Raw genomic sequence first — 144,179 nt, forward strand, 5'->3', positions numbered from 1 at the left:
TGTGCTTGTTTGTGTTTGCAGACTCGCTACAAGGGAGCTCATTTGGATCAAAGGAGCGAGGCTTCCACAAACTTGCATTGGACCCAAGGTAAGCCTAAAATACTTGTTTTCCTTTGTTTATAAATTGCATATTTAGAGAAAGATAGAATTTGATTGGATTGCTTGTCACTAGATATCATTAGATACTATGGAGGTCGGTCTTGTCCGCAAGAACGACTCATTCTGTGTGACAAAATGGTGACCATACTAGGGACTTGATTTTTTGATTTGCTTTACTTTGACTTGATAAACTGTGTTTTTGTTTTTGTTTTTGGCTTTTGTATGTGGAATTGGGTAGATTTAGTGGATCTCGGATTATTTTTTGTTTTTCATACTTTTAGGAGAGGACCGCACCCTCTGCTTGTAACACAGTGCGGACCTGTCCGCACTTTTGCTTTACACACAGAGCGGTACCGCACCTGTGTGGACTGCGAGCCTGCAGACCCTGTCAAAATTTTGGAAAACTTAAGATTTTCTCTTTCAGTCAGCTTAGTTTTTGTTTAGGTGTTTTTTGCTCCTGCCCAGACCTGCATGTGACTTGTCAGGAACTTTTCCTAGGTTAATTCCATTGGTATTAGGGCTTTAGGTGAAATTCCTAGAAGTTTTGGTTGTCGGGCTTGGTTTTCATTTTGGTCTTGTAGTAGCTCAGAGCTTAGAAGCCTTAGAAGCCTTAGATCACCTTGGTTTTTACTGTCCTTCTTATGAGTCTGACCATTTGCAAAATCTACCTTTGTTGAGGAATCCATCTTGTGTTTCTCTTTGCGAAACTTCGAAAAGACTTGTGTTAAAAGTTTTGGATTTCATTTTTAGAAAAGAAAACAAAAATTGGTTGTTTTTTGACTGATTTGTGATTCTGAGCAAATTAGTCCTTAGTTTGCTTGTAGCTAAGTAAAACATCCTTGAAAAGAAATCTTGTAAGCTTTTACTTCAAATAGTTCTTAGAATTTATAGATCTCAAGATTAGATTTTTCCATAGTTTTGAGTGTTTTATAAAAATAAAAAATCTCTTTTGGAAAAAGTTTGTTTTTGTAAGTATTTGAGTGTTTTGAAAGAAAAGGGAGATTTTGTGAGCATAACTATTTGTCTCATTTTTTAGTGCATTGGAAAAGACAAAAAAGCTCTTCTTTTGATTTGTTTGTTATGTAAAAGATTTGTTTTTACAAGCATTTGCATTCTCAACTCTTTCCTAGCTAGAAATTCGTTGAAGGGAAAAGATTACTTATCATCTTAAGTGCATTTTTTAGTGATTTCGAGTTGAGCCTTCACACCATAAGTTTCATCTCCGCACCTCTTGACTTAAAAAAAACCAATAAAAATAACGCTTCAAGTAAAATCTATCTAGTAATCTTTTTATTTCTAGGGCTCTATTACACCAACATAGCTTAGGCTAGTATCTTGCAGTAGGAAGTAGTTAACTCTCCAAGATAGTAAAACAAACAAGTAGCTGTATCTTGCAGTAGGAGAAAAATCCAATTGTTACATCTATGCTCTGCGAAAGCTCCTCTTAAAGGAGAAGCACGATATCATATCTGAACCAGTGTGGGAATCAATCTTTCCTCATTGGGAACGATAGAAGATATTCACGTATTAAAAATGGTAAACCTCAGATTAACCATTGTCGAGGAGCCTGGGGTCACTTGTTGGTAAACCTTGGATTATGTCAAGGAGCCTTCAAGGGGATTGAGCTTGTTACTCTGCCCTTGCGTGCGTATCAGATCGTAGATTGTTCCCCCAGGTATATTTGTTTCCGTTGGTAACCATAGTGACCATATTCTATAGGCTTCTTTCCTAAGGTGATGGTGGAGGGAAGATCCCACTGTACCTGGAGCAGATGTCGGCTAGAATCACTTGGATTTTCTAGGGGGTTCTTTTCACTCGAGACGATTTAGTGGAGAAACTTGTGCCAGTCTATTCATTAAGCAGGTTGCCGGGGTAACTGTTCCAACCGCCATTTCTGTATTGAACTCTGCGGCATTGGATTTCATCACCAACTATGTTTTCAGTACGGAAAGTTACTATTTGTGTGTGGTTTGATCTCCTAGATTCTTTAGGCGTGTGATTCAATTTGTTTGGTTCTTTAGAGGCTTTATGTGGTTTTCATTGAGATTTTTCTTTGTTTGCGTGTGAGGTAGTTAAAATATTTAATTGTGGTTGAATTAACAAGGAAGTCCCGTAGACTTCGGGGCAAACCTCTTGATTTTTCACCGAGCTAGCCTGAAGGGTTACGAGACCTTGTAACTCCTAGAGACAGTAGAGTTGAGTCACCTGAAGAAGGAGAGTCTTCTTTAGTGGTACATCCTTATTATCAAGCTGTAGTAGCAGATTATAATCCACAATCTGTTTTTGTTTCCAAAATTACTGGTAGTTTTTCATCTACTAGTGATTTAGGTGAGGAACCTCATATATCTGAACCTGAAATTGAATTTGCTGCTACGCCAACATTGGGATTTGCCTCTCCAACTTCTAGTGGTCCTGGTTCACCCAGGGTAGAAAGAATAATTACCCAAAATCTTCCTTCTGGACTTATAGCTATTAAAGAACTTGCTACTCCAGAAGAAGAAGGTATCCCTATCCCTAAAAATCAACCAGTTATAGAACTTAGGGAGCATGAATCAATCTTTTACAGTCCACCTAGGAGCAACGCTTGGTATCTTTCATTGACCAATTTTTTGGAAAACCCGGGACTAAGTTTTTCACCACCTCGCATTCCTTTTCACCCAACACCTAGGGGTTACTATCCTCCGTTAAATATGTCAAGACAGTCGTCCATGTTTTCTCAATATCCAAAAACATTTTTATATGGCGGTCCTTCTGTTCCCTCTGGGTATCAGTCACTTACTGGTACTTTTTCGGGAGCATCTCCTCAACCTATTGAACAAGGATTATTAACTGGAAATAATGGAACTAAGCCGTTGAGTGTAGAAGATATTCTTATGATGTCAGGTACTATTCCTAATCCTAAACCTCAAGGTGGCCAGTTACTGCCTGGGGGGCAGCCTCAAAGTCCTCAATTATCACCTGGGGGGCAACCTCAAGGTACCCAATTTCTGCCTGAGGGGAAACCTCAAGGACAGTACATACCTACGGGATAGTACGTTCCTCAAGGTCAACCCCAGACTCAGTATGTACCTCAAGGTCAACCCCCGTATCAATATGTACCTCAAGGTCAACCACAGTATCAGTACATGCCTCAAGGTTATCAACCTCAAGGTCAGTACCCAACCCAAGGTTTGCAACCACCTTCTGGTCAATCATATGTCCAAGGAGCTGGAAATTTACCTTTGAATTGTCAACCCTACCCTCAACCCAGTTATGGTCCTCAATATTCTCAACCTATTATGCATCCGTACCCTGGAATGAACTTAGTGTGGGATCCATCTCAATATCAACAGGTCTTGCAACCGAATGTACAGTTGTCATCTCAAACTGGACAACCCTTGGTTTCTGGTTCACCCTAGCAACCTGTCTAGTCTACTATTCAAACTTCTGCACCTTCTGTAGTTTCTCGGTCTGGACCTAGTACGCCTCGTACTCTGCCTCAAACGACTGCTGCAACATCTGTTCAATCTACCCCACCTACTTCTGGAGTATCGACAGCTCCGGTTTCTATTGTTCCTGTATCAACTCCTCAGACATCTTTACCTCAGTCTGGATCCACAATTCAGACTTCGGTTCAAATGCCTATAGGACAACCTGGTCCAAGTATGGTTGTCACAAGTCAACCTCAATTTACTTATCAACTGTACTAGGGACAGTACCAATTCGGTCCTGTTGTGTAGCAGCTAGTCTATTAGTATCAACCATACCCTCGGTATACATATCAACAACCTCAACAACCCCAGTACGGTCAAGTTAATCCTAGTTTTCCGGGAGGATATAATATCCCAAATGCAATTCCAATTCCTATTTATCCTAGATATCCTCCTCCTGGGGCTAGTCTCATGACCCAGGGTTTCAAGAACCCTAATCGTCAGTTACCATTTATTGCAACTTTGGATTTGCCTGACTTGTCGTGCCTTACGAATGATCCCATTAACTATCTTCCGTTTTGGCCGCCAATGCCGAATAAGTTGCCTAGTGATATTCCTATGTTTGAAGGCAAATCAGGAGAGGACCCGTCGAACCATGTGATGACTTATCACCTCTGGTGTGTGTATAATTCCATTTCAGATGATTCAATCCATTTAAGGCTTTTCCAACGCACTCTAATTGGTCTTGCGGCCAAGTGGTGCATTGAGTTACTGCGAGCCACTTTTTATAACTTTAGTCAGTTAGCTACTTCTTTTTTAACTCATTTTCAGTTGCCAGTCAGATATGAAAATGGCACGGAATTATTAACTTCATTAAAGTAGTCAACGTCCACCTACATTTCAGATCACATTCATGAATGGAGATGTCGACGATGTTTAGTTAAAGTTTTTATTCCGGATCAGATCTTAGCTGAATGGTTTGTTTGAATTGGGAGCTTGTCACCTATAACCTTCTTTAAACATGAAACATGGAAAACTGGGTGCAATTGAGAAGCTGCAGGAAGCTCCAATTTGTATGCCATAGTACCAATCTTTTCAAACACCTTGTACGGACCATAATACTTTGGTGATAATTTATTATCCTTCTTAGCTTGCTTTAGGAACATTTGCTTATATGGTTGTAGCCGTAGGAATACCCAATCACCTACATCAAAACTTCTTTCACTGCGATGTTGATCTGCCTGTTGTTTCATTCTATTTTGTGCCAACGCGAGGTTATCCTTTAAGAGTTGGAGGACTTGTTGTTGATGTTCGATGTGATGTTCCACTGCCTGAACCTTAGAATTTTCTCTTAAATATGATGTGATGGATGGTGGTTGATACCCATAAAGTGCCATAAATGGGGTCATTTTTGTTGCTGTATGGAAGGAAGTGTTATACCACCACTCAGCTAGAGGCAACCATTTGACCCATTGTGTCTGTTTATCAGATACAAAGCAACGAAGATATCCTTCCAAACATTTGTTTACTATCTCAGTTTGCCCATCAGATTGAGGATGATAAGATGAGCTATGAGCTAACTGAGTACCAAGACAAGAAAATAATTATGTCCAAAAATTTCCAGTGAAAATGGGATCTCTGTCACTTACAATAATCTTTGGGTTTCCATGTAGCTTTTGAACTGTTTCCATAAATGCAGTAGAAACTGTACTGGCTTTAAATGGATGTGATAATGCACAAAAGTGTGCATACTTGTTAAGTCTGTCAACTACCACCATGATGACACTCTTTCCCTCAGACTTGGGTAAACCTGTGATAAAATCCATTGAAACCTCCTCCCAACGTTGGCTTGGAATGGATAAAGGTTGTAATAGACCTGGTGTCTTAATTGTTTCAACTTTATTTTGCTGGAAAACCAAACATTCCGCCACAAACTTTTGAATATCTGATTTAAGGCCATCCCAAAAAAATTCCTTCTTAACCCTATGGTAAGTTTTTAAAAATCCTGAGTGCCCTCCTAAGGGAGAAGTGTGCAATTCCATAAGAATCTTTTGTTTTAGCTGGGAATTCTTACAGAGGTATAAGCGATCTTTGTACCATAACGAATCATTTTTCCAGCTAAATGTATCAGAAGTATTGGAATCTTGTTGTAGCTTTTGAATAAGTGCCCACACTTCTTCATCGTTCTTCCATTCCTCCCTTGCTTCATTTATCCAATCTGGCTGGATAATAGAAATGGAACACAACAATGCTTCCACATCCTCATCCTTTCTTGAGAGTGCATCTGCCACCACATTTTGCTTCCCTTTTTTGTAGATGATTTCAAAGTCATAACCCAACATCTTTGTGACCCACTTTTGTTGCTCTTCAGAGGATAATCTTTGTTCTAAAAAGTATTTAAGGCTATCATGATCCGTTTTTACCTTGAAGTGTCTTCCCATTAGGTAGGGTCGCCATTTCTTAAGTGCATGGAGTATTGCCAACATTTCCTTCTCATAAATAGCTTTGTTTAAAAACTTTCCCTTGATTGGACGACTTTCAAAAGCAATGGGTCTTTCATCTTGCATTAGAACAGCACCAATTCCATTTCCTGAAGCATCACATTCCACAATAAAGGTTTTTGTGAAGTCTGGCGTAGCTAAGACCGGTGCTTGGCACATTGCCTCTTTAAGATGTTCAAAGGCCTTTGTTGCTTCCGAAGTCCATGAAAATGAATCTTTCTTCAATAATGTTGTTAGAGGTGCTGCTATTCTCCCATAATTCTTAACAAACTTGCGATAATACCCTGTCAACCCAAGAAATCCTCACAGATGCTTTATGGATGTGGGGATTTTCCATTCCTTAATGGCTTTAATTTTGCTAGGGTCTACCTTAACTCCTTCATGAGATACAATATGACCCAAATATTCCACCTCCTGGACTCCAAAGAAACATTTGGATCTTTTTGCATATAATTGTTTCTCCTCCAATAGTTGTAACACCCTGTCAACATGTTCAACATGATCCTTCCAAGACTTGCTGTAGATCAGTATATCATCAAAAAATACTAACACAAATTTTCTAAGGAATGGTTTGAAAATTGAATTCATCAAGCCTTGAAATGTTGAAGGTGCATTGGTAAGGCCAAAAGGCATGACCAAAAATTCATAATGACCCTCATGAGTTCTAAATGTTGTTTTCGGAATGTCTTCAATCTTCATTCTAATTTGATGATATCCGGAACGAAGATCCAACTTGGTGAAGTAAATTGATCCATGCAATTCATCCAGTAATTCATCAATAACAGGAATTGGGAATCGATTTTATTACATGTAACCCTCACTCGGCCTGGGGGCATGCGTATATCATCCTTGCGGTAGATTATTTTACCAAGTGGGCCGAGGCGATGCCTACATTTGAGGCAGATGGCAAAACTGCTGCGATTTTCGTGTTCAATCATATAATTGCTAGGTTTGGTGATACACAAGCGATTATCACTGATCATGGGCATCATTTTCGAAACATTATGATAATTGAACTTATAGGCCAACTTGGCTTGCGTCACGATAGTTCAACTCCATATTATCCACAAGCTAATGGTCTGGTTGAAGCCATCAACAAATTTTTAGTCATCATGATCCAATGAATCATTGGGATTCATAGGTTGAATTGGCATAACATGCTATTTTCAGCACTTTGGGCGTATCGAACCTCAGTAAAAACGTCAACCGGGTTCACTCCTTTCCAACTAGTTTATGGTCTGGAAGCTATGTTACCCATTGAATGCGAAATCCCGTCATTGCAAATGGCCATAGAATTAATTCCAGCCACTTCCGAAGAGGAAAAATGTTTGTTATACTTGGCTCAGCTAGATGAGAATCGATGTGATGCTGCATTAGCGATCGAAACTCATGCCAAACGTATTAAAGCTCAATATGATCAAAATGTTACCCCTCAAATTTTTTCGGAAGGAGACCTGGTCTTATTGTACGATCAAGCAAATGATAAATTAGGTGCTGGGAAATTCGTCCCTATGTGGCATGGTCCTTATGTTGTTAAGTGAAAGCTAGCAAAAGGGACCTATGAATTGGTAATAAAATCGATACCCCATTTCTGTTATTACATGTAACCCTCACTCGGCCTAGGGGCATGCGTATATCATCCTTGCGGTAGATTATTTTACCAAGTGGGCCGAGGCGATGCCTACATTTGAGGCAGATGGCAAAACTGCTGCGATTTTCGTGTTCAATCATATAATTGCTAGGTTTGGTGTTCCACAAGCGATTATCACTGATCATGGGCGTCATTTTCGAAACATTATGATAATTGAACTTATAGGCCAACTTGGCTTGCGCCACGATAGTTCAACTCCATATTATCCACAAGCTAATGGTCTGGTTGAAGCCATCAACAAATTTTTAGTCATCATGATCCAATGAATCATTGGGATTCATAGGTTGAATTGGCATAACATGCTATTTTCAGCACTTTGGGCGTATCGAACCTCAGTAAAAACGTCAACCGGGTTCACTCCTTTCCAACTAGTTTATGGTCTGGAAGCTGTGTTACCCATTGAATGCGAAATCCCGTCATTGCAAATGGCCATAGAATTAATTCCAACCACTTCCGAAGAGGAAAAATGTTTGTTATACTTGGCTCAGCTAGATGAGAATCGATGTGATGCTGCATTAGCGATCGAAACTCATGCCAAACGTATTAAAGCTCAATATGATCAAAATGTTACCCCTCAAATTTTTTCGGAAGGAGACCTAGTCTTATTGTACGATCAAGAAAATGATAAATTAGGTGCTGGGAAATTCGTCCCTATGTGGCATGGTCCTTATGTTGTTAAGTGAAAGCTAGCAAAAGGGACCTATGAATTGGTAGACTTTGACGGGGTCTCTTTAGGTAAACCCAGAAATGGTCTTTACCTGAAGAGGTATTATGCTTAAAATCTGGGTGTGGAGATTTTTTAGTTAGGTTAGTTTTCTTTCTAGCTGGTGTGTTTTGGTTTAAAAGTGTGCTTAGCTTAGAGAGTGTTTTTCATCATTATTCCTGCTTATCTTGGTTTTACTCTTGATATTACAGATGTCGACGCCTCTCCAAACATACATTGGTTTTGCTGATGGTGCTTGTCGTAATACAAGGAACATTTCTTCCACAGCTTGGGTTATCTATTTGCCCTTTGACGAGTTGGTATCTATGCATGGGGTAAGCCTCGGTCAAACACCGAACAAGATTGCCAAGTATAGTGCAGTGATTGAGTTATTATCTGAATCTATTTCATTTGGGATTCAGAGTTTGATAGTGAGGTTAGATTCTGAACTCGTTGTATTATAACTTAATAGAGTATATGCCATTAGAAATCCAGTGTTATTAAGATTATTGTTGAGAGTGCATCCCTTGGAACGTGAATTTGACTATATTGAATATCAACATATTCCAAGATATTTAAATACATTAGTAGATGTAATTGCTTCTCGAATGTTAAGTAGACATTTGCAATAATCATACAAGTAAATTTAAAAACATTCCATAACATGTTTTACAAGATAAGCCGGTAATAGTGATATAATATAACATAGGAGTGTGTCAAATATACATCGTCTTCAATCATAGGTTGAAAAACACCTTATGATTGGCAAAAATGATAGTACAAAAAGAAAAAACTATCATATGTGTATACAACAGGCGATCATCCTATCACTGGTGATGATCACGATAAGAAACCACTGTACGGGCCACCTTACAAAGGAACCTCCTGAAAGGTCCTGGGACCCCAATCACATAGCGCTGTAGCCTAAGAGGAATGTCATCTATGTTGGTCTCCAGAATGTCTCCTGTCAAACGCTCTAGATGGCTCTCCAATTCGGCCAAGGTCTTTGCTAATTCGTCCTGTGGGGCTAGTGTCGTTGCAGCTGGTTGTTTCCTCTCATAGTGCTGGAGAGTGGCTGGTCACCGTGGACCTACAAAAATTATTTTACCTGAGTCATCCCATGGCTCTCCTGGTGGAAGAGCCATGTTTGGGTCACCATGAAAATCTACCCTAGCGTAACGAAAGTTCTGAATAGCAAAAACTTGGTTTTCCAACCAATGGAAATACTCAGGAGTGAATCGAACGATCTCTTTCCCCTCCTCAGGATGACGGGCCGTAACTGCAACCCATCGCATCAGTTTGGGCTCTTGGGGAAGTCCAACTCCAACAGTGAGGTGTTGTGGGACCAACATTAGAACCCCCTCCAGACCAAAGCTCATGACTAGAGCACCATATCCAAAGGTCTTCAGTTGTCCGTTCTTTTCTCTAGTCAGTTGGCCTTTTATATTAGCCAACACAGCATCACACCAGTTGAAGATGGTGCCTCGAAAGCAGTCTACTGCCATTCACATCTAGGATCCAGTGGCTACATGTAGTGCTGCGCTCCCGCAGAGTCTGGTAACAGTAAAAGCAATTACCTTGAGTTCAGGAAGGGATATGGTTTTGATATCTATCCCTTTGTCTCTAGTCTGGTTGTTACAGAACTCTAGCCGGAGGCTATCAACAGACTGGCCACCTGGCTTAGTCCCGAATAGAGTCAAGTGTTCACCTCTCTTAGGCAAACCAGTCAAGAAGTAAATGTTTGCCGGCTCCATTTCGAGCTAGTGACCACCAATGAAGAAGCACTGGTCCTGTATGCTCCACCTGTCTACCAGCCACTGCAAAAAGTCCACCTGGGCCCTCATGCCAGGTATGGCCCAGAATTTGTATAAGCCGCATGCCTTCAATGCATCAATCGAAGGTTGATGATTTATCGTGGCGAGATCTACATCCACATGCTCCCGTTCTCGCTAATCAAGCGTGATGCATACTCTACATTCAACAAAAAGGTGAATTAGAATGTCTAAAAGTAAAGTTTTTGGGTGAATTTTGAGAAATTTAGGTTTAAAAACCCTTGTTGCGGGGACCACACCCTCTCTGTTAGAGACAGTGCGTGGGTCTGCACCTTGCCTTCACGGCAGGTGTAGATCCCTGACTTTTTTCCCATTACGAAAAATTCGGGGTCCGCAGGTTACCTGTGTTGTGCCTGCGGGTCCCGCGCACGGGTTTCTAACCTAAGAATACCTTAAAAAATGAAATTAAAGCCTAAAAAAAAATTTGAAACAGATGAAATTAAAGAGTAGGATGATGTAGATTACCTGGAGGAGACGGAGTTCGATTCCAATGGACGGATCTTCCGCAATATTCACGGGAGGTTTCTGACCAAAAGCTCTATTTTCTCACCCAGAACTCAAACGGTAAAAATGAACTTACAAAAGCCCTTTTTATAAGTTTTTTGAATAAATGAGTTTTTAATTTGTTTATGTTTCACTTTAAAGAGGTAACTTTTGAGCCATTTTTATCCATTTTAAATAGGTATGAGTAATGATTGAGTTTTTGTTCAGGATAACGGATTTTTCAGGTGAAATCGGTCATTTTCGACGAAAAAACATTAGTCACCTTTAAGCTCTTTTCTGACTCCTAAAACATGAAAAGATCGCCTAGTTTTTTCTTTTTAAACTCGTTAAAATGAAACTAAAAATATGGTCCACTTACAACCCTTTTCTGACCGTAAAACTTGAAAAGATTGCCGGATTTTTGTCATTTCAAATTCGATATTGGTTATAAAACGACGTGTCATTGATTGCTTTTTTACTTTTTCGGATTAGAGGCACTAATTACGAAAATTAATCCTTGGTTGTAATGATCAAGCGGTTCTCTCAAGTATTATTTTATACTTTTTCAGGCTTGGGAGACACAAATTTACGAAAAAGGACAACCATGGAGTCTCCTTAAGTTTTTCAGACTCTCTAAAATTGAAAAACGCCAAGTTTCTCCTATACTGGACTCGTTAAAATTTAACAGTAAAGGACCTGTTCAATTACAAATAGGAACAGAGAACTCCTTCTTAGGGTTCGAATTTAAAATAAGTTGGACTCATCCGAAGGATGAGCTTATAATCAAGCAAATGTTATCCTCCTCAAGCTTGTCAAAAATAAAGAGGCACTTGCTAGAAATGGTGGGGGAAAGAGAGAAAAATGAGCCTATTTGTTATACTTTGTAACCACTCTTGAACACGACACTTTTATTCACCTGGGTTGGGAAATCCTTTTCCTAACAGTTAATCAAACCATATTGAAAGTCTTCAGTCGGTTTCTGGGTATTAACTTTGGGTCAATTTTCACCAAACCATCTGCTGTGTCGTTATGTGTTCAAGAGGTTAGTGAAAATAATCCATTCATCTGCAAAATATCTGTCATCCATTTTGACCATCCCTGAGTCATTCCTTGCAACTAAATTTCTTCAAACTTGATATATGATTTTGTATTGTGGGCTTGCCTACGACGGATCGCTTTCTATCGACTTCAGCTCATTATCTAGAAAGATGATCTAGAAATCATCAGTACCTTGGAATCTGCATGCCTCAATGGCAGGTTTCTCGCCTTCGACGATAGGTTGCATCATTGACCTTCAATCAAAGGATTCCGTGACATGTTTGACATCAACACATCTATTCACATCTCATGGATTGTATTGAGTACTTTGAGAGCCATTGACATTACTGGTGGTTTCTCTCACACTTGTTAACAGTTTACATCATTGACTGGTAATCAAGTGGTTTCTACCATGTTCGACTTCGACACATTCATTCACATGGTTAGAATCATACTATTTCAGGAAGTAGAAATCAAGACCCTGGATCTAGTTTCCACCATCCAGGCTGCGAGGAATTTTGTATTCATTATACAGTGGACTATTCATAAATAGATGGTTGCATCCATACTGTGTCTACATGTGTCTATACTTGTGATGTATTACAAGATCATTCCTATATCAGAGCAGTAGTTAGCTTTCTAGTTAGTTTTGATCTGAGTATGGGAATGCCTACCTCAGTGATGATATGATCTCATATATATATTTTGCATTGAATGTTTTTACAGGTTCCAACCGGGCTCTCCACAAGATGATCCTCGAAATGATAAAGTACTTCACTCTTCCTAGATGATAAATGAAATCCTCATCTACTACAGACTTTGCACTTTAGGGGGCAATCTGTTGCACAAAATATTGTCACCATGACTATTTGCAGTCAGTATGGGTCTATCATCATTCATACTGTCCTCCTAAGCAAGTCTCAAACCTCAACTCTTCATGTCAAGCTTTGAAAATGAGAGAAATAAATAAAAAATCAATAAAGCTCTGGTTCCACACTTTCTCTCACTGTTGCCTGCGGTCCGGCACCCTTTGTTTGTGTTACCTGTGGACCTGCCCACTCTGTCTCTAAAGGTGTGGGTGCAGATCCCTGTGAAAGTCAGAAAGGCGCAAGTTTATTCTTAAAAACTCACTTTGGGTTAATTCTAGATGATTCTAGAAGGAATCTTGACGTGGACGGTTCGCTCCTAGGTGGTTCATGCATCCCAAAAGTGAAGGAGCTAATCCCTTGATGAGAGGAGCTATCCCTTTGAAGGAGGGCTTTATCCCTTTGAAGGTGGACCTAGTAACTTCCCTCCATTGCACTATAAATTAAAGCATTGGGCTGGTTGCTAGAGAGGTTAGAATCTGAACATTTTTGAGGGTAAATTATGGTGGAATTGAGACTTCCTAGTTAAGCTTGAGAGGAGAGATCACATACCTTTTGGCTTCATTGGGAAGAGAGTGAAACTTGTCAAAGTAGAGGAGACTTCTTGATGGACCCTGGGAGGAGCTTGTACAACATCAAGGCACAGATTGTAAAGTTCTTTTTTGATCTAAATTAATACAATCAGATTCATTTTTCTCAACAAATTGTCTTATGTGATTTGTTTCATGAATTCCATGATCATCATGATAAGTATGCTTTATTATATTGGCTTTTCAGGTGCTATTTAATTTGTGTGCTTGTTTGCGTTTGCAGATTTTCTACAAGGGAGCTCATTTGGATCAAAGGAGCGAGGCTCCCACAAACTTGCATTGGACCCAAGGTAGGCCTAAAACACTTGTTTTCCTTTGTTTATAAATTGCATATTTAGAGAAAGATAGAATTTGATTGGCTTGCGTGTCACTAGATATCATTAGATACTAGGGAGGTCGGTCTTGTCCGCAAGAACGAATCATTCCGTGTGACAGGTATTAAAGCTTATTATCAAGCTAATAAAAAGAAAAATAAATTTTGGGTACCCCATAACCTCTGTAAGTCATTGAGGGAATTGACTATGTGAAAAATTCGTATCATATCATGGTTCAATACCAGACCTAGATGGGCTCAAGAACAGGTGAAATGGGAGCTCTGATTCTATGTGACAATATGGTATCAGAGCTAAGGTTCAACATTTATCATCTATGGGCTCGACTATAGGAAATAATTTAAATTTTAAACTAATATCTATGCATAGATGTGTACTTATGTGAAATTAATTTGTTGTACTATATATGAAGACACTAATGCTTCTTGAAGGCTGACTTGAGTTTGATGCAACAAGATAAACATGCAAGATATACATGCAGGATGCTAACTATATTCCTTGGAGTAGCCGAATAGAATTACAAAATTTTATGGCCAAGTGATGCAACCATAAATATGAGGGGGAATCTCTTAAGTTATCTCTTGTTAGTTTTAATAAATTTCTTTATTTTTTTGAGAAGTTGTCACATGTTGATGAATAATAACATAAGCATGATAAAAATGCAAGAGATGAAATAGTTTAATTATGCATATCCACTGAATAGATATGAAATAATGATATGCTATACGAATATAAATATTCTAGGTGCATACAATAATGGATGTGCATGCATAATGACTTGGAGTATTCTTCTATCATAACATGATTCAAATGACTAATAGTAGTTAATGGTGAGCATGTAAACAAGAATAGGTTAACAACATGATTAGGAAGCCAATGAAGGTGTTGCATGTAGTCTTGTGGAATCAAGGCTATGGAAGATAAGGTGTTAATGAGAGAATGGTACAAATGGAACCTATGCATGTTGATATGCATGTTGTGACCATTTTGTGAGTGCACTTCTCATTGGGTTTCCTTGTGGAAATATGGAGCCTTGGAGTGAGGATTGTAGGGACAAGTGTGTATGTGTGGGTTCTAGAGAGTACTCGAAGCCCCAAAGGTAGATCAGACTCCTATAAGCCACAAAGCTCTAAGAAATATTTAGTCAACCTAAGTTGGATACCTTGGAAGGTTAGTGGCACAACCCAAGGGATTGTTGTGATAAAAGAAGGGGTTGCATTAGCTTGGGTCGAGTGGGCTAATGGGGGATGAGAGACTATTAGTTAGAGGCTATTAGGTTTGGTACCTTGGTTGAGGGCCTGGAGGGTACCTAGAGACTTGTGAAACAACATGAACTTCTGGAGCCATAAGATTTTGGACATCCCTTATCAACCCGTGTGGGTATTGATAGGGGATGTGAGCCTGTTGGTTGGAGGCTATATGGTTTGGTACCTTGACCTTTTTTGTGTTCAATATTAGTTATGAATCATACTTGGTTCTTGTTAAGCCAATTTATTTGTGGAGATATGACCCATCATAAGAATAACCCACTAGTAAAAAACGTAGGAGTAACAAAACCTATAGCTAAGATAAAATAATAGGTTTCTTCCAACTAATGGTTTTCTCCATAAAAGTATTCTAAAAATGATTGATTATGACTCTTGAATATTATGCACACTTAAAGCATTATTTGAATGCCTTATTAAGTGTATTATATGAGTATATACTTGTGATATTACATGAAGGAATAATTATTTTCTAAGACAATTGAATTGATATAATATGTTTTGAGATAACTGATATGAAAAAAATGCAAAGGGGAGAGACCCCATAGCTATTAAAAGGAAGAAATTTGTATTGTGAGCTTGCTAAAAATTTGAGAAAATTTATTTCTTTGTTTAATAATTTTTTTTATGTTTATTCATGTGATGAAATTTATAATGATCTTGGAGGACTACCTTGTAGAGTTGCATTAGAGAGAAGATTTGGATAAAGGATCGATCAAGTAGGGCTTGTCTGGGTCAATTTGAAGCAGATGGACAATAAAGTCACAACTATTAAAATGGATTAAGAAGGAAGTTTCCCTTAAATAAAAATTGTGCTTGTATGATATATTTTATTTATGAAAATAATATGATGTGTGAATTGTAAGAAAATATAAACTACTACTTTCTATGTTTTGGGTAATATAGTAAGGTTGCCTAATGAATTCCATGTCACATGGAAGGTTCACATAAAAAGTGTGCAATAGTGATCTCTTGTTGTTAACTATCACATCAAAGAAAGTAATGTGCTTATGCTTATTCTTGTGAGGCTAGTCATGTGAATGATTCAAAACACGAAAGGCTAACAAATAAATTTAAAAATAAATGTATATGAATAGCTTGGAATTTGTGCAAGTATGGCACATGCATGATTGAAGGCATTGTTTGAATGTGTAAATTGGATACATAGTGAAAATTCCATTTATTAATATTCATTGAAACTTGTAATTAGATGAAATGATAGAGCTTTGACTAATATGTGAGGTTGATATCATTTTAGGGGCTTCTGAATGTTGTAACATCAAGTATGCTAAGAAGCCAATTGAACTCCTTGAACAAGTATTAGCCAAGAATGCATGTGATGGTATCCATGTAAGTAGGTAAATAGCAAGAAAAGATAAAAAGGTAAAGGAATTGGGTAATAATTCCTTTCAACTGAATTCATTTTCTTTTTTCAAATTAATGCATGTATTGCATGGATTCCCAAGAAGGGGTCTGGTTAAGGAAAAAAATTGTTAGCATAAAAATATTTAGTAAAATCTTAATAATGTTTACATGCATTGAGCTTGCATTTTGAAAAAATATAAAATTAATGAATAATATACTCATGAGATAAAATATGTTTGGTGATGCATTGAGAGAATGCATGACAATGTGGGATGTAAGAAGAAAATGTAGGAACTGCAATTGTGTTCATGAGTCCACAAGTATTGCCCCAGTAGTTTCTAAGCTTGAGACAAGTGATCCCATCATATAATGTTGAGTTTGTTTGTAAACAATGCATGATTGAAGGATTGGTTTTTCCTAGTTAATGTGAAATTTATATGGAATTATTGATTTATGCAAGTTTGCCATTAATACTTAGTGGGTTATGGCAAAGGAAAGAATCCCTCAATGTGTAAACATTTATATAATGTTTTTGAATGCATTATGGAGTGATTGGAATGATTGTGATGCAAATAATTAATGCAATGATAGCTTCATTTAAATTTATTTTGAAATCAATTGAAAATGATTGAATTATTATGTGTATAAGAATTCTGGGATCACTTCAAGGAGTGCTATAAATATTGCAATGAAAAGATTTTATGTATGAAAACTTACCACTATTTGGATGATTGAAAGTATTGATTTCAATTGAAATGTCCTTAGTTATGATAATTAATGATGAATAATACCATATGCAAGAGTCAAACATCATTAGAAAAATCTCATATTTAGGAAATCTTATGCCTATTGAAGCAAGTTTGGAAAAGAAAAGAAAAAGGAAGAATATTTGATTTAAATTATTATGATTAATCTCATGGAACCGATATGATTGAGATACATGTGAGATGATAATCTATATAGAAAGGATAGATGATGATTTTAAAGCTGAAAATCCTAAGCACAAGGCCATTGTGGTGACACTGGAACCCTATGACATAAATTTATCACCATGAGTTATGCTATGAAAAATGTGTTGTTCTATTTAGAGTAAGCTAGAGGTATGCCTTGGTTGTAATACTCCATATGTATTGATACCATTCCTATGTGAGGAGGCCTTTCCAAGGACTGAATTTCTCAAGGGAATGGAGAGGAAGAGAAGTGGATTCTTGAATTTGGAAGGCGTGTGAAAGTTGATATGCATGAAAGATTAGAAACTACTGGGCAAATACAATTTTCACATTAACTAGGAAAAACCAATCCTTCAATTGCATATTTCTTACAAACAAAATCAACATTATATATGATAAAATGAATTTTCTATAGCTTACAAACTATTTGGTCAACACTCATGGACTCATGAACACAATTGCAGTCCCTACATTTGCTTCATACATCCATATTTTCATTCATTATTTCAATTCATTACCAAACATATTTTATTTCATGAGTGAATTATTCATTCATTAAGTCTTTATTCAACATAGCAACTCAATGGATGCACACATTATTACTATTTTACTAAATCTTTTCGTGTTAACAATTTTCCGTCGTAACCATACCCCTTCTTAGACATCCATGCATACATCCATTAATATGAAAGAAGAAAGATATGAAACTCAACTGAAAGGAATTCTTACCCTATTCCTTTACCTTTTTACCTTTGATTACTATTTGCCCTACTTACTTAGCTACCATCAGATGCATTCTCACTAATATATTTTCAAGGATTTCGATTGGATTCTCAACATACTTGATGTTGCAACATTCATAAGCCCATGAAATTATCTCAACCTCTGATCCGAAATTGGATCCTTAAACTCTCTTAAAGCTACCTGAACTCTATAAAAACTCATACCGGAGTTTAAAGTCTTGTGGATGTCAAAGCCTATCAGAAATAACCTCTCAAAAATAACAATTTGCAGCAGGCATGGAGCAACGAAGACCTTCGGTCAAAGTACGCTGACTGAGGCCCATGGAGACGCAGTGGCAGAAACTAGTAGTTAGGAAGTCCGGATCAGAAAATGGAGGCCATTTCTGATGCGCGATTACCGCAAAGCACTAATTGCGCATCGATGGGAAAAACCCCTCGAAATGGAAAGGCCCCGAGCGCACAGTCACAAGGGGAACCATGAAACCATGGGAAAAGTGCTAAATCGAAGGTGGGTCCCCTGCAAAACCGACGGTATATTGGAGGCGTTTCAGGCAGTAAGCGGGTTTGTCAGAGGACCCAGCGATGCCATACAGTGAGTGACGTGTGTCCGACGGATGAGAGAGAAAACTACTCTCGTTGCAGGCTAACGTCCGAGCAAGTCATCCACATGATAAGAGCAATAACCGTAGGATCTATAGGCCCTAGATCTAATGGCGGAGATTGCACCCGATGGATGACTGGACTTGAGGGAGAAATAAGCACGGTGCATAGAGGTTTGAAGTCCGATTTGACTGCTAAGCTAGTGGATGAATCATTTCGTGGAGTGACGAAAGTAACGACCGTTCAAGGAAGAGCTGGCACTCAGTTCGTGAAGGGATAAGTGGCCACCTCTCTGTGAAATGTTACACAGTGGCGATGACGCAGAGGCAAGGAATTCCAGGTGGACAGCAGCGGGCGATCCAAAGAGACGGAAGAGGAAGAGAACAGTCGTGAGATAGATTGGCCTTAAGCCAAGAACAGAGGGGAGAGAAGAAGAGAGGAGAGCGAACAATGAGAAAAAGCTGAATGCGCAGAGAGTCTAGGGAGTCACTTGGAGGTCGAGTGATAAGTGAGAGAGCTCAATTGACAACATGATATTATTGTTGGAGTTGCTTGGAGGTCGAGCGATTCACAGAGGCATGCAAAGACCAGGAGAAAGAGCTTAGAGAAGCTAGAGCCAAGAGCCTGAGCGAGAGCTAGAAGCGAGAGCTAAGAGCCAGAACCAGAGCCCAAGGCACAGAGCCAGAGTTAGAGTTAGAGCCACAGCCAGAGCCAGAGCCAGAGCCAAGAACCAGAGCTAGAGAGCCGAAGAGCTCCAAGAGCCAAGGGATAAGATGGTGCTCTAAGCCTAATGTGCCTGTATAAAACATTGGAGTTAAGTGTAGCACTTGTAAAAAAATTGAAGCCATAATCCCAGAGAGCCTAATTGAGTTGATTAGAGCTCAAGGAGACATAGCCCAAGATATCAGGGTGAACTCCATATTATCTTGTTGTCTTATGTGTTTGTTTTTACTACTGCTTAAACTACTGTTGTATGCATCTATATATATTATCTTAAGTACCTTCCCATATTAGCATAAATGATAGATTTTAAAGTAAATAATCAACTGAAAACAAATACAAGCATACACCCATATTTTCAAGCATTTCTGATTTCCACATTGGTTGATCAAATATACTTGGGAAAATTTAAAGCTTTGGAAGTGGGAGAGGTTCTTATAAGCTAGACAAGATGCCTAATTGCCCCATTTTCAGATAAGGTGGTATCATAGCTTAAGATTGATTAAACCCATCTTCAAGGAAGGTTGCATCAAAATGCTTGATTGACAGGGCAAAGATTGCTCGTCTGAAAGGTGTTTGGACAGTCAAGGATTGATTGCCTCATTGATTGTATGTTTGGTTGCAGACTGACTGTTGTTTGAGTTTGCAGAGGTGAAGGGAAAGTTATTGATAGCTCAATCCATGAAGGACAAGAAGGAATAAGGGCTAAAGGCATTCTTCTATCCCAAACGACCTCAAAGCAACCCTTGAAGCACATGAGGTTTGTTACAAAAGGTTGCTGAATAAGCTCTTTATTAATCTTGTTTGAAGTTATTTTATGCATTTTGAAAATGATAACTTCTACAAGTGAGTACTCAAATTATTCTTGCTCCCGAAGTTCCTTTAATGGAGACATGAAGCAAGGCTTTTCCACCATACTGGATATGGTGAGAGAAATGTATGAGGATGGAAGGAAGAGCAACATAATAAGGGAGCAGTTGAATTCCATGGAGGAAGAGAAGTAGATGATTTCTGGAAAATTGTGGGAAATGGAGAGGAAACTTCATAGTGCAAGTATGAACCTGAAAAGGATGCATGAGTTGGAGTCACAACTCTTTGTTACAAAAGAACCCTTGGCCAAGTATCAGCTTGAAGAAGAGGTAAACCATTCTTGTTTATCTTCAAATTCTTCTAAGAATGCTTATATTGGTTCTTTTTAAAAACATGCCAGAGGCATAGGTTCCAAGCTAATGTCCAAGATGGGCTATGAAGGAAAAGGTTTGGGCAAACATGCACAAGGTATTGTTGAGCCAATAATGGTTAAGGAAAGGCCTAAGTATTTGGGTCTTGGTTATGGATAGTCTTATGGAGAGAGTTCCAAAGCTGCCATGAAGTCCATTGAAACAGTTCTAAAGAGGAGTTTCACTGCAGGTCCTCTACCTCAGAAGTGTGAGGATTGTATTAAGGAGGAATGAAATAGCTTGAAACATCAATCGCATGATGCAGGTGTTCAGAAGCCCATACTTGAACCAGAGGGTTGTGGAAACTCTGATAGCCTTGAAGAAAGTGATAGTGTTCCAATGGGAGCTACTTCTTCATTTGTCTCACCTCCTCACGAAGGCAATAAAGGTGAAAGAGGCAGGTATAAATCTGGTTCTAAACACATTCCTTTTGATTTTGTAAAGCATGGAAAAAAAATTGCATGTTCCTTTTGTGGTTTGGATAACCATTATGTTTCTAGATGTTGGAAGAGGATGGCCACATACACGAAACTTTTGAAGGAAAAGAAGCAAGGAGCCAAAGGTCCACAGGACAAGGAAAATCATGTTGTCAAAAGGATGCACACGTGTTGCACTTACTACCATAAGCAAGGGAATCGTACTGAAAGGTGTTGGACTTTGAATCCAACATTGCTTCCACCAAAGCTGAAGGAGAAGGTGGAAAAAGAAAATGGCAGGGATGGAAATAAAGATTCCATGATTGATGTGGTTCAGGATGATTCACATATTGATGCTGATGTGCAAACAAAGGAGGGACCTTTGAACTGGATTGGTAAGAAATGGTTAGAATTCTTATCCAATTAAGGCTGCATGTCTAGTGATGCATCTGTTTGCATTTCTTGTGGAATAAATGCAAGTTGCAGGTTCTTACCAAAATGGTAAATGGAAAGAAGTTGAGTATGAAACTCACTTTAATTGTTGCAACAGTATGATCATTTCAGCTTCAGAAGTACAATGTACTTAAGCAAAAGTTGAAAGATGGAATGCATGCATGAGCATGAGATGCATGTGATGCTGGCTTGGAAGAATTTAACTTGATTTCCAAAATGGAGATAAGGATGAAGTGTTTCATCTTTTTGAAAAGAGTCCTAAAGGTCTTTTTCCTACATGCTTGACTTGAAGGGTCATTTATTGTAGAGGCATGTTTTATTTGATTTTTATCTAGTTAATCATTTGTATGTAGATATAAGACATGGAAGGGTTCACAAGATGTGAAATCTGTTTCTTTGTTGAAGTAGGAGTTAGCCCATGCAGTTGTTGTCTGTATGCTTGCTATTGTTAACAATTGTTGTTGGCAGCTTTTCAAATAGGTACAAGTGGAAGTTTTGTGGAGCAGATGTACTTCACATTGTTTGAACCACCTTAGATCAAGGATCAAGGCAAAGAAGTTCAAACTTATTTTTGTAAACTTCACAGCAGAAGTTCTACATGAAGTCAAGGAGGAAAATAGTTCTTCCCGAGACGACCAACCCATCCAAGAAGGGAAGTGGTTAGAGATTTTGGCTCAGAGGCACTATGTGAAGGCAAGTGTAGGGAGGCTGAAAGAAGAGGGTGTTGTTACTCTCATTTACTGCTTAGATCAGTATATCAGTCTTTTGGTTGACCAAAATTTCTTTTAGTGGGAAGGTGTGATCCGAAATTGGATCCTTAAATTGTCTTAAAGCTACCCAAACTCTGTAAAAACTCATATAGGAGTTTAAAGTCTTGTGGATGTCGAAGCCTATAAGAAATAACCTTTGAACAACAACAATTTGCAGCCAGCACAGAGCAACGAGGACCTTCGGTCAATGTACACTAACCGAGGCCCATGGAGACTGCGCAATGGTGCAAACTGGCAGTTAGGAAGTTCGGATCAGAAAACAGAGGCCATTTTTGATGCACAATTAGTGCGCATCATTGGGAAAAATCCCTTGAAATGGAAAGGTCCTAAGTGCACGGTCACAAGGGGAACCACGAAACCATGGGAAAAGCGCTAAACTGAAGGTGGGTCCTGCGCTCCAAAATCGGCAGTATATCGGAGGCATTTTGGGCGGTAAGCGGGTTTGTCAGAGGACCCAGCGATGCCATACAGTGAGTGACGCATGTCTAGCGGATGAGAGAGAAAGCCACTCTCATCGTGGGCTAATGTCCGAGCAAGTCATCCATGCGATAAGAGCGATAACCGTAGGATCTGGAGGCCCCAGATCTAATGGTGGAGATTGCACCCAATGGATTACGAAACCCGAGGGATAAAGAAGCCACGACGCATAAAGGTTTGAAGTCTGATTTGACCGCTGAGCTGGCAGATGAATCATTTTGCGAAGCGATCGAAGTAACGACTGTTCAAGGAAGAGTTGGCACTTAGTTCATGAAGGGACAAGTGGCCACCTCTCTATGAAATGTTACACAGTGGTGATGATGTAGAGGTAGGGAATTCCAAGCGGATAGCAGCGGGCGATCTGAAGAGATGGAAGAGGAAGAAAATAGTCGTGAGACAGATTGGCCTTAAGCCAAGAACAGAGGGGACATAAGAAGAGAGGAGAGCGAACAATGAGAAAAAGCTGAATGCGTAGAGAGTCTGGGGAGTCACTCGGAGGTCGAGTGAGAAGCCAGAGAGCTCAATTGACAGCAGGATATTGTTGTTGGAGTTGCTTGGAGGTCGAGCGAATCACAGAGGCATGCAAAGGCCAGGAGAAAGAGCTTAGAGAAGCCAGATCCAGAGATAGAAATGAGAGCTGAGAGCCAGAACCAGAGCCCGAGCCACAGAGCTAGATCTAGAGTTAGAGCCAGAGTTAGAGCCAGAGCCAGAGGCGAATAGCTCCAAGATCCAAGGGATAAGATGGTGTTCTAAGCCCAATGTGCCTGTATAAAACATTGGAGTTAAGTGTAGCACTTGTAAAATAATTGAAGCCATAATCCAAGAGAGCCTAATCGAGTTGATTAGAGCTCAAGGAGACGTAGCCCAAGATATCAGGGTGAACTCCATATTATCTTGTTGTTTTATGTGTTTGTTTTTACTGCTACTTAAACTACTGTTGTATGCATCTATATATCAGCTTAAGTACCTTCCCATATCAGCACAAACGATATATTTTAAAGTAAATAATCAGCTGAAAACAAATACAAGCATACACCCACATTTTCATGCATTTTTTATTTCCGCATTGGTTGATCAAATAGACTTGGGAAAATTTAAAGCTTTGGAAGTGGGAGAGGTTCTTGTAAGTTAGACAAGAAGCCTAAGAGCCCCATTTTCAAATCAACCTCACATATTAGTCACACTTCTATCATTTTATTTGCGTACACAAGTCTCATTGAATATTCATAAAGGGAATTTACACTATGTATCCAATTTACATAGTCAAACAATTCCTTCAACCATGCACCCAAACATGTGCATATACATATTGTCATGCATGTGTCATATTTGCACATATTTCATGTTATTCATACACATTCATTTTAAATTTAATTTTCAACCTCTATTGTTTTCAATCATTCACATAACAAGTCTCATAAGCATAAGCATAATAACACTACTTTCTTCCACGTGGTAGTTAACAACAAGTGATCACTCTTGCACACTTACCATATGAACATTCCATGTGACATGGAATTCATTAGGTAACCTTACTGTATTACCCAAATTGTATCAACTACTAGTTTATATTTTCTTACCATTCATGCATTCATAATATTTTAATAAATAAAATATATTATCCAAGCACGATTTTTAGTTAAGAGAAACAACCTTCTTAAGCCATTTTCGTAGCTATGAATTCATTGTCTATCTAGTTCATATTTACCCAGTCAAGTGCTCCTTGACTAATCCTTTAACCACATATACCTTCTATGCAACTCTACAAGGAAGGATTCCAAGCTCATTAGGTATTTCATCACATGAATAAACATGGCAATTTTATTAGACAAATAAATATTTTTTCTCAAATTCTTAGCAGGTTCACAACCCAAATTTATTCCTTGTAACAACTATAAGGTCCCTAGATCTTGCACTCATGTTCATGTCAATTGTATCGACATGCATTATGTCAATACAATTGTCTTAATACATGAACATTCTTTCATGCAATCTCACAAGAATATACTCATATCATGCACTTAATCATGCATTAAAACAATGTTTTAAGTGAGCATAATTTTCAAGAGTCATAATCAATAATTCTTACAAGACTTATCTAGATAAAAACACTAATTGGTAGAAAACCTCTTATTTTCTCTTAGCCATAGGCTTTGCTACTCATGTTTTGTTCAATAATGGGTCATTCCTAGGCTGGGCTATGACTCCTAAAAGACATTATCTTATTAAGAGCCAAGTATGACACATAACCAATATTGAACACAAAGCAAGGTCAACATACAACCCTCACAACCTCCAACCAATAGTCTTACATCCACCCATCAACCCACTTGACCTGAGGTAGCGCATCTCATTCTTTGATCATAGTAGACCCTTATGTTGTGCCACTGTCCTTCTAGGTTCTCTAAAGCAAGGGGAAGTGGATTCACAACACTGTCACATCACACATATCAACATGCATAGGTTCCACCTATACCATTCTCTCATCAACACGTTATATTCCATAGCCTTTATTACGCAAAACTACACGCATCATCTTCATTGTCTTCCCAATCATGTTGTCAACTTGCTCTTGGTTACATGTTCACCATTGACCAATATTAGTCATTTGAATCATGTTATGAAAACAGACTACTCTGAGTCTTTTTTCATGAACATTCATTAGTGTATGCACCTAGCATATCTTCATGAATTTATCATATCGTTATTTAATATCTATTCAATGGATATGCATATTTTAACTATTTCATCTCTTGCATTTTTATCATGCCCATGTTATTATTCATCAACATATGACAAATTCTCAAAACATTAAATAAAAGTATTAAAAATAGCAAGAGATAAGTTAGGATATTTCCCATCATAATTATCGTTGCATCACCTATCCATAAATGTTTTCAGATATGTTGGGCTACTTTAGGGAATCTAGTCAACTTCAGGCATATTTATCTTGTTGCATCAAACTCAAGTTAGTTTGTAAACAACATCAATATATTCATAGATAAAACAAAATAAAATATATATAAATACATCATTTCATCTTTTTTTTCAGCTCATTTATGGTTCAATGTTGAACCTTAGCTCTGATACCACTTTGTCACCTACACCTACTAAATTTATCCTAACCACACTTACAAAAACTTGATTTTCATCTCTCATATATTTTGTCAAATACTTTACATGTAAACATTTCTTCAAATACTTTGTATACAACTAGTTAAGTAGTATTTTTCTTGTAGATATTTTGTGAAACATTTTGTATGAAAAATAAGAAACATTACTTTGATTCCACTTGTAACATATTAACTGAAATATATTAGTCAATAATGAAACTTTTGATTTCTGTCTTTGAGGTATTTTATCGAATACTTTGTACACAAATTGTAATAAAACACCTTTAACACATTTCTTCAAATGATTTACATGCAAATAGACATATATAACCTACAACAGTACTATCATACAATAATACTTCCCCCATCCAGGAAAAAAAAAAACATTTTCATTGGGCATTTCATCAAACAATTTGTATGCAATGAATCATTAAACCATTTAGCCATTTCTTCAAACACTTTGCATGCAAACTATTATAAAAACTTCCTCAGGGAATATCTCCTAAATTAAGTTAGTCCAAGTTTTAAAAACTAAATTAGATGATTAGTGGGAGTTCCCCTCACTATTGTCTAAGTTTCATCTTTTGGAATCTCCCAAAGGAAAGTTATAGTGAAAATTCCAACATGACCTATTTGATGCTTGACTTTAGGATCATATAGGAAGCTCAAATTCCTCTGATCATATCTCCTAAAATATTGTGACCCAAGATCTAAAAGCTGGAACATATGAGTAGTGGGATTTCCCCTCACTATGGTCCAAGTTTCAACTTCTACAACCTCCTAGATGAAACGTTATAGTAGAAATGCCAACATGGCCTATTTTATCCATGATTTTAGGACCATCCATGAAGCTCAAATTCCTCTAATCATATATCCTAATATATCACGACTCAAGATATGAAAGTTGGACCATATTATCATCGAGATTTTCCCTCACCATGATCTAAGTTTCAACTTCATGAACCTACTAGAAGAAAAGCTATAGTAGAAATGAAAACTTAACTTGTTTAAAGATTCATGTAGGAAACCCAACTTCCTATCATCATATTTCTTAAAATTGCACAATCCAAGATCTAAAAATTGGACCAGAGGGTCAACGGCATTTTCCCTCATTATGATCTACGTTTTAGCTTTTAGAACCTCCCAAAATAAAAAATTATAGTGTAAATGGCAACATGGCCTACTTAAAGATGCATTTAGGAAGCCTAACTTCCTCAATTAGTGTTATTACAAGATTTAATACATATAAAAAGCTACAACAAAATAGTATACTAGCTACAACCATGATAAATTTGTTGAAGGGTGAATTCTTTTACACATAAACTTGTTGAAAAGAGCAATTAAATAATCATGCATAAGAGATACTTATCTTGAGTAAAATATATTGCAATCTGAAATTCAATAAGGGTGAGCCACTCTCCACCCAACCATAGGATCACCTATGCTATAGTCTTTCTCATAGTTAGCTAACCCAGATCCATATCTTGATGCCTTGAGGGAAAAAGTAAACTTATGAATTCAACACACAATTTTCGGACTAGATTTAACTTAAAAATTGAAGGCCACTATCCTCCACACATAGGAAATAATCTCAGTATTTAGCCTTTCCATTTTTGGACCAAGAACATATACATTCAAAGATGAAAATGTAGGTCTATACAACATAAAGGAGTCCTTCTATGATATATGTAATGTTGAAGAATCTAGGGTAGATTGAATTAATGATATTCTACTTATCGTGATAACTATTTGTGAGGCATTTAGTCTTTAGATTATTAGCACAATCCTCTGATTATTATTATTAATGTGTGTATTTATTACTTCAACAAATAGCTATCAAAGAAAAGGGACAAGAGCACAAGATATGGCATTCTGCTAGGGCCAAAACCTCTCCCTCTTGGAGAGGAAAACCCGCACAAAATTCTTCTTATAGAGATTCCAATTGCTAAACACCAAGACATTGAGAAATGGAAACAAGAAAATCTAGTTTAATTTGTCCTTGAATTAAACTGTGAATCAAATTTGAATTATAATCTCATAGCAACTTAAAATTGTTAAATTAAGTTTACTAAACTTACCTAACTTAGGAAATTTGAGTTGGAAATATTTTGGAAGTCATGTATATGTTCTACCTACTTTGTAGGAGTCCAGTGTGAGTTAATTGTGAGTTGTAAAATAGAAGACTCAGTTTCATGAGTCAGTTCAGTTAAATTAGTTCTCAAACTAATTGAGAGAAATAATAGTGAGTTAACAGTCAGTGGTGACAATAATGAACTCCACCCAGTGCTACTCTAGTTAACTAAATATTTACTCATCATAAAATCATGCATGTCGATTATGAGAAAGACCCAGTTGAGACTAGAGTGCAGGGATAGTGTACTATTTGTTTTAGATTTTTCTGAGTTGCACTAATAGTGCATGCAATGAGGAATTGATCCTTGATGGATTGTGCTATTTTTAGAGGCTTTATTTCCATTTAACTACAAGTTATCCTTCATAGGAATTACACATTGGAATAGAGACTTGGAGAGCTTGTGATGAGTTGGAGATTGAATTTGTTGAGTGTTGGGATTGTTCTAGAGAGAACAAGCATTGTAATTTCATCTTTTATTTTCTAGATTAATACAAAACAGATAGTGGGGATTTGAGCTATGGCTTTCCCTGGATATTTATTGTGTTATGTGCCTTTGATTCTCTTCATCTATTTATTATTGTTTTCTTGATGTTTATGGGCTTCCATTGTAAAGAGTAGAAGTAGATTCTTGTCTCTTGCTTTAGCAAATTGAATTAGCTTGTGAATATATAGGATTTTCCACATGGTATCAGAGAAAGATTATTTTTTGGCCTGAGATTTTGCAGAGTAGATCTAAAAATTTATCTGTAAAATTTGTAAATCTGGATTCCTTGGGAAAAGATACCCAAATTAAAAAAAAATCGGCTGAATCGAAGTTCAGATGAGGTAGATATCGTTGATTTAAAATCAGCTCTCTAGAGGAGATTTCGAAGTTTTGAGTTTTTGGGTTACAGGTGAAAGTCAAATTTGCAATACATACTTCAAGATCGACAGATGACATTCCATGGGTTGAGTCTTGAGTATGACTTGGAAGGCAGCTCAAATTTCATAGCCTGGAGGGACAGGATGGAGGTTGTGCTAGAGGAAAATGACTTGAAGGAATTTGTTGAACAAGCAATTCCTAAGCCAATAGCTCTGATGCAGAGAACTTGGCCGAGTGGAAGAAGTGTGTGGCAAAGGCAAGGTGGATAATCCTTGAGGGAGTTCAAGATCATATTTTCTTGAGTCTCCATGGAAAAGAAATCCTGCATGCTATGTGGATAAAATTGACAGACTTGTATCAGAATAGAAGTGATCAAAGGAAGTTGGCATTGAAGGATAAACTTCTTAAAATCAAGATGGAGAAAGGCGAGATGATTCCAAAGTACTTGACAAAGTTAGCTCAATGTCAGGATGAACTTGGAAGTGTTGGAATCATGGTAGCCAAGGAGGATATGGTCAGTATTGCTCTTCTTGGACTCCCAAAGAGTTGGCATAGTTATCAGGACTCTGTCAATGGTCGGGAGAAGCTGCTGTATTGGCAATGACTATGGTCAGATTTGATGCAGGATGAGATCAGGAGGAACACCAGGGATGGCTCTTCATCAAAGACTGATGATGAAGAGAACTGTGCCTTAGCGATTAAGGTGAGGAAGGGGAAACGTAAAGTTTCCCATTCCAAATTAGATTCTTATCATGGAGGTAAGAAGAAGGAAATGAAGAAAGTTAAATTATTTCATTGTCACAAGATGGGTCACTTTCTACAAATTGTCCATTGAAGAAGTCCAAAGAGAAGTCCTCAGGGGGAGCAGCAGGTGAGGCTTTGGCCTCCCAATTTGAATTGGACTTTTCCCTCTTTGCATGCATGGTGTCTTCAATGATGGGAAGTGTCTGGTACTTAGAAAGTGGAGCTTCTTTCCACATGACTGGTGACAAAGAGTTATTTAGTGAACTAGAGGAGAAAGATCTCAAGATGCATATCGAGATGGGTGATGATGATAAGTATGGTGTTACTGGTGTGGGAACTATTACTTTTCAGAGGGATCATGTGACTCCACTCACCTTAAATAATGTTATGCATGTACTCGGAATGACGAAGAACTTGGTATTCATTTCCATGCTTGAGGATAGAGGCTATGATGTGATATTTTTGACAGGAGAGGCATTCCTTCGACACATAGCCATGATTAAATTAAAGAAGATAGGGATTCAAGTTCAAAATCTCTATAAGATAGAGGTAGAGGATTTGCTACTTTGAGTTCAAAAGGAGAAAAGATGTTGAGCTGAGATGTCAGTGAGCTATGGCACATGCGATTGGGACACTTGCATCATGGGGCTTTGAAGATATTGCAGGAAATCTCTATTGATCTTCCCAAAGGTATGCTTTAGCAAGTTGATACATGCAAGGGTTGTACTTTGGGAAAATACAACAACTCTTCCTTTGGAGACAAAGACAGTCGATCAAATTCTATTCTAGAGAGAGTCCATTCAGATGTGTGTGGACCATTCTCGACAACATCCATGGCAAAACACATGTATTATGTTATATTTGTTGATGACTATTATAATTAATGTTGGGTATTTTTTATGCAGAAAAAGGATCAAACTTTCACAAAGTTTTGTGAGTTCAAAGCATTAGTAGAGAAAGAGACTGGAAAGAAGGTTAAAGCTATGCTGAGTGATAACGGTGGTGATCTCCAATGAGTTTAAGAATTTCTATGAAATGGAATGGATTAAACAAGAGTTGACAACACCCCATAACCCTCAATAGAATGGGATTACCGAGAGGAAGAACAAGAGCATAGTAGGGGTAGCAAGGGCAATGTTGCATGGTCAGGGCTTACCACTAGACTTGTGGGTTGAGGCATCAACACAACATTTTATGTTCAGAATCATAGCGCACATCGGATACTTGAGATGAAGACACTAGAGGAGGCTTATTACAGTAATAGGCAAGATGTTGGTCACTTCAAGATTTTTGGGTCATCGGTTTATTACCATGTGACCAAAGATGCACATAAGAAGCTTGAGCCAACAACAAGGTTGGGGATCTTTGCGGGGTACAATGATACACCCCACAACTATCATGTGTACATGTCAACGAGTCATATGATAGTGATTCGTAGGGATATCAGGTTTGACGAGGAGAATGCCATGCGAGTATCCCTTGAGAGGGAGATTGGGCTACATGTGGATGAAGAGCTTTTAGCTCCTCAGGTTGAGGGGCCTCGGATTGATGTGGAGAAGCCACATGCAAAGGTTCAGAGAGTGGATACATCCACTCAGGAAGAGTCTTCTAGAGAGGGAAGAAAGTGCACTAGAGAGGCTAACAGATTGTTGGATGATGCATGGGAGAATGTGGGAGCACCCTCTTCTTAGCACAGACAGAGGAGGTCACCAGAAAGGTACACTGGATACATGACAGTTATGGGTGCATGTGTTGTGACAGAGCCATCTTCCTTTCAGGAAGTAGTGCAACATCTGGTTTAGGTTGATTCCATGGTGGAGGAGTATGACTCCATAGTTCAAAACAATGTTTGGGATGTGGTCCCAAGATCGGAGGACAAGTCAGTTGTGAGCTCTTGTTGGCTTTAAAAGGGAAAGAAAGCTGCGGATGGTAGTGTCGAGAAGCATAAGGCCAGATTTGTGTCCTGTGGCTTTTCACAGGTAGAGGGGATTGACTATGATGAGGCCTTTTCTCCTATTGCAAGGTACTCATCAATCAGATCTATTTTGACACTATCAGCATAGGTGGGTTGGAAGATCCATCAGATGGATGTGAAGAATTCCTTCCTCAATGCAATAATTGAGGAAGAGGTGTACATGGAGCAGCCTGAAGGTTTTGAAACCTTGGACTATAAGTCGCTTGTGTGCCGACTCAGGAGAGTGTTGTATGGGTTGAAGCAAGCACCCCGTGCTTGGTACACCAGGACATATAGCTACTTAACTGGGTTTGGCTTCACAAAGAGTGAAGTGGATGTGAACCTGTATCACATAGTGGTGTAAGGTAAGCTATTGTTCATTGTACTTTGTGTAGATGATCTCATACTGACAGGTGATGAGAATCTCATTAAATATTGCAAGGAGAACCTTGCAAGAGACTTTGAGATGAAGGACATGGGGTTCATGCATTACTTTCTTGGCATGGAGGTATGGTAGGAGATGGGGAGTTGTTTGTATCTCAAGGCAAGTATACCATCGAGATACTTAGGAGATTCTGCATGGAGAGAAGTAAACCTATGGAGACTCCTCTAGCTTGTAACTGGAGGAAGGAGGATGCTACTTCAGGGGAAGTAGTGGAAGCTACTATTTACAGGAAACTTGTGGGTTCACTCATGTACTTGGTGAACACAAGATCAAATATGTGCTATGTAGTTAACCAGTTTAGTCAAGCAATGGTTAGGCCGACCAAGTTGTATTGGAAGGCGGAAATGTGTGTATTGAGATACCTCAGAGGCACTACTCAGTTTGGGTTATGGTACAAACAGACAAAGGGAGTGAAGCTTCAAGGCTTCACCTATGCAGATTAGGCAGGGAGTCCATCTGACGGGAAGAGCACAACAGGAGGGATATTTAGTATTGGGTCAGTGACAATTTATTGGTATAGTATGAAACAAAGATCAGTTGCACTCAGTTCAGTAGAGGCAAAGTACATGGTTGCAATTCAGGCAGCATGTGATGCTATCTAGATGAGGAAGATCCTGGTTGGTTTGTTTGGTCAGCAGATGGATCCGACGGTGATTTATTGTGATAATCAAAGTTGTATCAAACTTTGAAAATCCAGTCTTTCATGATCGGTCCAAACATATTGATATTCGGTATCATCATATTAGAGATTGTGTATTGAGGCAGAACATGTTGTTAGATTACATTCCCGTAGAGGAGCGAGATGCTGACATCTTGATAAAGGCATTGTTAAGATGTAAATTCAAGTTTCACAGAGATAGGATCGGGGTAGTTGATAATCCCTTTCTTGTTGAGAGGAAGTGTTGAGAAATGGCAACAAGAAATTCTAGTTTGATTTTTCCTTGAATTAAACTATGCATTAAAGTTGAAATATATTCTCATAGCAACTTAAAATAGTTTAATTAAGCTTATTAAACTTACTTAACTTAGGAAATTAGAGTTTGAAGTCTTTTGGAAGTCATGTATATGTTCTCCCTATTTTATAGGAGTCTAATGTGAGTTAATTGTGAGTTGTAAAATAGAAGACTCAGTTTCATGAGTTATTTCAGTTAAATTAGTTCTCAAACTGATTGAGAGAACTAATAGTGAGTTAACAGTGAGGGTTGGTGGGCTCCAGTATTGTAGCAATAATGCTACAACTCCCGGAGCTTCCTTCTCTAATTTTATCAACCCGGTAGTTCGTAACAAACTTGGAAGCGACGGTGCTGTATGCACAAGTACTAGCTCTTGTCGCAGCTGTCACTTGATCAGCTAGCACAAGTCTGCTAGGGCTCAAGCCAACTTCTATATGTTCTCAGAAGAAGATTTTTAAGTGATGAATGAAAGCTATCTCAAAGGAAATTAACCTACTATGCAAGAATGAACTGAAAGCCAACAAAACATGGAAACCCTAATAAACCCTAATTCTACCAGCTTAATCCTTATGATGCAATGGTGGGAATGTAACTTCTAAAAGTGATTCCATTACTTCTATTGAGATGAGATGCATGTGTCTAAACTACTTTCATTTGAAGAGAACATGTTTTTGTATTTTTGCTCAAGTTGTTGGAGTTATTATGACTGTGCTTCTTACTGGGTCTTGACTGTGCAGGGGTAGATCAAGGGGAGGAAATGCTTGGAGAAGGTCAGGAAGGCTCAGAGAGGGTCTAAGGGATCCCTAGCATCCTTCCAGAGAAGTTCATAAAGTTCAGATGCTTGGCAACCGTGTTTACAAGCTTCTACATGAAGTCTGCAGGGGTTTCTACAGGATGTTCAGGATTTCTACAGGATGTTCTGCAATCGGAGTTTTGGGTGATGGATGAGTGAATGAGTTGTATGGGTGGATAGGGAGGTTGGATGGGAGCTTGTGATGGCTTATGGACAGAGAGATGAGATGGAGAGAGGGTGTGTAAAGCTGGTTGGTCTAGAGGAGGGTAGAGGCAATGGAAGGACGAAAAGATAAAACAACGTGGATGATAGAAGAGTTGGGAGGCAAATGATCTAACTGGGAGATAAGTAGATGGCCTAGGCACGACTTAGAAGGATAAGGAAATGATGGAGTGGTGCTGCGCAGTGTAAATGAAACAAATCACCCTTGTCTTGCGTATAACCGAAATGTCATCAACCTACTCTAACTGTTTTATTAGAAACCAAAGAACAACAATGTCGTTTTTAAGGGAAAGTCGTGCATGGTGCTGAAACAAAGAGTTATTTCTCAAGATATAAATGCATGGACACTTATACAAATGGAAATATTACGTTAAAGCTTGCATGAACATGTAAAACTGTGTTTTTGGTAGTTGGCACAGTCTGCACTCCCAGTCCCCAAACAGAGGTGAAAGTGAGTGTTCATTCAACCCTTTTTGGAACTCAGATTAACTTCAATCTCCCTACTCTAATCTGAACTACTGAAGAAACTTTGTTCATAACAGTAACCTATGTAACCACACCAAGAAATTCGAATCAGCAAACTGTGTTTCCAAGTGCATGTAAAGGAAAAGAAATATAATGCTGAAAGAAAGAAAGGTAACAATACAAAGGAAGGAGGTCTATTGCTCTCAGGTTGGGCCCAAACCTGAGAGCTATAGCTCCTCTAAGAACTCAGAACTGAACTCAAATCTGCCTGCCTTTTATTAAAAGATAATAGTCATAAGTCTAACAACATGCCAAAAATGGCTTACAAAGAGCAAAACAGAGCTATCAGCTCGTAGTCCAAAATAACCAACAAAGTTTCAAAAGTCTTTTTTCGAAGGCTACAGCCTCAACATTTATACATTATGAGGGCCAAGCTGGCCTCCTAAATTAGTGGGGCTTGGCTGACCAACTAAAAGTAAACTGTTGTTCCCTTAGAATCCGTTGGCTGCCCTCTAGCTCGGTGGTGATAGCTGTTGGAGCTCGGAGTTGTGGGTGGAGATCACGAGGAAGGCCATTCAATGCTGTGGACAACCTTCCTACAAAACCTCAATGCCACCTTGGCTGTCTCCTAGCCTTCATCTGCATGGTTTTGCTCCATTTAATGTCAAAAAACCTAAAATAAACATGTATTAGCCACCTAGGAATAGTGACTGCCCTTCATTCGTACAAATAACATAAATATACTAAAAAATGATGCATAAGTCATGAAAAATGAAGGGTTGAGCAAGGGTAGTGAGGCCAAATGAGCCCAAAATGTTACCTAATTTGGGGCTCATCATCACCCCCCAGCTAAAATATTTGCTCATCCTTGAGCAACTAATCTAGCTCCTCATCCTTCATTGCCTTTACTGCCACCCTTACATCCCAAGCCTCTGTAGTAGTGTCCTCCTTGCTGATATGGAACCCAGCCTTTCTGTTCACCTCTTCCCATTGTTCATTATCATCTTTCTCTGTGCTGCCTTCCATCAATCCTAGCAGCAGTGGTGGGCTTAGCTTGAGGCCAATCCAGCTGGCCTGGAGGTTTTGCATGGATTTCTTATAGAGGGCCACCCGTACTAGAGCTTCCCTCATCCGAGTTGGGGTATGATACTCTCTGATTTTCAGACTGTGGGCCAATGTATTCCATCGGCGGGTGCAAGCTTGGACAGAGTTGTCTCCTAACAGTCTCTCCATGTCCTCAAAATGCGCTATGGCCTGGGCCTGCTGATCCATATATCTCAATGAAACTTGAGGGTTGGTGGACAAGTGTTGGTGTGCCGAGATTAGTGCAACTGGATCCCTTGGTTATTGGGCTGCTGGATGGAGGTTGTGGCTTCCCGTTTTTATTCTCACACTTCTCCTAGCTTTGAAATATAGAGGGGTCTCCCTCTTTCTCTTCTCCTTTGGCTTAGGAGGTGTACTGAGGGTGTCCAGCACGGCTGCTGCCTCCCTTGCAAGAATGTCAGCTTTCTTCTCCTTGGGTTTCGCTTTCTCAGGGCTTCCTGTAGAAGACCCTTTTTCAGTTGATTTCTGGCTTCCTGTAGAAGCCGATTTTGGTGTTCCTGTAGAAATAGGTGGCACCGCTTTAGTTTGTTTTGCTGAATGTGTTTTACTTTTTGACTTGGTTGCGGCTGCTGTCGAGGTGCCTTTGCTGACGTGGACCTGCTCAGCCTTGTCCACTCTGCTTTGTAATCTTTTCTCTCTGGCCGTCAACATGGGTGTGTCATCCTTCTCTTTGGCACCCTTTTTCTCTTGTTTATTCTTTTGCTCTTTCTTCTGCTCCGTGGTCATGGTCTTCTGGCCTTTTTCTTTCTTCCCTGCGGGCACTGACTCCGTCTCCTCACTGCTGGATGAACCGAGCTCTTCGGTCAACATCTTTATATCACCATCCTTGGTCAAATTTCTGAAGGCTTCCCATGAGAGAGAAACCTTGTATGTGTGGAGCGCATCCTCCACGAGGAGTTTAATGAGTCCATGGTGGGCTACCTGGTCTGGTGTGCCTTCTTTCAACTTGGTGGCACATTCAATCATAGACTGTAGTAGAAAGTAGGGGATACTTAGTTTGTTTTCTACAGGTAGGTCCATCTGATGCCTTAATTCCGTGAGTAACCGAAAATGGTACCCATATACAATGCTAAACCGACCTTCGCAGGTGATGTACTTCATAATCTGGAGGCTAACTTCACTCCAAAGTGGCAGTAAGCTGGTTCTACGAACCCCGTTTTTATCTTCTGAGAATTCCTCCTCTGGGGGGAAGAATTCCTTCTTAGCCTTCTGGCCCAATTTCCTCTCTTCTTTATCCCATGGTAATCCCATTGGGAGCTCAGTAACTCGGTTGATGAATTGTGGGGTGAGTCTGAGACTCAAACCCCTGAAGTTGACGGTGGCCAATGTTTTGGATTTCGGCTTCAGAGCTTGCAAGAACTCCTCTGCCACCTCATCGTCATAGCCCTGCAATTTGTTGCAGAATGACATCCATTGCGCTTGCGTGAACAGCTCCACCACCTCAGGATTCTCTCTTAGCTTTGTTGAGTCGGTTGGTTCCCTTCTGATGAACCCACCCGGCATGGTGAAAAACTGCTGCGTTAGCTAGAGGTGGCGAGTGCGGAAGAAAATTGGCCTACTGGGACAGAACGTAGAATTACGCCTCTGCCACGCATACAATTCACGAAAACTTATCTCCCGATGAGCCTTAACACGGCTTAATTATAACTCACATCCTGTAGGATGACAATTCATGCAAACAGCAGACAATACTTGCAATTTTTTTACGACCAGACTGTAGAACGTCGACTCTGCCACCCTCGAAACCAATTGCATGGAAGGTTCAGGATTACCTTTTTAATCCGCCACCTTTTGACGTGAGGAACCCAATTTCCTGTAGAAGCAGCTCCCCTGTAGAAGCAGCGCACGAATTCTGGAGGATACTGCAGTGGGTCTGCGCCTTCTGTGCTGCTATCAGACGTTCGAACGGCCGAAGGCTTGGAGTGTCGAGCTTCAGAGGAATGCAAATGCTCACTTGACTTCCAAACGGCTGATGATAAATGCGTGGGGTGGCGATCTAGCCGATAGATTTGAATTCGGCGGAATTCGTGGCGCGGGGGTGAGCTGTCCCTGCCGGACCGTTGGATGACGTCGTCTACTCATTCCCCTGCAAATTCCCTGACTGCTGCATCATTCTCCGCAGATCCGCCGCCGTCATTTCTGTTACAACTCGTTTCTCCCCGACTGGACGGTTCTCACGTGTCCACTACCCGTTCTTTTTCCACGGCCACCATTCTACACATCTGACTAGACCAGCTGACTGGTCGATGTGGCTAGTTGAATGGCCATGCAACTGCTCAACCCGTTCATTTCATGCTTGCAAACATTTCAAAGTAATATTCATGTAATTCGACGAAAGAAAGGGCGATGCACTTACCTGTGTGGCCGCGACATGCTTTTCCAGGCTTCAGGACGACGATGATTAGATTTGCTTGCTGTTGTTATTTGCACAGGTTCGGATTTGCTTGCTGCTGCTGCTATTTGCACAGGTCCAGATTTGCTTACTGCTGCTGCTATTTGCACAAGTCCGGATTTGTTTGCTGCTGCTGATGATGAAGCGTATGACTCCACTGCATGCACCCGCTTTGTTATTGTATGTTGTAGGCGATCGAATGGTGTACACTCTAGTTGGCTAAACTGCTACGGAATTCCTGTAGGATCTCCTGTAGCAGTTTGTCCTCCTTGGGTGCATGCTGAACGATGAAGACAGTGGCATCACGATCACGCTCGCAGGGACCTTGGATAGCTGGGTTGAGTATTGCATGGCATCTCAATGTCTTCTTTCATTTCAGAATTGCTTCCTCTTGATAATTCACTGATCTGCTTTGATTGTGTAGGTATCTTCATTGCATGTCGACAGGGGTGGTAGAAGGAGGTGACAGCAGTGTGTGAGGGAGAAAATAGTAGCTTGCATGCGTCCATACTGGACCTTGGTCGTTAGATCTCCTCATACAATTAGTTCTGGGCCGTCCAAAACCTCTACAGGAAGTTTCCTGTAGAAATACAGAACTTCCTGTAGAAAGTCTGTAACTTCCTGTAGAAGAATAAGCTGTGATGAAATCGTGCCCATACCTTGGAGAAGATGAGTGTTCTCGGAGGAGGTGCTGGTAGGGTTTCCTGGGAGCATGATAAGGATCCTTGACTTTGAGTTGAGAGACCTCCTCTCCTTCATAGAATACCTGCAACCTACATGCATTGCCACATTATAAACTTGCTGTCCCTGTCTTTTTTCTTATTGTTTTTTTCTTTTTTCTTCTTTTTTGTTTTTTTTTTGTTTGAAAGATAGCAGGGGCGCCTCAATGAGGTTTTCACCCTTTCCATCTGCCTTAAGCGCCTCAGAGAGGTTTTCACTCAAGGATCTTTTTCAAATCTTTCTCTTTTTTTTTGAAAGACAATAGGGGCGCCTCAATGAGGTTTTCACCCCTACCACCTGCCTTGGGAGCCTCAGAAAGGTTTTCACCCAAGGATCCTTATTTTTTCTTCTTTTTATTTATTTTTTTATTTTTTTTGAACTTTCAGGGTATGCCCAAAACAGAGGTAGAACCCTTCTCTATGACCAGCACTGATTTCTCCACAGTTTTAATGAATTCTTGTCTTGAGAGAGGTTTCCTGTAGATTTTCAGTCGATGCCCATTGACAAGCATGGGGATGGCCTCCTCGTCAATGGTCCGAATGAGGACAGATCCATTGTCATGACATTTCTCTACTGCATATGGTCCCAGCCATCTGGTTCTCAGCTTCCCCTTGAAATCTTTATGCCTGGAATCATACAACAGTGCCCAATCTCCTGGCTGAAATTGCTTGTCATTGAGGTGTTGGTCATGCCACACCTTCCTCTGAAGTTGAACCACTTCTGTGTGAAGAAGGGCCTGCATTCAGTGCTCATCCAATCTATTCAGCTGTAATAACCTTTCTTGTTGGGCATGGCTGAGGTCTAGGTCCATCTGAGCTGCCATTCTCAAAGTGTTGTATTCAAATTCGATAGACAGCAAGGCTCTCTTCCCATAGACCAGCTCATAAGGTGTGAAGCCGGTTGTGGTCTTCCAAGTGGTGTTGTAAGCCCATGTGGCCTCAACCAGGCGATCTGCCCAATCCTTCCTGCTGCTGCTCACCACCTTAGTCAAGATCCCTTCTAATGCTCTATTGGTGACTTCCGCCTGCCCATTTGCTTGAGGGTGATAGGGGGTGGAAGTCCTATGCTTGATTTTGTGATGAGCTAGTAGGTCTTCAATTAAGTTGGATGTGAACTGGCTTCCTTGATCGGTGACTAGCTCTCTTGGGTAGCCAAACTTGTAGAAGATGTTTTCCCTTAAGAACTCAGCCACCTTTTCTTCTGTTGCTGCTTTGATTGCCTTGGTTTCTGCCCACTTTGTCAGGTAGTCGGTGCACACAATGATGTAAGATCTCTGCCTCGAAGGAGGGTTGATGGGACCCACAAAATCCATACCCCACTTCTCAAATGGCTCAAGAGTCACTTGAGGTTGGAGAGGAATTTCATCCCTTTGAGTTGGTTTCCCCATCCTTTGGCATTGGTCAAATTGGTTGATATACCTTCTGACATCTTGATGAAGTGTGGGCCAATAATAGCCTGCCTGCAGGATTTTGAAGGCAGTCCTCTTTGCTGCAAAATGTCCTCCACAAGGTCCATCATGATAAGTGAGGAGGATATCAAAGACTTCCTCCTCCCTTACACAACGCCTTAAAATCTGATCAGGGCCAAGCTTGAACAGGTTGCCCCCGATCCAAGTAAATGAGGCACTTTTTCTGATGATTCTGCTCTTCTCTCTTGAGGACAGGTGCGGAGGGAACTGTGCGGAAACAAGGTAGTTCGCTATATCAGCAAACCATGGAGAGAGTACTGAAATAGCAAACAGATGTTCATCGGGCATCTGGTCATCCACTGTTCCATCCTCATCTGCAGACAAGTCCAATCTAGATAAAAAGTCAGCAACAACATTTTCTTTACCTGGTTTGTCAACAATGGTCAAATCAATCTGCTGCAACAAAAGTAACCATCTAATAATACGAGCATTCACATCTGGTTTATTCATTAAATATCTAATTGTAGCATGATCAATATGTACAAATGTTTGATAGCCAGTGATATAATGTCGGAACTTGTTCAGTGCATGGACCATGGCCAGGAATTCTTTCTCAGTTACAGTGTAATTCAGTTCAGCTTTGGATAAGTTTTTGCTGACAAAGTAAATGGCATACGGAAGTTTTTGTTTGACTTGTCCTAAGGCTGCCCCTATGGCTTTGTTCGAGGCATAAGTGTGGATGTGGAAACGTAGGGCCCAGTTTGGACCTCTCAAGATTGGGGCAGACACCAACTTGTCCTTTAATTCATTCAAAGCCCTTTGACAATCGTCAGTCCAGGTAAACTCCACATCTTTTGCCAACAGGCCAAACAATGGTGAGGCTAGCTTGCTGAAGTCTTTAATGAATCTTCTGTAATACCCTGCTAATCCTAAGAAACTCCGAACATCTCTTACCTTTTGGGGAGGTGGAACCTTCTTGATGGGAGCAATTTTGTTAGGATCCACCTGTAACCCTTGGCAAGAAATGGTATGGCCTAGCATGGTCCCTTCAGTCATCAAGAATTCACATTTTTCAGGACTAAGGGACAGGTTCATCTCAATGCATTTGGTTAGGACTTTTCCCAGATTGGACAATGCTTCCTGGAAGTTAAACCCATAAGGAGTGAAGTCATCCATATAGATTTCCACCGCATCATGGACCAGCTCAGAAAAGATGCTCAAGACGGCTCTCTGGAAGGTAGCAGGAGCATTGCACAGACCAAAGGGAAGAAATCGGTAGGCAAAGGTACCCCAAGGACAAGTGAAGGTGGTCTTATCTTGGTATTCCGGGCTGATTTGGATTTGGTTGTACCCGCTAAACCCATCTAGGAAAGAGAAGAACTTCTTTCCTACCAATCCATCCAACACTTGATCTATGAAAGGTAGAGGGAAATGGTCTTTCTTGGTAGCTTTTTTTAGTTCTCGGTAGTCCACACAGATTCTCCACTTCCCATTTTTCTTGGGAACCAACACCAGAGGGGACACCCATTCGCTATCCGAGATGGGGTAGATGAATCCGGCATCCAACAGTTTTTGCAATTCTTCCTTGACAATGTCCTTAAGGGCTGGATTCATTCTCCTCTGGGGTTGCCTAACCAGTTTACAGTCCTCTTTGATGTATATGTGATGGGTACAGACCGAAGGATGGACTCCTTTCATCTCCTTATAGCTCCAAGAAAAAGCATCTAGATGACTGGCCAACAGGCTACACAGCTCCTTTTCCTGGGAAGGAGATAGGGAGGAGCTGATCTTTAACGTTCTCTCAGGGCCGAACTCCACATTTTTTATTCTGGGAGTGACACGGTTGGTCGCACAAAGATCCACTAGGGCGCTGGCTTAGGCATCCTCCACCAATTTCTCTAAGGATAGTGCACTGGGAGGTGGATTCTGGATCAAGGTCTCAATCAGGTCATCCTCGGTTGGGGGGTCTCTTTTAGTGGTGTCTAGGGTGCACAAAGGTGCTGAGTACACCTCATCCTCTTCTCCTTCCTCCAACCAAAGTGGTAAGTCATGCTCTAAGGAGGGTTGGGTAGGAGGGTATAGGACTAGCTGCTTGGACATATGACCATTTTTTATGGTCATGTTTCCTGCACGACAGCTTATGTAAGCATCTGCAGTGGCTAACCAAGGCCTTCCCAAAATGAGAGGGTATCCAGTAGGCTTTTCCTTTGGTTGCAGAACCAAGAAATCTGCAGGGTATTCCCAAGAGTCAACAGAGACCAAGACATCCTCCACAATCCCTTCAGGAGTCACGGTGGAGCGATCTGCTAGTTGTAGGACTGTCGAGGTCTTCCTCAAGGAACCCTGAAGGTTGAGTTTGAGCATGGTATCCCTGGTCATCACATTAATGGCAGCCCCCAGATCAATCAAGGTGTGAGGTATGATGGTGCCATTGATGTGGACATCTACTACAGGACTCCCAGGATCTAGATACTTTGGGTAGATGACTTGTCCCAACATGAGGTCAGACAGTTGTCCTAAGACATTGATGGTTGAAGCATCTCTCTTTCGCCTGCCTGGGTGTCTGAAACACTTTTCCTTAACTAGTTTGTTGTATATCGGTACATCTTTGATGGCTTGGAGAAGTGGAATTTTCACACACAACTGTTTGAGTTCTCCCAGAAGCTCATCCTCCTCTGGGTCGGGTTGTGTGGTGGCTGTTAGTCTCTCAGGAAAGGGTGGAATAGCCTTTGGTTCACTTTCTTGTTCGTCTTCCTCATCCTCTGGGGGAGGAGGTTGGCGATCCGGAAGAGTCTTTCCAGATCGCAGATTGATCTCCTGGATCTCCACAGCATAGGTAGGGCATGATGTTTCCCCAGTGTATACCTGCTGAGCCTGTCCGTTGTTGGGGTTCGGGTTCGGTTGAGCAGGCATTTGAGGTTGCCTTGGAGGAGCAGGAGGTAATGGTTGAGGTTGAACTGGTGGTGGAGGCAAAATGGCGAGAGGAGTGTTGTACTGGGGCCTCCACCCCGACTGAGGTGCATTCCACTGAGGTTGTGGTTGGGCATGTGAGTGATACGAATGAGTAGTGGGTTGAGTATGATACTGAGGTGGATAAGACCATGGAGGAGGCACAGACCAGGAAGGATGAGCAGGGGGACCCCAGGAAGGCATAGGAGTAGATTGGTTGGGGCTGTAATAAGCTTGGGGTGCCCCTTGCATCCCCTGCTGGTAAGGTCTAGGTCCTTATGGCCTCCTTTGGTTGAGGAAATAGAGAGGTTCAGTGGGGCTTTCTGCCCCTTGATACATGGCTTTAATCCCAGGTAAGGTTGGACATTGATTTGTGGGATGGTCCTCCTCACAAACGAAACATACCTCAACCGAATGTAATGGGCATTCGTTCTTAGGGTGTCTCCTTGTACACCTAGGGCAGAAGATAGCCAAGGCCCTCTCAGCTTCTTCCTTCTTCTGCTGGATCCTGAATGTATCAAGTTGCATGGCAATGGTCTGTCTCACCTCACTTTTGAGATCCTCTAATTGATTTGCAAACTCATGTTTGGAGAAAGGAATACTAGCTGAGAGGAGGTTTCCTCTACCTCGTTTCCGGGCTACCCTAGAGTGGTTTCTAAACATAGTCTTTATGTCCTCATAAGGCAGTTGGTAAATATCTCCTCCAGCTAACATGTGAAGGGTATCTAAGAGGTCTTCAGGGACTCCTCGGAGCAGGACCAACTTGAGGGATTCAGGGTCAAGTGTGCACCTGGCCCGTTTATAGCTAAGTTGGAACCTTTCCTCATAATCCTCTAAGGACTCATCATTTCCCATGGTCATCCGGAAGATTTCTCCCTTGGTTTCCTTGGACCTACAGTAGTCCCGGTACTTGGTATTGAAAGCTTGTTGCATATGAGCCCAAGTGGTGATACTGTTCCCAGGTAAGCCCATGAACCAGCGTAATGCTGGATCCTTAAGGGTTGAAGGGAAGAGTTTCAGCTTCTGCTCATCTTCAGTATAGTCATAGGTTCGACACAGGACAACAAACTCAAATAGGAAGGTATCAGGATCTTCAGTAGTCAGTCCATGGAAGTGAGGTAAAGTGGAGGGGCTAATGTTCTTCATTTTCATGTCCCCATTGGTCTCTCGGATGGGGAAGGCACCTTCTATTCTCTCATCTTCTCCTCTATTGTCAGCCATGGCTTCAGATGGAATGGTCTCTAATTCTTCTTCTGCTATAGGATCTTCGTATATCTCAGGAGGTTCACCTATAGGTTCTTCTGGATCACTGTCACCTAAGAAGAGAGAAGGGTGACTCAGTGATGTAGTGGGGGTGTTGGGTAAGAATTTGCCTGTTTTATCTCGATTCCTACGAGGCATGAAATGGAAAGACTTTTTTGATTGCTTTTGTTTTTCTTCTCTGGTACCTGCAAAAACTGAAACAGATTGATCTACAACTAACTATCTTGCTGAAATGAAAATGCAGAATTGAAATGAAAGCAGGGAAGAACTAATCTACTTTGCTCAAATGAACTTGCAGGAATGGAAATGCTAGTCTACGCTTGCAGAATTGAAATGCTAATCTATGCTTGCAAAAACGAAATTGCGGAATTGAAATGTTAATCTATGAAAGCAGGAAATGTCTATGCTACTTTTGCAGAATGAAAATGAAACAAACTACTTAGCAGAATGAGAGAGTAGGAAAATAGAAGAAAAGCAACAATTACTAATACTCTGACGCTTCCCCAGCAACGACGCCAAAAAGATGGTGGGCTCCAGTATTGTAGCAATAATGCTACAACTCCCGGAGCTTCCTTCTCTAATTTTATCAACCCGGTAGTTCGTAACAAACTTGGAAGCGACGGTGCTGTATGCACAAGTACTAGCTCTTGTCGCAGCTGTCACTTGGTCAGCTGGCACAAGTCCGCTAGGGCTCAAGCCAACTTCTATATGTTCCCAGAAGAATCTTTTTAAGTGATGAAGGAAAGCTATCTCAAAGGAAATTAACCTACTTTGCAAGAATGAACTGAAAGCCAACAAAACATGGAAACCCTAGTAAACCCTAATTCTACCAGCTTAATCATTATGATGCAATGGTGGGAATGCAACTTCTAAAAGTGATGCCATTACTTCTATTGAGATGAGATGCATGTGTCTAAACTACTTTCATCTGAAGAGAACATGTTTTTGTATTTTTGCTCAAGTTGTTGGAGTTATTATGACTGTGCTTCTTACTGGGTCTTGAATGTGCAGGGGTAGATCAAGGGGAGGAAATGCTTGGAGAAGGTCAGGAAGGCTCAGAGAGGGTCTAAGGGATCCCTAGCATCCTTCCAGAGAAGTTCATAAAGTTCAGATGCTTGGCAACCGTGTTTACAAGCTTCTACAGGAAGTCTGCAGGGGTTTCTACAGGATGTTCAGGATTTCTACAGGAAGTCTGCTAATTTCTACAGGATGTTCTGCAATCGGAGTTTTGGATGATGGATGAGTGAATGAGCTATATGGGTGGATAGGGGGGTAGGCGGGGAGCTTGTGATGGCTTATGGACAGAGATATGAGATGGAGAGAGGGTGTGTAAAGATGGTTGGTCTGGAGGAGGGTAGAGGCAATGGAAGGCCGAAAAGATAAAACAACGTGGATGATAGAAGAGTTGGGAGGCAAATGATCTAACTGGGAGATAAGTAGATGGCCTAGGCATGGCTTAGAAGGATAAGGAAATGATGGAGTGGTGCTGCGCAGTGTAAATGAAACAAATCACCCCTGTCTTGCGTATAACCGAAATGTCATCAACCTACTCTAACTGTTTTATTAGAAACCAAAGAACAACAATGTCGTTTTTAAGGGAAAGTCGTGCATGGTGCTAAAACAAAGAGTTATTTCTCAAGATCTAAATGCATGGACACTCCTACAAACGGAAATATTACGTTAAAGCTTGCATGAACATGTAAAACTGTGTTTTTGGTAGTCGGCACGGTCGGCTCTCCCAGTCCCCAAACAGAGGTGAAAGTGAGTGTGCATTCAACCCTTTTTGGAACTCAGATTAACTTCAATCTCCCTACTCTAATCTGAACTACTGAAGAAACTTTGTTCATAACACTAACCTATGTAACCACACCAAGAAATTCGAATCAGCAAACTGTGTTTCCAAGTGCATGTAAAGGAAAAGAAATATAATGCTGAAAGAAAGAAAGGTAACAATACAAAGGAAGGAGGTCTATTGCTCTCAGGTTGGGCCCAAACCTGAGAGCTATAGATCCTCTAAGAACTCAGAACTGAACTCAAATCTGCCTGCCTTTTATTAAAAGGTAATATTCATAAGTCTAACAACATGCCAAAAATGGCTTACAAAGAGCAAAACAGAGCTACCAGCTCGTAGTCCAGAATAACCAACAAACTTTTAAAAGTCTTTTTTCGAAGGCTACAGCCTCAACATTTATACATTATGAGGGCCAAGCTGGCCTCCTAAATTAGTGGGGCTTGGCTGACCAACTAAAAGTAAACTGTTGTTCCCTTAGAATCCGTTGGCTGCCCTCTAGCTCAGTGGTGATAGCTGTTGGAGCTCGGAGTTGTGGGTGGAGATCACGAGGAAGGCCATTCAATGCCGTGGACAACCTTCCTACAAAACCTCAATGCCACCTTGGCTGTCTCCTAGCCTTCATCTGCGTGGTTTTGCTCCATTTAATGTCAAAAAACATGAAATAAACATGTATTAGCCACCTAGGAATAGTGACTGCCCTTCATTCGTACAAATAACATAAATATACTAAAAAATGATGCATAAGTCATGAAAAATGAAGGGTTGAGCAAGGGTAGTGAGGCCAAATGAGCCCAAAATGTTACCAAATTTGGGGCTCATCAAGGGTGACACTAATGAACTCCAATAGTGCTACTCTAATTAACTGAATATTTACTCATCAGAAACTCATGCATGTTGATTCTGGGAAAGACCCAGTTGAGACTAGAGTGCAGGGACAATGTACTATTTGTTTTAGATTTTTCTGATTTGCACTGATAGTGCATGCAATCATGAACTGATCCTTGGTGGATTATGCTATTTTTAGAGGCTTTATTTCCCTTTAAATACAAGCTACCCTTCATAGGAATTACACATTGGAATAGAGACTTGGAGAGCCTATGAAGAGGCTAATATTTTTCCTTGAGCTTGCTTATGAGTTGGAGATTGAATTTGCTGAGTGCTAGGATTGTTCTAGAGAGAAAAAGCATTGTAATTTCATCTTGATTTTCCGTATTAATACAAAACAGGTAGTGGGATTTTGAGCTGTGGATTTCTCCAAATATTTATTGTGTTATGTGCCTTTGATTCTCTTCCTCTATTGATTATTGTTTTCTTGATGTTTATGGGCTTCCTCTGTAAAGAGTAGAAGTAGATTCTTGTCTCTTGCTTAAGAAAATTGCATTATCTTGTGAATCTACAAGATTTTCTACACAATACCATGACCCTTGACTAACTTAGCCACTCCAAGACCAAGATACCAATCCTCTTCTTGCATTGGTGTGATCATCATCATCACTGCACCTTTTTTCGAGATAATCACTATTCCTGCACCATCAAGATATTGATTATTGTTACATCTCGAGACAGAGTATCACTGTAGGATTACTTAGATCCTTTTCTTAACAATGATTACTACGATCTTCCTTCTTACTTTTATTATGACTGTGATCTTCTTGCATTGAGATCATACTTACCAATGCATCAGAACTATCATCAGTGTATAACTGCTTCAGAACGGTATGGTTCTCTCTATCATATATACATCAAGACTGCGTATATACATATAACCCAGAAAAATGATGTTAGTGTATCTTTTCATCCATGATCATGCCGAGAACCTATTACGTGGTGACTATGTTTTGAATAACTTCGTTGAAGACTGCAATCACGATGAAACCGAGACAGAGTATGACTAAGTTTGAATGTCAAGAATATACCTTGACTACATTTGAATATCGAACATATATCTCATAGTGATTGCGATGGCATTGAATGTTGTAATCATTAAAGACCGAGACAATGATTGGGTTACCGAGATAAAGTTTGGATGGAGATAGTGTAGGGATGCCGAGACAGAGTGTTTTTCCTCCATTGAGACAGAGTACCAATATTACAGTGTAATCATAATCATATATATTTTAAGAGAATGTTCCACTATAATATCAATTGAAGATTATAGAAACCTTCTTTAATCGAAGCCTGCAACCTTGACTTCATGCGAGATCCCACTATGCCATATGAAGTTTCAGTGTGTGTCTGAAAGATTTCTTTACTTTGACTCTGAGCTTATATTCTTATTCATAGTGGTTTGACCCACTCATTTAAGCTGACGTGTCATGGTGACCCTCTTATTGAGCCAACATATAATCTATGTATGCTTTGAAGTCGTCTTCACTATTTTTCACGTCGTTTAGTTGGCAGGTCTCTTCTTTGGAGGATGGTGCTTGTCTTGGAGGGCTACTTGACACTAGGTCGACCCATATGAATTACATAAATGCTCAAGAAGATCTCTTTAACACAATTTTGACTCTTTGACTTTCCTAGACCTATGGAATGAGCAAGAAACTCATTCATATAATTTTATAAAAATAGTATTTCTTTTTCTTGACAAGTACAAATATCAAAATTACATTGGCAAATACCGAGCCTAGTTACACTTTTCTTCAACATGTAGTCCCTCCACCCTCCCTTCTTCAGTGATCTCTATGCCACACACGGACAGGACAACTCCCAGTCCTCAGATCCATCTAGTCCAAGGAAAAATAACTAAACACATTCAATTCCTGTTACACAAGATTTCACCAAATATCATTCTAATTTAAATTTTTAAGTGAGAGAGAGAGAGAGAGAAAATAAGTGTATTAGAGAGAAAAAAGATAAGTGTATTAGAGAGCAATATAAGAGAGAAAAGTAGAAGCTTAAAAACCAAGAATAAGAACCCCTTGATTTCTCATCCCTCTTATTTTTATAACCACAACTTGACCCTTCACCTTAACAACATTTTAGCTTCTTGGAAAAAATAATCATTACATCAAAGGGAAATATTCACCCAAGGCATATTTTCCCTCTTAAGTCAAGTTTTACCCTTCCCCAAGGCATCATAATTTTTTGGTTTCCCCCCTTCTTTATATCTAGCATTTTTACTAATAAAAATAAACATTACATCATATAATAGAGTTTGAAATCATAACACCAATGTTGGCACCCCGACATTATATGTTCTTAATTATATTACAAAATTTGGCATAATGAAATGGGTGTCACAATTAGTCACTTGTTTGGGGGAGTACAGTGGCTTAGGTCACTAAGTCCTCTAATAATTCCATAGGAGTTGATGAATTAAAACAATTTTCTCATCAAAGCCCTATGAAAAGGTCTTGGTGATGCCATTGTCATATCCACAAAACTTTTGAATGAATGGGAGCCACCTTGCATTCCTCAATATATACTTACTTGCATTATACTAGGGTAATTCTCTAGGAACTTCAATGACAATGTCTCTTGTTTCATAGCTCACAACTCTCCCATGTCACTTCAGTGGAGTGAATTCAAGGGTACTTTGTCTTTTAATATTTTACTTCCATTCAAGAAGTTAGATTCTCAGTTTGAGTTTTGAATGGGAAATTGGGTTTGAATGAAGGAACTCGTTCCAATGTATGGTATTTGGATGAGTTTGGAAGAGGCACACCATTAGATGATTTCATATGCAAGGAATGATGATTAATATTAATCGTCCATGTGACAAGGTGATAGAAAGGAATAATGATGGTAGGCATGAAATTCGATATGACAAGGGATAATGTAAAGAAGAAATGACATTTGAGTTAAATGAAAGTCACATGTAAAATCTAACCAAGATTTTGTTGAGTATTAATTCTATGTTCTAACATACTAAAAGAACTTAGCCAAGTCAACTCACCTTAGGTTTTATCTTATGCAATACAACATATTGTGAAGAGACTTTGAGATCAAATTAAAACATGCATGCCATGAAAGTGTTGAGTTTGAAAGCTATTGAAATATTCAGGATATTAAGCACTAATATTTCGAGATTATTGATTACTTAGAATTTTGAGACAAGTGTTGATATTGTTCTTATAAAAAGGATGATCATTTTATTGAATTTTGAGACCAAATTAAATCATTGTTTATTAAGTCCTAAAGGACAAAGGAAGAATAAAAAGGCCTTCAATACATATAGTGGGTTCAAAATATCATCTCAAGAACATCTACCACTGAAGAAATCCAAATTTTCAAAACAATTTGAAACTGGCATGCTACAGGTCATCTTGTAACCATTATATGCTCCTGTAACTAGGGTTATAAGAAGCATGTAGGTGTATGAAAATATTTTTGATGCTTCCCTTGACGTTTCCTAAGACCAATCACCTAAAAATTGGTACTCTAAAGGCACCAAAAAATTGTCAATGATCAGATAGGATGAAAAACTAGACGTTGAGAATAATCATATTAAAATCAATGTTGGAGAGAAATGAAATGTATGTGTGATACTTTCCTAATTAGAACAATTGAAAGTGCTAATTGTTGGTGCTTAAGTTTTTATTTGAAATTTTACAAATTGAATAAATGGAAAAATTGATGAAAAAAGAACAGATCCATGAAAATAATTGCCGCAGAGGTGGGTGCTAGTTTGGGTGACAAGATTAACAAATAATGGATATATTAAGCTCTATAATGAGGAGGCTTTTCATGAACTTGATTCATCATTAAATCAAGATATTTCATGGATAAATAAAAGACAAAAAAAATCCCTCCTTTTAAACCAACGCACTTCTTCTTTTCTTACAACTAGCAACCTCCATTTTATTAGAATATTTTTGGGGAATATTTTCCCATTACTTATCCAAGTTTCCAGCAAAATTCCTGGCCAATTACACCAGAGATTGGTTTTCACAATTGGAATATTATTTTTATCTTTACATTTTTTTGTTATTTTTATATATATTCTTTTCATTTTTTTATTTTTGACTTATATTAAGGAAAAGAGAAAGAATCAAGAACAAATTACAGTATGTTTAGAATCTCTTCTACCCACTATCTCAATCTTGGAATGCTTTGAGACATGCTAAGTAAACTCTTCTTGGATGAGAGGCTTTTTATATAGTTTCAATCGATGTCTATTAACTTGAAAATATATTATCCCCCCATCAATTGTATTCATTATAACCAAACCATTATCAAATACTTGATCAGTTTCATATGGGCCTAACTATTGTGTAGTGAATTTTCCTTTAAAATATTTGAATTTTGAGTCAAAAAGGAGAGCCTAGTCACCTATTTTGAAGTGTTTTTTACATGAAATTATCATGCCATCTACTCCTTTGATGTTGGATGACAGTTGTGTGTTGAATGGATTCATCTAGCACATTCAGTTGAACTATTCTTTGTTGTTGAGATTCATCCCCAATTGAACTATGGTCCTAAATGAATTCATCTGGAACCTCATTGGAAGAAATATATACTTGCCATACACCAAATCATAGGATTTGAATATGATGGTATCCATCCATGTGGTCTTGTAGGCCCATAGTTTTATGGGAAGTTGATATTCATAATATTTTTTATGCATCTATATGGTCTTGGTCAAGATCACTTCAAGGATCTTATTGGTTGACTCCACCTACTCATTGGCTTGTGGATGATATGGAGAAGAATTCTATTTCTTGAACTTATATTTTTTAGTAATGGCTTCCACCAATTTCGATGTGAAAATTTACCTATTCTATCCCAATTTCTCTTGGCACACCAAAATGGGTAAATAAGTCCTCAAATGGAAATTCAACAATATTTTGTTCAATAACATGGGAAAGAGCTTTATCCTATACCCATTTAGTTACATAATTAGTTAAAACTAAAATTTACCTCTTTACTTCCAATGTTGGAGCAATGGGTTCCATGAAGTCTAGAGCCCACTTTTCGAAAGGCTCAATAAGTACCTGTGGTTGGAGAGGCATCTCATCGGATTTCATCGAATGGCTCATTCATAAAAAAAAGTCACATATTCAAACATATCCTTTCACATCCTTGAAGATAATAGGTCAATAGCATTCCGATTAGAGAGCTTAAGTTGTTCTTCTGTCAGCGAAATGTCCTAAACATGGTTTGTCACAACATGCTTTTAATATGTTGAACATCTTGTCCTCATCTTTTTTTTTTTTTCTAAATTATATTAGGTCCTATGCAGAAGAGATCTTCTTCATGTTGATTCATGAAAATGGCCATCCTTTCACATCCTTTTTACCATCCTTTCATAACCTTTCCCTTTGAGTTTTATCCCTTTCCACTCTTCCATAATATTAGTTTAATCATTTTTTATGCTTGCATGTAGGATTAGGCTCCATATTTTCCAATGCATTTATTTTAGTATTTTTAGTGAGTTTATGATTACATATTATAAAAATAACATGTTTTCAGTTATATTTGAAAATTGAATGAGTTTGGTGATGTTTGTAGGCATATTTGAAGATTCCAACAATGGAAACTTTTTATTAAAGCCCAAATTCGAATTTCCTCTTCAACCTTCCATTATTTGGAAGGATCACTCAAGTATATTGAAGGAAAGAAATCATGAAAGATTTGTTATCAAATGAGACATTCATGAGAAGATATTTATAAATATTTAGAGACATTTAATTTTTAATTATTAGAAAATGGTTGCAACCACATGAGAGTGATTCGAGCTTATGCATGAACACAAAAAATATAGATATAAACATAAATACAGAAATAAAACAGAAATAAATATTCATTCCATTAATATCAAAGCACTGAAAGATGCTTACATATAAAATGGAAATAAACTAGCTCGGGTGATGGTACCTTATCTCTAAGAAGAGATGTGGTGGCTACATGCCTCTGAACTATTTTAAAATGAGGCTCAAGGTCATTTTTATTACTAAAACACAAAGGGAAACCCTAAACAACCAAAACCATAACCCTAGTAGATGGAATGCCAAGAGTTTTTAGGAACAGTTGGGGTTAGTTGGGCAACCAAATTCTCGAGGTTGTCACTTGGTCATATGATCTTTGTTTGGCATGTATGATACCTCATTAGAAAGGTCTCTCTGGGTACTACAGGATTTGTAGCAGGTCCATGCTTGTATGCTGCAAACCTCAAAAAAATGTCATTTAGGGGGCCAAAACAATTGCAGAGGTTCAAGACCCAAAAAACTTCTAAAAATATTAAATGCTACTATAATCAAGGAAACTGATGAAACTGACTAGAGGTTTAGGTGGGATAGGAGGGTGTCCATCAATATCCAACTATATCAGTCCTCCCCCCTTAGGAAGTAATGATCCCCATTACATGCAGAGCCTCCATGAGGTGAGGAAATTTCTGTTGAACCTCGTCCCTGGTGAGCCACTTGCCCTAGTGAAGGAGTTGGCCTGCTTTGAAAACTCAATATAGTTTGATCCTCTACTGGCAAGTGTTCTTGATCTATTTTTCCATGATCCTATTAGTAATGTCATATTCAGGACAACTTGTGTTGATCTTTGTTGTTGCTAGCTGCTCAGCAATGTCAGATGTGTCCAACAATGGGAGAAAGTATGGTCATAGCCGATCCACATTGAATATTAGGTGGAGGCCAAGGAAAAATGAAATTTTGAGATCATAATTATTGTCCCCTATATCCTTAGTGATGGTGTAAGTCCCATATCAGAGCGAGAGAAGCTTGTGGTGGGCCCCAGTGAGGCACTCTTTCTGCAAATGTAACCAAACTTTGTTGCCCACCTGGAATTTGTGTGGAACCCGATGCTGATCATACAACTATTTGTACCTAGCATTTACTCTACCTATATGTCATAGACCTGCTGGTGGATGTGTTGGATGCACTCAATGAAGTTGTTAGCCCTGTCAGCTTCAGACTGGACATGAGTTGAATATGCCTAAGAAACTGCAAATGGTATGACAATGTCAATGGGATATAATGGTTGGAATCTCAAACTCACCTGAAAGGAATTATGGCCAGTTGATTTGTGGAGAGCCCTGTTATAGTTGTGTTGGACATAGGGGAGGATCTCATCCCATGTGCGTTTGTGTACATGTGTAGGATGTACATGATCATCCTGTTGAAGACCTTTATTTGACCATTAGTTTGGGGGTGGAAGGTCGTGGACTTAGTGAGATTGATATCCATCAACAACCATAAGATTGACCAAAATGCAGTTAGGAACTAGTTATCTCAATCTGAAATAATGAAATGTGGGATCAAAAAGTGTACCCATACTCGTTCGAAGAAGTGTTTGGCAGTGACTTTTATTGTCATACTCTTCTTGCAGGCCACCAAAATGGCCATCTTAGAGAATCCATCGATGACCATGAAAACACAGTCATTTCCATGCTTGGTAGAAGTAAGGCTTGACATGTAATCCATGGAGATGGATTTCCAGGGCCAGATAGGAGTCAACATATGAGTATACAAGCCTTGCTTCTTGATTGTAGGTTTAGCAATGGTGCAGGAAGTGTGGGATTTGATGTACTTCCCAACATCCTTGATTATCCATGGTATTGCATCAAGGATGTTACAACTCTCAAGGCTCTCAACATAAATTATCAACCCTTGGTTCGTATAAACTTAGAGATGAATGTGTTATATGCAAAATAGGTTAAGTTATACTCATGTCACTCTTAGTCATTAGATCAAATCAAGGCATATAAAGGCCACTCCTTCAACTAACTACACAAAAATTTTCTATGAAAGCATATAACACATTCAAATATGAAGGGAATGAACATTATTCTATCTACAAAGATTAAAATACTATTCATTAAATTTAAAGACTAATTGTAACTTCATGAAAAGGACAAACTATACTAGTTGTAGAAGTAAACTATGATATTCTATTTGCACACTAATCAAATCAATTTTTTACTTGCAGGAATCATTAATCTAATTGCTACTTTCTTGAGAAGAAGGAATTCAATCTTTAACACAACTATGGGATTACAAAACTAAGTCTAATCTACTTATTGTTTTGTGTTTGCAGAGGATGAAGGGTAGGTTTGGAGTGGTCCTGGAGTCTTCCTAATCATGGAATCAAAGCCCGGAGTCTATTATTCAACTTCACAATGAAGGCATTAGGGTCCTAGAGAGAATATGGTTAAATTTAGCCAATGCTATAGGATTGCTATAGGAAGTGCTACATAAGCCCTGTTTTGCTACAGGAGTAGGTCCGAGAGATTTATGAGGGAAAGGATGGTGTTATGAAGGTGGGGAAGGGTGGATGAAGGTGGATGAAGATTGATGAAGGATGTGTGAGGCATTTTCCAAGCCTAGCACCCATCAAAGTCTTATCTTACAAAAACGTTCATGCCCACAATGTCCCTCATTAACCTTGAAAATATGATTTTGGTGGTAGATCTTGAGAGCACTATGAGGTTTTCAAGAGGAAGATGGGATTGTCTAGGTAAATGTGGATGAGTGTACCAACCCATGAAAATCACTGGAAGCTCCTACAGATTAGAAATCAAGGACATACATCAATATTGCAGTGAAATTGATCAAAGTGTAAAGGATGAGTTAAATTTTATTTCTTCAAGATCTACTTTGTCCTACAACATGCATATAATATAATTTCCAAATCAATGTAATTAATATATAAGTTTCAAAAACCAAGCATACAAATGAATCTAAATCCAAAACTTAGTCATTTCCAAGAAATCATAAACACACATTTTTGGCTTGTTTTAGGTTTTTCAACCACACTTCCCACAAGAGAGGTGGTGGTCCAAATTGCAACTACAAATTTTGCAATATAATTCCTACCTAAACAAGGAAAGAAACACAATGAAATTAACAAGAACAAGGAAAAAATACATGAGAGGGACTAAAGCCTCTAGGTTGGGCCCAAACCCAAGGTTTCCAACCCTCCAAAGTTAACTCAGATGTAGATCAAAAGTAAGCTTTCCATTAACAACAAATAAGATTCACATACATCATATCAAAGATGAAAATAAAAATGTCAAGCTCTTGTCTCTCAATATTTATCTCTATCTCCAAAAAAATTTGAATCGTAATGTGCCCTTAGGCTTGTTTATTAATGCAAAAAAGTGACTGAAGGGTAAATCCCTTGAGAGGAGGACTGCTTCCCTCTAAAATCTCAAAATTGGTGGATCTAGTTCCCTTGGATATTCACATGCACTTGAGTTCCTCGGCTACTAATGGAATTTGAGCTGTTGGTGAGGAATATTGGGACTCAAGCTGAGTTGGAGAGTTAATATAGTGGACAAGCCTCCTATACTCTCTCTAGATGCCTCCAACATGCCTTTGCATAGTAAATATCTCCAAAAATACTTCTTTTGCCTACATATTAACCACATTAGGCCAGACTTCCTCTTAAGCACATTATGGCTAAAAAATGTAAATTAATGTGAGAAAAAAAGAGTTTAAGGGTTGGAGGATAGCATAATGGGCTTCAAAATATACCTATTGATGCAACCCATCAATCTTGTCAAAGGTTCAGCCAATAAAAATATTTCTACAGTATTTCCATTGTCTTTTCTACCCCAAAATGTCTAGCAACCAAACTATAGTATGTTTCCCAAATCATCTTGGCACGCTCACTTGAAGGAATATAGAGGTGTCCCAAGTGGCATAACAACGTGTCTTAGATGTGAAAATCTAGGACTTGCTTACCTTCCAAGAGCATCTAGTATGTGGTGTCAAATTTTGGATCACTCTTATGAAGACATGGCTATCTCGAAGTCTCATGTCCACAAGAGTTGAGTAGAGTGGTTAGTGCTGTAAATGACAATCGATTGAGGCAGTCTGCAACATTATTGGTGTTTCCCTTCTTGTACTTAATGTTCAAATGGAACTATTGTAGATATGTGGACTAGTTTTGATGGCGATCGTTCTGCAACTTTCCTTGTGTTCGTATGAACTGCAAGGATCAAACCAGTTAAAAATTAAATTTCCTCTAGTTCCATTTCAAGCTGGTGGCCACCAATAATGAAACACTGGTCCTGTACATTCCACCTGTCCACTAGCCATTGCAAAACGTCTACTTGGGCCCTCATGCCAGGTATGGCCCAGAATTTAAATAACCTGCATGCCTTTAATGCATCAATTGAAGGTTGATGATTGATTGCGGCGATGTCCACATCCTTGTGTTCCCGTTCCTGCCAGCTAAGCATGGTGTATACCCTACATTGAAAGAAAAGGCAGATTAGAACATTTTAAATCAAAGTTTTTGGGCGAAATTTGAAGAATTTGGAATCTTAGAACATATGCCGAGGGGACTGCACTCTCTAGTTAGAGACAGTGCATAGGTCCGCACTCTGCCTAAACAGCGGGTGCAGGCCCCTGGCTTTTTCCTGCATACGAAAAAGTCGGGGTCTACAGGTTTCACGTTCCGCGCCTGCGAACCCCCACGAGTGGACTTTTAAACAAATTTCTTCCTAAAAATCAAAATATAAACCTAAAAACAAATTTCAAATGGTTGGAATGCAAGAGTAAGTTGATGTGGATTACCTGGAGGTGACGGTGTTCGATTCCAATGGACGGATTTTCCACAATCTTCGCGGGAAGTTTCTTACCCAAAAGCTCTCTTTCTCACTTTGAAGTCAAACGATAAAAATATATTTACAAAGGCCCTTTTTATAATCTTTTTTTAATAAATGAACTTTTAATTTGTTTAGTTTTCACTTTAAAGAGGTAACTTTTGAAGAATTTTTATTTATTTTAAATAGGTATGAGTAATGTTTGAGCTTTTGTGCAGGATATCGGATTTTTCAAGCCAAGTTGATCATTTTTGACAAAAAACATTAGAGTCATCTTTAAGCTCTTTTTTGACTCCTAAAATATGAAAAGATTGCCGAGTTTTTCTTTTTCATCTCGTTAAAACGGAATTAAAATGACGGTCCACTTACAACTCTTTTTTGACCGTATAAACATGAAAAGATTGCCGGATTTTTGTTGTTTCAAATTCGATATTGGTTATAAAACAACGTGTATTTGGTCACTTTTTTACTTTTTCATATCAGAGACACTAATTATGAAAATTACTCCTTGATCGTAATGGTCAAGCGGTTCTCTCAAGTATTATTTTATACTTTTTCAGGCTTGGGAGACACAAATTTACGAAAAAGGACAACCATGGAGTTTTCTTAAGTTTTTCTTTTGACTGCCTAAAATTGAAAAATGTTGAGTTTCTCCTATACTGGACTCATTAAAATTTAACAGTAAATGACATGTTCAATTACAAATAGGAACAGACCACTCCTTCTTAGTGTTCGAATTTAAAACTAAGTTGGACTCATCCGAAGGATGAGCTTATAATCAAGCAAATGTTATCCTCCTCAAGCTTGTCAAAAGTAAAGAGGTACTTGCCAGAAATGGTGGGGAAAGAGAGGAAAATGAACCTGTTTGTCATACTTTGTGTCTTAGAAAAACATTTAAACACTCTTGAACACGACACTTTTTATTCACTTGGGTTGGGAAATCCTTTGCCTAACAGTTAGTCAAACCATATTGAAAGTCTTCAGCCAGTTTTTGGGTATTAACTTTGGGTCAATTGTCACCAAACCATCTGTAGTGTCGTTATGTGTTCAAGAGGTCAGTGCAAATAAACCATTCATCTACAAAATATCTGTCATCCATCTCGACCATCCCTGAGTCAGTCCTTGCAACTATATTTCTTCAAACTTGATCTATGATTTCGTGTTGTGGGCTTGCCTACAACGGATCTCTTTCTATCGACTTTAGCTCATTATCTAGAAAGATGATCTAGAAATCGTCATACCTTGGGATCTGCATGCCTTAATGGCATGTCTCTCGCCTTCGAAAACAGGCTGCATCATTGACTTTCGATCAAAGGATTCCGTGACATGTTCGACATCAACTCATCTATTCACATTTCATGGATTGTACTGAGTACTTTGATAGCCATTAACATTAATGGTGGTTTCTCTCACACTTGTTAACAGTTTACATCATTGACTCGTAATCAAGTGGTTTCTACCATGTTCGACTTCGACACATTCATTCACATGGATAGAATCGTACTATTTCAGGAAGTAGAAATCAAGGCCCTGGATCTAGTTTCCACCATCCAGGCTGGGAGGAATTTTGTATTCATTATACAGTGGACTATTCATAAACAGATGGTTGCATCCATACTGTGTCTACATGTGTCTATACTTGTGATGTATTGCAAGATCATTCCTATATCAGAGCAGTTTAGTTAGTTTTCTAGTCAGTTTTGATCTGAGTATGGGAATGCCTACCTCATCGATGATATGATCCCATATATATATTTTGTATTGAATGTTTTTACAGGTTCCAACCAGGCTCTCCATAAGATGATCCTCGAAATGATAAAGTACTTCACTCTTCTTATATGACAAATACTATCTATTACAGACTTCGCACTTTAGGGGGCAATCTGTTACACAAAATATTGTCACCATGACTTTCTACAGCCAGTGTGAGTCTATCACCACTCATACTATCCTCCTTTGCAAGTCTCAAACCTCAGCTCTTCATGTCAAGCCTTAAAAATGAGAGAAATTCTTTGAAAACCTATTAAACTCTGGTTCTGCACTTTCTCTTAGCATTACCCGTGGTCCCACACCCCTTGGTCATGTTACCTGTGGACCTACCCGCTCTGTCTCTAAAGGAATGGGTGCAGACCGCTATAAAAGTCAAAATGGCACAAGTTTATTATTAAAAACTCACTTTGGATTAATTCTGTTTGCTTCTAGAAGGAATCTTGAGGTGGCAAGTTTGCTCCTAGGTGGTTCATGCATCCCATGACTAAAGGAGCTAACCTCTTGATGAGAGGAGCTTATCCCTTTGAAGGAGGACTCTATCCCTTTGAAGGTGGACTTGGTAACTTCCTTCCTCTACACTATAAAATGAGGCATTGGGCTGGTTGCTAGGGAGGTTGAAAGCTGAACATTTTCTAGGGTAAATGTTGTTGGAATTTAGACTTCCTAAGTGAGCTTGAGAGGAGAGACTACATACCTTTTGATCTCTTTGGGAAGAGAGTGAAACTTGTCAAAGTAGAGGAGATTCTTGCTGGACCCTGGGAAGAGCTTGTACAGCATCAAGGCACCAAGGTTGTAAAGTTCTTCTTTGATTAAAGTTAATACAATCAAATTTATTTTTCTCAATAAATTGTATTCTATGGTTTATTTCATGAATTCCTTGATCATCATGATAAATATGGTTTATTATATTGGATATGCAGGTGTTATTTGATGTGTGCCTATTTGTGTTTGTAGGTTCTTTAAAAGGAAGCTCATTTGGATGAACGGAGTGTGGCTTCCACAAACTGGCATTGGACTTGAGGTAGGGTCTAAAACATCTCTTGGCTTTTATTTATAAATCGCAATATTTAGAGAAAGATAAAATTTGTTTGGTTTGCTTGTTGCTAGATATCCATAGATACTAGGGAGATCGGTCTTGTCCACAAGAACGATTTATCCACATGACGAGTAGGATGCTCTTGCATTAGACTCGCCAGGTAAGAAAATTTATGACCTCCTAGTCATAAGTTTGGATAATTGATTCCTCCTACATCCTAGACTTTATTTCGTAAACTGTCTTTGCTTGTCAAGTGTTCTGTTGCTGCTGTTGTCTGTTGTTGTTCTCATGGTCTCCATAACTTATGCTGCAATGCTCCACTTGCCATGCTTTCATAGTCTGTTGTTGTCTTCCTCTTGTTGCTTCTTCTTTCCTTTCTCATTGTTGTCTTCTTTTGAGACACTTTCATCATTAACCTTCTTACCAACTCAATTTCTTTGTCAAGTATATCCTCTATCTGTTGATTGCCTTCAACTCTTAGCTACTGAATTTTCATTTTTACTACCTCGCTTTTATCCTTACTCCCTTGTTCACTATTGTCTTGCACCGTTTCAACTGCTATCACATTGTCTTCCAAGACAAATTTATTCTTCTGTTTACTGTACCTATCAAATTCTTCTTGATTGTCATTTATGACAAGTTATTTGTCATCCTTAATCAACAATTTATTCTTGATATTTATCCTCTATTGTTCTATATTTCTCCTTTGAAGGTCGAACTCTCTATATAACTCAATGATTTTACTTGGAGCAAAATTTGGAAATTTTACATAATCTCCCATTTCTTCATTTGCTATTGACCAATCATCATATGGTCCTTCTTCTTCTGCTAAATCTTCCTTAACATATTTCAGTAGATGTTATTTCTCTTCTTCTTTCATTTGGCTGCCCACCTGTGCCAAATATGTTCCAATTTCTGCAACAAAATCTGCAATCATAATACAATTATCAAAATAAAAAATATAAGGCCTTTGTACCTCTTCTACCTCTGGCAACTCTTCAACATGTTGCTCTAATCTTTCCTTTAACTCCTTTGTTAGCACATTAGTATGCTGATTCAAACTCAAAGAATCCTTGAGGCTATCGACAAGTCTCTTTTCCACACCATCTATTTTAATCATGTCTCTCTGCACTTGTTCATTGTAGTGAATTGTTTCTTCTCCAGTATCATTGTCATACTCTGATTAAAAACTTTCATCTTCATGTCTTAACTCATATCTTCTATTCCAATCTTTACTGTTACCATCTCCAATATTCTACGGCATATTTCCATGAGACCTTTCTATCTCCTTTCATTTTTGAGATCTTGCTATCTCAATCTTAATCTGAACAGATTTCAGATTCTGCTCCTTCTTCTTAACAAAATCTAAAGTTTGTTCATCACCCCGTGTTATACCTGCAATCATACACAAATCATTAGTTTTAAAAATACAAGCCCTCGCGGTCTCGATTGATGCTTTAGACATCAGGTATTCTTTCTGCTCTAAATCATTCATATGATTCAACTCCTTTGTCTCTTCATTACTTTCAAAAAGTAATGGTCCATGTTCTGGTTCACATACCAAAACTTCAACACCTTCTCTATCATTTTCCTTTTGTTGTAGCTCAACTCTTTTGAGCTTCTCTATCTCCAATTTGACATCTATAATCTGTTCAAGTTCCCTCAGTTCCCTTATTAGTTGCAAATTTTATTTCTGATTCCTCTTGTCTTCTAGCCTCTGCCACTTCAGTTTCTTTCTCATGACACAACCATATTTCTTGTCCTTCTCATTTCTCTGTAACATTTACATTAATACTTCATGTTGAACTACAATATCAGCCATTTCTTTATCGTATTTTTCATCACTCAATCTCATGCCATTTACCTTGACATCTTTCTTCTTTTGTCCTCTACTATGATCTCTTTCAAAACCTCTACTATTACTGTCACTAGTCGTCATCCTTTCCATCTCTATGAGTTCCTCACTCATTTTACTATGAGTTGGACAAGCGTATGCAACAACAAGTTTTCCCTGCTACCCCTTACTGCACCAAGCTCTCCTTTGGACTTGGTCTTTTGGCAAGTACTTTTCCTCTGTCTGGAACCTCCTTGAGAATTCCTCTATGCTCCTTCTAGGCTTCAACTCATCTTCATCTTCTAAGAACATAATTGTCCTCTCACAATGAAATACTAGGTTATGACCACCTCTTCTTTCACTTAGAAACTCTTACCAGCTTCCTTCATCCCTTAGAAATTCTATCCACATCCTCTGTGGAATTGCCTTTCTGAGCTGCAACAAAACTCCTGTAGTAACAAGTGTCCTTCTTGCTACATATTCCTCACTAAGCTTCTCTCCTCTAAGCTCATTCTGTTAGCATTTCTCTGGTTCCTTCCTCTAGAACCAATTGTGCACTCCTTGCTCTAGGTTACTACAATATTCTCACCTTCTTATGACACTACATGTGCATCAATATAAAGACAACAAACTCTGAATCTTCAAATCAAATTAAAATAAAAACATATCATCTCACCTTCAAGATTTCTCCATGATCTTGTTCTACCATTCACCTACACTTTGAATGGACTGTTCTTTTATCTAGCCTTCAGTTGTATATTCAAACATTGCTTACTTCAAGAACTTGCAAATTCCCTCTTGTTATCACTCAAAAATTTTCCCTAGAAGTTTCCAGAAGAAGGAAAGGACTGAGGTAATCACAAACCAACTTTTAATCATAGGCTCTAGCCAACCTATGACTCAGAGAGGGCTCTCTCTATATGATTTAGCTTTGTTTGCTGAGATTTCAGGCTAGTTCTAAAGGTTCAGGGGGTTTTTGATTTGCATTGAAGATTGGATGGTGGAATCCTTAAAACAGATGGATAGAATGATGTCTTTGGACCATTGGACTATGGAGTCAAAAGAAGAGTAGCAAAATTGAAATTAACTCACTAAAGGGAGTGTTCAAAGAGAAATATAGCAGAGTAAAGTGCAGGTATTTGGCCCAGATGGGTGAAATGGTCTTAACCAGGGTGAGAGAGCAAATAAGAATTCTGAGACCGGGATCAAAACAAGGAACAAAGGATAATCGAAAACAAATGGTAATTAAGAATCAGGGAGACCACCTAAACTAAGGAGCAATCAAGGATTCCTTAACTTAGATAATTAGCAGAAAACATTTAAATGCATAATAGTTAAAACAGAGTGCAATGAAGTAAATTCTGAGATATTCCATATTATAGCATTTAGATTTCAGATATACATTAAATATCGTGGAAAACCTTTAAGAAAGATAATAACACAAGAGAAAATACTTGTCTGCACTTCACTCTACACATGAATCCTGTGAAATGTCTTGTCTTTATTCATTAATCGAACTTGTTGGTCAAGTGATTGATACAATAGCTTTACAATCTCTTGATCAAAAAGATCTATAGAAATTTCTAAGAATCCACCCTGCATACTTAAAATTATGAAGTATTTATACATAATTATATTACAAAATATCTCAAAACAAACTTGAGATTTGATCTAGGAAATACAAAATATCTTCTTGCAGGAAGATAGAGACAACTATTGAATTGTTTCATGCTATCAATTTTATTGTGGTATCGTTGGCTTTTATGGTTGGATTTAAGCCCTTTATTCTGGCTTGTTGTTGTGGTCTTTTATGCTGGAACCTTCTTTTACTTTTATCTCTCACTTGATACTCTTTGACCCTAATACACTTTGGCATGATGACTTGTTCTCATATATTTACCTGGATGTTCTACTTTTACTATGTAGTAACTTTTTTATTGTACATTTCTCAAAGTAAATCAGTCATATTTTCCCAACATTCTGCATCAGGTAACTTGACATTCATCATTCACCTATATATCTCATTAGCATCAGTATATTTGGAAAAATTGGGCTTAGTGATGAACAAGTGTTTTATCTCATGCTGGAGAAAAAACAAATTCTCAAATATATTATACAAAACTTTGCCTGTTGGCAGTGCTTTTATCACTGAAGTGCTAGCTTGTTCTTTAGCCAACTGCCTGAGTCTATTATCATAGTCCGACTGTGTCATAAGTTTTTCATTAATGAACAATGGACTGGGAAATCCTTTCTCCCTCAAAATTTGGAATTTAGCCATGAATCTACCAATGGCTACCTGCATGTTCTGGCACTTTTATTCTAAGTTTAGCAATAGGTTTCTCTCAGAAAGGACCACCCTTATTTCCAAAATGGTTTCAGTTCTGTCTTCTATATCCAACTCATGAAGATCATACATGTATTTTCTATTAAGGAAGTGGATGAGTCTATTTTCATCCTCAGGCATGTCACCCAATTCCTCCTTGACCTTTTGGATAGCTCCTGTAGCTATCTTTATCAATTCTGTCCGCTCAAAAATAACTTGAATAGATGGCCAAATATCCTTGATGGAGTTAATGATATTGGCCCACAACAGTTCCTTGGCTTGTCCAAGGAGTGTCTCCAATGTTAGGTCTTTCTCCATAACTTTGACTCTTTCAATCATCCTATTGGACTTTTGTGCCTATTCATTTTAAATAATTTGGGCAAGTTTGTAGTCAGTTCCTAAACTTGCCACTTTTCTTTCAGTCTATTCATTTCTGTAGCCTGAATAGACATCTCTTCCATGGCTCTGACCAACTCTGCTGCTTTTTCTCCTATTGCACTTGTTGTTGTAGACTCTGTTGTGACTCACAATGTTGTGGCAGGTGGAGCTGTAGGTGCTAGTGAAGCTGCTAGTGCGGAAGGGATTGCTTTAGATACTATAGGGATGACATTTGTGGAAGTTGTGGCTATGTCAGTTTGTTTTAATTGGATCAAATTGTCCTATTATTTCTATGTCTCCCTTAGTTGATCATTAATCTTTAAGACCGAGTCCATCAACTCTTCATGTCTGGTTTGGATTTCTATGACTTCAAATGTTTGAGGATATTGCAGCTAGGGTATTTTTAATTGCTTCTTAAGTGCGACAATATCATCATTTTTCTTCTTTATGAACTTCTCTGTAGCTTTAATATCTTTGGGATCATGTCCCAATTCAATAACTAAGTCTTCCAAAGACCTAATACTGGTATCCTTGGCCTCTGAGGAGGCCTTCTCCAACTGAAACTATGCCTAGATGTTGTTCAATGAGTTTTGTAGCTGATGGGCAGCTACGGCTTTACCTATAAGGGTGGAGTATATCATCTCTCCAGCCTTTTTATGCAGTTATGTCTGGTCTATGGGATGAATATCCCTTGCCTATACTTCAAAGTCAACCCTCTTGAAGTCTGAAGATGTCTTGGGCTATTGTGTTGTAGGCTTGATAAAGGACATTTGAAGATTTCCCTACTTGATGTCAAAAGCCAACACGAGCCTTGTTTGATTTGTGGGAGTGATTTTTATATATTGAGCAAATGTCTGAGCTTTGAGCTTCTCATTCCTCATTTTTATTTCTTTATATCTGTCCTTTAAGTCTTGGTCCTTGTTAGCAGGCCTGCTAAATGAAGATACTTCCACGCTTAGCTGCCTTTCCAACATCTGAGTTTATGATGTGGATGGTTCCTATGTCTCCCCAAATGGGGTTGTGCCCTTGCTTCTGTCTAAATCAGTGTTGGTCACCTGTGCTGATCCTTCTGTATCCTCCTATTCAAAAACAAGATTGAGCCTTTGCCTCTTGCTGTGAGTGGTTTCATACTCTACATTAGATGTTTCCATGCCTGAAGTAGAAGATCCCTCTGTGTTTCTCTTGGGATTTCTTTCTTCATTTTGAGGAGTCTCCATGATAGGACGGGTTCTCATGGCTTACTCTCGCTGTTCAGGTACCTGCAAAAATGAGCTTTCATCAAACTACCTTTCCAAGTCACATAAGGCATTTTATACATCTACCTTTGTACTGTCTCTGTCTACTAGAGTGTTTTCCACCAATTCATATTGATTTGCATTTCTCTCTATCTCTGGTATGGGGTGGTGGATATAGGGTCCCAACTTGGCCTTTTTTTTCAATGTGGTCATGAATTCTTGAGGATCATACCTCCACATGAAACTCTATTGGAACTTCATTTGCTGCAAAATTTGGTCTGCTTCCTTCCCTACCTCTCTAAAATTGCAGATGAAGGGGCCCAATTGGGTTTTTACTTTGAATTCTGATATTTTCTTGGCTGAGACAAAGTTATTTCATTGGAGTTCATTATTTGCCTATAGTGCTCTAGAGCAAATAACCTCATGGGGAGATATTTGGGTAGTTTATATGGTGCAAGCTGGCAACCATAAATCCTTATCTCTGTGTAGTTTTGGTAAAGGTACCAATCTCCCACATCAGTTTGCTTGGACAATTGAAGGACCCTTTTGATCTCTGGACTTATTATGGGAGGAGGACTTCCTTTCAGCATAGTCATGACTGGATGAACAAAAGAATCTATGAAATCTGAAAAGGTATAAGGTGAGTAATACTTATGGAATAGTGGGGTCCAAAAAATGACAGACCTGTCCTAGCCTTTAGTATCCAGCGTCTGGAGGGGAAAATGAAATCTATCTCGTTGATAATATAAGAACATATGGTAGAGGAAAGTTGAGTATTTGAATACTCTTTCATTGTTCATCCTAGTGAACTGTTCATGCATTCTCTTAGCTATGAACTCAGCATAATTGTACACAACAACAAGAGGTTGTCCTGGGGTATAGATTGACATGACATCAAGGAAAAGTTCATCAACAAATTCATTAGCAGAATAGCCTAGGACACATGATGTCATGGTGATGATTTGTTTGCCCCTTTCAGAGAGCATGGCATAAATATATGAGGGGGGAATTTTTAGGAATGTACTACTCCTCAACAATGAAATCTTGGAACAATTTTGCTAGTCTGGAGGGACTTAGTTTGGAATATTGGTCTAACAAATCTCCAATTGAGAGAGGAGTCAAGATTTCTCCTCATTGGAGTTGTAACATTTCATTAATGGATTCAATTGTGATAGTAAACAACACCTTTTGGTCATGAGATATTATGGTTCTATGACTAGGGATGTAGCATGCATGGTACATATGGACAATTTCTGGGAAGATATGAACTTGCAGGAACTGATATTTTGGAAAATTTGACTCCCAAAGGCCAATGTGATCTGCATGGTTGAGGTATTTGTCCCTACAATGTATTTTAAGCAAGTGGCCCTGGGTGGATGTATCTTTGATTTGGAAGTTCCTGTCAGCCAATGGAAGGTGGTCAAGGTCCAAATGGGGAGTTGTGATAGGTCTAACTTTTAGGTTAACAGGGGTAGCCATTTTTCAGTTCTTGTGGATTTGAATTAGGCGTTGGGGGTTTATTCAAAGGTTTTTAAACAAAAATTGGAAACTTATCAGAGGGTTTGGCTGCAGGTTTCTTAAATTTAATGTCTTTTTCAATTAATTTTACTCAATGAAAATACTTGACAGGCTAAAATTTTCCAATTTTGAACAAGGAGTGGTATTCTATGGTGAAATACTGGAATTGGGAGAATTGGATTCAAAATGATGGTTCGCGGTAGTTGCAGAGGTTTGTATGGTTCTGGTATGTACTGGGAGGTTAGTTTGGTTGTCTACAGCGTCTTCTGGAGCGAATTTGGAGATCTGTTGGTCAATTCGGCGTTTGTAGGAGTTGCAAAGGTTTTCACAGTTTTATAGAGAAAATTTGTGAAAAGAGCAAAAAGAGGACTTTTCAACCTTTTATATAAAAATAATTTCTTTTGGCGGGTTCATTTACAAATGAACAGTTGGTCATTTTTTCAGTTAAGCAGGGAAGCAATATTTGTTAGGTCCCTATACTACTAGTGTAGCCCCTTATTGTTATTAGTACAACCCCTTATTATATTTTTGTGCCCATGTAGTCCCCATATTGTTATTATTGTGCCCCATATAAGCCCACTATTATTAGTATTGTGCCCTTACATTATTATTGTTATGTTGACTCTGATTATATTATGACCCCTTAGACTCCTATATATAGAAAGGGGGTCTTGTCATTTGTATCATCCAAGAATTGTTCATTTGTGTAATGTAAAGGAGGTTTCCCATTCGAAGAGGTTTATTCCTAAGGTGTTGATCTATCTTTTCTATCTTTTTGTGAGCTGGTTTCATAACAATTGGTATCAGAGCTTTGGATTCTAGGGTTTCACTGCTCCAAATAGGTCATCGTGGAATTTTCACTATAACATTTTTTCTGCAACGTTTCAGAAGCTAAAAAAGAAACCCATTTGAGAAGAAATCTCGCTGAAGCTGGGGTTCGAATTTCAGATCTTGTCTCGCTTTATTTTCAAAGATATGATTTGAGGAAGTTAGGGTTTTTGCAAGCTCTAGAATTTCATCTAAAATAGGTAATCGTGGAAGTTTTGCTATAACTTGTCCGTTGTGAAGTTTCAAAAGCTAAAAAAAATAAATTGAGAAGAAAGTAGTCTAAACCTTGGGTGCAAATTTCAAATCTTGTCTTGCTATATTTTTGGAGATCTAATATGATACATTAGGATTTCTACAGGCTCCCGAATTACATCGTAAATAGGTGACCTAAAATTGAAATTTAATAAGAAGTTTTAGAATGAGGATGGATTGTAGTATTCTGTGTATCAGTTTTAGGTCCTAAGGTTGAAACAATGACACGTGGAATGTCGTACAAGTTCTCTCTATGGAACTAGTCTATAATCAGGTCAGCGTGGGAGATTTGGAATAACGATTTCTTGGATAATCAAATTCTGATCAGAATTGCGGGGTTAGAAAGAGAACTCAGAGAGCTACTATAGGAAGAAATTTCAAAACTTGGAGATCTGAAATCATAGAGTTACTGTTATTTCAAGATTGAGCTCCTAAAATCAAGAAAAATCGAGATGAGGAAGTTTGATGGCAAGGATTCAGTAAATTGGATACTACAGATGGAGAAATATTTTAATCTACATGGTGTACTACTGTTACAAAATGTATGTATTGTGTCTTCATATTTAGAACAAGATCGATTTTTATGGTATAAAGGGCTTTTCTCTCGTAAACCACTTGTTACAAGGTCGATTTCACGAAGTAAATTATAGCACATTATGAGGATACAAAGAGCAACACCTTCTTTAGAGAAACACCACAACAATTGGAAGAAAAAAGAGAAAAAGGGCTTTGTTACAAAGTGCACAGTAAAATTATGGCAATAAGGAAGTCTACCCCTCACAACTATAAAGACAGAAGTGTTGTTTCTCCTAGCCTTCCACAACCTACAAGGGTTACATGACAACATTTGGAAGAAAAAAGAGAAAAAGGGCTTTGTTACAATTGTGATAAAAAATACATTAAAGGTCATAAGTGTGTTGAGAAGAAATTATTTACATTGATTGTGGAGAGGAGGAATAAAAGGATCAAGAAACATCAAAAAAAGAGTATATACACCAGGAACCAACCCCAGAGAAAGAAGAAATGAATCCGACCATATCTTGTAAAACATTGCAAAGAATTACCACTCCTAAAACTCTCAAGATAGAAGGACATATCAAGAAGAAAAAGGTTCAAGAAGTGAAAGATCACATCGTGAAAGAAGAAATGAATTTGACCATATCTTGTAATGCATTGGATGGAATTACCACTCCTCAAACTATCAATATAGAAGGAAATATCAAGAAGAAAAATGTTCAAGAATTGAAACATCACATTGAGTCTCAAGAAATCAATCTGACCATATCTTGTAATGCATTGGAAGAAATTACCACTCCTCAAACTATCAAGATAGAAGGACATATCAAGAAGAAAAAGGTAAGAGTGTTGATTGATTAGGGTAGTACCCATAATTTTATTGATTGTAAGATAGCCAAGGAATTGAATTGCTTCCTATATCCAGCACCGGAGTGTCAAGTGATGGTTGCAAGTGGAGGAACCATAAATTTCTCTAGAAAGAGCCATAATATCAAGCTATCCATGGGTGAATATGTATTGAATAGCCCAATTCTTTCCATTCCAACGGGTGGTGCTGATGTTTTACTAGGAGTCCAATGGCTACAATCTTTGGGTACGGTAGCTTTTAATTTTCAAGAACTTTTCTCAAATTTTTTATGGGAAGGAAAGGAAATTGAACCGAGTTTTATCAGAGGAAAACCTGGAAAGATAACCAACTCTAACAACATGACAAATCTTCTAAGTAAAGAACAATGAGGTGTAATTGCACAATTATGTTCACTAAAGGATCCCGCATCGAAATCATGTATTTCTCCAAATCTCCAAAATGTTTTGGACAATCATCCAAGGTATTTGAGACTCCCAAAGGCCTCCCACCTATTTTTGATCACGATCATGCTATTCATTTGATTCCACAAAGTGTTCCTCCAAACATCATGACTTACATATATCCATATGCCCAAAGGAGTGGGAACTCATTCAAAGTTGCAGAAGATCCCAATTCAAACAGTATTGCGAGAACTTGACAAGGAAGGAAAAATCATATTGGAACCTGAAGAAGTCACAGAACCAAGAAATCGAAAGCTACAAAATAGATCAATTTCAGAGTATCTCATCAAGTGGAAGAATTTACCTGGTGAAGATTCCACATGGGAGGACAAGAATTTATACAGAAGCATTAAGAACTACTCAAGCATTGAGGACAACACTTTTTTAAGGAGAGGGGCATGTTAGGTCCCTATACAACTAGTGTAACCCCTTATTATTATTAGTACAACCCTTTATTATATTGTTGTGCCCATGTAGTCCCCATATTGTTATTATTGTGCCTCATAGAAGCCCACTATTGTTATTATTGCGCCCTTACATTAATATTGTTATGTCGGCTCTGATTATATTATGAGGCCTTAGACTCCTTTATATAGAAAGGACGTCTTGTCATTTGTATCATCTAAGAATTGTTCATTTGTGTAATGTGAAGGAGGTTGCCCCCTCGAAGAGGCTTATTCCTAAGGCATTGTTCTATCTTTTCTATCTTTCTGTGAGCTGGTTTCATAACAGTATTGGAGGCCCGTCGCACCGCTTTTGTGGTGCAGGCGGTATTCAGGAGGCATCACCCGATGCACTGCAGCATTTGACACGTAGCAGTAGGGGGTCAGGGAAATTGCTTTATCGGACTAGTAACGATCGGTGATCGAGCCCGACCGATATGGTTGTGGAGCATTGGATGAAGCGGATGTTGATCGGACAACAATTGGGCAAGGCAAATGTGTGGGCTATAAAACTTGGGTTTAGGGAGGGGCCCAACACTTTAAACCTTAGCCGTATGAGTTTATTTAAGGTTTAATAATAGGTTTGGAAATGATTGGGCAAAGCTTAATAGTAGGGTTTAACTCTTTGGATAAAGGTTAGGTGTCGGGTGAGCCCAATATAGCTGTGGGTAGTAGGATTTGGATGCAAATGATCTAACGGTGGTCAGGCGAGGGAATATCATGGATGAAATGTATAGAGGCTTTAGGGGGGATGATGCTTTAATCATAATTGGTTTGTGATTATTTAGGGTTAATGAAGGGATTTAATATTTTGTTGAGATAAGGGGTAAACGTATAGTTTTTAGTAAAACTGAGGGTTGGGGGAATTTACAGAGGGATTTAGTTAATATACAGGAAAAGGGATATGGGGGAATTATATAATAAAATTAGAAATTAATATGAAATTTAATGGACGGAGTGGGTTTTTCGTAAGTAAAAAGGTAAAACATAACATTTTTGCATACTTCGCTTTATACTTGGGATAAAGTGTTTTTTGTGGGTTTTTGAGGGCAAAGGGATTTAATCATAAGACTTTTAATTTTCATAGGCAAATGGTGTTTAATCTTACGAAAAGGGGGTTTTATTAGGGAAATGAGGGGAAATGAAGGGAGATGAATTTCATGAAGGAGATTCTAGCACTTGTGTCCATAAGCCATTAAGCTGAGGGTCCGGTCCCTCCAAAAGTTAGAGAAATGCTCTGAGCCTCTTTGAATTAAGGTTTTAAGAACTTAGAACTTATTTATGGGAAATTAGTAAGTAGAGGGGTGATATGACTAAGGGGATGTTAAGTAAATCGAGTTGTAAACCATTTTCCTCGCTTTATCTAATGCTCATGCACATTTCAAAGATGCATTTAGACATGACATAAGTTATTTTTGTGTAATCACTTGATATTTATGCAACCTTTCTTCTACTTACCCATTTACTCACCCTACATTTTTTCTTCATTTTATTTACGTGCATTTAGGCTAGCAGACCCTTATCAATTCTTTTTCTTTTACGAAGTAGACTATCTAATTCTAACCTTATATCATCCAAGGGCTCAGATTATACTGATGAGCTTCTTTTATTTTCTCTACCTATCTAATGATCTGCCAAGATTAAACTGTTTGGTCAGATTTTATTCTCTAACTATAAACATAAAATTTAAAGTATGGTATAATCAAGATTAAACAATTTGATTACCATGGATTGTGGCATGAATAACAAGCTGCACAATCATTATTATGCATAAATGTAAATAGTAGTGGCATTTTGACTTGCACACTTTCATGGTCTCTTTTGTTTATGGGGTTCATATATTTTCATTTTTTTACCTTTTCTTATTCTTTTTTGTCCTTTGATTATTCTTTTAGGACACACCCTCTTTACATTTTTAAATTTTTTTTAATATTGAAATTTGTAGAAAGAAAAGGAATCTACAATATTACACGACTTAACCTTAGTCATTCAAAATTATGACTCCTATTGGTATAGGAACCTAACAGTGGCTCCACTTGGGGATGGAATTTTCTAGTGAAATGTAAAGAACTTTCATGATCAGTGGCCTTTGAATTATTGTTGATGTTACCTTGCAAAGTGTTCCTCTATCCATCTTCATTATTGATACTTATGACAGTAAATATTTCAAAGCTTAGGGCCTTCTCTTCGGGCTTCAACTTCAAAAATCACCATCCAATCAGAACTAGAATTTTGAAAAGAGAATATGTACAAATGGGAAATGAAAATTAGTAACTAGGTTCAAAGTAGTGTTTTAGCATTCAACCATTCACTAGCCCACCTTCTACTTCTGCACCATCAATTTCTCTTAGGAAGAAATCATTATTTCCTCTGTAAGCATAGATGACATAGGTACCTTTCCATAGGAAATCAAATTTCCCATGTTTACCTTTGTCTTCCCTCCTTTAATCCCACTTGAGTACCTTGTCACCAATGTAGAAATCTTCAGCCTTGGTTCTCTTATCAAAAAACTTTTTAACCCTTTCCTGCACCACTTGAAACCTGATGTAGACCTCTTCTCTGGTTTTTTGCATATGAATAGTTTGGTTGATTCTTCTTTGGATATTATTTTGTTCAACTTGCAATTCTTGAAGTATCTTCATTACTGGTACTCCCAAAGAGGATGGAAGAACAACTTCCATCCCATAAACTAGTTGATAGGGATAAGTACTGATTGATTTGTTAGTAGTCAATATGTCTGTCCATAAGGCATTGACTAGCTTCTTATTCCAATTTTTCATATTGTTCTCTAGTAACTTCTTGATGATGCTTACCGTACTTTTGTTTGAGGATTCTACCAGTCCATTTCCCTGAGGGTAATTGGTTGTAGAATGGCCCAACGTGATATGATACTTATTGCAAAAATTAATCATTCTTTTAGATTTATAGGTTGTTACATGTTAGAGAAAGATTTCAGCGAAAATCACATGGAATCTCATTTGTCGACGCGTTTCGAACCAACCAGTGTGGTTCATCGTCAGGACAAGTTGAAGAAACAGATCCAGCTTTAGCATGTTAAATAGACCGAGTAAGGCCTCCAACGGCTAGTTTGACCAACCGTAAATATTGACTAATGGACCGGGATCAAAACATTTTTAATAAAAAGGAGATAAGTTATACAGGAGACCAATAAATCATTTAAATTAGTGATAATAGTTTATTAATAAATGGTTAAAAATTATAGGTTAATTATTTTTGAAAGGAAAATTAGTTGCAAAGGACCGCTTCTATGAATAAATTAAATGTGAATACGAGTTAAATGGGAATAAAAATAACTAAATGAATAAAAATAAAATAAAAATAATAATAATAATAATAACAAAATAAATAACAATAAATAAATAAATGAATAAAATAAATAAAAATATAAAATAAAATAAAATAAAATAAATAAATAAATAAATAAAAATACAATAAATAAAAATAAAATAAAAATAAATAAATAAAAATAAAATAATGTGAATAGGAGTTAAATGGGGATAAAAATAACTAAATGAATAAAAATAAAATAAAAATAATAATAAAAATAATAAATAAATAATAAAAATAATAAAAATAATAACAAAATAAATAACAATAAAATAAATAAATGAATAAAATAAATACAAATAAAAATATAAAATAAAATAAAAATAAAATAAATAAATAAAAATAAAATAAATAAAAATAAATAAATAAATAAAAATAGATAAATAAATAGATAAAAATAAAAATAATAAAGGAAAAAATAGAGTAATGTATAAAATTAATTTTATTTAAAAATATTATAAAAATTGCGTGTTAATAAAGGTAATAAAGAAAATCAAAGGATGATATGATAGATCGGAAATTAGTTAAAAATATAAGCAGTAAAGAATTAGAAAGGAAATTAAATAAATAAATAAATAAATAATAACATCAATAAATAGGTGAAAATAAAGATAAAAGAACACCAAAAAACCAAAGAGGACGAAAAACGACTAGGAAGAGAGGGCTGGGACCCAACACCTACTGACTTTCCAACCATCCTCTCTATTGAGATTGCTTGGTCTCTTTTCGATCTCAAGCGCTTCCCTGAATTTTCGATGATGGAAATGCGAAACCTTAGCAATAACACTGGCTTCTTCAATACAAACATGATGATTGGTTTTCTCAGCATGTTCATCCAATGCGGAAGACTTAGGATCTCCTATGCTTCAGATCCGCTGCGTGCTCGCTAATCCTCTGATTAATGGAACGACCAGTCTCCCCAATGTAGGGGGTCCCACAGGAACAAGGGATCATATAAACACCCTTCATATCTTTAGGGTCGATGGGATCCTTCACCGATCTGAGGGACGAATGAATGGTGTTCAGGGGCCTGAAGGACACAGGGATACTATGTCTCCTGAGAATCCTACCAATTCTATCAGTGGTCCCGTGAACATAAGGAAGATGGACACCAGGAACACGATCTTTAGGCTCTCTTTTCACCAGATAATTCTTGGAAGCTTTAACGAAAGCCCTATGACCCATGTATCTACTGTAGCCATTACATTATCAGTAATGAGCTTAGTTGGACATCCAAATCTTGATAGAATATTGGTTTGAAGGGAGGTTACAATAGCAGTTTTTGTGGTTTTCCTTGAAGGTATGGCCTCTATCCACTTTGTGAAGTAGTCTGTGGATGTGAGGATCCATTTGTGTTGGGCAGAGGAGGGTGGGTGAATCTCACCAATGAAGTCTAAACCCCATTGTTGAAAAGGTATTTCAGTAGAGATTGGCTTGAGGGTAAAGGTAAGAGCTTTTTCTCCCCTTAAAAATTAGACATTTGTGATAGGAGGTCACATATTGTTTGACATTGGAAAACAAGGCAGGCCTGTAGAAACCAGCTCTAAGGATTTTATCTGCAGTGGTTTTCTAGTTGCATGAAACTCTTGCAAAGTTTTATCAGATTCATCTTTTAATAAGAAATTGAGAAGAATACCTTCACGATCTCTCCAAAAAATAACATTGTCTAATATACGAAATTTCAAGGATTTCATCTTCAAAAACCTGGTTTTATTCCTAGATAATTCCCGAGGAGCTTGTAAGTTTTGTAAAACATAAATAATATCAGCATACCATGGTGATTCAATAAAGGCCTAGCTGATTAGTGGAGTCACCATCTCCTCTTCATTATCTATTGTTGCAATAAAGTTTATATGCAAGGCTTGAAAGTTCGATTCAGCCATGAGATTGGCTAAACCTTGGCCCTTGATTAACTTAATAGGTTTGATTTATATATCATACTCTAAAATAGTAGCAATCCACTTTCCCCTCTTTCCATCGAGACCATCCTGAGTTAGGATGTCTTTGACTACTAAATTTTGAATGTAGGCTACTGTATGAGAATATAAGGTGTATACCCTGAAGTCCTTAATGGCTTTGACTAAATCCAATGCTTTTTTTTCCATTATATTTTATTTGTCATCTATCTGGGCTTTGCTAAAGAAAGCAATAGCTGTTCATAGCCCTAGTCATTTTTCTGCAATAGAACTACAACTATTATGTGCTCAAAAGCAAAGGAAAACAAGATGAAATCTATATCAAATTTTGGACTGATTAACACAAGTATTTTAGTTAAGGCAAGTTTAATGTCCTCAAAGGATTATTTAGCCCCAACCATCCATTTTATGGTCGATTTTTTTTCAGCATATTGTTTAGTGATCTAATCAATTCTGCCATATTAGATATAAATCTTCTAATAAAATTAATTTTTCCTAAAAAAGCTTGTAACTCTCTAATGTTCCTCGGGTGTTGAATTTGCAAGATGGCTACTATTCTCACAGGGTCTATCCTTATACCATATTTTGAAATTATGTGACCTAACAACTTTCCTTCTTCTAACCCAAACAAAGACTTCTTGGTGTTTATGGAGATTCCAAATTTCCTGCATTTAATAAAAGCTTGTCGTAGATGATCCAAATGTTGATTGTTAGATTTTGAAAATACAGTAATATCATCTAGATATATCATAAGGAAATCATGAATTTATTTTGCAAAGGTTATATCCATAGCCCTCTGGAAAGTGGCTCCTGCATTCATTAGCCCAAAAGGAATTTTCACATACATAAATGTGCCCCAAGGAGTAGTAAAGGGAGTTTTGGCTTGGTCATCTGGATGATCCAAGATTTGATTGTAACTAGAAAACCCATCCAACAATGAGATTCTGATTTCTCCAACTACCCTCTGTAAAATGTGATCCATTTTGGGGAGAGGGTATTTGTCTTGTAGTGACACTTTGTTGAGGTTTCTGAGATACACACAGAGTCTGATCTCACCAGTTTTCTTTCTAGTTGGCATCAGGTTTGAGACCCAATCAAAAAATCTGATTGGTGCAATTATTTTGGTGTCATACATCCTCTGAATTTATTTTTCAATTGTAGGTAATAAGGCAAGAATGATCCTTCTAAGTTTTTGTTTGAAAGGATTTTGATTTTATTTAATAGGAATTGTGTGTTGGACGATGTCGGTGTCATAGGATTTAAGGTCCTCATAACTCCAAGAAAAGACATCCTTAAATTCTTTCAACAACTCAATGTATTTTACTTTTTCAGTTGGAGGTAATGATTTTGAAAGTTTGATCAATTTAAGATTTTCATTGATGCCTACATTACATTCCTCTATATCAGACCTTTAAGGTTCATTTTAGGTTTCCTAAGAACATCATTTGAATCAAATAAATCTTCCAGAGGGGTTAATCCCTTAGGTAAGAATTTATCCTTGAGATTAATTACTTCGATTTCTTCACTAATTATTTAATCAATCTCAATTTTCTCTTAGTTATCTACATCTAATTTAGTAAATTTAGTTGGATTGACTCTATATAGTTCATCACCTTCTATCACATTTATTTCTATCTTATCCTTAGTGTCAGGATTTATGGATATATCAGTATCTATATTGTTATTTACAAACTCTTCTTCTGAAAGTAAAAAGTTATTTATCTATTTGTCATTAGAAAATATTTTCCAATTCTTCAAATTGTCAGGAATTGCAGGTCTGTGCCTAACTTAAGCAGTGTACTGATGGTTAGGTTGGAAGGGTAATTTGCAAGTGCTAACAAACATTGCTAAACTATGGGCTTGCATATTTTGTTTTCTAGGGATTACTGCAAGCTTTGTTTCTAGGAAAGTGTTAAGTATTTCTACAATATTTTCCCTATAACAACTTAATATTGGGTCCTTTGTCATACATACAACATCAATTTGTTTTATAATTAGTTTAAAGTCTCACATGACAGAAACTCTTTTAGCTCCTAGATTCCTAACTAACTTAAGACCTAAAATTAATGCTTCATACTCGACCATATTATTGGTACATTTGAAATTCAGTCTATATGCATGGCCTTTTGAGTGATTATTCTCCAAATTATATATCCACACTCCTGCTCCTGATCCAAACTTATTGATTGACCCATCACAATCTAGATGCCATAATATCTCATGCTCATAATTTTCACTATCTGGTGCAACAAAATTTTCCTCATTTACAGTAATTTTACCATCTTGTTCATTGAAAATTTTTGTAGTTTGGTTAGTTTCCTTTTGTCTATAAATTGCAATTTATTTTGGTTCTGTATTAGTATTGTTTGAAATTTCTTCTTGTGTTTGATCAACATTATACAGGATAAAAGAATCGATATATGAGTGTATGGAGGAGATGGGAAATTTTTGATGCCAATCCTATCTACTTACCATATATTTCATTAAGGTTTCTTGGTATATTTTCATAGGTTGTCCAAAAACAAAAATTGTTGCATATGACATATCGAGTTGTAAGGATCCTTGACGTTTGGCTCCCCGTGATCTGGATAATAGCATGCCATAGTTTGGTGGGATGTTAGCAACCACGATATCCATAAGGATGCCTTTGGCAGGATATTGGACTAAATTAACACACAGGTCTTTAATAAACCCTAGACACTTTACTTGACTCGACTCAAATGAGAATAAGTCTTTATAAGGCCTTGTAATGTCTAGGTTTAATTTCTACATTACTGATTTGGCCATTAGGTTGTGAGAGGCCCCAGAATCCAACACTGCATTGTGTATCATTTTATCATGGATACAAAGGCTGATGTAAAAAGGTGTAACTCCTCCTTATAATGGTTTTCCATTCACATATGGACCAAATATGAGCTCTGGCTGGTCATCGAACAAGTTGACAGAATCCTCATTTTCAGTAATGTAAGGTCTGGTTTATCTGTGATTTGTAAGTTTCATTCCTAATTAGTTATGTTAAAGGGACTGAAATCTTAATCTTTGCTATCTCTAATCCTAGATTGAATGGCAAAGAAACTTTTTCTGTTTGAAGGTTTTGGATTTTTGTAGTAGGGATTTGAGTAAACTTGTCTTCTTTTCCTTTATTGGGAATCTCCTTATGTTGATTTTCAGATATGGTGTTTTGAGTTTTTTTCAATAGTTCCTTAGGTGGAATTGAAGTGTATGGTGGATCAACAGAAGGTTGATGAGAGGTTATATCTACAATGGTGGGGCCAAAAGGATTTGGGTTTTGCCTAGGGAGAATTTGGAGGATCTTTGAGACATGGGATTCTTTTATTTTCTTGGGTTGACTTTGTACTGTTTTCTTGGTTTAGTCAGGGACATCAACATTCTTTATGATTATTAGATTATACTATTTATGTACTTCAAAAATGGCAGAATCATATCCCTGTTTGTAATCAAATGACTCTCCAAATTGGATTTGTAATTGTTGCAGCATATGTTGTTCCTGTTCATCTTCGGTTACAAAAATAGTATCCTCATAATTTATTCCCATTGGGTTAATTTCTGTATCTAGTTTTGTATCTTTAGGAGGGGATGTCTCTGCATAATTTTCTTGAAAAGGAGGCCTAATGTTTTGATTCGGTCCATTTTTCCCAATGTTTTGATTTTGGTTTTTTCTAAAATTTAGATTTCTAACTAGAGATGCTTGTTGGTTATCCCATTGGGGTTTCCTTTCTATGTTATCTATTCTATCAATTAGTCTTTCCATACTTTTGGGTAAACTATTTATTTTGATGTAATATGGTGAATTTTCATCTTTAGTAGTTCCTCTTTTTTCATTTATAACTCTAGCCCTTTTAGCTAACAAATTAGCTTCAACACTAACAGCTACACTTTGCATTTATTCTAATGTTGGGGGGTTTCTTTCCCTAAGTTAGTATGTCATATCTATGTCAAAACCATCAGGGAACTTTATTAATGCTAACTTAGGTTGGGGTCTAAGATTAATTGGGATGGCGTTATATATATTATTGAATATAGTGTAGTAATCTTGAACAGTTTCATTAGGTCCCCTTCTAATATTCTCATATTCTAAAAGGATTTACAAGGGATTCTTTTTATTTTCCCATATGTTCAAAAATTTCTGATGAAATGATTCTAAACTATCAATACTATTAACAGGAAATTCTCTAAACTATTTCTTAACATCACCAACTAAAGTCTAGGCAAAGAGTCTCATTTGAACATTATCTATGCCAATTTCGTGCAACTCAAAGTAATCTGTTATCTTGTTGACATGTTGCTGAGCAGTGTAATGTCCTATGCCATCAAATTGAACAATTTTACTTTGGTAGTTTGTTGTAATAGCACTAAGTTGGGAAGGTAAAACAAGAGGAGAATATCTATTTGCCATGGTTGTAAGGGGTTAAGATGTGGATGAAGAATGGATGAAGAACTAGGACTAGTAGGTGATGAATGAGAGATGATAGGTTGGTGAGGAATAGTAGGTACAAATGGTGATGAAGAATGGACTTCATAAGGTATTATTGATGAAGTTGAAGGGAAGAATGGTGAACTTAAAGTAATGGATGATTGTTCAGAAAGCTCAGGGGCTCTGGAAGTATTAATGGATGATTGTGGGGATTTCATAATGTATTCGTCAATGGATTTTTTGGCCTGTTGAACTTCAAGGTCTCTAATAAAGTTAGGATCTTGAATAGTTTTGAGTGCATTTTTGGATTTTGTTCTAAATAATTACTATTCAAAGGGCACATTAAAGGGAAGTTATTCTAAAAATAACTACTCATCAGGACATGAACTAAACTTAACTAATGAGATCTGCCTAACTGAACTTTCTTCCTTTTTTTTTTTATTTTCTTGAAATTGCGTTGGGATTATCAACTACTGGGTCAGGATTTGGGTCTAGATTAGCCCTAGTAAAATGAGTCTTCCTGGAAGCCAGAATTTGAAACATTTTAGTTGTTTTTGTGAGATTTTTTCAAGAATATTCTAACAAATGACTTTAAGAGGCTTAGAATGAAGATTTAGGATTTTCTTAAAGCTTTATTAGGACTGAGGATTCGATGTCCCCAGTATGGTGGCCACTATGTTATCACTCAAAAATTTTCCCTATAAGTTTCTAGAAGAAGGAAAGGACCGAGATAACCACAAACCAACTTTTAAGCATAGGCTCTAGCCAAACTATGGCTAAGAGAGGGCTCGCTCTATATGATTTAGCTTTATTTTCTGGGATTTCAGGCTAGTTCTAAAGGTTCAGGGTGTTTTTTATTTGTATTAAAGATTGGATGGTGCAATCCTTAAAACAGATGGATATAATGATGGCTTTGGACCATTAGCCTATTGAGTCAAAAGAAGGGTAGCAGAACTGGAATTAACTCAGGAAAGGGAGTGTTCAAAGGGAAAGCTAGCAGAGTAAAGTGTAGGTCTTTGGGCCAGATGGGTGAAATGGTCTTAACCAAGGTGAGAGAGAAATTAATAATTCTTAGACCGGAATAGAAACAAGGAACAGAGGATAATCGGAAACAAAGGGCAATTAAGAATCCTTTGCTATAGATTGTAGGGAGAGCACCTAAACTAAGGAGCAATCAAGGATTCCTTAACTTAGATAATTAGAAGAAAACATTTAAATGCATAATAGTTAAAAAATAGTGAAATGAAGTGAATTCTGAGATATCATTCCATATTATAGCATTCAGATTTCATATATACATTAAAGGTTGTGGAAAAACATTAAGAAAGATAACAACACAAGAGAAAATACTTGTTTGCACTTCGCTCTACACATGAACCCCATGAAATGCCTTGTCTTTATTCATTAATCCAGCTTGCTAGTCCAATCAATGATACAATAGCTTTACAATCTCTTGATCAAAAAGGTCTATAGAAATGTCTAAGAATCCACCCTACATACTTCAAATTATGAAGTATTTATACATAATTCTATTACAAAATATCTCAAAACAAACTTGAGATTTAATCTAGGAAATACAAAATATCTTCTTGTAGCAAGATAGAGATAGCTATTGTTATAGACATTTTTGTGCCTTACAGCATTGAGCATGAAATGTCCATAATCTAAGGGATCCAAAGTCCCTAAACATGTTGTTCCTACCCCTAGAGGAACAAGGCTAACAAACCACAACAATTCACAAAAGTTCTCCACCTGAAACTGCTCAAAAACAAGTCAATTCAGGATCATGTCAACTGCACCACTGACCATCTGCGCTGAATGTCAATGGCTCCACTGGCTACCTGCGCTGAATGTCAACTCCAACACTGGCTACCTGCGCTGAGCGAGATTGGACAAGTGGCAGACTCATTCCTCAAGGTGTCAGAACCCAGGAATCTTCCAAAATGACACTTGCCTCAGGGAATTCGACTGGTGATGAGTAAGAGGTTCCAAATCTCCAAGTGGAAGCAAGAACCTCCAAGTGGACTCAAGAACTGACAGAGGGAGAGGACACTAGTCAGATCTCAAGCTGACTCATCCTCTCTCCAAACATCTATATATGGATCTCTCCTCCATGAGATCTAGAGGCTGGAATTTTATTATTGCAAAGAATTGCTGTTGGTTTGAGACTGGAATCATTGGGTGCTTAATGCTTTGAAGGGGCTGAAGATAGGAATTCCATTTGCTGGGAAGGAGATGCTGGATTGGAGCCCTCTGGGTTGTATCTCTTCCTGAACCTTGTTATTCATCAATAAAGCTATCTTGGTTTCTCCTATATGCTGATGTATTTTGATGTATAAATGTATTAGTGTATTTGGTTTATTTCTAATCCTAAACTAGTTATGAATGTGAACATCTGTCTTTGTGTAGTGTTCTTCTCTTGTCTCAAGTAGCTGTTCTCTTGTCGCAAGTAGCTGTTCTCTTGTGATCTTGCAGGAAGTTGTAGCTGGATAAGCAAGAAGGCAAGTAGCTGTGAACACCCAAAGAGAAGGGAGACTGGATCGAGGGACAAATGGAAGACATCGGTAAGTCTATTGATCTCTCTTCTTTCACATTTCATAAAGGAAGAAACCAGTGTAGCTATACTCGTTTGTTGCTAAGGCACTGTCACACCTTAGGTGGATAGGATCGTCCTGCATAGGCATTTTTCCCCACAACAAATTGGCGACTCCACTGGCGAAGATTTGTTTAGTCATTTTATTTGTGTTTCCATCATTTGTTTACTTCATAGACTTGACAGCAACAACCGAACTGCATCTTTCCCGGATGCAAAGTAGAAAGTTGCTGCTTTGATCCAGTTGCTGGACTTGTCTATGATCTAAACAATGGATTCACAAATGATTTGATGATCCTTGTGATAGATCTTAGTAGCTTTCAAAGCATCCCTTTGATTATACCTTGCTTGTGTTTCTGATTTGGCCTGAAACTGTTGATTTTTGAGCAATTTGTGACCCAGAACCCAGGAGAAACGAGAGTTTCTCCTTCAACGCAACTGCTGTGAAGGCAATCTGCATTTCAACGCAGGTCCCGTGGATGCTACCTGCGCTGAATTTCAAATCCTCAGTGTTGAGGTTGCGCTGAACCAGTTTGGCCTTGTGCAGCTGGGGTTCTCTGCTCTCTGTTGCCCTGTTTTGATCTCTGTTTTTTGCAGCCTTTAACCAGCATAGGTACCAGTCAGATAACTCCTTTTCTTTGCTTAGATTCCACCTCCTTTTGTACAAAAAGATTGTGAGTGTTTTTATGTGTTTGTGGCATCATTTACAGTTTTCCTTTGCATGAGTAAAGTAGTCATCTTGTAGCCTTTGATTCAGATCTGATTGATTGTGATCTTAGAAGAGAGTTCATTGGCTGTTTGTAGATTGATTATACATTTACTTTTGCTTATTGGTTTGAATTTGTCTCTTTTAAGTGTCAAAACAAGTCTTTATTTCGAAAATCGTTAAGTGTTGTAATCTCTTCTATCTTCTCTGATTTCGAAAAAGTGAACTTGTTTGTATTGATCATTTAAAAGAAAATTCAAAGTTGTACAAAAAGCTTTCTTTGTAGGCATCAATACTAAGAAAGCGGAAAACAAACACCTGCATTGTGCATTTTGCATTTGATAGTTTGCATGTTGGATTTAGGAAAAGTGCATTAGAGTGTGCTGATTGCTCTTTGAGAAAAGATGGTGTCTTTCTTTTCCCTTAGTAGCTAGGATTTTCAAAGTTGAAAAGATATAAAGCTTGCTTATCATCTTTAGACTGCATTTAGGAATTTTTATCATACATCTCGTGGTGAACCTTGAAAGGCAAACTTTAAAAAGATCAACCTAAAATAAATTGAATGAACTTAACAACGCTTTGTAACATAACGCACAACATAGAGGTTTAGGCTAGAGACGTGTTCCGGCGTCGTTAAGCCTAGTGACTGTCGATCTCGTGGAAGGTGGGTGATTCCTTCTGAGGGACGATAGCGCTAGTACGGATTGTGCTCCCACGTACCGTCGCGTATATATTGGGAGACCCCTATAGGCATATATCCTTTATCCTTAGGAAGCCGTGTCGGCCGCCCTACTGATCACAATGCAGTGAACACAGCATTCACGAAGATCGACTGCCCGTACCTTAAAAAGTATTCTGCGGTTTTGCAAAAAGTTTGGCACACCCTCTGCCTAGAACTCCAGAGTAGTTCCTTTTGGCCTTTTTCAGACTCTATAACGGAAAAATTCCATCCGATCATTTGTCACTTCGGGCTCATTAAAACATCGAAGGAGACTAGAGTCATCTTTTGCTTTTTCTCGACTCTTTAAAATTGAAAAAGCAGGTTGTGTCTAAGCGTCGTTAAAATTTATTTTAAACGGAATAATCATCACCATTCCCTCGTTGATCTTCGAAGTTAGTCTCTTTTCATCGTAAGTTCTTGTAGAATCGCTAGAAAATCTTTTGGATAGACTAGATATGTCTGAACAACTGTCGACATCCAGGACTGTGTCATCTGACACAGCGGTGGCAGAGCCTCCTGCCGCTACCCCAACGATGTTCAATGGTATACCATCTGTCCCGGCAAGTTATCAACAACAAGCCGGAGTCCCATCAGGGACTGCTTTGACGACATGGTTAGTTCCTATTTCTTCATCCGGATTATCATCTGGTATTTCTTATGTTGAAACTCAACAAATTGATCCAATTTGTCTTCAAAGGCCAATCTGCCCTTTAAGTACTGGATTGCCACCATATGGAGGGCAGTATGCCTTTTCATTGTTCCCTCCCGGAGAACAACCATATGGGAGTTTACAACAAAGTTCAGGTCAAACTGGAATTACACCCAGCGGTTGGGTACCAATACTGCCTCAGCAACCAAGGGTTGTATATTCAATGCAACCAGTCCACCCTGTGTCGAATATTCCCACTATACCTGGTATGGTGATTGCGTCGCAAGTACAAGCGCTACCTGTTGTATGTCAACCCCAAGTTTCTCAGGTTGCAATACAACAACCTCTTGTCTCAACGACTCAATCACAACCTCAGGTTAGTGCCTCCTTATCTGGAGCGACTCAGGCTCAAACAAGTACTATGACTCCTCATCTTGGTCAATCATCCAGTATTGGACAACAGCAAATGGTCCAACAACCAGGGCTGGTTCAATCTCAACAACCGCCATTCCAGCAATCATATCAAGGACCTGAGCAACAAGTCTTTGTAAGTAATGGGCAACCATATTATAGTGGTTATGCCCATCAACCTTGTCAAGGTTGCCAGCATTATGCTGGTATGCAAAGACCCACTTCTCAGGCGATTCCATCTTATCCTGGGTATGCTTCGCCTAACCTGAATCAACAGTTGCCCTTTGTAGCAACTCTAGAATTACCAGATCTAAACCGGCTGACGAATGATCCGATTGCTTATGCCCCTTGGTGGCCAGCGATTCCGCATAAACTTCCATAAGATATTCCTAAATTTAATGGAAATCCGGGCGAAGATCCGTCGAATCATGTGATGACATTTCATCTGTGGTGTTCATCAAACACCCTGAATGATGATTCGATAAGACTTCACCTTTTTCAGAGGACGTTAACTGGTCCGGCGGCAAAATGGTACATCGAATTGCCTAGAGCTTCATTCGACAACTTCAGTACCTTAGCCACGACTTTCTTAACCCATTTTCAATTACCGATAAGGTATGAAACGGGAACGGAACTCCTAACCAACTTCAAACAGACAACGGCCACTCACATATCTGATCATATACATGAGTGGCGACGTCGTCGTAGGATGGTAAAAACGTACGTTCCCGATCAGCTATTAGCTGAATGGTTTATCAAATCCTTACTTCCTACAATCACGGAAGATGTGGCAAAGGGAGGAGTCGTAACGGAAGAGCAAGTCATCGCTCGTGCGCAATATCTCGACTTGGTCTATACTCAGTCTGGCACGCTCTACGACAAAATACCTGACGCCCCTAGACCAGAATTCTCAATTCCTCTTCCTCCTAAATCAAACAATGACTCTCATGCCATTGATGGCGTGATTGGCACGACAGACACGAAATCGACAAAGGCTACATCTAAAAGGGCCCGTAAGATTTCCAGTCAAAATGCAAATGAGGAACTTCTTGCCTCGGAAGTAAATGTCATGTCGACCGACAAGGGCAAACAACTGAAGCAACCAGGGGGCAAGAAGAAAAAGAAAGGGAGAAAAAGGAAACCCCCTGCGGGGTGTCATATATGCGATGAGGATCATTGGATAGCAGATTGTCCATACAAAGCTGAGCTTAAAAGATTCTTTAAGAGTTCAAAACCCTCAGCAGTATTGACTGATCCGTTTCCAAACCCGGGAACCAAACTGGTTGCTAATCAAAATACTTCCCGATCCCAAGTGCTTATGTTGTCTGTCTCAAAGCAGAAAAATGATGCTTTGACAAGGAATAAAGATTATGGGAATCCACAGCTGTCGAATAACAAGGCTAATGAACAACCTAGTAGTTTGACGACAACTTTGACGGAAGTTGTGCCACCCATCATTCCTGAACCAATGATAAAGTCGCCAAAGGGAGGAGTACACAAATTGACATTTAATCCTCGTGCCAAAGTAGCACAGAATTATAATATAGTAGAGGACCTGGCCCAATCGCCGTCCGCTATGTCGACATTTGAGGTACCGCAAAATTGCCTCTCCCAAGAGCAAGCTTTATTATCAGAAATAGGTGGGATTGGCCCAAGGGATTCCAATCTTGTGTCCTTTGATCATAAAGGATATGACCCTCAGTTACCAGCTCAACTAGCTTTCCTTATTCAAGTGAAAGCCCTCAACAAAACTGTTCATCGAACAATTATTGATGAGGGGGCATCTACGTGTATTATGTCGATGAGTTGCTGGAAGAATTTAGGCTCACCACCCTTGTCGAGATCGTCAACGACGTTAAAAGCATTTGATGGACGATCATACACTCCATACGGGATTTTAAGTAACTTGCAAGTTGAACTAGGGGGCAAAACAGTAGGAATTGATGTTGAAGTAATTGATGGAAACCTCGATTACAACATCCTACTGGGAAGGCCTTGGATATATGCCATGGCTGCAGTTGTGTCGACCTACTTCAGGAAGATTGCATTTCCCTTTCAAGGAGGAATTACAGTCGTCGACCAACAAACCTTCCTCCCCGACAGTTCACAAGTTACGGGAAGCATTCCAATGATCCATGGAAGCAATCATTCGCTTCAAAATATTGGAGTAGGTATCCTAAAAGACCCTGACTTAATGGGTACTTTTGCCCTACCGCCTGCAAGTAATTTGGCGGAAGTGGCCACAGTGGAAACCTACAATGTGAAATCTTCTATATCTAATGGATTCGGAAGATTCCTAAACATTTTGTCAGCATGGATCATCGCCCTAATAGAAATACTGTAAGTACAGTGGGCTCCGAGGACGGTTCTTATCTCATGTCAACCTCGTTAAAAAATGAAACAAGGAGTCATGAGGATAGTTCTTTTACTGTGTCAACCTCATTAAAAAATGAAACAATCCCCTTTCCAAATCTCAAAGGTAAACCTTCATTCCAACCACCGAGTTGAATGCAATGAAGCTTGGGGGGCATGCACCTCGATTTGCGTTATTATGCTGGGGGCATGCAAACTTATCGAGCAGTTTTAGCATAAAGTTCATGCTCGTTAAAAAATAAACGCAAGATCCGAGCAGTTTTAATGCGGACTTCATGCTCGTTAAAAAATAAACATAAGCAATGAGCAAGTGTTTCCACCAGCGTTTAAGCTCATTTTAAAATAAAAAATGAACCTACCCGGTAAATAACCACCGTGAATGTAACCTTATCAGCCATTAGAGCCTTGGTCATGTTTGCACCGTCACCTCCACTTTTCCATTGGCCGATCGTTCACCTCCATATGATTGTTTACCCATTTTGAGGAACAACTGCGAAGAGTGATTTCACCTAGCCATCCTTGTGACACTGCCGTGATTGGAAAATTCCAACCTGTACCTGGAATCAGCTGCTATCCCTGTTTATCACTCGTTCCTCAAAAGACGAGTCTTCTTTAAGCTCTTTTCAACTGACTCGTAAAATATGAAAATATTGCCGAGTTTTAGCCTTCCAGCTCGTTAAAGTGACCGAAAGAGCTATCCCTCCTCTAGATTTTAATCTTTTTGGACCTGAGGGATTATTGCACAAAAAGATCGAGCGCTTGTTTTATTCGGCTCGTTAAAACTATCGAAAAATCATCCCTTCTGTATTGTTTTATACTTTTTCGGACTTAAGGGATTAGATGACGAAAAAGGGCTTTTGGAGTTAACTTTATGTATCTTTTCAGACTCTCTAAAAATGAAAAGAACCGAGTTATCCTTGTCGTTAGACTCGTTAAAATCATTAAATAGCAACAAACTTGTCTTTAGACGAGAATGAGTTTCACTATCGCTAGGCTCGTTAAAACATAGCGATGGGCTTGCCCGAAGGGCAGGTTATAGAACAAGCATATGTTATCCTCCTCAAGCTTGACAAAAATAAAGAGGTACTGGTCAGCAATGACTGGGGAAAAATTGGGAGAAACTAAAGAAAACTTTGATGGTAGCAAGTCGCTCTTGAACATGACACTTTTCCTCCGTACCACAATCGGGTTGGGTTGTTTCATTCACCGGTCACATCACCATGGTCTCGCCATACCATCCATATTTGGGGTAATGCTACCGATCCATCGCATCAGTGTCACCATATGTTCAAGAGAAGTCGTTCAGAAAGAGTCAACCGTGTCCCATCCACTGCCATACATTATCCTTCATCCATTCATGACCGCCACCCTGAATCATATGTCACAGATCATTTTCACCTCCATTAAAATAATTAGCTCCGTTCCGTGTCACTGATGTGGGATTCATTAAGGCCCTCCTGTGACGGATCACTTCTTGTCGACATCAGCTCATTATCCAGGAAGTTGATCTAGGAACAACCCCTTCAGTACTTTGAAGCTTGCATGCCACAATGGCAAGTTTCTTACTTCCGGCGACAGGTATACATCAATGACCTTCGACCAGAAGATTTTGCGTGGTGTTCGATGCCAAGTCCTTTATTCACACCACGTAAATTGTACTGCAGTACCTTGAGGGTCATTATCATTATCGGTGATTCCTCTCGCGCTTGTTAACGGTTTACATCATTGACCGGTAATCAAGCGATGTCTTTCCATGTTCGACTTCAGAACAATTCTCACATGGATCGACTTGTACTTAGAGTGAAGATCGAACGAGTTTGAAGACCCCGGATCTAGTTTCATCCATCCGGGCTGCGATATATATTCAGGAAAGATAAAGAAATTGACATGTACATCATTGCAGCAGATAATCATCCTACTCAAAGGATGATAATTTCATCAAAATTATCAGTCTATCATCAGACGATTGTCTGTTCTATGTACAGAAAAATGTATTTATAAAGCTGAGCATGGGAATGCCCGCCTCAGCTAGATCATGAAAGCAGTATGAAAAATAATGTATTGTATTGTATTGTATTACAGGTCTCCCTCCCAGCATTGGATGAACTTCGGATCCCCCTGATAAAGCATTTCGCCCGATAAACAGCCTCATACTTTAGGGGGCAACTGTTATAGACATTTTTGTGCCTTACAACATTGAGCATGAAATGTCCATAATCTAAGGGATCCAAAGTCCCTAAACATGTTGTTCCTACCCCTAGAGGAACAAGGCTAACAAACCACAACAATTCACAAAAGTTCTCCACTTGAAATTGCTCAAAAACAAGTCAATTCAGGATCATGTCAACTGCTCCACTGACCATCTGCACTGAATGTCAATGGCTCCACTGGCTACCTGCGCTGAGCGAGATTAGACAAGTGGCAGACTCATTCCTCAAGGTGTCAGAACCCAGGAAGCTTCCAAAATGACACTTGCCTCAGGGAATTCGACTGGTGATGAGTAAGCAGTTCCAAATCTCCAAGTGGAAGAAAGAACCTCCAAGTGGACTCAAGAACTGACAGAGGGAGAGGACACTAGTCAGATCTCAAGCTGACTCATCCTCTCTCCAAAAATCTATATATGGATCTCTCCTCCATGAGATCTAGAGGCTGGAATTTTATTATTGCAAAGAATTGCTGTTGGTTTGAGACTGGAATTATTGGGTGCTTAATGCTTTGAAGGGGCTGAAGATAGGAATTCCATTTGCTGGGAAGGAGATTCTGGATTGGAACCCTCTGGGTTGTATCTCTTCCTGAACCTTGTTATTCATCAATAAAGCTATCTTGGTTTCTCCTATATGCTGATGTATTTTGATGTATAAATGTATTAGTGTATTTGGTTTATTTCTAATCCTAAACTAGTTATGAATGTGAACATCTGTCTTTGTGTAGTGTTCTTCTCTTGTCTCAAGTAGCTGTTCTCTTGTCACAAGTAGCTGTTCTCTTGTGATCTTGCAGGAAGTTGTAGCTGGATAAGCAAGAAGGCAAGTAGCTGTGAACACCCAAAGAGAAGGGAGATTGGATCGAGGGACAAACGGAAGACACCGGTAAGTCTATTGATCTCTCTTCTTTCACATTTCATAAAGGAAGAAACCAGTGTAGCTGTACTCATTTGTTGCTAAGGCACTGTCACACCTTAGGTGGATAGGATCGTCCTGCATAGGCATTTTTCCCCACAACAACTATTGAATTGTTTCATGTTGTCCCTTTCATCATGGTACTGCTGGCTTTTATGGTTGGATTTAAGCCCTTTATGTTGGCTTGTTGTTGTGGTATTTTACACTGAAATATTCTTTGACTCTTAACTTTCACCTGATACTCTTTGACCCTGATACACTTTGGCATGCTGACATGTTTTCATCTGTTTACTTGGTTGTTCTATTTTTACTATGCAGTAACTTTTTTACTGTACATTTCTCATAGCAAATCAGTCATATTTTCCCACCATTCTGCATTAGGTAACTTGACATTCATCATTCACCTATATATCTCATCAGCCTCAATATATTTGGCAAAATTGGGCTTATTGATGAACAAGTGTTTTATCTCATGCTGGAGAAAAAGCAAGTTCTCAAATGTATTATACAAAACTTTGCCTGTTGGCAGTGCTTTTATCACTGAAGTGCTAGCTTGTTCTCTAGCCAACTTCCTGAGTCTATTATCATAGTCCAGCTGTGCCATAAGTTTGTCATTAATGACCAATGGATTGGGAAATCCTTTCTCCCTTAAAATTTGGAATTTAGCCATGAATCTATTAATGGCTACCTGCATGTTCTGGCACTTTTCTTCTAAGATTAGCATTAGGTTTCTCTTGGGAAGGACCTTCCTTATTTCAAAAATGGTTTCAGTTTTTTCTTCTATATCCAACTCATGAAGCTCATACCTATTTTTTTTGTTAAGTAAGTGAATGAGTCTATTGGCATCCTCAGGCATGTCACCCAATTCCTCCTTGATCTTTTGGATAGCTCTTGTAGCTATCTTTATCAATTCTATCTGCTCAAAAATAACTTGAATAGATGGACAAATATCCTTTAAAGAGTCATGATATGGGCCCATAATAGTTCCTTTACTTTTCCAAGGGGTTTCTCCAATGTTAGATCTTTCTCCATAGCTTTGACTCTTTCACTCATCCTACTAGCCTTTTGTGCCTCTTCCTTTTGCATAATTTGGGCAAGTTGGTAGTTAGTTTCTAAACTTGCCACCTTTTCTTCTAGTCTGTTTTCTATAGCCTGATTAGACATCTCTTCCATGGCTATGACCAACTCTGCTGCATTTTCTCCTGATGCACTTACTATTGAAGACTTTGTTGTGACTGGCAATGTTGTGGCAGGTTGAGCTATAAGTACTAGTGAAGCTGCTAGTGTGGAAGGGACTACTGTAGATACTATAGGGATGACATTTGTGGAAGTTGCGCCTATGTCAGTTTGTTTTAATTGGATCAAACTGTCCAATTATTTCTCTATCTCCCTTAGTTGATCAGTAAGATTTAATACCAATTCCATCAACTCTTCATGTCTAGTTTGGCTTTCTATGACTTCAAGTGTTTGAGGATGTTGCAGCTGGGGTATTTTTAATTGCTTCTTAAGTTTATGCAATATCGTCATTTTTCTTCTTTATGAGCTACTCTGTAGCTTTAATATCTTTGGGATCATGACCCAACTCAATAACTAAGTCTTCCAAAGACCTAATCCTAGTATCCTTGGCCTATGAGGAGGCCTTGTCCAACTGAAACTGTGCCGAGATGTTGTTCAATGAGTTTTGTAGTTGATGGGAAGCTATGGCTTTACCTGTAAGGGTGGATTATATCATATCTCTAGATTGTTTATGTAGTTCTATCTATTTCGTGGGATGAATATCAGTTGCCAATACTTCAAAGTTAACCCTCTTGAAGACTGAAGATATCTTAGGCTGTTGTGATGTAGGCTTGATAAAGGACATTTGAAGCTTTCCCTCCTTCATGTCAAAAGCTAACATCAACCTTGTTTGATTTGTGGGAGTGATTTTCAAATATTGAGCATATGTCTGAGCTTTGAGCTTCTCATTCCTCATTTTGATTTCTTTATATCTATCCTTTATGTCTTGGGCCTTGTCAGCAGGCCTGCTAAATGAAGACACTTCCACACTTAGCTGCTTTTCCAACATCTGATTTTGTGATGTGGATGGTTCATGTGTCTCCCCAGATGGGGTTGTGCCTTACTTCTATCCAAATTAGTATTGGTCACCTGTGTTGATCCTTTTGTATCCTCCTGTTCAGAAATAGGATTGAGCCTTTGCCTTTCGCTATGAGTGGTTTCACACTATACATTAGATGTTTCCATGCCTGAAGTAGAAGCTCCCTCTCCATTGCTCGTGGGATTTCTTTCTTCATTTTGAGGAGTTTGGATGATAGGAGGGGTGCTCATGGTTGGCTCTTGATTTTCAGGTACCTGCAGAAACGAGCCTTCATCAAACTGCCTTTCCAAGTCACATAAGGCATTTTCTACGTCTACATTTGTATTATCTCTGTCTACGAGAGTGTTTTCCACCAATTCAGATTGATTTGCATATCTTTCTATCTCTGGTATGGGGTGGTGGATATAAGGTCCCAACATGGCCTTTTTTGTCAATCTAGTCATGAATTCTTGAGGATCATACCTCCACATGAAACAATGTTGGAACTTCATTTGCTACAAAATTTGGTCTGCTTCCTTCCCTGCCTCTCTAGAATTGCAGATGAAGGGGCCAACAAGTTTTTTACTTTGAATTGTGATATTTTCTTGGCTAAGACAAAATTTATTTTATCAGAGTTCATTATTTGCCTATAGTATTCTAGAGAAAATAACCTCATGGGGAGATATTTGGGTAGTTTATATGGTGAAAGCTAGAAATCATAAATCCTTATCTTTGTGCAGTTTTGGTCAAGGTACCAATCTGCCACTTTGGTTTAATTTGACAACTGAAGGACCCTTTTGATCTTTGGACTTATTCTGGGAGGAGGGCTTCCTTTCAGCATAGTCGTGACTGGATGAACAAAAGAATCTATGAAATCTGAAAAGGTATATGGTGAGTCATACTTATGGAATAGCGGGGTCCAAAAAATAACAGACCTGGGCTGGCCTTTGATATCTAGGTTTTGGAGGGGAAAAGGAAATATGTCATGCTAATAATATAAGAACATATGGTAGAGGATAGATGAGTATTTGAATACACTTTCATTGTTTATCCTAGTGAAATATTCATGCATTCTCTCAACTATGAACTCAGCATAATTGTACACAACAGTAGAAGGTTGTCCTAGGGTATAGATTGACATGAAAACAAGGACAAGTTCATTAACAAATTCATCAGCAAAATATCCTAAGACACATGATATCATGGTGATTATTTTTTCCCCTTTTAGAGAATGTATCATAAAGATATGGGGGGGTTTAGGAATGTACTGCTCCTCAACAATGAAAGCTTGGAACAATTTGGCCAGTCTAGAGGGACTTAGTTTGGAATATTGGTCTAACAAATATCCAATTGAGAGTGGAGTCAGTTTTGTTCTTGGTTGGAGTTGTAACATTTCATTAATGGATTCAGCTTTGATAGTAAACAACACCTTTTGGTCATGAGACATTATGGTTCTATGACTAGGGATGTAGTATGCATGGAACATATGGATAATTTCAGGGAAGATATGAACTTGAGGGAATTGATATTTTGGAAAATTTGACTATCAAAGGCCAATTTCATCTGCATGGTTAAGGTATCTGTCCATACTTTGACAATGGATTTCAAGGAAGTGGCCCTGGGTGAATGTATCTTTGTTTTGGATGTCCCTGTCAGCCAAGGGAAGGTGGTTAAGGTCCAAATGGGGAGTTGTGATAGGTCTAATGTTCAGGTGAATAGGGGCAGCCATTATTCAGTTCTTGTGGATTTGAATTAGGCATTGGGGGTTTATTCAAATGTTTTTAAATGGAATTTGGAAACTTATCAGAGGGTTTTGCTGTAGATTTCTTAAATTTGAAGACTTTTTCAATTAATTTTACTTAATGAAAATACTTGACTGGCTGCAATATTCCAATTTTGAACAGGGAGTGGTATTCTATGGTGAAATTCCTAGAATTGAACGAATTGGCTTCAAATTGATGGTTCGCAGCAGGTGTAGAGGTTTGTACGGTTCTGGTATGGACTGGGAAGTCAGTTAAGTTGTCTACAATGTCTTCTGGAGCAACTTTGGAGGTCTGTTGTTCAATTCAGCATTTGTAGGAGTCGTAAAAGTTTTCATAGTTTTATAGAGAAAATGTGTGAAAAGGGAAAAACGAGGTCTTTTCAGCCTTTTATAGAAAAACAATTGCTTTTGGTGAGTTCATTTACAAATGAACAGTTGGCGGTTTTTTCGGTTAAGCGGGGAAGCGATATTGGAGGGCCATCGCAATGCTTTTCTGGCACGAGCAGTATTCAAGAGGGGGCACTTGATGTGCTACAAAATTTGACACGTAGTAGTAGGGGGTAAAGGGAAAAATACTTTATCAGGCAGGTAAATATCGGTGATTGGGCCCGACCGATATGGCTATGGAGCATTGGATGAAGCAGATGTTGATCAGACGACAATAGAGCAAGGGAAACACGCAGGTTATAAAGCTTCGGTTTAGGGAGGAGCTGAGTGCTTTAAACCTTAGCGGTATGGGTTTGTTTAAGGTTTAATCATAGGTTTCAAAATGATCAGGCAGAGCTTAATAGCGGGGTTTAACTCTTTGAATAAAGGTTGGGCATCGGGTGAGCCCGAATAGTTGTGGACCATAAGACTTGGGTCAAAATGATCGAACGGTGGTTGGGGGAGGGAATAGCACAGATGAAATGTATGAAGGCTTTAGAGGGGGCTCGATGCTTTAATCACAAGTGATTTGTGACTATTTAGGGTTAATTAGGGGATTTATATATTTTTCCAGGATAAGGGGTAAACATATAGTTTTTAGTAAAGCTAAGGGTTGGGGGTATTTACATAGGGATTTAGTTAATATACAAGAAAAGGGATATGGGGGAATTATATAATAAAATTAGAAATTAATATGAAATCTAATGGGTGGAGTGGGTTTTTCCCAAGTAAAAAGGTAAAATGTAACATTTCTGTGCACTTCGCTTTATACTTAGGATAAAGTGTTTTTTATGGGTTTTGAGGGAAAATGGATTTAATCATAGGATTTCTACTTTGCATAGGCAAATGGTGTTTAACCTTAGGAAAAGCAGGTTTTATTAGGGAAATGAGGGGAAATGAAGGGATATGGATTTTCATGAAGGGGATTCTAGCACTTGTGTCCATAAGACATTAAGCCAAGGGTCCGGTCCCTCCAAAAGTCAGAGAAATGTTCTGAGCCTCTTTGACTTAAGGTTTTAATCTCTTAAAACTTATTTATGGGAAATTAGTAAGTAGAGGGGTGAAATGACTGAGGGGATGTTAAATAAACCAAGTTTTAAACCATTGTCCTTGCCTTGTTTACTACTCATGCACATTTGAAAGATGCATTTAAACATGACATATGCACTTCTTGTGTAATCACTTGATATCTTTGCAACCTTTCTTCTACTTACCCATTTACTCGCCCTACCATTTTTTCTTCATTTTATTTGGGTGCATTTAGGCTAGCAAACCCTTATCGATTCTTTTTCTTTTACAAAGTAGACTGTCTAATTCTAACCTTATATCATCCTAGGGCTTAGATTAAACTGATGAGCTCCTTTTATTTTCTCTACCTATCTAATGATCTGCCAAGATTAAACTATTTGGTCAGATTTTATTCTCTAACTATAAACATAAAATTTAAAGCATGGTATAATCAAGATTAAATAGTTTGATTACCATGGATTGTGGCATGAATAACAAGCTGAAAACAATCATTATTATGCATAAAAGTAAATAGTAGTGGCATTTTGACTTGCACACTTTCATGGTCTCTTTTGTTTATGGGGTTCATATATTTTCAGTTTTGACCTCTTATTTTTTTTTTCCTTTGATTATTCTTTTAGGACATACTCTCTTTACATTTTTTTTATCTTTTTAATATAGAAAACATTTTCAGAAAGAAAAGGTATGTATGGTATTACAAATCTTAACCTTAGTCATTCAAAATTATGACTCCTATTGGTATAGGAACCTAACACCTCTTATAGTTTAAATACTGTAATCCTGCTCTAAATTCTCATTCATTCGATTTCTGCTAATCATTAAAGAAACTTGCATACCATCACCTGTCTTCAGGATCTCACCACTCCTACAAATATGTTTCAACAGATCTTCAAGATTTCACTATGCAAATTTTCAACATTCATTTACTATCAATTAGATTTAGAATCTGATTCTTTGTTTCAACCTCCCAGCTTTGTCTTCATAAAACTCTAACTGTCATAAAAATTACTCCTTCACTAAGTTTTCTTTCACTGTTTCGTTCTTGCTCTGAGTTCTCCAAAAACATTTACCTGTTCCTTTTGCATGCAAAGTCTTCTTTCTACTCGCAAGAAAGCTTTCCCTGCTCCGATACCACTTTGACGTAGGAAAAGCCACCTAAAGGCAATTTCCCTACTTTTCATAATCACCTTACGTAAACCTGTGGGTTATGGCCCACCTATACAAATTAGAAGCCTTTACATTGTGGGTTTAAACAAATGAAACCCCACCAATCACCTAACAATGATATAACAAATAATCCACCAACTAACGTCTGTCCCAATTGAATGCATAAAATCAGACCTCAAATAGATTTTAAACCACACCCATAAACTACTTGGGTCTGCTTAGCAATTGAACAACAATTGAACAAAAATTGAACAACAATTGAACAAAAATTGAATAGCAACCGGTCCCATGTTGACTTCCCATGTTGACTTTACCTTTTTTCATAGGTGCTTCACTCTACGTCATTGATCAAAACATTCTTAGCCAGGTGTTGTTGGGAAAAGTGTCTACTCAGAACGCCCCTATCCCACTAAGGTGTGATAGTGCCTTAGCAACAAACAAGGAAAACTACTTTCGTATTCTTCTTTATGAAATATAAACGAAGAGGAATAGGATGAACTAACCTGTATCTTGCGCTAGTCTGTTGATCCAATCGCTCTCCTCTTTGACAGCTTCCAGCTACCTGCTCCCTTACTTTCCCAGCTTCACCAAGTTCCTGCAAGATCACAGAAGAGGAAAACTACACAAAGACATAGATTTACATTCATAAATAGCTGAGGATAAGATTTAAGCTAAACATGCAAATATAACAAAACATCATTGATACACAAGCATGTAGGAGAAACTCAAATAGTTTTATTGATATAACAAGAAGATCCAGGAGGAGATACAACCAAGTGAGTCCCGATCCAACATCTACCTCCCAGCAAAGGAATCCCTTCTTCACCTCCAGCAAAGCATAAATCACCCAATGCACTGATCTCAATCTCAAAACCAATAGCAATTCTCTGCAAAGTACAAAATTCCAGCCTCTGGATCTCTGGGATGAGGGATCCATATATAGATGTATGCAAAGAGGATGAGTCAGCTTATGATTTGACTTGTGGCTTCTCTCTGTCAATTCTTGCTTCCACTTGGAGACTGAGAGCCTCTTACTCATCCTTGGTCGAACTCAGTGAGGCAAGTGTCATTGGGGAAGATTCTGGAAGCTTCCATTGTCTGTCCACCTCGCGGAATGACACTGCCATTTGTCATTTCCCGCTCAGCGCACCCTGGTAGTGCATTTAGGTGCGTTGCAACGCACCTAGCTAGTGGAGCAGCTGAAATGATCCTGATTTGACTGATTCTGAGTAGTTTCTGGTGGAGAACTTCTGGGAGAAGCTGTAATTGATTGACCTTGTTCCTTTAGGGGCATGAACAACACTTTTAGGGACTTAGGATCCCTTGGTTTATGGAAATTTCATGCTTAGAGTTGTAAGGCACAAAAATGTCTATAACAGTTTCCCCCTAAAGTATGAGGCCATTTATCGGGTGAAATGCTTTATTAGAAGGATCCGAAGTTCTTTCAATGCTGGGAGGAGACCTGTAATAAGATACAATACAATACATTATCTTCATACTGTTTTCATGATCTAGCTGAGGTGGGCATTCCCATGCTCAACTTTATAAATTCATTTTTATGTACATAGGACAGACAATCGTCTGATGGTAGACTGATGATTCTGATGAAGTCATCATCCTTTTGGTAGGATGATTATCTGTGCTGCAATGCTGTACATGTCAATGTTTTTATTTTTCCTGAATATATATCACAGCTCGGATGGATGAAACTAGATTCGAGGTCTTCAATCTCGTCCGATCTTCACTCGAAGTACAAGTCGATCCATGTGAGAAATGTTTTGAAGTCGAACATGGAAAGACATCGCTTGATTACCAGTCGTTGATGTAAACTGTTAACAAGTGCGAGAGGAATCACCGATAAGGATGATGACCCTCAAGGTACTGCAGTACAATTCACGTGGTGTGAATAAAGGACTTGGCGTCGAACACCACACAAAATCTTTCGGTCGAAGGTCATTGATGTATACCTGTCACAGGAAGTGAGAAACTTGCCATTGAGGCATGCAAGCTTCAAAGTACTGAATGGGGTGTTCCTAGATCAACTTCTTGGATAATGAGCTGATGTCGACAAGAAGCGATCCGTCAAAGGAGGGCCTTGATGAATCCCACATCAATGACACGGAACGAAGCAAATGATTTTGATGGAGGTGAAAACGATCTAATGATATATGGTTCAGGATGGCGGTCATGAAGGAATGAAGTATAATGTATGGTAGTGGATGGAACACGGGTGACTTCTCTGTATGAATTCTCTTGAACATGTCGGCGACACTTATGTGATGGATTGGTAGCATTTACCCCAAATGTGGATGGTATGGCGTGACCATGGTGATGTGACCGGTGAATGAAACAACCCAACCCGACTCAGGCACGGAGTGGAAGTGTCATGTTCAAGAGCGACTTGCTACCAATAAAGATTCTTTGAGTTTCTTCCCAATTTTTCCCCAGTCATTGCTGACCAGTACCTCTTTATTTTTGTCAAGCTTGAGGAGGATAACATATGCTTGTTCTATAATTTGCCCTTCGGGCAAACCCATCGCTATGTTTTAACGAGCCTAGCAATAGTGAAACTCGTTGTCGTCTAAAGACAAGTTTGTCGCTATTAATGTTTTTAACGAGTTTAACGACAAAGATAACTCGGTACTTTTCATTTTTAGAGAGTCTGAAAAGGTACATAAAGGTAACTCCAAAATTCCTTTTTCGTCATCTAATCCCTTAAGTCCGAAAAAGTATAAAACAATACAGAAGGGATGAATTTTCGATAGTTTTAACGAGCCGAACAACACAAGCACTCGATCTTTTTGTGCAATAATCCCTCAGGTCCAAAAATATTAAAATATAGAGGAGGGATAGCACTTCCGGTTGCTTTAACGAGCTGGAAGGCCAAAACTCAGCAATCTTTTCATGTTTTACGAGTCAGATGAAAAGAGCTTAAAGAAGACTCTTCTTTTGAGGAACGAGTGATAAAATGGGTAGCAGCTGATTCCAGGTAAGGGTTGGAATTTTCCAAGCACGACAGTGTCACAAGGATGGCTAGTGAAATCACTCTTCGTAGTTGTTCCTCAAAATGGGTAAACAATCAAATGGAGGTGAATGATCGGCCAATGAAAAGTGGAGGTGACGGTGCAAACACGACCAAGGCTTTAATGGCTGATAATGCTACATTCACGGTGGTTATTTACCGGAGGATAGTTCATTTTTTGACGAGCTTAAACGCGGATTGAAACACTTGCTCGGTCTTATGTTTATTTTTTAACGAGCTTGAACTATGTGCTAAAACTGCTCGATAATCCAGTCATATGATAAGAATGTCTCATATAAAACGGCAACATTTAGATTTTTGCCCCACATCCTTTTTTTATGCAAGTTAGGAAACGACTAATCCTACGAGTTTAAAGGGTTAGCCTACGGGTTTAAAGGGAGGACCTAAAAATTTAAAAAATAAATAGCCGCCCCTTGCTTGCACTCCAAAAGGTTTGCATGCCCCCAGGTATAAAATACGATTTCAAGGTTACCCCTCAATTTGCAAACAAAACATTTATTCTATCAGGAAAGGCCTACCTCTTTCAGGTTACCAAAGATTGTCTCATTCGCGTTACAAATGAAACACTTCCTCGGCGATGTCTATCGAGATAAAAAAAGGTGAGCAGAGACGCGCGCCACTCACATAACTTTGACAAGAGAATCCTTTTCTAGAATAACCCCTCTTCCACTGACGGACGGGGTACAGACTAGTCATATTCTCCCGCGGAAACCTACCCTATACCCGAAGTTTTCCTGCCGAAGCAGACCAGGACGCATGCCCCCTGGGTTCCAGTCATATCCCTCCGAATTGCTCGCGCTTATCGGGAGGACAGACTGTGGGTTGAGACATTTCTTGCGTGAAGAGACCATTTAGGGATGGTATATGACTATTTGCGATGCGTGATCTGGGAAATGAAAGCTGGTCCACGAGCTTGACCACTCTTCCTTCGTGCGGAAAACACATTACTCTAAAGAGTGAGGATACGATGGCTCCCATGCAATAAATATAGTCTCATCCAAGGAGTAGGTTATAATCCAAGGGTCCTTGAACGACCATTACGTTCATTTGAACTATCTTCCCTTTCAATGTTATGGGCACATTGGGGAGGATCCCTAAAGGTCGACTGGTTCCTTTATCAAAGCCTGTCAAATTTCTCATCTCAAGCAAAAGCGATGGCGAACCAAGCACTTTCCAAGCAGTAGAGGAAAGGATACTCACAGAAGCCCCCTCATCTATGATGGTACCAGCCATGACCATTATATATATTTGGACGATAATTCTGAATGGTATGCTTGCTGGTAAACGGGGTCTGCCTAGTTGATTCCAGTCGAAGGAGACAACTAGGTTGCTTGGAGGTGGGACCGAGTAGACGGCCGGGTACGGCTCTGACGAACTTCCTTCCTGCGGTAAAGGAATGGGTAGGTTGCCCCCGTGTTCGTCAGAGTCTGTGTTGATGAAGAGAATTTGGACGGTGTCATCCTTGTTCTCTCCAGTGACTGTGTCATTCGAAGATAAAACCTCTGAAGGCAAGACCGGGTCGACTGCCGCCTCGACCTTTTGACTTTCGTTGGGTATGGATTCAGCTGGTCCATCTTCAATGACAGGCGCTTCAGCTGACCACTTGAGCGGGCCAGCTGGATTCTCAACTAACGAAGGACTCGGCAAGAGTTTTTTATATCCAGGAGGAAGTCGTAACGGTGAAACCAGATGATCATCCAAAACTCTTTTAGCTTCGTCTAAGAAGGAACAATGGTGGATGGCGTGATCACCTTCGCACAGTTTACAGGGAGATCTAGTTCTCCCTTTTTGTCCTGGGGCTTCACTTTCGCTAGTTGACGATGTGCTTTCAACATGGCCATCAAAGGTTGACGACACCGGATTGTGCAAACGGGGAGACTAGTCCCTTAGTATCCGAGGGATGCAAGGACAATCTCTGTGAAAGTGGTCTCCCTTGCAAAAGACACATGGCGATTTAGGCCTGGTCGGTGCAGTGTGTGGATTTTCGTTAGACGACACTCGTTTGCCCCCATTCGCTTTTGGCTCCTTCTTCTTTTTCTCTTTCTTCTTCTTTTCCTTCTTCTCCTTAGGAACTTGACTTTTGGCTTTTCCAGCCCCATCAAGCGAAGAGGAAGGAGGAGAGGAAGAATTAGAGGAAGTAGAAGGTTGGTGGGTAACTCTGGACTGGTCTAACTGCTGATTCGATTGTTCAGGAATAGTGGTGTTCTGAACGACATTGGTTGAGAAGAGCCAGACTGGCAAGCCAATTGTCAGTCCTAGAAGCGACAATGTTGCCATATGGGGTGCACCAACATCTCCCCAAGAGGAGAAGGGACTAGGATTTCCACCAAGGGGAATTCCTTTATTGGTAGACTCCATTTTCTCAACCTAAGATCAACGTAGGAAAAGGGTATAAATATTCCGTTTAAAATAAATTTTACGACGCTTGGACACAACTTGTTTTTTCAATTTTAAAGAGTCGAGAAAAAACAAAAGATGACTCTAGTCTCCTTCGATTTTTAATGAGCCTGAAGTGACAAGTGCTCAGATGGACCTTTTCCGTTAAGGAGTCTGAAAAGGAATGAAAGGGACTGCTCTGGAGATCTAGGTAGAGGGTGTGCCAAACCAATCACAAAACTGCAGAATACGTTTTACGGTACGGCAGTCAATCTTCCCGAATGCTGTGTTCGGTGCATTGCGATCAGTAGGGCGGCCGACACGGCTTCCTATGGATAAAATGTTTTAAGCCTATAGGGGTCTCCCAATATATACTCGACGGTACGTGGGAGCACAAGTCCGTACTGGCACTTATCGTCTCACAGTGGAGGAATCACCCAACCATCAGTGAGGACAACAGTTACCAGGTTTTACGACGCTGGAACACGTCTCTAGCCTAGACCTCTATGTTGTGCGTTAAGTTCCAATGCGTTGTTAGATTCATTCAATTTATTTTAAGTTGATCTTTCTTAGAAGTTTTCCTTTTGGGATCACCACGAGATGTAGATGTAATTGCTAAATGCAATCTAAAGATGATAAGCAAGCATTTATCTCTTTTCAACAATGAAAATCCTAGCTACAAGGGGAAAAGAAAGACACAATCTTTTCTCAAAGAGCAAAGAGCACATTTTAAATGCACTTTTCCTAAATCAAGCCATACAAACTATCAATATGAATATGTGCATTTAAGAGCACATTTTAAATGCACATATGCATGTATTTGTTTTCACTTTCTTAATATTGATGCCTAAAAAGAAAGTTGATGTACAAATTTGAATTTGCTTTCAAGTGAAAAACATAAACAAGCTTCTTTTCGAAATCAAAAAGGTAGAGAAGATTACGACACTCTATTATTTTGAAATAAACACTTGTTTCGACACTAGAAAGTGACAAATTCAAACCAAAGGTAAAAGTAAAAGGTATAATCAACTGTCAATAGCAAACAACCTTTCTCCTAATATCAAAATCGACACTTACGACAGATCTAAATCCAAGGACGACAGTATGACTATTCTACTCTTTCAATGGAAAACTGTAAATGATGTAACAAACACACAAAGAACATCTACAGCCTTTTTGTACAAAGGAGGCGGAATTAAGGCAAAGAAAAGGAGTTTTCAGACAGGTACACACACTGATAATAGGCTGCAAAAATCAGAGATAGAACTGGACAAAATGAAGCAAAGAACCTCAGCTGCACAGGGCAAAGGCTGATCAGCGCACCTGTTGCACAGAGAAACTGAATTGCAGCGCAACTAGCCCTCTTGGGACCTGCGTTGAAATGCAGAACCTCTTCACAGAGCCTGCGCTGGGGCAGAAACGAGACTTCTATCCGGGTTCTGGGTCACGGTTTGCAGTTTAATCTATGGTTTTTGGCCGAGTAAAAGCAATCAGTAAGGTACAATCAGAGGGATCATTTAAAGGAGGACTAAGAGCTATCACAAAGGGTCATCAGATCATTTGTGAATCAGTTGTTCAAATCATAAACAAATCCAGTGAGTGGATTGAAGTAGCAGGTGTCTACTTTGCATTTGATAATGGCAAATGCAGTTCGATTGCTACTTCTGTGTTTATGAAACAAACAACAAGAGAAACACAAACAAACTAACTAGACACGCTCCCCAGCGGAGTCGCCATTTTGTTGTTGGGAAAAGTGTCTACTCAGAACGCCCCTATCCCACTAAGGTGTGACAGTGCCTTAGCAACAAACAAGGAAAACTACTTTCGTATTCTTCTTTATGAAATGTAAACGAAGAGGAATAGGATGAACTAACTTGTATCTTGCGCTAGTCCATTGATCCAATCGCTCTCCTCTTTGACAGTTTCCAGCTACCTACTCCCTTACTTGCCCAGCTTCACCAAGTTCCTGCAAGATCACAGAAGAGGAAAACTACACAAAGACATAGATTTACATTCATAAATAGCTTAGGATCAGATTTAAGCTAAACATGCAAATATAACAAAACATCATTGATACACAAGCATGTAGGAGAAACTCAAATAGTTTTATTGATATAACAAGAAGATCCAGGAGGAGATACAACCAAGTGAGTCCCGATCCAGCATCTACCTCCTAGCAAAGGAATCCCTTCTTCACCTCCAACAAAGCATAAATCACCCAATTCACTGATCTCAATCTCAAAACCAACAACAATTCTCTGTAAAGTACAAAATTCCAGCCTCTGGATCTCTGGGATGAGGGATCCATATATAGATGTATGCAAAGAGGATGAGTCAGCTTATGATTTGACTTGTGGGTTCTCTCTGTCAGTTCTTGTTTCCACTTGGAGACTGAGAGCCTCTTACTCATCCTTGGTCAAACTCAGTGAGGCAAGTGTCATTGGGGAAGATTCTGAAAGCTTCCATTGTCTGTCCACCTCGCGGAATGACACTGCCATTTGTCATTTCCCGCTCAGCGCACCCTGGTAGTCCATTTAGGTGCGTTGTAACGCACCTAGCTAGTGGAGCAGCTGAAATGATCCTGATTTGACTGATTCTGAGTAGTTTCTGGTGGAGAACTTCTGGGAGAAGCTGTAATTGGTTGACCTTGTTCCTTTAGGGGCAGGAACAACACTTTTAGGGACTTAGGATCCCTTGGTTTATGGAAATTTCATGCTTAGAGCTGTAAGGCACAAAAATGTCTATAACACCAGGGAACTTGCACTACACTTAACTACCCTTACAGAGCCGATATGGTTTTATAAACTCTTGGTCTATAAGAGTTCAGGTTCGGGTTTGGATTTGAGATTATCATTCGATCATCTTAAAACCCTATATCCATTGGATAATGGAGTCCATCAAATCCTACGTTCTGCTGCCCTTCAACTAACACACGGGTAAAAAATAGGCGTAACCCCTGTTGTTGACTGTGATGTAAGCGGTTGAAATTGAGATTGACCGCTAGGGTTTAGTATGGTGCTTCAACACCGATCAAGACACCCATAGACTCCTAACCTCTTCAGTTACGCATTTCACTTTGATTTGTTTCACTTTCGCTCTAATTCCATCACCAACTCATCATTCCACTACTCAAGATTCCACTTACTCTGAAATCTACTTATTCACAATTTCACTTCATCGCGGTTCCACTCTTCCACCAACTTAGCACTTCCACTAAATTTCCTTCTCACCTCCAGATCGACTTGTTGCCAAGTTCAACTCTGCCAACTCCTTTCTCTGCTTAGAATAGTGTGTCGAGACTTCTCTGATTTCTTTACTCTACCATGCAACTATACCTCTGTTTCTCTAACACCACTTCGAACTGGAACACATAATACTCTCTATATTATTTCCATTCTTCCAGATTTCGTAATTCGTTCATTACTTGACTTGTGCATACTTCTATTAAATCCAAACTAGAATCACATGAATTCTACCCAGACTGTAAGTCTTTTGTCACTCAGAAGGAATTTCAGAAATTCAATTTGAATTCATTCATCATGGTTTATCACACAGAAACCATAAATTCCCAATTACGAATCACTCAACAAATAAAAGGAATGACACAAACAGTCCTACTGAATTCAATTTCCTCATTCATTAAACAAATGTTTAGATATAAATAAAAACCTGTTTACAATATAGCTTTGGCTTGATTTTCCTTTACATGGTCTATATCAATGGCCCTTTCTCATTTCAATGCCCGTAGGCTCACAATCCAACCTTCCTGTCTGCTAACTCTATCACTAAATCCACTTTTAAGCCTTCAAGGCTTACAAATTATACACAAAAGGATTCTGTTAACCAATTTTGGTTCAAATCCTGAATAAGTTCACCTGAATCCTAAATATCCTAAGCTAATCCCTAAAATCATGAAGCTAAGTCCTAGTGTCTCTAACTCATAGACTATTCTTGAAATCTCTCTTAACGAGAAGATTTCATTACAATATCCTCACTATTATACAACCCTCATAAAAACATAGGAGAATAAATAATTAATCACTCTTTAGGGAATCAAGTCCCTTGAAACACAAAACCCTATGCTTATTAAAATGTAATGGTTTTTTCTGAGAAGGATGCTCCTGCATCACTTAGAAATTCAATTGACTTCACTGATTGGCCTTTTGTCCCCTCTCTTCTGATACACTATCCTCTTAGAAGCTACAACGGTGGATGATGTAGGTCTTTTCTTCAAATAATAAGTAGAAAAAGTCTATTGTACTTGTTCCCAAGAATCCAACTTCACTACTTCCTCCAAAACTTCATTTGTCTAATGCTTGTATGTTCATATTTCTCATCCTTCTTATCATCCCTTAAAGATCATACCTCAAGCAAATACCCTTCTGAAGGTATAATGAAATCAACATGTTATCTATGTAAATTGAAGCAATCCTTGTCTTCACTATGAAAGGACACACCTCATATGGTATCTTGAACGTTATTGAGCCCTTATTTTTGACAAAATGGACCTAATCATAGTCCATTCTTCGTTTGATGAATTCTAGTGATAAAATTCTCATTGTATGGATTGCAGGGAGGAGGTATGTTTATGTTTATGAACAATACACTTTGATTATTATGCAACCCTCAAATCAAAGAGGTAGTAGTCTCCCTGCACCTTCTATAGAATTATTTCCCATTTTTGGAAATGGACTCCTAAAGCTTGTTTATTGTAAATGAGTGTCTATTACCAAAGAATCCTCACTTCCTAGAGGGTCTGCCATCAAATTACCTAATCCATGAAGAGGAGGATACTTTATCATTTGAGCATCCATATCTATAAATCCATTCTTCATAAGATCTTGGCTCAATGCAACCAAGATGCCAAAATCAGGGACTTCTACATATCAAGACAAAGAATTTATCATGCACTTTCTTCAAGGTACCTTTGCTTTCATGCTGATAAGGGGTGTTACAAACAACTAATCTAAAGTTTCATGTACTTCTTCTCCCAGGAATTCTTCAAGCATGAAAGTGTCAAGTGTGATGCACTCCTGCAATTTATATTACTTGCAGATCTATGTAGCTTCTTCATGATAGATAATCTATTGAAATTTACATCTATCTTGCTCACAACTTCGTTTGTGAACAAAGCTATAAAATTTTCATTGATTTACTGAGGCTACAACAAATTTCTATTGTATTTTAATGATATCATACATCATGTTGGACTAAAAAGAAACCATAAATTATGTTTAGTTGTATATGCTGAGAAGCCACATGGTATCCATCACCCCTGTGTTGTTGTTCCATTTTCTACCAAATGGCATAGGAAAACAATCTAAATTACACCATTTCTAGGGTGGCTTTCGGCAATCCATTGTTTCTACTAAGACTGCTACTTTACCTAAACACAACATCCATTTCTCTTCCTGTCAATCTTCCTTTATCATACTCTTGTATATCTATTGCATACAATTCTTGTTAAACTGTCACAGGCATGTTGTCCAATTGTTACTTTCATATAAGGATTTTGTCATGTTTAGATTGACATATTCATTATCGTCCAAAGTTAATTAGTCTAAGAACCTATCTATGAAAAGATATCAATGCCATACAATGTTTGATGAGATTAAGGTGAGACTGTAACCCTATTCTTGTCAAGAGATATTTTTACATTATTACTATGAAAGTGAATAGTGCGTCTATTTTTTAGTCAAGGTCAAATATGTACAATGCTTGTACTAATGACTTGAATCTAAGTGAATATATCTCATATATAATATTTGGTTCTATATGATGTTGCATATCTTAACATAGCCATATAGAAAATCTACTTCTAAACTATAGCAAATTCATATAGTCTCATAATATATATCTAGATCCACCTATAATACCTTCACTATGCAAATTAAGGTCTTTCACATAGGATTTTCAAATGGATTAATTTTACAACTTAGAAATAAGACCTATTCATCGTTCCAACTGAGAGGACTCAGATTTTCAAACAAATCTGTTTCTTTGGTGGTTCATAAGGGTTACAAGAGGATTGCTTAAAATGTTAGTTTGATAATACTAAAGGTGAATTGGAGCTCAAATAGTTATTACAGAACTTTCCATCAGAAGTCTTACAACTGTCAAAATGTTGTACCATCAACATCTATACTTTATACAAGGCTTTTTCATCTTGAGCTAGCAGTGGAAAACTATGCGCCTCTAGTCTTCAATCACTATAAATTAGATTGGTAATTTTGACTTCCAACAGTAGTATGATCCCTTCAACATATAAATTCATCTCCTAAATTTTCATAGGATGTTTGGTCTATTGTCCAAACTGAAACTCATGTTTTTCTAAGAATATACGCACAAGGAATAGAGTTTTTAGCTTCTACGTTCAACAAATGATACCTATCTTCTCTTTAAATAAGAAATAGTTCTCTAATAATGACATCACATCCTTCACATCTAGAAAATGTAATATATCGATCCTTAATGGAGTGTGCTCAACCAACAATGAATAGGAGAAGAATGCGGCCCACAAAGAAGGTGACCCAATGTTGTTAATGGCTAGACTTCCACATCCTTTCAAAGATGAAAACCTCTGCTAAAAGAGTAACTTCCACAGGTCGGCTTCTAGAATCACTAATGAGTATACATAGAATAAACATAAACTTCAAAATTGTACTTTCTTCTATATGATGTTCCCTAAGCATTCAAGATATTATTATATGCCTTGGGTAGCTTTCCTAAGAATCTGAGTGGTGGACGCTTGAGAACAGGGTCTCTCCTCTTGGCCCTCCTACCAGGTCTTCATAACTAGTTGTACCTACAACTTTCACTGCAACCCTGAACAAATATCCAAATTATATCAGAATATACACAAAATACCCTTACTTAACTTTGCACCAGAGGCATAAGACTACAAGAGATCTGAGCCAAAACTCCCCTAAGCCTTGTAGATGTCTTCCTTAGAACTGCAACTCTATCTCCAAGGAAAAATCACATCTTTTGAGAGAGACTGTGGTCATATTACAGATATTTATAGTTGGAGGAGTCCATGGAGATGTATCTATAAACTTAACTTTGTGATTTCTTATCAATTAAAAGAATATGGTGGTACAATGTGGTGGTATAATTCTTTTTTGGATCAAATAACTTTCCTCTAGTGACAAAAATGGGTTCATTAATGTTCCTACGCATGGTTGCACAAGAATTCAACTTAGGGCTATGAATCATCCATCTACAAACACATGAAGTATTTATTTCCAAAATGGAAGGACATGTATCAACATGTAACTGATTTCTTCTTGTGGGTATTGAACACTTTATAGTATTCCTATGTCCAATTGTATTTGGTTTCATTCCTTAGTAATTGTTCCATGGGTGTGACAACTTCACGTTGTATCAGATGAACTTCATATAGTAGCCTATATGCCCCAATATGCGATGCAACTACCTTACAAACATAGGATTCTGCATATCCATAATTGATGCAATATTTACAAACCTACTATTATACCCTTTGTGCAAATAATATGGTCCAATAATGTGCCAAAATGAGTGCCAAAGATACAATAATTAATATTTAGTGAAATTTGGATTTTTGAATCTAAGTGATGGGGGCTTGAGAAGAGGGTCTTTTCTCTTAGCCCTCCTACCGGGTCCTCACAACTAGATGTACCTACAAATTTCCCTACAGCCCTGAATAGAAATCCAAATTATATCAAAATATACACAAAGCACCCTTACTTATGTCTGCACTAGTGGCCTAAGACTGCAAGAGACCCGAGCCAAAATTCCCCTGAAGCCTCGTAGTTTTCTCCCTTATAATTGCAACTCTTTCTCCAAGGAAAACTCACATCTTTTGAGAGAGACTACAATCATATTATAGAGATTTTTAAATGGAGGACACCATGGAGACTTATCTACAAAATTCACTTTGTGATTTATTATCAATTAAAAGCAAATGGTGGTATAATGTGGTGGTCTAATTCTTCTTTGGATTAAAAAACTTTCTATCAGTGACAAAAATAGGATGATTAATGTTCATATGCTGTGGTTGCACAATAATTGAACCTAGGGCTATGAGTGATCCATCTACATGCACATGAAGTATTTATTTCCAAAATGGAAAGACATGTATCAACATGTAACTGATTTCTTCTTGTGGATATTGAACACTTTATAGCATTCCTATGTCCAATTGTATTTACTGACTCTCCTTTGTAATTGTTCCATTGGTGTGACAACTTCACGTTGTCTCAAATGAACTTCATATAGTAGCCTATATGCCCCAATGTGGGATGCAATTGTCTTACAAACATAGGATACTTCATATCCATAATTGATGTAATATTTCTAGGACCTACAAGTAGACCCTTTGTACAAATAATGTGCAAAAATGAGTGCCAAAGATATAATACTTAATACTTAGTGAAATTTGGAGTTTCTGAATCTGAGTATTGGAGGCTTGAGAAGAGGATATTTTCTCTTAGCCCTCCTACCAAATCTTCAAACCTAGTTGTACCTACAAATTTCCTTGCATCCCTGAACATAGATACTAATTATATCAGAGTATACACAAAACACCCTTACTTACCTTTGCACCAAAGGCCTAAGACTGCAAGAGATCTGAGTCAAAACAGCCCTAAAGCCCCGTAGTAGTCTTCTTTAGATTTGTAGATCTATTTCCAAGGAAAACTCACATACTTTGAGAGAGATTGTGGTCATATTAAAAATATTTTTAGATGAATGAGACCAAAGAGACTTATCAAAAGACTTCAGTTTATGATTGCTTACCAAATAAAAGCATATGGTGGTATAATGTATTGGTATTTTTTTTCTTTGGATCAAAAAACCTTTTTCTAGTGACAAAAATAGGGTGAATAATGTCCCTATCCCATGGTTTCACAAGAATTTAACCTAGGTCTATGAATGATCCACTTACAAGAACATCAAGTATTTATTTCCAAAATGGAAAGACATGTACCAACATGTAACTGATCTCTTCTTATGGGTATTGAACAGTTTATAGCATTCTTATGTCAAATTGTATTTCATGTCTTTCCTTAGTAATTGTTCCATCAATGTGACAAGTTCATGTTGTCTCAAATGAACTTCATATAGTAGCCTATATGCCCCAATTTGGGATGACACTGTCTTACAAACATAGGATCCTTCATATCCATAATTGATGTAATCTTTGCAAGGCCTACTAATACACCCTTTATGCAAATAATGTGGCCCAATAATGTTCCAAAATGAGTGCCAAAGATATAATACTTAATATTTAGTGAAATTTGGAGTTTCTGAATTTTGAGTGGTGGAGGTTTGAGAAGAGGGTCTTTTCTCTTGGCCCTCCTACCAGGTCTTCACAGCCGGTTATACCTATAGATTTCCTTGCTTCCCTGAATAGAGATCCAAATTATATAAGGATATAAACAAAAAACCGTTACTTGCCTTTGTGCCAAACCACCCTAAATCCTCGTAGTTGTATGTCTTAGAACTGCAACTATGTCTCCAAGGAAAACTCACATTTTTGGGAGAGTCTGCAGTCATATTACATAGATTTGTAGATCGAGCAAACCATGGAGAATTATCTACAAACTTCACTTTGTTATTGCTTATGAATTAAAAGCATATGGTGGTATAATGTGGTGGTATAATTATTCTTTGTATCAAACAACTTTTTTCTAGTGACAAAAACAAGGTGATTAATGTTCCTATCCCGTGCTTACATAGGAATAGAACCTAGGGCTATGAATGATCCATCTCCAAGCACATGAATTATTTATTTTCAAAATTGAAAGACATGTATCAACATGTAACTGATTTTTCTTGTGCATATTGAACACTTTATAACATTCTTATGTCCAATTGTATTTAGTGTCTTTCCTTAGTAGTTGTTCCATCGGTGTGAAAAATTCACATTGTCTGAGATGAACTTCATATAGTAGCCTATATGCCCAAATTTGGGATGAGACAGTCTTACAAACATAGGATCCTTCATATCCATAATTGATGTAATCTTTTCAAGATCTACTAGTAGACCCTTTGTGCAAATAATATGGCCCAATAATATGGCAAAATGAGTGCCAAAGATACAATACTTAAAATTTAGTGAAATTTGGAGTTTCTAAAATTGATTAACCACCAATATTAGGATTTATATGTGATATTTTAATAATTTGAATATAATATAGTCATCTAATTTTACCTCTAGAAACCTATGGATAAACTCTTTAAATGTTCTGGAAGCAATTCAAAAGAATACAACTGGTGCATTCTTTAAACCAAATGGAATGACTATATATGAAAATGATCCCTATACTATCTTAAATGAAATCTTGGTCCTTTCCTCCTCTGTGCTATCCACTTGATGGTGTCTAGAAAACCTGATAGTGAATGTTCAGGACTCTCCAACACCCACATTCTCTGAAACTCTACTAGTGAATGGTGTTGGCAGTGGATCATTCATGTAGGATATTTTTAATCCACACAAATATAGGCATATTATGGTGTCACCATTCTTCTTTTATCTTATGACCATTGGGATAATCCACTCTGATTCATCCACAAGAAAAATAGTCCCATCTTCTAATGTATGGTCTAGCTCCTTGTATACCTTTTCTAGGACCAGGTCCAAGTGGTTAAGAGGCATACGTTGATCATTTTAACCATAAATATCGAGATCAATACTCATACCCTACATCTTCCCCATACAGCCTCTCCCGCAAAATAGTTAGGGAAGGATAAGGATTGGAGTAGTTATTTGTTTCTGGGAGGCAAGAGAAGTTCAGGCATATTCAATCTATACAACCTATTTTAATGGACTTACCATCAAGATGCAATTGGATTATAATCTCCTTTAAAGAACTTGAAATTCCATTCATTTCCTCAAAGATTCACATATATAAGTCTTGATATTCTTTTTGGGGGTCCACAACCAAAGTAATGGTCTCCTAGTCCGAATAATCACCAAGGGTTTCCGTTTTTTAGCATCTTCAGTACCAATATTATATTTATTTATTTTCAAGGGTTTAGCATAGAAATGTGCAACACGATTAGAAGCCTTTTCCTAAATCATGATATTTGCTAGTGTCTCCATAATTTACAATCCTTGAAACTCATCCCCAAGCCCTCAATAGTGGGTTAATTGTTATAACTTCACCATTTCTCTATGTTATGCACATAATTTTTTGTGTGAAATGTTACAATAATGGATTTATTTCTATAAATTCATCATTTTCTTATGTTGTGCACATACTAGCATGTGCAGGAACAACAAAATGCTAAATATAAATAAACTACTTCATGCATTGCACAACACTCATTAGTAGCGCATTGCTAGAGGTGGAAGTGAACATAGAGCATAACTCTTGAATGATTTCATCTCAATCTCTCATTTTCATCCATATTGTCTCCTAAATGTACAAGATTTGTGGGACCAAATCCTTGGTATTGTTAAATTATTGCACCCATTGGGCTCGAGATATCTTTCTTTTTTCAACTATTGTGCACATAAAACCATGTGTTTATGTAGGTCTTCCATCCCTTTATATTTGTTGGAGAAATCATAATGTCCTATGAGTTGGAACCTAATTTGGATGGGCTCAACTACTTTCACCTAATCTCTAAAGTTATCTCAATCCATCAACCACAATCATGTATGAATTTATTTAAAAATGGAATCCATAAATTGTATCCTCCTTTTCTTTGGCACAATTTCCTCCATCTAGCTTAGGGATGTATCTATTATTTATAATCAAATATAGGGATGTTGTGCAACTATGATACTCCAATGTATGATTTGAGTAATCCTTACACATCATCTAATGTGTGCTTCATACAGTTTATTCTGCCAATGCTTCAATAGGACTTTAGAGTCAATATCATAGGAGTAAATGCTCCTCCAACTTAACTCTCCATAGATTTTGGATTGAAATAGTCTTCTTTATGACTTGTAATATTGTAAATATTATATATCATCAAGCTCTATACATCATCCTAGACTAGCTCCATGTACTACTTTCTTTCAATTGAATTTCAAATGCTACTTCAAATGTGGTGGTATAATTCTTGTTTGGATCAAACAACTTTTGTATGTAATTCATATAGTTCTTCAAGATCCCCATGATAACCTTGTTGTTCTTTAGGAAAATGTTCCTTCCATCCATAAGATACTTTCGATCTTCGTGAATAGTCTTCTACAATGGTCATGCTTCCATTTATCATCCAATATTTTAACCCTTGGAATCATTCAAATTTGTCGAGCATGCGAAGTTAATTCCAGTAGTCCTCTCATAATAGAATAGATTACCCTTATTTGACTTCCCAAAAGTAATGTTCTTGGATAGGTGCTTTATTTTCCTACGAAATATGTGAGCCTTTTAGGTCTCCTTAAAGTTGAATGCAGAGAAAATCCTAGATCTAGAGACACGACAAACCGTGGAAAAAAATGATGGTATTGATGAGTCTTCCTTGTTGATCAACTCTAATTGTTAGACCATTTCCCAAATTTCAGTTATCTGCAATGGAAATAGTGATTCTAGCTTTAGTTGTAAGTTGTACTAATAATGACTCTGGCCATTGTCCTATTCTTTTCCTACGATTAATTTTGATTTTATAACTCTGACTAGTTTGTTGTGAAACTAATTAAAGCTTAGATGAAAAACATATAGTTTTCAAAGATACTTTCTAAATCTATTTTCTTTAGCAAATTTGTCATTTTTACTTTACGTACCATATATTGTTACTACGTGACATATGTTATGATATAATCTCCTGGATATAAGGACATAAGTGTTGTAAAATGTACAATCTTTTTTAAATATGAAGAAATAATATTTCTAAATGCAAAGTTTATTAATTAAGTATATCTTTTTGGCTTCTTAGATAAGCTATGATTATATTTCAATAGCAAATTTTTTGTACGTTGATTTTGTGTTGTCTCTTTGGTTTCTATGAGGTAACAATGGGTAATAATGAATATGTTCTTAAGCAACAGGCATACATCTTATTCTAATATCGACAAGGATCTCCATGGTTTTCAGGCATGGCCACAAAAAAGTAGATGTCAGTGGGACCTCCAAATTACGTGTTAGTTGAATTTAATACCAATGATGATTGTAATTCCTTGTCAGATAAATAATGTCACATGTCAAATTCAAATAAATAGAAGCAGTGTAAGAATGAAGGTGAAGTTATTTCTTTCTGTGCAAGTGCAGTCACTAGAAGACCTTAGCAGGATAAGGTGTTTAAGTTTAGCAATATTCCCTCCTACAATAGATATGAAAAGTATTAATGCGTCTCCATGTTTCTCAACTAAAAAAATTTGTGTTGTGAAACCAATTTTCTCTTCAAGTTCACTAGTAGCTGGTAAAAATGCAACAAAAAATTCTTCCATGAGTGAGAAAAGGGCCTCAACAGAATTAGATTTAGGTATTTGCAAAACAAATTTAGATGTTGAAACACCAACACACTTAGAGATATTGATGACTGAGGGAGATGAGGTCATGCCAAAGACTTCAAAGAAAACTAAAACAGAGGGGGATAAAAGAAAGCCAAGAAAAATTGTTTCTCTGAATCTGCTAAATTCAAATATGATATGTTCACAAGGTACCACCAATTCTCTTAATAAAGTATTCAATAATATGTATGGTAGTTTGTTTTATGTAGTATATTCAACCTAAACATAATAGTTTTCAAATTCTAGTGAAAGAAGTCACTCCACATAGGAGAAAGAAAAATAAATCACTAAGCAAGGAGCATGTTGTGGGTAAAAAGGAAAATCAAGTTATGGGGTTACAATCCCTACAACAGGGGTAAAAGGTGGTCTTAAATCCAGAGGCGACACAACTATTGGCTCATCCGAGTATTCCGTTTCATCCACAGTTAGGGAACAATTAAACTCTTCTACCCGAGATGCTGACCCATATGCCCTTGAACTAGAAATTAAACAAATACCCCAATATACATGCAAGATAGGTGAACCAAGACTAAACAACAATTTAGATTTGTCATCTGATTCATTTTCCGGAGAATCCACAGTATGAACATTTTTATTCCAACGTTTCAAATCCCAAATGGGATCCATCATCAGGGCTTGAAACGTTGGAATAAAAATGTTCATACTGTGGATTCTCCGGAAAATGAATCAAAAGATACAAACCACAGATCCCTTAAATCTTTCTCTTCACTAGCATAGTGAGAAAGGAACCATTCCCTAAATTTGAACATGCAAATATCAAAATGATTCAGGGGTTAGTTTTCAGTACCATCTTTAAAATTCATCAAATCCATGTTTTATGGATTTTCTAGTTCAAACTTATGAAGTCCATTCACTAGATTTTATTGTATAAGAGGTTGTTAAATACTACAAAATATAGATGTTTGGACATGGAAGGTAGTGATGGATTGGGTTGTTGAAAAAAAAATATTTACATTATTGCTGGTAATTTTTATTTGTGATTTAATATTGTCTCTTCTGCTTCATCAAAATTAAATACATTTTGTACTGGAAAATAATTGAACACAATGTCTTTTTCCAATGTTTTGTTATCTTAAATTGAATTAATTATTGCCTTATTATTTGGTGTCCACTGCTAAACATAGACATTCTTACTGTGATAAGTTTCAAACTTTTGTTATCATGTTTTGAGTGCGGACTTATGAAATTCTAAATTGCATGCTTCCCTAGTCATTGTCTCTGGCTAACTTGTTTTTTTCTTTTTCTAGTGGTTCATTGTCCTCAGAGATCCATGTTATAATTGAACACCAATTTCGATATCATTCATATATCTAAATTTTTTAATTTTTAATTTTATTTTTTACGTGATAAAGGAAGGTAGAGGTCCCCATTATAAAAGTCACCCAGCAGCAATGACATTTAGATTTATTTTTCACTCAAACTGTAACATATTTTATCTATCTTCATCAGTGCTATTATTCCATATTCTATTTCATTTACAATGTTTCTATTACGACAACTGGTGCAATTGATAGTTATAGGTCATTTATAGGCTCTAAATATCTTGAATGTTTCACTTCTATTTGAGTATTCAATTGAACATATTAAGTTTTTTATATGTAACCATTTTTCCTTCTACCCATTTTCCATAACTTTCATAACCATTAGGTAGGGACCTGCAACATCAATGTTATTTTTCTTATTTAGTAAAATATCTTCCAAGACTTTTCTAATTTTTATAATTGGTTGAAAGTTGTATAATTTACAATTTATAAAGTTCCAAGGTCTAAGTTTCAAGATCACCTGCTTTACAAGCAGGAGGTTGGTGGCTCAATTCCATCACACCCTGATATTGATATGGAATATTGACGACCAATTTTTGGTGAAAAAGGCTCTTTTGAACATCACCAATGAGCTTATGATGACATTTTTCTACCCCCACCATAATATGAAATGGTGACGGGCAACGAACGCCACCATATATACACATCAATAGTGACGGCCATGAAAGGTCCATTACCATAAATCACTATTGTCGATATGAAATGGTGATGTGCACTGTATGTCATTATTTTTGTTATCTGTGATAGACCTTGAATGTCACCAATGAGCTTATCATGTCATTTTCCCTCACAAAAATGTGAAATGGTGATGGTTAACGAACATCGCCAAATATATGCATCAACAATGACAACCATGAAAGGTCTATGACAATAAATCATTGGTGTTCATATGAAATGGTGATGGTCACTACTCATCATTATAATGATTATTCATGGCGGACCTTGAATGTCACCAAAATAGCTATACTTTTGGTGATGTTAATTTCTTTTTATGACCAAGGCTAAAGTCCGTCACCATTTTTCATATGAAATGGTGACGGTTACTATTTGTCATTTTAAATCATTATTGGTGACAGACCTTCAATGTCACCACAACACCTATACTTTTGCTGATGCCACCTTTTGTGATGTTCAATTTTTGGTGACGAAGGCTCTTTTGACCATCACCAATGAACTTATGGTCACTTTTTTCGCCCCTCACCATTGTCATTTTTTCTTGTGTTTTTTGTATTCAATGTGAAATCCTAACATATCAACAAACTTCTTAGGTCCCTATAATACTAGTGTATTACCCTTATTTTTATTGTTAGTGTAGCCCCCTATCAAGGAAAATTATAAGGGTGGAAAATTATCTTGAAGTTAAGAAACATTGGCGAATCTCACTAATCCCTAATATGCAAACTATAAAATGTTTATTGATATATTTTTAAAACTATTCAAATTTATAATGATTTTATACAAGTTTCTATATAATGTTGGTGATTTTTAAGGTAAAATAATTTTATATTGTAAAATTTTGGGGAATTAGTTTTATAAAAAAATGGAAATTGGTGAATTTTTTTTGTGGAAAAATCATGGAAAATTAGCCTCTAAAATTTTTCATGCCCCCTATTGTGATTTTTGTGCCCATGTATCAACCATATTGTTATTGTTGTGCCCCATAGAAGTCCACTATTGTTATTGTAGTGCCCTTACATTATTATTATTATGTATTCTCTAATTATATTGTGACCCCTTAGATTCCTATCTATACCAAGGAGGTCTGATCACTTGTATCATCCAAGAATTTTTTATTTATGTAATTTAAAGGAGTTTTCTCCCTTGAAGAGGCTACGTTTTAAGTTGTAAACCTATCTTTTCTTCTATTTTGTGAGCTTGTTGCAGAACATTTGGTATCTGAGCTTTAGATTCTAGGGTTTCACTTCCTCAAATAGGACATCTTAGAATTTTCGATATAATTTTTATTCTAAGAGGCTTCAGAAGCTTAAATTGTAACCACGTGGAGCCAAATATTGGTGAAATTTGTGTTTGAATTTCAGATCTTGGTTCAATATATTTTTGCAGATATGATCTGAAAACGTTATGGTTTTTGTAGGCTCAAGAATTCCATCTCAAACAAGTGACCTAGGGAAAATAGTCATAACTTTCTCTCTGAGCATCCGATTTGAATTTCGTAAAAAGTGACTAAAATTTCGTAGACTAAATTTTTCCTTATATTATTTTCAGGGCCAAAGGTCAAAATAGTGACACGTGTAACTCCATACAAATTCTCCCTACATAACCAATCTATAATCAGGTCATCATGCGGGATTGGGAATAACTCTTTCTTGGAGAATCCAATATTAGTCTAACTTGTGGGGTTGGAAAGAAGAATCAAACGGATACTTGCATAGAATAATGTTCAGACTGTAGAGATTAGAATTACATAGATACAACAGATTCAATATCAAGCTCTTAAAAAGCAAGAAAGAGGTGTGTAATTTTTAGAATTTTGCATAACTTTTGCTTGAAAGATCAGTTTGAAGTGATTCAAATGGCATATTGAAACATAGATATAAGAGTTTTCTTCTAAAATTCCTCATAAAAAAATTAATTATACACCCATTAATCCCTTATAAATGTCTAGTATGACTCATGAAGAGGAAGAATTCCAACATGATATATCAAAATTAGAGGACCAAGTGCAACAAATTTCACTCTCACAAAGAGGAAAAATATATGAACTAAAAGGGGACATGGATGGCTTAAAATGGGGAATGGATGGCTTAAAAGGTGACATGGATGGTTTAAAATCATACAGCAAGGTTTGACAAAGTTACTACAAGAAATTATTCCTAATGGCAAAAAGGTATTCCATGAAATTCATGAGGAGAGCAAAAAGGAATATGAACTATGATTTTAGAGACTCCATTGTTTGGTTTAAGGCCCACCACATTATAAATATCAATATGAGAAATTTTTATGTCAAGGATCTGGTAATATGGATACTATAGGTGGAGCAATATTTTGATATCCGTGAAGTGCAACGCACACACAAGGTACGCATTACATATTTATATTTAGAACCCAATCAGTTTGTATGGTATCACTGGCTTTTTTGTCATAAGTGACTTGTCACTTGATCAAATTTTATGGAGGAAATTATAGCACATTATGATGATAAAAAGAGAAACATCTTATTTATCCAATTGATAAATCTCAAACAAAAGAGTTCAATGGAAGAGCACATTGAGGACTTCCAAAAATTGAATATCAAGGTAACTGATATTCCAAAGGACCATAGGATTGGTTTCTTCATAGGGGCTTTGAAGGATAACATCCAACATGAGGTTCACCTTTGGTGACCTGATTCATTAGAGAATGCATTCAAGGTGGTAGGAAAAGTTGAAAGAAAAACTATGGCAACAAGGAAGTATACCACTCACAAATATAAAGATGGAAGTGTTGTTTCTCCTAGCCTTCCATAACCTACAAGGTTGACACCACAACAATTGGAAGAAAAATGAGAAAAATGGATTTGTTACATTTATGATAGAAAATACATTAAAGGTCATAAGTGTGCTAAGAATAAATTATTCTACATAGATTGTGAACAAGAGGAAGAAAAGGAACAAGAAACATTAGAAGAGGAGGATATAGACCAGGAAGCAACCCCATAGAAAGAAGAAATGAATCTAACCATATCTTGTAATGCATTGGCATAATTACTACTCCTCAAACTCTCAATATAGAAAGTTATATTAAGAATAAAAAAGTAACAGTGTTGATTGATTCGGGTAGTACCCATTATTTATTCATTGTAAGAATAGAATTGCTTCCTATATCTAGTACCACAGTGTCAAGTGATGGTTGCAAATGGGGGAACTATAAATCTATCTAAAAAGTGCCATAATATCAAGCTAACCATGGGGGAATATTTATTGAATAGCACAATTCTTTCAATTCCAATAGGTGGTGTTGATGTTGTACCAGGAGTCCAATGGTTACAATCTTGAGGGACGATAGATTTTAAATTTCAAGAAATTTTGTTGAATTTTTTGGGAAGGAAAGGAAGTTGAATTAATGGGAATCACAAGGAAAACAGGAAATACAATCAACTCTAATGGCATGAGAAGTATTATGAAGAAATAACAATGGGGCATAATTAAAACATTATGCTCACTAGAGGTTCAAACATGAAAGTAATCTATTTCTCGATTTCTCCAAAAAGTCTTAGAGAAGCAATCCAAGTTATTTGAGACTCCCAAAGTCCTCCCACCTATTCATGATCATGATCATCCTATTCATTTGATTCCAGGAAGTGTTCCTCCAAACATCATACCTGACAAATATCTCTATTACCAAGAGTGAAATCGAGCATATTGTTGCAGAAATGCTAGAGGTTGGTATAATTCAACCTATTCAATGTTCTTTCTCTGCTCAAGTAGTATTGGTGCACAAGAAGGATGGATCATGGCATGTGTGTTTGGATTATAGGGAACTAAACAAGCTCACTATTAAATATAAATTTCCCATTCATGTCATTGATGAATTTATGGATGAATTACATGGAGAAATTTAATTCACCATGTTGGATCTTCATTCAGGATATCATCAAATTAGAATGAAGACTGAAGTCATTCTAAAAATAACATCCATAATCATGGGTCATTATCAATTTTTGGTCATGCCTTTTGACCTTACTAATGCACCTTCCACATTTCAAGGCTTGATGAATTGCATTTTCAAACCCTTCGTCAGAAAGTTTGTGTTAGTATTTTTTGATGATATAATAATCTACAACAAGTCTTGGAAGGATCATCTTGAATATGTTGACAAGGTGCTCAAACTATTGGAGGAGAAACAATTATATGTAAAAACCTCCAAATGTTTCTTTGGAGTATAGGAGGTGGAATATTTGGGTCATATTGTATTTCATGAGGGTGTTAAGGTACACCCTAACAAAATTAAAGCCATTAATGAATGGAAAAACCCCAAAATTGCAAAGGCTCTTCAAGGATTTCTCAGGTTGACAGGGTATTATCACAAGTTTGTTAAGAATTATGGGAGAAATAGGCTTTTGTAGCCTTGAAGGATGTGGAGATGTTGTATTATTATGTTTCCTTTTGTTCTTAACATTCATAAATCACTTTTCTGCATCCATTTAATCACTTAAACTTACCATATAAATCCATAAAACATCCATGTACTAAAATAAAGTGAAACTCTAATAAATTGCTATGCTATAATAGATAATAAGAAAGTATACACATGAAGACACCAAATTAGTGTGTTTTGCCCCAATGTGGGGCTACATCCACAAGAATTGTTGCTAATATAATGATTCTTTGTACAACAAAAAGTTCTTGACCTGCACACTAAGTTGCAGACTCAAGCCTCTGTGCACTTAATTGTACAGTCTTCCCTTATTTTCCTAGGCAACAGATCACAAAAGTCCAACCATAACACAGATCTGGATCTCAAGGATGATTTTCTTCTTATTATTTGACCCTATATATACTGTTACAATGAGTGTTACAACGTTAGAATACCATGGTCCAAATACCATGGACTCCCTAAAACAAGGAGCTAAAACCATTGATCCTTTACATTATCACATGCTTTTACAAAAAGGAAGGGCTTCAACCCACTTCGACTCCCTTATACAGTGTGGTATATTCCAACTACTTCTCTACACGGTCCACTATGCACTCCACCTGAAAAATGCTTAGTCTTTGCAAAAAAATATGCCAAGTCAGGTTGTGCCCAAAAGACCCCCAACACTTGCATATGACTTGTCTCGAGTCAATTAGCTGCTTTGCCTATGAATTTTGTTGTGATGTTATTATAGGCCTCATTGAACTTTGAAGAATATTTGTGACCTACTTCTCTTCATTGTGCACCTCTTCTAGCAGTGCTTCATTCACATGCTCTACAACCTTCTACACCATCATTGTATCCCTTTGTCGAAGCTCTTGAAGCTTCTCATCTACTACCTACGATAGTTGGTGAGCCTTATCTTGGCATGGCTAAGTCCTCTATGTTAAAACTTGTTCTTCCTTCTTGAGTTCCTCAATATTCTTTTAGAGGTTCTTTCGCTCATTGATTTTGGTGAGCTTTTGCAGGATTGGTAAGGTCTTCATAGTTACCCAAATCTCTTCCAACTATTGTTGCCTCTTCTCAAAGTCTTCTTGTAGTTTTTGTACATTGGGATCTTCCTAGAGTGAAGTCTAAATATGTAAACTCTCGTCTAAAAGTTTCCCACAGTCTTCCACTGTTGCGGATATGCTAGCCATTCCAATATTTAGGTTAGTCTCCCTCTACTCTCTTACTTCCTACGACGTGGTTGGTTGCAACTTCATTTGTAGCTCATTGATATGCATTTCATATTTAAATTATACCACGATGATCTTTTCCTTATATCCTTTCACTACAAGGTTGAGCTTCACAACCTTGTCCTCTACTAGCTCTTCTTCTCGGACATCAAAGTATGGAATCTCTTTACACGTTACTTCAATCACCTCCTTGATCTTCAATTTATATTGACCTTCTTGATCCCTCTCCTGGATCATATGGTTGAGCTTTTACTGTAGCGAAGCCCAAGCTTTTTCTACCTAAATGTTCAGCTGTGAAGTGTGTTGTTTTCACAACTTCAACTCCTCTATTATTTCCATGTGCAACTTGTGTAGTCTTTGCAATTGTACTGTTGTGATGCTCATATAGACACGATTCCACCATTCTTCTTGTTATTGTACCTTGACGGAGTCAAAATATAGGATTCTGGCACGTATTGGTGCTAACCTCACTATAAGTGTAGGCTCTATTTTCCTATCTTCTCTAATATATTCCACTACCTGTGTGGGTTGTCCAATAGTCTGTGCCAAAATTTTAAGTTCTGTGATTTTCTCCCACACACGTGTGATTAGTGTGTCATAGTGATATTCCAACTTACTCCATGACTCTGTTGTCACATCCTGAATTATGTTCCCAATCTGCTCGAGGTCCCCATCAGTAAGGACCATTGGCATGCTATACTCCATCTTATCTACCTTCTACTTCTTATTAACCTTCGTGGGAGCTTCACCCTATGCTTTCCTATTTTCTACGATAGCTTGTTCTATTTCTGTCTTTTTAGACTCCTTATTCTTCTCATCTCCTTTAGGAGGATCTTGGTGACCCTCATCATGTTTCTCCTCTTCTTCTCATTCCTTCTCATCCTTAGCTTTTTCCTTTCCACTTGCTTCATGATGTTGTGAGGTGTGCTCCTTTGTCACACTATCTTCTACCTCTGCCTCTAGCGCAATCATCCATTATGCGGATGACTGTTGTATCTATAAGAGGAGATCATATTATGTTACTAAGTATGGAAGGGGATTCCATTTCTTCTTTGCCTCCCTGTGAGCCTATATATACACTTTGTGAAAATCATCCTTGAGCTTTGCAACAACACTATATTGTTCATATAGGCTTGGTGACAAGCGAGGATTCTAGTTCACTAACATATAACGAGAAAAACATCTTGTTTTCCATTTCTCATGATGGTTGAGTGGTATAACACAGTGAGGCATATCGTATGGCTTCACATACATATGAAGCTACCAAAGGGAACTATGAATCCTTCGGTTTTCTCCATGACATCATTGAAATTATTAAAATTGACCAAGCGTAATGAAATGTTGTACCTTTTTCTTAAACCTTGCGATAGTCATCCAAAAATTATTTGCAAAGGTATTCAGTTGAGTTGTACTGAACCCCATTAGCACACTATGCAACTAATGAAACTACCATTGTAGGTACTTCATTAGCCCGATACTTTCTCATGATATTCCCAGCCAATATGTGTCCTATGAAGAAAATTGCATGTTCACTGATTGAATTTATATCATATCCCCTTTTTCCTTTTGCCAGACTGAACTTCTTCTTCATGATGTCAACTATGGTGCAGTCCTGATATTTTCCAATGAATTCTTCCATGGGGTTTTTCCCCTTGATATGGCAGTTTGGTGATTCTCCATATGAACAATGGATCTATAGGGATCTTAGTTCCTATCCATAAGAATCCATCATTCACCATCACAAGAAATTGTTGCATACAAGTCGTGCTCCCCATACTTCTACCAAAGTGCGACACATTTAGCATGTTCATCAATCCTGATTGCATCAATCCACTTTCCCACTACTGTGGCTGTAACCTCATCACATCACTCTCCAGGTAGTTTACTTGTTACAAATATAAGTGTGAAGTGAATTGTGGGTATTTCTTCTTATTGTAGAATTCATAGTCTACAAACTTCAACTGCAAAAATTTCCCAAGTAATTCCTTTGTAAATGGTACTTCCTCTAGCAATAGGGGTTTTGAGGTGCCAAAATTAGCATCGTTTGAGTCCTTCACTTGTTTATCATTCAGTTTTCTCATCTAAATATATGGTGGGAGAGGTGATGGAAATGTTGCGCCATCTGTTTCCATCTACTCTACATGCACCACTTCTTCCTCACTGTCTCTGACTTGCTCGGGTTCTTTGACATGTTTCGTATCTTTTTTCTTATTTGTTGTTTGTTCCTTGGTTGTTTCCTTTCATGGATATCTTCATTGTTTTTGCAATGATGTTGTTGTAGTTGATGCTACTATGGGCATGCAAACAGTTGTCGTGGATGCACCAGCTACTTCTTCAGCTGGTGCCTCCATAACTCCAACGGCTGAGCCCTTCTTGTTGAATATATGAATAAATTATTCAGTTGAAAAGATGGTCATGTGGAAATTCTCTGCAATTTCTTCACAATAGTATCACTTGAACTCTCAATTCATGAAAGTGTTAAATCTTGGCTGAACACAAATTTTTTAGCGATTTCGAGTCTCTAACCTCATCATTAGCTAAGATTTTATCTACATTATGTTCAGATTGTGTTCATTAACTACATTTCTATCCCTAGATCTTGCCAATCTGTCATCATAAATGCAACTTTCTGCGTGTTTTAAGGTTAATTTTCCCTTTTAATGGTCATAGTTTTTTTTCCAGTGAAATTTGACACATCCATGTTGTAGTGAATAGTCCTTCTTATGTCGTAGCTCCTATTTACTTCGACATGATACAGACTATAGCAAAGTAACTTCCTATGTCGAAGCTCTCTGCGGCGTGGTTTATAGTCCATTTCCCACTTTCAACTATACGTGGCACTAAGGCTTTTCTCCTTCTTCTTTAGATCACTACATAAAAAATCACATTGGTGAGGGGCAAAAAAAGTGACCATAACCTCAATGATGATGGTCAAAAGAGCCTTCGTCGCCAAAAAAAGAACGTCACCAAAGATGGCATCACCAAAAGTATAGTTGTTGTGGTGACGTTGAAGGTCCATCACTAATAATGATTTAAAATGACAGATAGTGACTGTGACCATTTCATATGAGAAATGGTGACAGAATTTAGGTTCGGTCATCAAAAAATTGAACGTCACCAAAATTATAGGTGTCTTGGTGAAATTCAAGGAACTTCACAAATAATCATTGTAATGATGAATAGTGACCATCAGCATTTCATATGAACACCAACGATTTATTGTCATGGACCTTTCATGGTCATCATTGTTGATGCATATATTTGGCGATGTTCGTTAACAACACCATTTCATATTTTCGTGAGGGTCAAAAAATGTCATGATAAGCTCATTGGTGACATTCAAGGTCCGTCACAAATAATGACTATAATGATAGATAGTGATCGTCACCATTTCATATCAACGTCAATGATTTATGGTGATGGACGTTTCATGGTCATCACTATTGATGTGTATATATGGTGGAGTTCGTTGGTCGTCACCATTTCATATTATGGTGAGGGCTGAAAAATGTCACCATAAGCTCATTGATGATGTTCAAAAGAGCCTTTGTCACCAAAAATTGATCATCACCATGCCATACCAATATCAGGGCGCGATGGAATTGAACCACCAACCTCTTGCCTGTAAAGCAGGTGCTCTTGAAACTTAGACCTTGAAACTTTATAAATTGTAAATTCTACAACCTTCAATAAATTATAAAAATTAGAAAAGTCTTGGCAAATATTTTACTAAATAAGAAAAATAACATCGAAATTTTAGGTCCCTACCTAATCGTTATGGAAGTTATGAAAATTGGGTAGAGGGAAAAATAGTTACATATAAAAAACTTAATATGTTCAATTGAATACTGAATAGAAGTGAAACTTTGAAGACATTTATAGCCTATAAATGAACTATAACTATCAATTGCACCAGATCTTGTAACAGAAACATTGTAAATGAAATAGCATATGGAAGAAAAGCATTTATGAAGCCAGATGTGATATGTTACAGTTTCAGTGAAAAATAAATCTAAATGTTGTTGCTATTGGGTGACTTTTTATAATTGGGATCTCTATCTTCCTTTATCACGTAAAAATTCAAATAAAAAATTAAAAAATTTAGATATATGAATGATATCTAAATTTCTATGCAATTGTATCATGGATCTCCGAGGGCCATGAACAACTATAAAGAGAAAAAAAAGGTTCAGAGACAATGACTAGGGAACCATGTAATTTAGAATGTCACAAGTCTTCACTCAAAACATGACAGCAACCAACTAATGAAAAATTTCGAAACTTATCATAGTAAGAATGTTTTTTTTTTTTTAGCATTGGACACCGAATAATAAGACAATAATTAATTCATTTTAAGATAAAAAAACATTGGAAAAATACATTGTGTTCAATTGTTTTCCAGTAAAAAATGGATTTAATTTTTATGAAGGAGAAAAGTCAATACTAAATCACAAATAAAAATTACCAGCAACAATGTAAATTTTTTTTTCAACAACACAATCCATTACTACCTTCCATGTCCGGAAATCTATATTTTGTAGTATTTAACAACCTATTCTACAACAAAATCCAGTAAATAGACTTCAAAAGTTTGAACTAGAAAATCCATAAGACATGGACTTCATGAATTTTGAAGATGGGACTGAAAACTAACCCTTGACTCATTTTGATCTCATCATGTTTGCATCCAAGGAATGCTGCCTTTCTCACTGTGCTAGTGAAGAGAAAGATGACAAATCTGAATTTCTGTTTAGTCTTGCTTCACTTATCTTAAATGTATATTAGGGTATTTGTTTAATTTCTAGTTCAAGGGTGTATAAATCAGCATCTAGGGTAGAAGAGTTTAATTTTTCCCTAACTATGGATGAAATAAAATACTCGGATGAGCCAACAGTTGTGTCGCCTCTGGATTTAGGACCACCATTTTTCCCTATTATAGGGGTTTTAATCCTCATAACCTGCTTTTCCATTTTACCCACAACATGCTCCTTGCTTGGTGATTTATTTTTCTTTCTGCTATGTGGAGTGCTTTCTTTCACTTGAATTTGAAACCTATTATGATTAGGTTGAACATACCACATAAGATAGACTACCAAACATATTACTGAATACTTTATTAAGAGAACTAGTGATACCTTGTGAACATATCATATTTGAATTTAGCAGACTGAGAGAAACAATTTTTTTTGGCTTTCTTTTACCCCCCTATGTTTTAGTTTTCTTCGAAGACTTTGGCATGTCCTCATCTCCCTCAGTCATCAATATCTCTGAGTGTGTTCTTGTTTCATCATCTACCTATGTTTTTCAAATACCTAAATCTGATTCAGTTGAGGATCTTTTCTCACTCACAGAATAATTTTTTGTAGTAATTTTACCAACTACTAGTGAAATTGAAGAGAAAATTGGTTTCACAACACAACTTTTTATAGCTGAGAAACAGGGAGAGACAGAAATACTTTGCATATCTATTGTAGGAGAGGGCATATTTCTAGACTTAAACAACTTATCTTGCTAAAGTGTTCCAATGACTTCACTTGCACATAAAGAAATATCTTCACCTTCATTCTTCAACTGCTTCTATTTATTTCAATTTGACCTATGAGATTATTTATCTGAGAAGGAATTAGAATCATCATTGGTATTAATTCATCCAACATGAATTTGGAGGTCCCACTAACATCTACTTTTTTGCTGCCATGCCTGAAAACCATGGAGATCCCTGTCGATATTAAATAAGATGTATGCATGCTACTCAAGAACATATTAATTATTAACCATTGTTAACTGACATAAACCAAAGAGACAACACAACATCTAAGTACAAAAAATTCCCTATTGAAATATAATAATAACTTAGCGAAGAAGTCAAAAATATATTTGTAATTAATAAACTTTTTATTTAGAAATCTTGTTTCCTCATATTTAAAAAACATTGTACATAGTACAACACTTATGTCTTTCTATCTAGGCAATTATATCATAACATATGTCACGTAGTAGTAATATATGTTACCTAAAGTAAAAAATACAAATTTACTAAAGATAATAGATTTAGAAAAGAACTTTCAAAACTATATGTTGATCATGAAATCTTTAATTAGTTTCACAACAAACTAGTCAGAGTTAGAAAATTAAAATTAATCATAGGAAAATAATAGGACAATGGCTAGAGTCATTATTCATACAAGTTACAACTAAATCTAGATTAACTATTTCCATTGCAGATAACTGAAATTTGGGCAATGGTCTAACAATTAGCGTTGATCAACAAGGAAGACTTGTTAATGCCATCATTTTTTTTTCCATTGTCTCTCGCGTCTCTCAATCCAAGTTTTTCTCTGCATTTAACTTGAAGGCGTCCTACAAGGCTCACATATTTCCTATGAAAATAAAGAACATATCCAAGAACATTACGTTTGGGTAGTCAAAGAAGGGTAATCTATTCTATTATGGGAGGACTACTGGAATCAACTTCCCATGCTCGACCAATTTTATTGATTCCAAGGGTTAAAATATTGGATGCTAAATGGAAGAATGACCATTGTAGAAGACTATTCACAAAGATAAAAAGCCTCTTATGGATGGAGGGAACAATTTCCTAAGTAACAACAAGGCTGTCATGGCGAGTTTGAAGCACTAGATGAATTGCATAAAAAAATTGTTTGATCCAAAGAAGAATTATACCACCACATTTGAAGTATCATTCGAAATTCAATTCAAAGAGAGTATTACATGGAGCTAGTCTAGGATGATGTATATAACTTGATGATATATAATATTTACAATATTACAAGTCATAAATAAGACTATTTCAATCCAAAATCTATGGAGAGTTAAGTTGGAGGAGCATTTACTACTATGATATTGACTCTAAAGCCTTATTGAACCGTTGGCAGACTAAATTGTATGAAGCATACATTAGACGATGTGTAAGGATTACTCAAGTCATATATTGGAGTATCATAGTTGCACAACATCCCTATATTTGATTATACAAGACTAGTAGATACATCCCTAAGCTAGATGGAGGAAATTGTGCCAAAGAAAAAGGGATACAATTTATGGATTCCATTTTTAAAGAAATTCATACATGATGGTGGTTTATGGATTGAGATAACTTTCGAAATTAGGTGAAGGTAGTCGAGAGCATCCAAATTAGATTCAAACTTGTAGGATATTATGATTTTTCCAACAAATATAAAGGGATGGAATACCTACATCAACGCATAGTTTTATGTGCACAATAGTCAAAAAAAGAAAGTTATCGTGAGCACAATGGGTGCAATAGTTTTCCAATACCAAGGATTTGGTCCCACAAATCTAGTAAATTTAGGAGACAACACAGATGGAAATGAGATATTGGGATGAAATCAATCAATAGTTATGTTCCATGTTCACTTTCACCTCTGGAAATGTGATACTAATGAGTGTTGTACAATGCATGAAGTATTTTATTTATTTTGAGTAGTTTATTGTTCTTGCACATAAGCTAGTATGTGCACAACATAAGAAAATGGTGAATATATAGTAAACAATGCATTATTGTAACATTGCACACAAAACAATATGTGCACAACATAGGGAAATAGTGAAGTTATAACAATTAACCCACTATTGAGTGCTAGGAGATGATTTTCAAGGATTGTAAATTATGGAGACACTAGAAAATATCATGATTTAGGAAAAGGATTCTAATCGTGTTGCATATTTCTATGATAAAACCTTGAAAAGAAATAAATATAATATTGGTATTGAAGATGCTAAAAAATGGAAACCGTTGGTGATTATTTCGACCATGAGCCCATTACTTTGGTTGTGGACACCCTAAAAGAATGTCAAGACTTATTTATGTGAGTCTTTGAGGAAACCAATGGAATTTCAAGTTCTTTAAAGGATATTATAATCCAATTGCATATTTATGTGAAGTCCATTAAAATAGGTTGTATAGATTCAATACACCTGAACTTCTCCTACCTTCCAGAAAGAAATAAGTACTCCAATCCTTATCCTTCCCTAACTATTTGGCGGGAGAGGTTGCATGGGGAAGAAGCAGGTTATGAGTATTGATCTGGATATTTATGGTTAATAGGATCAACGTATGCTTCTTAACCACCTGGACCTGGTCCTGGAAAAGGTATACAAGGAGCTAGGCCATCCATTAGAAGATGAGATTATTGTTCTTGTGGATGAATCAGAGTGGATTTTCCCAATGGTTGTAAAATAAAAGAAGAATGGGGACACCATAATATGCCTAGATTTGTGTGGATTAAACATATCCTACATGTATGATCCACTCCCAACACCATTCACTATTGGAGTTTCAGATAATGTGGGTGTTGGAGAGACCTGCACGTTCACTATCAGGGTTTCCAGACACCATCAAGTGAATAACATAGAGGAAGTGACCAATGTGTCATTTAAGTTAGAGAAGGGATCCTTTTCATATATAGTCATGCCATTTGGTTTAAAGAATGCACTAGTTGTATTCTCTTGAATTTTTTCCAGAACATTTAAAGAGTTTATCCATAGGTTGCTAGAGGTAAAATTAGATGACTAGATTATATTCAACTTATTAAAATATCACAAGTAAATCCTAATATTGGTGGTTAATCAATTTCAAAAAATCAAAATTTCACTAAATATTAAGTATTGTATCTATGGCACATTATTGGGTCATATTATTTGCACAAAGGGTCTACTAGAAGGGCTTTAAAATATTACATAAATTATGGATATGAAGGATCCTTAGTTTGTAAGAAAGTTGCATCCCAAATTGGGGAATATAGGCTACTATATGAATTTCATCTGAGATAACGTGAACTTCTCACACTGATAGAACAATTGCTAGGGAAAGACACTAAATACAATTGGACATAGGAATGCTATAAAGTGTTCAATACCCACAAGAAGGAATCAGTTACATGTTGATACGTGTCTTTCCATTTTTGAAATAAATAGTTCATGTTCTTGTAGATGGATCATTCATAGCCCTAGGTCCTATTCATGTGCAACCATGGGATAGGAACATTAATCACCCTATTTTTGCCACTAGTAGAAAGTTGTTTGATATAAAGATGAATTATACCACCACATTATACCACCATATTTTTTTAATTGATAAGAAATAACAAAGTGAAGTTTGTAGATAAGTCTCCATGGTCTCCTCCATCTATAAATCTCTATAATATGACCATGGTCTCTCTCAAAATATGTGAGTTTTACTTGGAGACAAAGCTCGAGTTATAAGGTAGACAACTACAAGGATTTAGGGAAGTTTTGGCTCAGACTTCTTGCAGTCTTAGTGTTATAGCTCCAAATATCACCCTTGGTATTTTTGATGCTTGGTTTATGGCCTAGGGCAACCCCTCCTTCCAGACTTGGCCCAAATATGTTAAAAACAATGTTTTACTCCCTGTACGCGACTTTCCCCTATGATAAATGCATGTACACATGGGTTAGTCAATACCCAACCCACGTATATGTGTTAAAACACTTAAAAAAAAAAAAAATTCCTTAACTATGGGTGAAGTTCATGGGATTTACCTATTGGTTTCCTCCTAGTGCCCGTGGCCCAACTGTTCCCAACTGTTTCCTAACTTAGAAACTAATTTGGGAGAAGTATAAAAAGACTTCTATGGGAAGGACTTAAGGAGGATAGAAGAGGTAGAATTACTATACTGAGATTATCTGCTGATCAAGTCTGAAGTATCCCTGTGCTTCAAGCACTTCCCCAAGTTTAGGAAACCCTTGTTTCCTTGAGTGTTGATATTCTCCCACTTGCTTGAGATATCATGGTATTGGTTATGGAAGGAGGCTATTAAATACTGGGACTAGACAGACCTGGAAGACGATTCCACTTGGAGTCGAAAGAGGAATACTCAGGTGAACTCTTTCCATGTTTATTATAGTTTTCTACAATAAAAAGAAACATTGTCTTGTTCCTGAGATTGACTTTTTTATGCATCAGATGTTATTTTTATGGTTCATGTATGAATGAGTATTTTGATGTATAACTAACCATTTATTTATATGATATAAAGTTGATTTCATTAAAATGCTTTATCTATATGTTGTTATGTGTATTCGAATTGGTTGATTTGCAGAATCAAACATCATCAGGAGTTGCAGAGGGTTTTAACCCTAGCTGGAACTACCCAAACAAAGGACATTGGGGTATGTTCATCCTCACATAGTTTGTTTATTTAAGCATGTTTCCTGAGTTGTATGTGTGTTTCTTGCTGTAGATTACTCTTGCTCTGTTGGGGTTTTGACCTAAAGCCCTAGGGGACTTGTTCCCGTAACAGAATTAGCAACCATACTAGGGATAAAAATATTGTTATTCCTAGTTTGGGTTGATCAGTACCAATCATGGCTCAGTTCTTGGTTTGCTTGCTGTGTCAGTATTGCCTGCTCTTGTAAGAACTCCGACCTCAAGTCTGATCTTTTTTATCAGGCCTTGTTTTTTATTTTTCTTGTAAAACTTAATATACGCACCTTTTTCTATTTATAGAAGAGTACACACGATTGTTTATATGAACTGAAACTGTGTATATGCAAGTTTCTTTTGTCAGAAGCATGTGTACATGCACCTGTGTAGGGACACAATCACATATACCATTTTTTGCATGCTTTTTTCAAATATTTCTGCCTAAAAAGATTTGTTTCTTGGTCTGTTTGGTTTCTGAGTGGTCAGTTTCTATCTTTTGAAGTTAATTATTCAGTGAGATTACTGTTTTGAATTCTCTCCTGCTTTGAAAATTTCTTGGCCTAGGTTTGCTTTTGAGTGAGTTCTACAATTTGTGTTTGAACACGCAAGGCTTCTTATCAAGGTTCTTGATTGTTCTAGTCTTTAGGAATAGAATATTATTTTCAATATTTATGTCAAACTTCATTATTGGTCTACTCGCTTTGCTTTCTATCATTTTGTGGCCTTTCACCTTTTCTTGCTTTTTGGAAGTGTCTTTTTGATGAATTTAAAAGTATTTCATTCCTGACTTCTTGGTCAGTTTCTCAAAGATTTTTTTTTTCTTGTGGATCATTTAGTGCAAGTGAAACTCTTTTTGTTCAAGTTTTCATTCGTGTTGGATTGGTAACTTACAAAATTTCCTTGTGATTTGCTTGCGGTCTTTGAGTCTTTAGTGACATTTTGAGTGCTTTCGAAAAGTTGTTTTTATTGTCTCTTGAAAAATAAAAGTTCTTAAAAAACATTGTTTTTGCTTTCTTTTGCCAATTCTACTTTTGGTTTCTTTTGGTTTTTGAGAGTTATTTGTGATCTTTTGGTTAGTCCTTCTTGTTTGGGGAAGATTTTGTATTCAAAATTCATATTCTTTTCAAACACTTAAAAGTGGCTTATAAACAATTGCTTTCATTTCTTTTTAGAGTAATCTAGGATTTTTCATTATCATGTACACCTTGCATTATGGTAGTTTTGCGTCATTAAAGCATCAATAGTCTTTTTAGTTTTTGTGAGTGTGAAGTCTGCTATAAGAAAAGAAAATGAAAAAGTTTTTCTTTTTTTGTTATAGAAGTTTCTTAGAACCCAAGCAGAAGTTTCTATTCATCGAAGAACAAACAAGTGCATTTCATATAAGTTAGTTTTTCATTATTTTCTTTTGCGTCATACAAAAACCATCGGTTTCATTTCCATATTGTCCCTTTGACTTAAAAAGAACATCCACTTAAAATCAAGCACTTAATAAAATAAACTAGAACTTTTTGTATTCTCATCAGAATACACCAACAAGTTTTAGGTTTATTTAGGGCCTTGGATTAGGCGAGAGGAGAGTAAACTCTCCAAGGCCACTCTAAATTGTAAAACATAGAAGTCTAATTAGAGAGTGAAATTGAATAGCGTTAGGGAGACCGGGAAAGCTTCATGACTGGGAGTTAAGCACAAGGGTTTTTGAAGATAAGGATGAGAGATACCCCCTCTCTTACTTGTCAAATCTTACCTCACGACTGTTCCGCCGGGATTCTAATACAAGTTGGTGTCTTTAGTTGCCTATCCTAGGGATCTACACATGTGGCTGCGAAGGGGAATCCCATGGCACCTAAGGTTGACTTTGCATCACGTTCAGCAGTACTTCTAGAGGGCACCCTTGTGAGGCTTGGGGCCTTACACCAGCAAAGGTTTTTGTCTGGAGGTTAGCGTAACTACCTTTGATACCTTCACTAAAAGACCTAGGGCATAATTACCCCAGTCTATTTTCAAAAGGCCCTTATTATTCACTTTCTTGTATTTTTGTGTCTAGTCCTAATCACCTGAAGCGAAAATACTTGGAGCTTATCTGATTGCTGATTTATTTATGGACATTTTTAGTGCGTGTTCTGTGCTCCTAGTTGGCCTATATTTCAATTTTCTTGAGTCTTTAAGTAGATCTTATAAAAATAATTCAAAGTGGTTGACTAACCACCTAGACAGGCCCGTAGACTTTGTGGGCTTTCACCTGTGAGTCCAAAGCCTTTTCCTAGAAGGCGTAGGAGTGATTTTGCAAGTGGTTTTCAACCAGTGGCAGTTGGCGCATCGTACATTGATCCTCTGCTTGGGGGCATTAGTGTACAAGATAGACCTGGTACTACCACAGAGTTAGAGAGGAACACACCAGTTCTTTCTCGAGTACTCTTCCAGTCAGAAGATAATATTGAAGTGGAAGAGATTTTAGAGTCGAATGTGGCTCCAAATTCTCCTCTCCCTCTTGATCATCCAGACTTATTGTTATACATTGGAACTCCGACTCATAGGCCTTCGAGCCCAGGTCCATGTTGAGCGATGGAAAAGGTATATATTTATCATTTATTTCTTTGTCTTTTTCCTTTGAATCATAACTCCTTTACATTCTAAGATGGTAATATGTTAAAGACTTATGATAGAATTAAGGAGATTTGTGATTAATAAAAAATAACTAAGTATTGTCTTTTTCTATACAAAAAGTGAAGGAAATAGAACATCATTATTCCAGAGGAAAAGACAAAAGAAAGGAAACTGTTGTTCCTCCATTAGGAAACTGTGCCTAGACAAGAAGAATGTGACAGGACCATGCAGCTTAGGAAAAGATGGAGAAAATAGAGTGGTTGTCCAAGAAGGCAAGAAGACAACTAAAAATGGAAGATTAAGCGAAGACCTCAGGATCTTTTGATCCTGAGGGATCGCTACTTTAAAATTTATCTATAACCTTGATGTATCCGCCTACCCATTATAAATGGGGCAGCGATTGTAAGACAAGGGAGGAATTGATTTTTCAGAATTACTATTGTAATCTCAACTTTGATCATCGACTCTCTTTGAAGAGTGATAGCTGTAAACTTTGCTCTATATGATTAATATATAACTCAGTTGCTATTCCATTATCTAATCTTGGAGTAAATGTAGTAGTGCTTCCCTGGTGGCTAAGGGCCCGGCCCTAGTGGATCCACTTGCTTCTTGTATCACTATTTTACAATTACAGTCATGTGTGGTTTGATTTCCTTTTCATTCCCTTAATTCGCTTTATTCAGTAATCTTCTGTTTCTGAACATCTCACTGAATTACTCTGTTACATCAAGATCGTAATTAGACTACATTGATAACACAATTGTTATTCATAACTCAATGTCATGTTATTCCTTTTGAAACAGTACTGCGTTGTCTAGTTTAGATTCTGTTGTTCACTTACAACTATGATTGTTGTTCATTTAACTACAGTTTATTTACAAGTGCGACTGTTGTTCATTTAATTGTTGTTTAATTATAATCGCGATTGTCGTTCCTTTATACCTGTGATTAATGTTCACTCTGCCAGAATAAGATTACTGATTCAATTACTTTATAGTCGCTGTGTGTTTACACTTAATAAGATTTGTTGTTCCTTTATTATCTGAAGATTGTTGTTCAATTCATTTCGGCTAAAGATTGTTGTTCAGTTCATTTCGGTAAAGATTGTTGTTCGATTCATTTCTGTAGATTAAGCTTTGTTGTTCAATATTTTCAATAGATTTAGTTGTTGTTCCTTTTCTGCCAATCGAATTGCTATTTCCAGTTATTTTCTTTAGTGTGGATTGAAAGATCTACAACTGTAAAGAACATTGACTATCAATGTCTAAGTTCTCAGATTGGAGGTCCTGTTTATGATTGTTTTCATTTATATCAGTTGACAGAGGAAAGAGTTATCACTTCTGCATCCCTGACTGATAAATTGCTATTGTTTCCTAAATGAATGATTTGAGTTTCAGAGCATCAAGGTTTCTTTTAATTACAAGTAGACTCTATTTCTAGAATCCATTTACTCTTGTATTGAGCATTGTACTACAAACTAGAAAACATTACTCTTGAACAAATGACCGCCTCAGACTGAGTACACTCTTGAGATAAAAAATCGTACCTAGATTGATAATTAATGTAGGATAAATAGGGGTTAAAAAGACACCTTTTATCACTCAACATTCCACACACATCTATCCCTTCGATGACCACTACTGGAAGCATGGCATTCACCACGAGTGCTATAAGCATGCAAACTCTCATATCAGTGCAAGGGGGAGGAACTATTTCCATCCCTTCTACATCCTTATTTGGGTCTACTGTTAGTGCATCCTTATTCGGGTCTACTTCCATCCCATCGATGAGTGGAAGTTCCCAAGCTAATGCATCCAGTTTTTGATTCTTCCTTTTTGGAATGCCCTCTCAAGGTATTCATTCAACTCCATTGAATGTACCATCAGCTGCCTCCATTTCAAGATGAGTGGATTGACTTCTTTTCAGGGTTTCCCATTTGGAAGTGGTCATATACCACATTCCAATTAGATAGTAGGATCTATGATTTTTCTTTTTACAAGTCAAGGCAGCAATCCCTTTCAGAGTTGGACAAACCCTGCAGTTAGTGGGATAGGAGCTGGGAATCCATTTTTCGGCCAACAAGGGAATGTGTTTTACTCCTCGGTCAATTCATTTCAAAGTTTTCCACCCTTAGCTAATGCTTGGAACCCTTACCAGGGGTTGTCATCTCCTTACAATACTTCGTTAGGGGGAAACTTTACCAATTAAAAAGGATTTACTGCTGGAGTTGGTCAAAATCCGAGTTTTGCTGGACCACAAGGGTCACCTTTTGGTGCAATAGGTTCTAACAGTTACTTTGGGAAACATGGTGCCTTTCAAAACCTAGGTTATTCTTTTCAAACTTTTGGGAACCCCACCCCATTTGGGTGGAATCCCCAAGGTCCTCCACAACTTCCATTTCTAGCCACACCTAATATGCCAGACTTGACTAAGTTAACAAACAATCCAATTAGATACAATCTGGCTTGGCCTCTGGTCCCAACCAAACTTCCATTGGATATTCTGAAATTTGAAGAGAAGAATGGTGAAGACCCATGCGACCATGTAACCACATTCCCCATTTATGGTGCTCATCAAACTCCCTAATCGAGGATTTGATCAGGTTGATGTTATTTCAGTACACCTTAACAGGAAATGTGGCTAAGTGGTATATAGAGTTACAAGGTGGCACTTTTACTTATTTCACTGATTTGGCTCATTTTCTTAAACCATTTTCAGTTTCCTGTCTGTTATGAAGCCAGAACTAAACTTTTGGCCAATTTCCATTAGGACACGGCTACCCACATTTTGAATCATATCCAGGAATGGAGACTGAGAAAGAGGCTTATCAAAGTCAAAATTCCACCTGAATTCTGCCTTGAATGGTTTTCGAAATCATTACAACCCGAGATCTCCAAGTATGTTTCTATGTCCAACATCTATTCCTAAGAGCAAGCTATCTTTCGTGCCCAACAGTTAGAACTAATATATTCTCAGTCTAGGACTCTTCAAAAAATCTTACCTAATGCTCCTAGATCAACGATTGATGTAGCCAAACCGAAGCTGCACTGTCCACTCCTTCACCTTCCCAACCTTCTCCCATAAGTGTCGTCTAGGATTCTAACCCCAAAGGAAATCAATAATCCGATGGGAAGGAGAAGGGACAAGGAAAAAAGAAGAATCAGGAAGGGAAGGGTAATGCAAATAAGCCCGGCAGTGGTGTTGATGAGGGTGAAAAGAGTCTAAGAAGAAAATTAAATTTCTATGCAAGTTGTGCAGTGGAGTTCATTTGACTCATCTCTACCCGAAAATTCAAGATGCTCAGTGCTTATTAGTGTAGTAAGGGTCTTCTAGCTCCCAACCTGTCTTAAGTAACTCTTTCCCCCAAGGGCAGTAGTTGCTTGCTGGCGCAAACTCAAACCTTGGAACCTCTACAGGGGGCAACAAGGAGGGGGATAATTCCTCAAACGTTTTCCTGATGAGTTCTCATGTCAATGTGGCTACACAGTTACGTGATTATGGTGAAGCAGAAAAATCCAAAGATAAATCTGTTCCCAAAACTATGGACCCACTTCATATTGAGCGACCTTTTATTGATTCTACACCTCGAATAACGAAAGGTTCCACCAGCGCGCGACTATCAACCCGAATGCTAGGGCAGCCCAAAACTACTCGATTGCAGAAGAGCTAGCTCAGAGTCCTTGCACTATGTATGCTTTAGAGGTACTCTAGTCATGTCCATCTCAACGAAGTGCTTTGCTTTCAGCAATCGGAGCGGTAGATCCAAAAAATTCTTTAATGCTCACTTTTGATATGCTCAATTTCAAAAAGTGACTTCCTCATCATATGGCTTTTCAAATAATGTCTACTTACTAGAAAACTAATATTTTTTGAACAATTATAGATGAGGGAGCTTCCACATGTGTAATGTTTATGTCATGTTGGATCGCCATTGAATCGCCTTCAGTTGTTCCTTCACCCATTTTTCTTGATAGGTTTTGATGGAATTGCTCATAGGCCACATGGGATTATCCCGACTTTTCCTATATGTGTTGGAGGAAAGTTCGTTAATATCGAAGTAGAAACTGTTGATGCCAACCTAGAATACAACCTCCTCTTAGGGAGGAATTGGATTTATGAAATGGATGCCATAGTGTCATCTTTATTCTGCATCCTTTGTTTCCCTCATGACGATATAACTGTTAAAGTTGATCAATTGGATTATTCTCTAGGGGATCCTCGGGCAACTTCAGATTCTACAGTTCCATTGGTCAGTTGCCCTTGCCAACCTATCGAGAATTTAGGAGTTGGGATGTACTCTTCATTGATGGGTATATTTGATCTTCCCACTCCTATAGCTAGAATCAATGCCATTTCGTCCTCCAAGGAGTCTTCACAGGAAGATTTCTTTCGAGCTCATTATTTTTTAGACCCTTGGACCTTACCTTCACCTACAACCACATTAGATGTAGGGCAGGTTAGTGGAATGGCATTCCCTATGTCTGCAGCAGAGCTTAGATATCAATCTATAGTTAACTATGCAGACGACCATCCTACTCCTTTTTCGGAGGAGGAGTTAGATGGTGATGTGGCTCCAGCTTGGACCCTTGACTCTACTTCTACTATGGATTTCTTAGAGATGGTTTTACCATCTGAGGAAGCAATCTTAGAAGCAATGATGGGTGTAGATTAACCATGGGAAGATTTACATAATTGTTCATATTTTCTTCCCCCATTTTAGGAAGTTGAATCCAGGTTCTCCAATCTACTTACTAGCGATGTTTGTACAGTTTCAAACCCTTTGGCTCCAGCACACACACGTGAAAAAGGTAATATGTTGGTCATTTCAAAAACCGTACCAATAAATATCTCTAGGAACCCTAATGTGATAGAAAATGTCTTCTTCAGGGCTGAGTGTTCCCCTGAAGAGATTCAAATTTGTACCAACCTTTTTAAAGAGTTTCGGGATGTATTTGCTTGGTATTATGAAGAAATGCTTGGTGTTGATCCATCCATCATTCAGCATGAGATCAAGACGTATGAAAATGCTAAGCCGATTCGTCAAAAACTTCGGCCAGTCAATCCTAGGAAAGCAACTATTAAAGTTGAAGTAGAAAAGTTGCTCAAGGTGGGTTTCATATACCCCATTCCTCTCATGGAATGGGTTTCTAATCCTATCTCAGTTGATAAAAAACAATGAATGATCCGAGTGTGCATTGGTTTTATGGATTTGAACGAAGCTTGTCTAAAAGACAATTACCCCACACCATTTATTGATCAGATAGTTGATGAATGTGTTGGTAATGATATTTTCTTGTTCATGGATGGATTCTTCGGTTATGATCAAATATCTATTCCTCTAGAAGACTAGCATAAGACAACTTTCATTTGCCCCTAGGGTACCTTTACATACAAAAATATGCCTTTTGGTCTTAAAATTGTTGGAGCTACATTTCAGTGGGCCATGTCTTACGCTTTCCATGAAATCAAGCATGTCATCGAAGCATACTTGGACGATTTAGCTGCTCATTCTCAAAAGAGAATTGATCATCCTGGTCACCTTCGATTAGTTTTTGAAAGATGTCGATTTTACAAGATCCGGTTGAATCTGAACAAGTGCATTTTTGCGGTTACATCTGGTCGGTTGTTTGGGTTCATTGTATCAATTGAAGGGATTCAAGTTGATCCCTTCAAGATTGAGGAAATAATTTAGTTTCCTCCCCCGTCTTCTATTTGACAACTTCAGAGTCTCCAAGGAAAGGAAAATTTCTTGAGATGGTTTATAGAAAACTATGCTGAGATAACTAAAGGATTTATGCATTTGCTGAAGAAAGGAGTTCCATTTTTATGGGACGACTTTACGCAACGATCTTTTGATGCCTTGAAGCAAGCGTGAGTCCACCGAATTATGGTAGATATTTCCTTTCTTGTAGCCATAGAATCAACCATAGTTATGGTTCTGGTTCAAGAAGATGATTCTCTGATGGATCATGTAATTTACTACTTGAGTTGAGGCTTGGTAGGCCCTAAACTACGCTATTCTCCAGTTGAGAAATTGGCCTTGCAGCTGTCCATGCTATCTAGCGACTCTGTCATTATATTTTTCTATGCAAAAAATTCATCTTAGTGGCGGTCAATCCTTTCCAATTTTTCTTCAGTAAGCGAGTGATTGGGGGAAAATACAATCAATGGATTGTTATTTTACAAGAATCCAATCTCGAGTTATTGTCGTCCAAGTCTAAGAAGTCATTGGCTTTTGTGGAATTAATTTATGAGCTGCCTTGTGAATAAGATACTGTTTATGAGGAAAGCTTCCCAGATGAACATCTATTCCTCATCTCTTCACAAGATCCTTGGTATGGAGATATCATCATCTATCTCCAGACTTTGAAGTTTCCCCCTGCTTCCTCTAAGGATGAACGTCAAAAATTACATCACTTGGCTAACAACTATGTCATTAATGGTGATACAATATATCACTGAGGGGTTGATTCAATCCTTAGTCATTGTTTGACTTTTGAGGAAGCAAAGTTTGTGCTCAATGATTGCCACAGTGGAGCTTGTGCTGGTCATCTTTCAGGGCTTGCTACAGCCCAGAAAATCTTGCGTTCCAGTTAGTTTTGGCCTTCGATTTTCAAAGATTGTATTGAAGTGGTCAAATGTTGCCACCTTTGTCAAGTCTATACTCGAAATATATGCACCCATCCACCTCCTCTTTTTCCTGCTGTCACTGTCGGTCCTTTTACAAAGTGGGGCATTGACTTTACCACTTGTAATCTGCCTTCAATAGCAAATCATAAGTACATTATAGTGGTTGTAGACTACTTTACGAATTGGGTTGAGGCCATGCCTACTTATAAAAACGATAGTGAAATAGAAGCATTGTTCCTCTTCAATCAAATTATTTCACATTTCAGTATCTCGAGAGAGATTGTAACTGATCACGGTAGTCATTTCCAGAACCAACTGATGACTGAATTGGCTCTTAAATTTGGCTTTCGGCAAGAGCATTCATATTTGTATTATCCTCAGGCCAATGAGTAAGTGAAATTTGTGAATAAGTCCCTCAAGACGATCCTGCAAAGGACAATTGACAAAAATCGCTCCAATTGGCATATCATGTTGTACATAGCTCTCTGGGCATACTGAACCTCGATAAAGACTGCCATCGGTTTTACAAATTTTCAGTTAATTTATAGACTGGAATTTATTTTCCTATTGAATGTGAAATTCCATCCCTTAAGTTGGTTGTTGAGCTTCTTGTAGAGACCTCTAGTCTTGAAGAGCACCTCGTTCATTTGGAACATCTCGATGAGCAGTGTCAAGATGCTACCATAATAAATGAGGCCCATAAGAAAAGGGTTAAAACTCAGTACGATAAAGCTATCCATCCTAGAGT

Source organism: Pinus tabuliformis, chromosome 2_2 (genome assembly GCF_031772625.1).
Source record: "Pinus tabuliformis cultivar Carrire ecotype Pingquan chromosome 2_2, CPIR1, whole genome shotgun sequence".
NCBI lineage: Eukaryota > Viridiplantae > Streptophyta > Pinopsida > Pinales > Pinaceae > Pinus > Pinus tabuliformis.